This window comes from Oryctolagus cuniculus, chromosome 9 (genome assembly GCF_051225735.1).
Source record: "Oryctolagus cuniculus isolate XC-2025 breed Fujian yellow rabbit chromosome 9, ASM5122573v1, whole genome shotgun sequence".
Classification (NCBI taxonomy): Eukaryota; Metazoa; Chordata; class Mammalia; order Lagomorpha; family Leporidae; genus Oryctolagus; species Oryctolagus cuniculus.
In genome coordinates this window covers 110,613,045-110,755,842 of record NC_142875.1, presented here as the reverse complement: position 1 = coordinate 110,755,842, position 142,798 = coordinate 110,613,045, and the positions used below count along the sequence as shown (strand labels likewise).

The 142,798-nt window shown below is 46.1% G+C and overlaps 3 protein-coding genes, 1 long non-coding RNA gene and 2 other non-coding genes across 11 annotated transcripts; 2 read left to right on the top strand and 4 right to left on the bottom strand.

Annotated features, from left to right (window-relative positions):
* Window positions 1-32,453: 32,453 nt before the first annotated feature.
* On the bottom strand, window positions 32,454-47,854 carry DDX47 (DEAD-box helicase 47). The gene is made up of 12 exons (XM_002712659.6): window positions 47,745-47,854; window positions 47,038-47,131; window positions 40,413-40,601; window positions 40,090-40,161; window positions 39,771-39,889; window positions 38,234-38,305; window positions 37,989-38,105; window positions 37,299-37,445; window positions 36,345-36,482; window positions 35,328-35,398; window positions 34,655-34,784; window positions 32,454-32,992 (listed from the first exon to the last, which is right to left on the bottom strand). Exons 1-12 carry the CDS (start codon window positions 47,829-47,831, stop codon window positions 32,861-32,863), a joined length of 1,368 nt encoding a protein of 455 aa, XP_002712705.1. The 5' UTR covers window positions 47,832-47,854; the 3' UTR covers window positions 32,454-32,860.
* Window positions 47,855-52,883: 5,029 nt separating this feature from the next.
* Window positions 52,884-70,448, top strand: LOC149124727 (uncharacterized). Its single transcript, XR_016213502.1, has 2 exons — window positions 52,884-53,137; window positions 65,608-70,448. It is a non-coding gene; the product is annotated as an uncharacterized LOC149124727 (long non-coding RNA).
* APOLD1 (apolipoprotein L domain containing 1) lies at window positions 67,536-72,947 on the bottom strand. Of its 3 annotated transcripts, none has more exons than XM_070049401.2 (2): window positions 72,694-72,947; window positions 67,536-71,683 (listed from the first exon to the last, which is right to left on the bottom strand). In XM_070049401.2, the coding sequence occupies exon 2, from the start codon at window positions 71,503-71,505 to the stop codon at window positions 70,765-70,767; it is 741 nt and encodes a 246-aa protein (XP_069905502.2). In that variant the 5' UTR covers window positions 71,506-71,683; window positions 72,694-72,947; the 3' UTR covers window positions 67,536-70,764. The 3 variants fall into 3 exon arrangements, with proteins under 3 accessions (XP_069905502.2, XP_002712707.3, XP_089160743.1); XM_002712661.6 differs by having other exon boundaries at window positions 72,450-72,725; XM_089304617.1 differs by lacking the exon at window positions 72,694-72,947 and adding an exon at window positions 72,330-72,353.
* Window positions 72,948-76,866: 3,919 nt separating this feature from the next.
* Window positions 76,867-134,094, bottom strand: LOC100354429 (uncharacterized). 4 transcript variants are annotated; one of them, XR_016213500.1, is made up of 5 exons: window positions 133,072-134,094; window positions 120,233-128,865; window positions 118,637-118,775; window positions 94,779-94,900; window positions 76,867-92,732 (listed from the first exon to the last, which is right to left on the bottom strand). It is a non-coding gene; the product is annotated as an uncharacterized LOC100354429 (transcript). The 4 variants fall into 4 exon arrangements; XR_016213498.1 differs by lacking the exon at window positions 120,233-128,865 and having other exon boundaries at window positions 81,123-92,732; XR_016213501.1 differs by lacking the exons at window positions 76,867-92,732; window positions 94,779-94,900; window positions 120,233-128,865 and adding an exon at window positions 111,038-115,492.
* Window positions 126,612-126,713, top strand: LOC127492203 (U6 spliceosomal RNA). The gene has a single exon (XR_007921363.2). It is a non-coding gene; the product is annotated as a U6 spliceosomal RNA (small nuclear RNA).
* A 2,619-nt stretch (window positions 134,095-136,713) lies between the features above and the next one.
* CDKN1B (cyclin dependent kinase inhibitor 1B) lies at window positions 136,714-141,806 on the bottom strand. The gene is made up of 3 exons (XM_002712662.6): window positions 140,840-141,806; window positions 140,154-140,283; window positions 136,714-138,064 (listed from the first exon to the last, which is right to left on the bottom strand). The coding sequence occupies exons 1-2, from the start codon at window positions 141,312-141,314 to the stop codon at window positions 140,162-140,164; spliced, it is 597 nt and encodes a 198-aa protein (XP_002712708.1). The 5' UTR covers window positions 141,315-141,806; the 3' UTR covers window positions 136,714-138,064; window positions 140,154-140,161.
* Between the last annotated feature and the right edge of the window lie 992 nt (window positions 141,807-142,798).

Below are 142,798 nucleotides of genomic sequence, written 5' to 3'. Positions count from 1 at the left end.
CGGTTGTTAAGCCACCAAGTCTGCGATATTTTGCTATTGCAGCCCCAGCTAACTAAGACACCAGGAGTCACAGACCACACACACACACACACACACACACACATGTACACACACAAACTGGGATGCAAAGACAGTTGAGAATTCCTCTGCATCACTGCCAGAAAGGTGTGAGCATTTTCCTTGGGAAAACATCCTGAGCTGTCATCATTTGTCGGAGGGATCCATAGGGGGAAGGCGGGTTACAGCACCACCGACCTGTCTGCCCTCACATTTGCACTTGCCCATGCAGTTCAGGTCTTCCTTCAGGGGAACACCCAGCTCTTAGAGTCCCTGAGCCACTACCAGGGACATAAAGGGTGCAGAGAGACATTCCACAAAAGGACTGACAAGGGCCCAGGCAGCCCCAGGAAACAAGTATTTCCCCACTTTAGCATTTTGCTTAAAGCTTCCTGCAAAAATTATTCTACATCTATAGATGGAGGATTTTTTTTTTCTCTCTTTCTCACTAAAATACATCATGGAATACTGATCAGAAGGAACATCTATTCACATATCTATTGATTTACTTATTTGACAGGCAGAAAAAGAGAGAACCTCTTTCTGTTGATTCATTCCTCAAATGCCTGCAATGGCCAGGACTGGGCCAGGCTAAAAGCTAGAAGCTAGTCAATCCAGGTTTTTCCCATGTGGGTGGCAGGAACCCAGCTGTCTTGGGCCCTGACCCACTGCCTTCCAGAGTCTGGATTGGGAAGGTGGAGTCAGGAACCAGAGTCAGGAACTGATCCCAGGCACCCTGAAATGGGACATGGGTGTCTTAACTGGAAGGGCCAAATGCTCACCTCTGAAATAGTTTCTTTCTAACTGGCTTAATTTCTTTTTCATGATAATGACATGTGACATCTGAAATCCTGAGTTTTTACAGTTTTACACTTACGCTTGTTTTGCCTCATTGTTTATCTGCAGGAACTCTTCAAAGTCGATGTTATCTTCAATTTTACAGCTGAAGAAGCTGAGGGTTTAAGAGCAGCACCACCAGCCCAGCCCCTAACCCCGAGACAAGAGATGTTCCGCTGCATCCCTCTGCCCCAGGGGCTCTTAGAGCCCAGTATGGGCCTGACCTTGGGGGCTGTGCCCCCTGGCAGCTTTCCCCCAGAGAACTCTGCCCGGGCCTCCCTGCAGGCCACACCCAGCTGAGCTCACTGCAGCTGGTGTTGCCCCACGGCCGTCCTGAGCTAAACAGTCTGCTTTTTAGACTGTTGGGTTTGGCAAGGGCTAACCCTCCTCCCTTAACATCCCTTCCCCAAGTGAAAATAGCTGCCCGACTGACTTCCTGGAGGCCAAGCTGGCTTCTCTGGGCAAAAGTCTCCATTCAGCTTGTTTTCTACAATCCATGTTCAGTGCCATGATGGTATCTGTACACATTTGAAGATGCAGAACAAAACTGTCAAAGGGTATGCCGTATTGGGTATCAGTCAGAGTGCCGGCTCACTTGTGATCTTAAGAGCTTCTAGTACGGCCAGCGCTTCGGCTCAACAGGCTAATCCTCCACCTAGTGGCACCAGCACACCGGGTTCTAGTCCTGGTCGGTTGGGGCGCCAGATTCTGTCCCGGTTGCCCCTCTTCCAGGCCAGCTCTCTACTGTGGCCAGGGAGTGCAGTGGAGGATGGCCCAAGTGCCTGGGCCCTGCACCCCATGGGAGACCAGGATAAGTACCTGGCTCCTGCCTTCGGATCAGCGCGGTGGGCTGGCCGCAGCGGCCATTGGAGGGTGAACCAATGGCAAAAGGAAGACCTTTCTCTCTGTCTCTCTCTCTCTCACGCTGTCCACTCTGCCTGTAAAAAAAAAAAAAAAAAAAAAAAAAGCTTCTAGTAGACCAGCTCACTCTAGGCCAGAGTAGGCTGGAAGGAGAAGCGGTCAGTCCTGGGCTTCCGGCCCCTTCTCCCTGCTCCCACCCCTCCAATCCCCAGCCTTCCCCATCCCTCTGTCCTCTGAACACCTTCCCAACCCCAACCTGCTCCTCTTTTTTCTTTTCACCCTAACAACATCTGAAGAACACCTTCTTTATCTCAGTTACCTGCTTTGGACTCATTATCTGAACCAACTGTCCCCTGGCGGGAAGGGGCTGACAGGCATACTCACAGTAAGGCTTATAGGACAGACAGGTTTTAATGGACCAACTCCCCAGGGTGTGTTAGCAGAACCAAAAGGCCAATGCTGTGGTAAATATAAAAACACTCACAAACCAGGGAAGGAAGAAAATTTAGTTTAGCTTAGTTTTGGTCAACAGGAAGAGCTTGAATTGTGTTATCAGACATTCACTTTGTTAAACTCTTGAGACCAAGGAATCTCTGCAAAAGGACCAGGTCGTGACACAAACTCCCATAGCAAAGCTAGGTAACATTTGGAAATCTGGCCCCTGGACACAGAGCTAAAAGTCTTTATAACAAAAAGGAGGGAAGAAAAGTGTAATTTTTTTACACTGCACCTAAGGGGATGGGGTGGCATGAAGCAGGGACAGTTCTGGGAAAGGAGGACCGTCCAGAGCGGGAGGCACCTGGTTGGGGTCGTAAGCAGGATGTGCTGGAAGTGGGGGTGTCAGTTGCCTCAGATCTCTGAGTCAAGGTTTTAACACAGGTTCAGGGATGTAGAATCGCTGCCCTTTGATTTGATGGGCCCCTGTTAACTGATTAACTTTCCTCCTCTCTCTTCCCCTCTGACCCCTGGTTCTTGTAATTAAATTTAAGACGTGGTGGAATTTTTCTCTTATCAACCTGTTCCACTTTTACAAGACTATCTCTGTTTGGCAAGCATCATTACTCAGCGCAGTTTGGAGCAGCGACTGATACTCAGCACTTAGCATGAGCAGGGCACTGTGCTAAGCTGGCAACTCAGGGTCTCTAGAGAGGAGGCTCCCGAACTCCCGAGACCATGGAAAGCTTCTACCTCTTGACAGTTTTCAGGGGAGAAGTTTCACATCTTCTTGAGATTTTCAAGGGGTTCACAACTGCTTCTCAGGTTTAAGTTGTAAGATTAGCCCGCGGATGTTAAAATACTTGGAAACAGAACAAATGGAACTAATTTGTAGTCACAAAAAGAAATGAAGTTCCTTTTCTGTTGCCATCTGCAGGTGACAGTGAAGGGGAGGGCCCTCTGCCCACCTCGGCTTTCGCCTGTGGGCTGCTCTGGTGGCCCGTGGGAGTCATTGTGTAAGCTACTCCAGGGCATTTAGCTAAGCAGGAAATCCTAGGATGGGACCAATGCTTGTTTAGTCTTGTCCCTTTGGTGTTCACTCACTGTTTCTTCATGGCTGGATTTGCTTGGAGTGAGGAGAGCCAACAAGATAGAACAGTTTTAAGCGGATATGCACATACACACACATACATAGATAGCATAAGTAGACATACATTACACACATGTAATTTAAGGCAGTAGTAATTGGGCTTAATCAGATGCTCACTCATGAACCCAAGCAACATTGCTTGGCCTATCAGGAACCACACTCTGGAGAAAAGGATGTAAATTAAGTTTTCCCTGTCCTTAAGGCCTTCGCAGTCTAACAGGAGACACACATGTATAAGGACATGATTACAGTACAGTGACATGTGCAAAGCTGCAAATAACCTGGGAATTCAAAAGAAAGGGCAATTTCTCCTGGAAGGATAGAGAAGTAGGAAAGCTTTTCACAGTAGAAATTGCCTGTGAGAATGAATCTTTAACCGGGTGGTTAAGATGCTCATTGGGACACCCAGGTCTCATATCCAGAGTGACTGGGTTCCATGCCTGGCTCCAGCCCCTGACTCCAGCTTCCTGCTAATGCAGATCCTGGGAAGCAGCAGGGGGTGGCTCAAGTACTTGGGTCCCTACCATTCATGTGGGAGACCTGGATGGGACAGGGAGCTGTGGTGGACAATGTGCAGGGCACTGCCCCTTCTCCAGTGAGCAACACAATTTGCAATGGCAAACACCCTGGTGGGAAGGGATGGGGGTCACTTGAAGAGCAGGAGATGGCTGAGCACAGAGGTTGGATAAGGAAAGTTTGTTCCCTCTCACCCCTAGCTCAGTGGAAGGCAGCCTTTGACATGAGCTCCAGCGGGAAGGCCCATCCAACCTCCCTATCTCTTACCAGAAGCCTGTTGTCTGTCTTAGGGTTCAAAACCATTCTTGTTTTAAAATGTGAATGCTATAGAAGGTATTCAGCCTGGCAGAAAGACCCTTATTTGGGACATCTGCATCCTATACTGGAGTGCCTGGGTTTGAGTCCTGACTCTGCTAGTGACTCCAGCTTCCCACTAATATGAATGAACCCTGGGAGACGGACTGGCAGAGCACCCGACAGTGCCTGATATTATTACTCTTTGACTTTCACATCCCAATCTCAGACTTTCAAAAAGCCAGTGATGGAAGCTGCCATTCACAGCACCCTGAGATGAAGGCTATGCACACATTTTCTCATGCATTCCTCAGAACCACTGGATGGAGTGGACATTACTTGTATCTCCACTGTACAGGAAAGACCTAGAGGCTGACCAAGGTTGAATCACTGGCCAAGGTCACAGACCTGGCCAGAGAGAGAGAGACAGACAGAGAGAGACAGAGAGAGAGAGCCAGAAGACAGGCACTGGCCCTGCTGGGCTAAGGAGACTCCACAGAGGAGCTATCTGCTCAGGAGACACCCATTCCTAGTGTGGGGCTTCCAAAGGGAGCAAGGAAGAAAGACTGTTCCTCTCACCTGGTGCCTGATGGTGTCACTTGGAGGTGAGAGGAGACTCCCATGAGATCCTGCTCTGAAAGGGGGAGGCAGTCTAGTCTCTCCAGAGAGGCAGTGCTGCTGCCCTGGAAGAAGTTCTTCATTCACTTGACATTTAGTTACTGTCACTCATCCATCACCAACTGTGCCTCAGTTTCTGTGCTAGGCCATGATTAAAATAAACATAAAACATAGAAAAGATAACAGAGGGGTGGGCATGTGGCACAACTACCAGGACTCCACTTGGGACTCTCCCTATCCACATCAGAGAACCTGGTTCAAGTCCTAGCTCCTTCACCTCTGACCTGGCTTCCTTCTAATGCACACCTTGGAAGACAGCAGGTGACGGCTCAAGTACTTTGGCCCCTGCCACCCACATGGGAGACTCAGATTGATTCCAGGCTCCTGGCTCTGGGGTGGCCCAACCCTAGCTGTTACTAGCATTTGGGAAGTGAACCAACAGATGGGGAATCAATCTCCATCTTTCATATAAAATAAGAAAAAGAAACCTAATAGTCTAATTTGTAAAGGAGCCAGGTAGGGAAACATGTAACACACTATAGAAAGTACTAAAAGCAAGAAGCAGTTTAACTATGTTAGGGTGAGACAGGCTGGGTTTTCCTTCTGTGTTTGGCACCTAATTGTGGTGGATTCATTCAAATGGCAAACTTCAGTTTCTTCATCTCTAAAATGGGAATAATAGGACCTACCCCAGGGTTTGTTGATGTCTTGCGGATGTTTGTGAAATGTTTAACCCCAGGACAGTCGCTGGCTCACTCCTGAATGAATACCAAGCTTTACAGTCCTGGCAGATGGCTTCACCCTTCCTCCTCCTCTGCCCAAGCTATAAAGTGGCAAAGTCTTCCATTTCTGGATCTGCCAACCGGCAGGGGTTGCCTGAGAGGTATCATGGGGATACAGAAGGAATGGAAAACCGTCAGGGGGCTTTAGCAAAGCTGTGAGGTGTTGAGGGCAGTACCACATTAGACAACACGACACCATGTGGGAGTGGGCACTGAGGTATGTGGCAACCGCTCTTCCTCTGCGTCTCTTCAAAGGCCACAGAAGATGAGTGATGGGTGGGTGCCCCACAAGGCCCAGAATGGTGAGGGAAGTCTTCCCACAGAGCTGGAACCTGAGCTGAGCTTTGAAGAACATATAAAACTCTAACCATTAAATCCCCCTAGGGAAGCAGGAACAAGCCGGGATGCCTGCGGACAAGCAAAGAGATCCCAGGAGACTTTCCGTGTCGCCTCAAGTAGTGGACGAGAACACCACAGCCTCATTCTTCTTTTTCTTTTTTTTTTTTTTTAATGCTTTTAATTCATCCTATTTGAGAAGCAGACAGAGACAGAGAGCCCCTATCCACTGGTTCACTCCCCAAATGCCTCCCAGCAGCTGAGGCTGGGCCAGGCCAAAGCCAGGAACCAGGAACTCAATCCAGGTCTCTCCCACATGGATGACAGGGACCCAACTACTTGAGTTATCATCTACCTTCCAGGGTGCACATTAGCAGGGAACTGTTATCCAGGGTAAAGCCAGAACTCAAACACAGGTACTCCCTATGGGATGCAGGCATCCCACGTAGTGAATTAGCTGCTAAGCCAAATGCCAACCCTACCTCTATGCTCATTCTTTGTCCAAGATGCTGGCAGACACCCTGGCCATTTCATCTTTCCTCAGAAGCCCACTCCCCCATAGGGTTCCTCTCCACTCATCTCTACACAGCAACCTGAATCCAGGCCTGGACCTTCTAGGAAGGTGAACCCCGTGACCAACCTGTGTTAGTCCACAGAGAATGTTTGAGGGAAACAGTGTGAAAGACCAACATCACTGCAATGAAGCAGCCAATCACCTCTTACCAGTGTTTATAACCCAATTAAGTCAGAAAAGGCAAATAAACACTCCCAGTCAAGCCACAGGAGAACAAATGAAGAAGTTATGAGAAGATGGGTTGGGACCCCATAAATATAAACCAATGGTGGGGGGATAACCCTCCCCTCCAAAAAGGATGACTCTGCCCATTTCCCTTGGAGAAGGGATTCTCAGGACACATGAGTTATTATTATTAGCAACTGCAGGCCCAAGCAATGGAAATGAAAACCAGACCTCCCAGAAAAATCACCTCTCCCCAGGCACTTGTAGCCACTTCTCTATCAAATCACACATATGAAACTCATGCCTAAATCAACAAGTATAAAAGGTTAATTTCCTGGCAGGAAATTCCTGTGTACCTAGTCAGCAGCTCCAGTGCCTGCTCTGTCACTAACTAGCACTGTGACCTTTACCAAGTACACCTCTCTCCATCACATACATACCCTTGGGCCAGGCCACCATGTCCCTTGCTGACCATGATAGTTGCTAACTGACCTCTCTGTCTCAGGTTTCACCTCCCTCATGCATCCCATCTGCAGAGACCATTAGTATAGCGGGCTTTCCAAAACCTCAAATCTGGAAAACTCCCCCCTGCTTAACCTGTCTTCATTTACTCTAGGATACAATTCAAACACCTATGTGTGACTTACAACATCGTTCATGACCTGGCTCCTGTGGACCATTCCAGACTCATATCTCACCATTCCCCAACTGGAATTCTATGTTCCAGCCATATTTACATTCCCACGGTTCCCTCTACAGTGTTGATAATCGCAACAATGGCCACTTACTGAGTGTTTTCTATGCATTAGGTATTGTGCTAAACAACTCTTCATGAATCAAGGAAGTTAATCTTTACAACTCTGCTCAGTAATGACAACCACCACTTACTGAGTGTTTTCTATGCGTTAGGTATCGTGCTAAAGAACTCTACATGGATCAAGGAAGTTAATCTTTACAACTCTACTCAGTAATGACTATGGATTATTTCCATTTCACAGATGAGGAAACTGAGACACCAAAAGGTTAAATCAGTGTCCAAAGTCTCCCGAACCCGACCCCTGCAAGTAAGTGGTAGAACTTGAAGAGTCCATGCTTGTCATCCCTCCCCTCTTCCCTCTGAGTTTTCATACAAGTCTTCTGCCTGGAAAACTCTTCCCTCCCTCCTCTTTTCTCTTCCCCACATATATTTGCTTGGCTAACTCCTAATCATTGTCTTGGAATCCTCATGTATATATCCTCTCCTCTAAGAGGCTCTCCCTTCGCAGACTACCGACTCCCCTCTGGAGCATGTAATCTCCAAAGATGGTCCCCATTGCATGAAGCCTGCTGATATTCAGGCCCTTATGTAATGACCTCACATACTGAAAATCAGTTGACCTGTGACTCACAATGGAATATGGTAGACATAATACTGAGTAACTTCTAGGGTTCGGTCATAAAATGTCTCCACCCAAGTCTCCTGGAACAGTGACTCTGAGGAAAACTGACAGTATTTTTATAGCAAGTATCTCATGCTGTGAGAAAACTGTGCTGGCTACATGGAAACATTCTATGGAGTTGGAAAGATGCCTGACCAGTCCTCAGCTGTAATAGGCCATGCACTAGACATATGATTAAGAAGCCATCTTGGAAGCACATCCAGCTCATTTGAACCTTCAGCAATCAAAGGAGGCAACCCAAGAAAGAACCACAATGACGACTAAGCCCAGTCAACACACAGGACTATGAGATTTAATTACAAATTGTTCCTATAAGGCACTAATCTTTAGGGTGGCTTCATCATGCAGTAATAGATAACCACGACAACTGGGGACTCACTGGTGAACAGTAGATGTGTCTACCCTCAAGTAGCCTTGGTCTAGAGAAGAGAAGGTCAAGTATAACACTGAGGAATTAGTTTGGGTGGTGGGGGAAGGATGAAGAAATAACAGTCTGGTCCTTAGCACAAGTGAACTGTAAATCAACAAAAGAAAGCAGTTTGGTGTGGTTGATAAAAGCATGAGTTTTGGGGGTGGGTATCTGGCACAGCAATTAAGATGCCACTTGGGGCTGGCACCGCAGCTCAATAGGCTAATCCTCCACCTGCGGTGCCGGCACACCAGGTTCTAGTCCCGGTCAGGGCGCCAGATTCTGTCCCGGTTGCCCCTCTTGCAGGCCAGCCCTCTGCTATGGCCTGGGAGTACAGTTGAGGATGGCCCAAGTGCTTGGGCCCTGCACCCACATGGGAGACCAGGAGAAGCACCTGGCTCCTGGCTTCGGATCAGTGCAATGCACCGGCCGCAGCGCGCTGGCCACGGCAGCCATTGGAGGGTGAACCAACTGCAAAAGGAAGACCTTTCTCTCTGTCTCTCTCTCTCACTGTCCACTCTGCCTGTCAAAAAATAAAATAAAATAAAATAAAATAAAATAAAATAAAATAAAAGATGCCACTTGGAAAACCATGTCGCATATCAGAGTTCCTGGTTTTGAGTCCTAGCTCCACTTCCAGTTCTAGTTTCCTGTTTATATACACCCTGTGGAGACAGCAGGTGAAGGTCCAAGTACTTGGGTCCCTGTCACTCAGATGGAGACCCATAATAAGTTCTGGGCACCCGGTTTCCATCTGGCCAAGCCTGGCTGTTGCAGCCATTTGGGGCGTGAACAAGCATATGGATGATCAATTGATCTATCTATCTATCTACCTCTGTCTCTAGAATTTTTTTGTGTCTCTCTGCTTTTCAATTAAAAACTTTTTTAAAAAATTTTAGAGCATGAACTTTTGAGTTATATGGAGTTGTATTTGACACCTGATCCTCAATTTGTTTGTCAAGTGACTAAAGAAAATTTTCTCAATCTCTCTTCATAATCTATAAAATGGAGACAATAATGCTTACTTTAAAAGACAGCTGTAAGGATTAAATTACATACTGATTCGTAATATTTATCATAGAGCCTACTATGTGGTGATACATATCAAATGTGACTAAATACACTCACAACTAATTATAAAATATACTCATAACTAATTATAGAAAAGGTATCTATATCAACAACAATAATAACCTGGGCTTTTCAAAGCTCACACCAAAATTAACACTGGAAAACGTGATTATCTCAATGTTACAAATTTTACTACTAAATCATTACTTGCACTCCATTTACTTTAAAGTGTATATCTCTGGAAAGAACCCAGAGGGAGACTGTCTCTCACACTTTGACTACTAAACAGGGGACTGACCAGGTTTCCTTCCTTCTTTGAGAGCATCCTTATACCCTGTGCCAATAATAGCACCTTATATATGGTAGCTGATTAATGAGTTTGAGATAGATAAATGAATGAGTGAATAGAAAACTCACAATGACTGAGCACACACAATGTCTCACAGTTAAGTTGAGCATTTTATCTATAGTATCTCATTTACTTCTCATAATCAGCAAGCAAGCTGATTAAAACTATCCTCCCATGTGCTACACCTTACGTTACCTGTCACACAAACACAGAGATGATCTTTCTTAGGATTAGCATGCCTTAACTTACCAGTCACAGAGAAGACTCTCACTGCCATAAAAATTTGTCTTTCAACGGCCACATGAGTATGTGCATAATCTTTGAGAGTTCAGATAAGCTGCAGAGGAAAGACAGCTGAGACAACTGCAGCATCTGGGGCAGGGTGAGGGCCACTCAGGCAGATCCCAAGACCATTAATGAACACTTGCACTTCATGGATTTCAATCAGGGAAATTCGAACAGACGTCAAAAGACTTGTTCAAAGACCCTGTCTTGTAAGAAAAGAAGTCCCTGCATTTTTGCTTCTTGTCAAAGAGTAACTACAACTGCATTAGTCCAGGTAAAATCAAAAAGCAGTATTCTAGGCGGTGGATGTCTGGTACAAAATCTTATGAAGCTCTGATAGGAACAAAACAATAAAATGTTAAAAATAACTCTAAAAGCTAAGGGAGAATAATCAAGGAGAGGTAAACTTGGAGGGAGGCCCCCTCTCTGAGCCTGGTGTCAGCTCTCACTGGAGACGTGGCTGCAGCATACTGGATGGCAGAGAAGCGGGCTGCCCAGGCCAGGCACAGTCCACAATCTCTGGGCAACCAAGAAACAGTCCTCCAAGGTGTAGATGACCAGGGTGTAGTTCAGGCAGGTGTGCAGAAGGAATTTAGGGCACCACTATGGATGCATGGCTTAGAGCTTCCCGCATATCTATAAGGAAAACCATAGGAAGTTGGTCACTGGGAATGAGGGGGTTGGGTCATTAAAAGACTGACTATCTGGTGTACACGCTGCGGTCATACTACCATTAGATGTCCTCATAGGCCTGTACTCCTGACCACTCATGAAGAAAGAGCAAGAAAAACCAAAAAACACCTGGGCTTTTCATTACTTTAACTAAAATAGGTGAAGGACCTTCCTGAAAAGGAAAAGGCTTATTTGGGCACCTTACAGTTTGGAGGTTCACAGTTTAGGACTAGGCAGCCCCATTAGTCTGGTGTCTAGTGGAGGTTGGCCGTGGCAGAGCAGGTATGGAAGAACCATCAGATGGTGAGCCAGGAAGCCGAGAAAAAATCTAGGCTGAGCGCAGCTGAAATAATAACCGACTCTTTCATGAGAACCACTTTCTGAGGGGAAGGCCCCCGTGACCTAAAGGCCTCCTACCAGACCCACCTCCAGACACCGTAATTAGACCAAGTCTCCACGCTTAACCTGTCAACCTTTCACATTAACTTCAGAGTTTAAACATCTGCATGAGTTTGGAAGCCAAGTTCTGTTCAGTGCACAACACATGGGAATCAGGAAGCAATGCCTGAAACATTCCTCCTTTGCCCACTAGAGCCATCATTTAACACCACGGTCACCAAAGTCAGTGCTTTATCATGCAGCAAGTATGAAAGGGTGAATTTGGAGCGGATGGGTCACAAATTGATAATTAGCACAGCTATATGAAAGAAAAATAAATTAAGAATTTCCTATATAGACACAAGAACAAGCATGTACTCTTTTCCCTGCTACTCTAAAAAGCAAAATGAAAATTATTCTCTTTATCAGAGTTCTGACTCTCACCATGGTATAAAGAAGTGGGCATGGGTTTAGCTGCCCAAATCTGCCCTGGCAACAACATTGAAGTCTAAAGACAGTTCCCAAATGTCCTAGTTTTCCTTGGTGATTTCATGTGATTTTGTCGTCACTTATGCTACCTATGTGCTTTAACAAATGAGAGAAAAATCTCAACCTACTTCTCCCTGAGTAATTATTAGTTAATTTTTAAAACAATATTTATTAATTTTGGTCTACATGAAAGGCTAAGTAAGAGAAAGAGAGAGATCTTCCATCCATTGGTATACTCCCCACATGCCCACAACTGCCAGTGCTGTGCCAGGCTGAAACCAGGTGCTCAGACTTCCACCTGGGCTTCCCATGTGGGTGGCAGGGGCCCAAGTACTTGATGCATCATCTGCTGCCTCCCAGGATGGATTAGCAGGAAGCTGGATGGGAAGCAGAGGAGCCAGGACTCAAACGGGTACTCCAACACAGGATGCCAGCATCCCAAGTAGGCTTAACCTACTGTACCACCATGCCTGCCCCTTATTTAATCACACTGTGTGAATATCTGTATGCAGTGATGCAGCTCACAATGGCTGTAGACTCAAGGGTATCTGCTACTTAAGTTATTTAAGCAATTTAAGCTATTTAAGCAAACTTAAGTTTCAGCTTGCTCTATTCCACAGAACCTTGGTGAAATGAGTTTGAGTCTCCTTGTTTGTATCCTAACTGGCTTTTCATAACAAGATCTGGGGATGGTTTTGCCTTCAGGGAATGTGGATTAACTTCCTGGATTAGCTTGCCTTATCAAATTACTGAAATCAGGATGACTTAAAATAACAGAGATTTCTTCTCTCCAAATCTGGAGGTTAGAAGCCAGAAATCAAGGAGTCGGCAGGTCTCTGCTCTCTGAAGGCTCTGGGGAGCATCTCCCCAGCTTCTTCCTAGTTCCAGGTCTTCACCACAAGTCTCGCAGGTGGTCAGCTTGTAGGTGCACTACACTAGTCTCTACCTCCATCATCGCCTGGCTTTCTCCTTGTGTGTCTTAATCTATGGCCAAATTTCTCTCTTAAGAGGATACCAGTCAGGGGCCAGTGTTGTGGCATAGTGAATAAAGCCACATTCTTCAATGCTGGTATCCCACATGGGCACCAGTTTGAGTCCTAGTTTCTGGCCCAGCTCTGGCAGTTAAGGCAATGTGGGAAGTAAATCGGCAAATGGAAGACCTCTCTCTCTGTATGTGTGTGTATGTGTCTCTCCTTCTCTCTGTCTCTAATTCTGCCTCTCAAATAAATAAGTATATCTTAAAAAAAAAAAAAAAAAAAGAACAATCTGGTGTCCTGTTGTGGGTAGAATGATTGCACCTCTCCAAAAGTGTTCTCATCTCAATTCTCCAGTGCATTTGAGTGGGACTTTATTTAGGAATTCATTAGCCCTTCCATGTCTGAAGGTGGGTTCCAGGACTCCCTATGGATACAAAACCTGAGGATGTTCAAGCCCTTATACAAAATGATGTAGTATTTGCATAGTACTTGCACAAATCCTCTTGTGTACTTCACTAGACTATGTGTGTTACCTAACTGTAAATGCAGTGTAAATTTAGTTGCTGTGCTGGATTGCTTAGGGAATAATGATAAGAAAACAAGTGTGCACATGTTTAGTACAGATGGAATTTTTTTTCCAGTATTTCCGTCCCCCAGTGGGTTAAATCCACAAATGTAGACTTCGCAGATAAAGGCTGTCAGTCCTTGCAAATGTAATCAAGGTGTGATTAAGTCATCCTGGATTAGGTGGGCCTTTGCTCAATATTGGTGTTCTCTATTTTTTTTTAAAGATTTTTATTTTATTTATTTGAAAGGCAGAGTTACAGAGAGAAGAGAGGGAGAAATAAGCAGAGATCTATCCATGAGGCTAAAGCTAGGAGCTTAGAACTTCATCCTGGTTTCCCATGTGGGTGCAGAAACCCTGGTTTCCCAAGTGTTTCCCATGTTGGGCCATATTCCATTGCTTTCCCAGGCACATTAGCAGGGAGCTGGATCAAAAGTAGAGCAACTGGGACTTGGAACTTGTACCAGCACCCATAGAGGGTGCTGGTGCCATAGGCAGAGATTTAACTTACTACGCCACAATGCCAGCCCCCAGATTCTTCTTCCATTTCCTCTAAGCATGAATAAGCCACATGTAACACTCACCACCCAGCTAAGGATCCACTGAGCAATGGGAAAACTGCAGCACTAGAACACTGTAGAGGCTGAACCAGCTTCCACACCTTGGTTGAGGAGTCATCTATGCTTCTCAGAAATGGTAAGAGGAATCCTGGTCTGCCGGCGCCACGGCTCACTAGGCTAATCCTCCGCCTTGCGGTGCCAGCACACCGGGTTCTAGTCCCGGTCAGGGCACTGGATTCTGTCCCGGTTGCCCCTCTTCCAGGCCAGCTCTCTGCTGTGGTCTGGGAGTGCAGTGGAGGATGGCCCAAGTGCTTGGGCCCTGCACCCCATGGGAGACCAGGATAAGTACCTGGCTCCTGCCTTCAGATCAGCGCAGTGCACCGGTCGCAGCGCGCCGGCCGCAGCGGCCGTTGGAGGGTGAACCAACGTCTAAGGAAGACCTTTCTCTCTGTCTCTCTCTCTCTCACTGTCCACTCTGCCTGTCAAAAAAATAAAAAATAAAAAATAAATTAAAAAAAAAAGAAATGTACCTAACAAAAAAGAAGTGGTAAGAGGAGAGGTATAATTTAGGGAGGAGTTTTCTGTATTTGGAGACACTCTTGGAATGAGGGTAATTCCAAAAGTGTAAGGTAAGTGAACCAGTCCAGCAGGCACAGGTAATACTTCTGTGGGTCTGGGAACTGCCATGCTGGGGTTTTGTTTGCTTGTTCTCAGCTCATTTCTACAGAAAGATCACTTATGCTTTGCCTTATTTGTCTCCCTCCCTTAAGTGCTTCTTCTCACCTCCCCAACCTTTCCTAATTTTCGGCCTCTCCATGTCCTAAACCCCCTGTGGGGTCTTTTTCACTAATTCTCCAATTCATTCCACAAATATCCACTGAGTGTCTATTTGGTGGTTGGCACTTTGCTTGGTGCTCAAATACAGTGATATATAAAAACAGATTCTCAGTCTTCATAGGGCTTATAATCTAGAGAGAAAGTGATAGCAAACAAATACCTAGATGGATACAATACTGTGACAAGTGTGAGAGTAGGGAGAGTGTGTGTGATAGGAGTACCTCTGATAGGAGGATTGGACCTAGGCAGGGAACTCAGGCAAGGTTTTGCTGAGGGGTATGCTTGAGCAGGGGTCTGAGGGATAGGTAGAGGTGGTCTGGGAGAAGGGTGCAGAATTGCAGAAGAAGTAAGCAAAGTATGATGTGCAAAACCTTGCGGCAGTCAGAGGTCAGGCCAGTGAGGGAGAGAAGGCAGGTGAGACAGGAGCTGCAGAGGTCAGTGGTACCACGCAGAGCCTTGTGGGCCATGCTAAGCTCTCTCTTTATTCAAGGGGAAGACACAAACGAGTACATGGTGAATTGGTTGGTGGTTTGTCTTTGAGGGGAGATAACATGACAAGTTTTGTTTTACCTGGTGGGGAGCTCTGAATAAAAATCAGAATTTGTGGCCAACCTCTCCTTAGGCTGATGTGAACTGCCTCCCCTTAGCTTATTTGCTCTTATGGTCTGTGTCCCTTTTTTCACAATTTACCAGCTGTGTGACCTTGAGAAAGCTACTGGTCTGGGCTTTAACTTTTGCTTGTGGAAAGGAAAATGCTTATCATAGCTACTTAGAGAATTTCTGTGCCAATTAAATTAAATAAATCACACACACACAAAAAAAAACCAGCACTCTGAAAGCATTTGACACACAGCACAGGCTCAGAAATACTGTATTAGCTGTTATTATTTTATAATTACATCTTAACCATTATTTTCTCTCTTGATTCAGTCTTTAATTACTTATGCCAAATAATCAGCACTCCATTTCAATTTTCTTGAATTATCCCTTAATTGTGTACTTAATTGGAGCTCTCCTATTAGGAGAGCTTCTTAAAGGCAAACTCTATGAGATCGCTCATTGTTTAACATATTTGTTACCTGATTGGCTTGTTCTGTATGCACATACATGTATTTTGCAGCAGCATCAGAAGCTGAGAGAATGATGTGAGCACGTGAAAAGAGGTCAGAGAAGGGATGTAAGTTTGGATCATGAACATTGGACCTCCGGGTTGAGTACTCCAAAGAGAAGCAGCACATGTGCACTTAGACACTTCTCAGAATGCGGAACAGAACTCATCACTGCCGCCATGGTCGTCATCACCACCACCACCATTTACTGAGTGTCTGTTCGCACAAGAGTTACACTTTCAGTCCTCACAGTAACACTGGGCAAAGTGGTATAATTATGAGGATACTTCAAAAGGTTCATGAGAAATGGAATTAAAAGACTGGTTTAGGGGTGGGCATTTGGCAGCGTGGGCAAGACCCTGCTTTAGACACCCACATCCCACTTCAGAGTGCCTAGGTTCACATCTCAGCTCCACTTTTGCTTGCAACTTCCTGCTAACATGAACCCTGGGAGGCAGCAGGTGGTGGCTGATGCAGTTGGATCTTTGCCACTTTCACGGGAAACCTGGACTGAATTTCTGGCTCCCAGCTTCCACCTGGCCCAGCCCCAGCCATTGCAGGCATTTGGGGAGTGAACCAGCAGATGGGAACTCTGTCTCTCTGCCTTTCAAATACATGAAAATAAATAAATAAAATTTTAAAAATGAGTTCATTTGGGAGTTAAATTTTTGAAACCCAGGCATGTGAAGGATCTCCAAAAAGTTTAGGAAAATGCATATTATGAAAAAACTAAGGATTTATAAACTTATCTTTTAATTCCATTTCCTTGAAATTTCTTGAGTAGCCTCCTATTACCCACAATGTGAGGTCAGAAGAGGAACAGCAGTACATAGAGCTGCCGGCCCCTTGGGCCCCCATGTAGCTTCCTGTCACTGAAGCCATTGAGAGTACCTTGGATTCCGCCATCACCCTTGGGTTTGAGTGGTATATCCTTGGCCTCGTTCCTGTTCTTTCAAGGTGCCCTCTATATTAGGCCTGTGCCCCAGGAAGCACTGCCTGCCCACATTACACTGTGTTCCACTCCACCTAGCAGAGGTTTAAAGTCAAATCACCTGAATTGTCCATCTGCTGTCTCCTAATTTGAAAAACAGGAAGTGTGAAAGGGGCCCTCATCAGCAATCTACACCTGCCTGGCACAGAGCAGCACACATAACCATCTCTATCAACCCCCTCACAGCTGTGGGGATGAGGCCAGCAGGGTTCTGTGCCAGGCATCTGGGCTTCCCAGACCTGGGCATTCCCAAAGCTTCCCCTGTCACTAGTGACTGCATTTCACGCTGGGCTTTGTACAATAGTTGTGGCGTTTGGGCATCTGATAGACGTTGAGTTAGAAAGACTTATCATAGCATCGCTGCATATATATTGCTTCTCCCTTCTCCCTTGGAGGATCTAGTCTCATTTTATGGCTTGTCCTACAGGTCTTAGTATTTTTCAAAATCAAAGGATGAAAAGGACACAGAGTCAAGCCTCCCCAGATTAATTTGACAGAGAACTGGAGGAGAAGATAAAAGAGTATTGTTAACATTGACTTAAGTTAAGTCTCCCAAAGGGAGGCGAGAGAGTCATGTGCCATTTAACCTGGTGGCAAATCCCAGGCTCCCCTTCAATACCAACCAAACCTGTCTCAGATTTACAAGGTGTGGTGAAAAGGGATGTCCTGTACCAGAAGACCTGAGTTGAAAATATCATACAAGAAAAGGCAAAACAATTAGGACAGAAAGCTGACGAAATGTTCTGATGGCAGGGTTCTAAAACTGGGTTATGGTGATAGTTGCACAAATGTGTTAAAAGTCATTGAACTGAACAATTACAATGGATGGATTTTATGCTACATAAGTAATATTTCAGCAAACTGTTCATTTATATATATATACAGATATAGAATGAAAGAAGAAACAAAAGCATCTCAACTCCAAAACAATTCCCAGATCAAAAAGGGTGAAGCGGAGATAGGATGGATGGCAGGACAAGGAAGGAGGTGTCTGCAACAGGGCCAAGGTCACCTCGGATCCTAAATCTGCTAATCAACAAACGTGTATATGTCCCAAACCATTAGGAAATGGGCCATATCACTACATAATAAGGCATCTGTGAGACAATGGTGTCTATCATTTTTCATCCCTCTTCCATATAGCTAGCAATTATCATTGCATCAGTTACGTTATAGTCATTTGTATGTGTATCTTTCACTCCCACTAGGCTGTAATCCCCTTATGGGTAGACACTGTTATTATCGACTTGTTTATATACCCCCACAGTCCCCACCTCAGGGTCAAGTTAGGAAATCCACTCAATAATTTCTTTATACACTTTATTTATATTTTTTAGAGTTATTTTGGGGATGGTAGGTAGGTAAATGTATTTGCATTGTTCAAAACTCAAAAGTTCATTAAAGGTATAGATGGTGAGTGATTTTCATCTCTTAGTTCCCTCAAACACCATTTTTCCATCCCTGGAGGTTATTGATGTCGGCTGCTATCAATTTCTTGTGTAGTCTTTGGGAGTTATTTCATGAATATTAAAATAAGCATATATGAAGTAAGCAATGCTACATGGCATACTAGGATTAATCCTAATGGTCTCTGAGGAGAAAATGGTTAATCACTTCTAATTACAGCCTCCTTGCCAAAAGAGGTCTCTTGGGAGACTCAAGACTTTTGAAGCAGATAGAATTATGGCTTTGCAGTTAAGGGTGATAATCTTACTAGAAATATGGATCTGGGTGACTTCCCTTACATCTTGATGTCATAGCTAGGGGACAGGTAGCAAGAGCAAGGCTACACCTGTCTTGCAACCAATCCTAACTAAATTTAGCAGCTGGCAGCCAACAGATTTTGATAACCTCAATGGTTAGCACAGCTCCTGACACACAGTAGGCATTCTGAATGAGTTAATTAATTATTTTGTGAATAATTGGCCTCAATACAGCTCAACTGAAATTCATCTAATGATATGATTATTGACTTTGATCTCTAATATTATAAAAATCATATACATATACAATGGTACTTTGAAAAGTTTGTGGAAAAATTAAATTTATTTTGGTGCAAAAAATTTTGAAATCTGTGAACATGAAAGATATTTCCATGTACTCACACAGTTCATGGAGAATGCATATTATGAAAAAAAACTATGCATGGATTTCAGAAATTTCTGCACCAGGACCAAGTATTTGGCCTAACAGTTAAGATGCCCATATCCCATATAGGACTACCTGAGTTCAGTTCTTAGTTCCTGTAACTATTAGCCACGTCTTCTGATCAGCATGAGCAGACTGCTCCAGGTTCCTAATACTTCTACACAGTACCAAGTACTTGGCCTTGAAGATGGCCTATGTGGTCTCATTTTGGGTAAACAGAAGATTTCTATTAGGCTCTAGAAATAGAGAAAACAGTTGACCTACCTCCAGTGAACTTAAGGGTCTGGAGAATAATCCCTGGTTTGAATCCCCTCCATCTGTGGAGGCCCCACTCATTTCCAATAACCTGTAATTTTAAAAATAGAAGACTGCATTGGCATTTCATTTGCAAATTAATTTCAGAATGAAACATAAATAATGCTTTCAAAGAACTGCTTTCAGAACAGTTCACTAGGGCTGTAGTCCCAAACTTTCTTGATAGTACACCTCTACTCAATGTAATACTTTTTAAATTTCTATGAAGGGAACAAATTTCATATATAGTTTTAAGAACATAAGGATACTTCCCATCTAACCTCCTTCCTTCCTTAATTAGCACCCTCCCTCCTCCTTCCTTTCTTATTTTTCCTTTAATTCTTGCAATGACATACTTTTAATTTATAATCGCAAGTGTAATCCTCCACTAAATCAAGGCTTCAACAAGTGGAAAAACCACTTCAACACAATATTTTCAACATGCCTTCATATTTGTACATAATTGGCGTCTGCAGGTTCAGCATCCATGAACACAACCAACCAAAGAAGGAAAATATTTGGGGAAAAACACTGCATCTGTACTGAATACATATAGACTTTTTTTATTATTTCCTAAACAATACAGTATGACAACCATTTAGACAGCATTTACATTGTATTAGGTATAAGTAACCTAGAGATGATTTAAAGTATCTGAGATGGGGCAGGTATTCAGCCAGCAGCTAATACTTCTGTGCACCACACCAGAGCACCTGAGTTCATTACCCACCTTCAGCTCCTAACTCCAGCTTCCTGCTAATGAAGACTCTGGAAGGTAGTGATGATGGCTGAAGAAGTTGGGTTGCTGCCACCCATGTGAAAGAGCTGGATTGAGTTCCCAGCTGCCGGCTTTGACCTCAGGCCAGCCCCAGCCACTGCAGCACTGGGGAGAGTGAACCAGTGGATGGGAGTGCTCCCCTTCTCTCTCCTGGCCTCCTAAATAAACAAAAATTTAGCCCCCCAAACTGGATTTCCACGTCCAGAAATATGAAGCAAGACCCCTACCTTACACCTTACACAAAAATCCATTCAAAATGGATTAAAGACCTAAATCTACGACCCAATACCATCAAATTACTAGAGAGCACTGGGGAAACCCTGCAAGACATCAGCCTAAGCATAGAGTTCCTGGAAAAAACCCCAGAGGCACAGACAATAAAAACCAAGATTATCAAGTGGGATTACATCAAATTGAGAAGCTTCTGTACAGCAAAACAAACAGGAAAGTAAAGAGGCAACCAACAGAAGCAGGGACATTATTTGCAAACCATGCAACTGATAAAGGATTAATAACCAGAATATATAAGGCAATCAAAAAACTCAAAAATAGCAAACAACCCAGTCAAGAAGTGGGCAAAGGACTTAAATAGACATTTCTCAAAAAGGAAATCCAAATGGCCTACAGGCACATGAAAAAAATGCTCAGGATCAGTAGCTATCAGGGAGATACAAATCACAACCACGATAGGGTTTCACCTCCCCCCAGTTAGAATGGCTCTCATACAGAAATCAACAAACAACAAATGCTGGCGAGATGTGGGGAAAAGGTACCCTAATCCACTGTTGGTGGGAATGCAAACTGGTAAAGTCACTATGGAGGACAGTTTGGAGATACCTCAGAAATCTGAATATGGCCCTACCACAGGACCCAACCATCCCACTCCTCGGAATTTACACAAAGGAAATGAAATCAGCAAATAAAAGAGCTGTGTGCACCTCCATGTTTATTGCAACTCAATTCACAATAGCCAAGACATGGAATCAACCTAAATGCCCATCAGTGGAAGACTGGATAAAGAAACTATGGGAGGCCAGCGCCGCGGCTCACTAGGCTAATCCTCCGCCTTGCGGCACCGGCACACCAAGTTCTAGTACCGGTTGGGGCGCTGGATTCTGTCCCAGTTGCCCCTCTTCCAGGCCAGCTCTCTGCTGTGGCCAGGGAGTGCAGTGGAGGATGGCCCAAGTCCTTGGGCCCTGCACCCCATGGGAGACCAGGATAAGTACCTGGCTCCTGCCATCGGATCAGCGCGGTGCGCTGGCTGCAGTGCGCCGGCCGCAGCGGCCATTGGAGGGTGAACCAACGGCAAAGGAAGACCTTTCTCTCTGTCTCTCTCTCTCATTGTCCACTCTGCCTGTCAAAAAAAAAAAAAAAAAGAAAGAAAGAAAGAAAGAAAGAAAGAAAGAAAGAAAGAAAGAAAGAAAGAAAAAGAAAGAAAGAAAAAGAAACTATGGGATATGTACTCTATGGAATACTACACAGCAGTTAAAAAAAATACGAAATCCGGTCACTTACAGCTAAATGGATGAATCTGGAAAATATCATACTTAGTGAAATAAGCCAAAGGAAAAAATATCATATGTTCTCCCTGATCTGTGACAATTAACAGAGCACCTAAAAGGAAACCTGTAGAAGTGAAACTGACACTATGAGAAGCAAATATTTGAACAGCCTTTGTCTTGACTGTTGAGGAACAGTTTATTTTGCATTTTTTAATTCTTTTTTCCTCTCTACTTAATACCAGTGGTTGAACTCCTTACTTAACATAAAATTAATCATAGATGTATTAAGGCAATAGAAAATAGATCCCAGTTAAAAATAAGAGTGGGAATGAGAGAGGGAGGAGCTGTACAGATCAGCACACATTCCCACAGACTTACTCCTAAGGGTGAAGCTAAAAACTTTCGATGGGATTCCAAATTCCATTTAGCTGGGTGGCACTAATCCCATCTTATGTGATAAAGTGATCGTATTAAGTATGGAATTGATCATATAGATAGGACCATAAGTCAAAGGGATCACATAAATAAGACCAAGTGCCTATAGAAACACTATATCCCTAAAAGCTGTACATATGAAAATTTGTATTCATTAACTAAAAACCTTCAAAAAATTTAAAAAGAGACATATAAAAATTCCTCTTTTCAAATATACCCAGAAAAAAAAAAGCTAGCCTCTGTAGATTTTGATGTCTGTAGAGGTCCTGAAAGCACTTTCCCACAGATCTAGAGGGGTAATATATATGCATTATAAATTGTTGCTACAGCAGTACTTTGTGTACTTAGTGAAACATAAAAACACAGAGATGAATGTTAAAAACTGAAAGTTCTAGGGCCTTCCCTACACACCCCAGCAGATTGTCATACAACCTCTTGTCCCTGGATGCCTGTGCCCCACTTGGAAACGGCTCCTCTGTGTCACAGGGCGGAAGACGAGCCCTGGCCACAAGCCACTGGCCGGTGAGTAACTCAGGGAACTTGCAGAGCGTTGGGACCAGGCAGGAAATGACTACCCCGCAGCTGGGCACCATAATCTCCGAAGTTGACGTCCAGGCTGTAAATCTCACCGGAGCACCGCTCCCCTTTCCTCTCTCCCTGACCCCGCCCAGCTGGGCAGCTCTGCTTCTATTCCCACACAACCCTCTTGGCCAGGACCTTGTCTTTGTGTAGTCTTCTGTCTCCCTCAGGGCTGCCCTTGGTGATCTAGGCATTAACTTGAGTATCCCAAGACAAAGTCATGGAAGGGCTAAGGTAAGAAGTGTCTTACGTACATTCCTCCTGTGGTAACTTCTAGAACTTGGTTAGGGGCAACACCAGCATGTGTTAGGAAAATTAGGCTAACCTGAGTGAGCTACAGCATATTTTTGTCCTTAATAAGTCTCCCACCTCTCTTCTCAAAAATAGATTTCAGTCTCAAGATGCTAGCGCTGGGGGGCCGGTGTTGTGGAACAACGGTTCAACAACTACCTGCAACACTGGCATCCTGTATGCGCACCGGTTTGAGTCCCAGCTGCTCTGCTTCTGATCTAACTCCCTGATCCAGCTACTGGGCCTGGGAGACCAGTGGAATGGGCCCAAATGCTTGGACTCCTGCCACCCTCGTGGGAGACCAGGATGGAACTCCTGGCTCCAGGCTTCAGCCTGACCCCAACCTGGCTGTTGCAGACATCTGGGAAATGAATGAGAGGATGGAAGGCATCTCTCTCTCTCTTTCTCTGTTATTCTGCCTTCCAAAAAAAAGTAGTCCTGAAGATCAGGCATTTTTCCCCAAAAAATATGAATTATGAACTAAACCCCACTACAGGAGCTGGCACCGTGGCTCACTTGGTTAACCCTCCCCCTGTGAGGTCGGCATCCCATATAGGTGCCAGGTTCTAGTCCCAGCTGCTCCTCTTCCAGTCCAGCTCTCTGCTATGGCCTGGGAGGGCAGTGGAGAATGGCTCAAGTGCTTGGGCCCTGCACCCACGTTGGGGACCAGGAAGAAGCACCTGGCTCCTGGCTTCGGATCGGCATAGCACTGGCTGTAGTGGCCATTTGGGGAGTGAACCAGTGGAAGGAAGACCTCTCTCTCTCTCTCTCTCACTGATATTAACTCTACCTGTCAAAAAACAAAACAAAACAAAAAACCACTACAACATTTTTTAATAAGAAGAATCTGCTTTAGTGTCTCTTTTTTTTTTTTCCCCTCAGGTTTTTCATTTGTTCTACTTGAGACACAGATAGACATTTCCTATCCACTGATTCACTCTCCAAATGCCCAGGTCTAAGACATGGTGGCAGGGACCCACGTACTTGAGCCATCATCGATTGAGCATGGACAGGAAGCTGGAGTTAGACACTTGAGCCAGAGCCCTGGCATCCATGCCAACGTGTGACACAGGTGTCTTAACTACTCTCCTAAATTCCCACCCCTAGTATGAGCCTGTGGGTACATTATAACACTTATAGAAATTTATACACATATGAATGTTTCCTTTAAGTTTCCAAAGAAGAAATAAACAGATTTTGGCTGATCAAAAGATTCTCTCAATCCAAAAATTCTGACTTCGTGTGAGGCAGTGGCCAAATGTCAACTTTATTTATTTCTACAGACTTGGTGCCAACACAAAACCATGAAGGGGAGGAAATTTGCTCCACTTCCTTCTTGACCCCAGTCCCTCGAAATCCACCACAACCAAATAGAAACAGAGCCACATTTTTACTTCATTTTGTCAACATAAGCTCACCCTACAACTCCACCTTGGGTGAATTTAGAAGTCATGGAAGACACCAAATAACGAATGACTAGGTTGTGGTTTTTAAATACCACAAACAAGTTTTCTGTTGCCTCCAGTCCATGTGCGAGGCAGCAAAAGCCAATGCTGTGTACACAGCAGGCTCACCCCAGCCTTCTTGCAAAGACTCACTCTTTAAAAACAAATAAGCAGTCACTACAATGCACAAAAAGTACACCAAATAAGAAACCAGGGACAGTCCCCACTCTCCTGACCCATCAGGAAACACAACAGGCTATTGGTTTGAGGTTGGCACTGCACTGAATAGCCTGGGTTAGAGAGTGCTAAAGACATGGAGTACTAAGCATGAGTCAGCAATGGACTCTTGTCCCTACAGGAATGCTCAGCCAGCCCCCAAGTCAGTGAGCCCAGTATTTCCAACCACCAGGCCTGATTACTACTACTACTCCTTTGGACACAGAAGGACGATTATCCATCAGTTTGACCTGAAGGACATGTCTTTAGAACAAAAGGAATGAGTAAGTGGCTCATCAGCTACCCAGCACCAAGCTTATCTGATGAAGGGGTGAGGGCTTTGGAACAAGCCTAAGGGACTAATGACTCCGGGCAATTTACATTCATAAATACAAATCCTTAGCATGGTAGGCATGGGGAATACCAATATTCCTAAGTCACAGGCTGGGGTAGGGGACAGAGGGCAAATGACCAAACATTCCAGGAGGGAAGGACAGGCTTTGGAAAAGAACATAGCTGCTCGTCACCTGGGGAGCCAAGAACACTGGCTGGGACACGGAAGTGGACAAAACAGTGCCATGCAGCTTTTTCTTCTTACCGGGTCTGGACTTCGGTTTACTTTGTTCACCCAGTTGCCATCTTCTGAGTCAACTCACTTATCCTTCTTGAAGGCAGGCACTCTTCAAACACCTGTAGGTGCTTCTCATAGCCACCTGCCCATGAGCCCTTGGTCACCTTGGGCCACACACCAAAGAGCCCCACACCCTGCCTCTGTGCCCCAGTCACGCTCACTACTCATCCTGCTGCCCAGAATGAACTCTTTTCCATTTGGGGGTGATTGTTTTTTCCTCCTGCCATCTACTGGTGAAAGTGAAAATGTCAGATTCTATTACCTGGCTGCTGGCAATTTGAAAATAGGTTGGCATCTGAAAGCTCAAGTGTACTTATTTATTAAAAAGAACATTTTCTTTTCCAAAGGGAAAAAAAAAAAAAACAATAAATGATGGTTCAGCCATTTACTCAATAAGCACTGACTGAATGAATAATATAACATGGAATTACACATAAACACACACTAACAGCACATTTAGTGTAAAGAACAGGGACTTGGAATCAGCTTTGGCTTCAAACTCTTACTTAGCCCCTTACCGGTTCTTCGACCTAAGCTGGCTACTTAACCACTGTTCACTTGCACTAACGGTAAGAAGGATTATAGTGGCTGACATTTACAGATCATCATGATGAGCCATAGTATGACAGCACTGCAAAAAGTTCATGGAAAATGGAACGCAAAGACGGGTTTACTTTGAATCAAAATACATGTTGAAATCCATGCATAGTTTTTATATAATACACATTTTCCATGAACTTTCTGAAGACCCCTTCTATGTTTGTTTAAACCTCACAAGCCAAGGAGGCAGGTACTATGATGATGATGATGATGGTAAGCAGATTGAAACAAAAACAGGTTAGGTAATGTGTCCAAGGCCTCATTGCCATAAGGGGCCATCAGGCAGTCTGACTTTGTGGCTCATAATGGAAATGACCATATCCGCCTTTCAGGACTAATGCCTGTGGCGCTACCGACATTTATTGAGTTACTGAACACACTTTGTGTGTCAGACCCTGTAGATGTCAGTGACATCACTGAATCAGCCATGGTCCGCAGTGTAAGCACAGTCAGGAGCAAGGCCAAGGCTGACTTTTACATTTGTCTTTGTAGAGCCCAGCACTGTGGCCAGGACATTACAGACGCAGGAAGGCAGAGAGAGGGAGAACAGGATTTCTAAAACTAGGTTCCAGACTCTGTGAGGCAGAGAGGAGGGATGGTCATATTTCCATACTAGCAAATGGGAAAGGTTCACAGAGGTCAGGTAACTCGAATAAGGTCACACAGCAAGGGCAAACGGGTCCTGTGACACTTCCCACACTCGACTGTACTCCTCCTGCTCCTTCCAGCCCCTTGAGGACATGGACAGGTTATTAAAGAGTGACAGTTAACAGGGGACATCCTTCCTGTTTGGAAGGTTATCTGCTAATCAAATGAGCAGACAGAAGTGTGCAGGACATCAACCACCACCTGCCCCCACCTGAGCCCATTTGCTTCCTGACTCCTTCCTCCTTGGCACACATCAGCTCTCTATGCTAGTTGCCACTTTTCAGTGCTGTTCCAGACTTCAAGTTTCGGCAGTTATTTTTAGCTACTGTTTTAGTGCATACCTGGCACAGGTGAGGCATGAAAAGGAATGTAGGTGTGGGTCACTCTTAAATCTCTAGGGCCCTGCTCGGGATCTCTTGTCATTCCAGCTAAAGAGAAGTGACTCACACCTTGATTTATTATCTGCCCTGAGGCCAGATTTCACCTTAAGCATTAAGCAGAGTAGAACTTCTGGTATTCTCATTTTAGTTTCAAGGACCAACTTTCTTGATGGTGTTGTTATCTGCTTTCAGTAACGGGGGACCTCTCATTTACTGTAACCCACACCATAACCTGCAGTTCTCTCTGATCCTATCTCCCAGGGTCTCAGGGACCTGTCTGTGGATATCCCTGTAGGTGGGGCTTCAAATGGAAAGCAGTCTCTGGATTAGGTCTGTGAATACCTGTGCAGCTGGGATCCTACCTGGAAAGCACTGTGGCTGTAAACTTGCTGTCTTTCAAGAGCCAGTCATGTCCCAGGGTATTCATCTACTTTTGTGAGACTGAGAATCTTCTTGGTTGAGTCTACACTGCTTTAAGCTACAACTACAATCCACTAAAGGGTGCTTTAAGCCAATTTCACCTGATTGAAAGCCCATGACTGGGATCCTCAGATGCCCTCCTAAGAAAGGGGTTTTCCTCATTCTCATTTTCAACTCTGTACAGAGGAAGTAAAACCAGTAGTATCATGAAGCCAATTCTGTATACAATTCTGTATACATCTGGATACAATGAATACTTTATAAATTGGTTTTATGATTCAGGTGAGGAATGAGGGAGAAATTTACTCTGGGCTGGCCTAACATGACTATGGCCTTTACTAAGTCATAAAAGTTAGGTGTGTTTGTTCACAATTTGGGTGGAGGGAGGTTGTTCAGGAGCCCACAGAGTAACACCAAGGAAGCAGGAGAAAGGTCAGAGGGCTCCTTCCCTGCTTCTACATCTAGAGTCTGGTATTTTGACTGCAAAGGAAGTTTACACTTCATTTAAGAGAATGTCATTTTAAACTCTATACTTCTACCTAGGCCACTTCTGAAGACCTATCTGCTGTCTTCTCCTCCTTCTTTGCAACCAATTCTACCCATCATTTCTATTCCACAGTGTGATCCTAGACCCCAAAGAATGCAGCAGGATCTACAGACACTTTGAAGTACACTGATAGTGTCCCCCCAAATTCATGTCTACCCAGGACTCTGGGTGACCTTATTTGGAAATGCTTTTGTGGAGGTAATTAAATATGCAATCATACTGGATTAGGCTACACCCTCAATCCCATGACAAGGAGGCTTATGAGGAAGCCACGTGAAGACACGAAGGCACACAGGACAGCAGGCCACGTGAAGGTGGAGCACAGGAACACCAATGATCGCCAGTAACCATCAGAGGCTAGGAAGGATTCTTATCCAGGCGTCAGAAGGTGCATGACTCTGCCACACCTGGATTTTGGATTTCTAGAATCTAGAACGCTGAGAAGATGAGTCTTTGTTGTTTCACGCCATTTGCTTGGTAGTATTTTCACTCAGCGGCCCTCAGAAATTAATCACACCTCATATGGGTTTCAGTAGAAGATCCGACAAGTCGGCCACAGCAAACAAGAGTGCACAGGGCATGCTCTGAGCAACAGGCAAACCCACGGGTCTGTTGCCCTTTACTCACGGATCACAGGCATTTAATTCTGTGCAAGAGCATCTTTGCTTTCTATATGGGACTTGGGCTCTGGCCCTCTTACTATGCCTGATGCCATGTCATCCACATTCTCCCCGTGTCCCACCTTCCCATCCCAGCAGTGTCCCTATACACAGAGGCAAGGGTGATGCTGTGGAGTGGTGGCTTTTAACCTTCTAGCCTGCCTGGAAATATGCACATACCTCAGGAGGCCACAGACAGGGTAAGAGAACACTGCCACGTGGAAAGTTCAGACTCTTTCAGGAGAATTCCAATCTGTTCCCTTCCCCCACTGGTACCCCAATTCAATTTCAACTTGCTTCAGTCCTCCCTGAGTTGAAACAGCACTCACCCACTGGCTCAGAGGCAGGAGTTCTTACCCAAAGCCTCCCCCCCACCCACCCAGGAAAAATCTCTATCAGGAAAATATGTTAATAGAGAATTAGCCCCAAATGGTAGTCCCAGCGCATAACAACTAGTCACAGGTGTGGCTCCACCCAACTATTTGCCCCTCCTTTTCTTTTATCCATTTCCCCCTTTCCTTTCACTTTCTGTATTTTGGCTCCTCTAATCTATCCTTCATTCAAATACACCATAATGAACAGTACTGACACAGCAAAATAAGCCATGTGCTAGATCTCAATTCATTACAAATACCTTCAGCAGAGACTCCCTTTAACTGTGGTTGAAAATACCCTACCCCTACATTTAAAAAGATCTTCCTGGAGTGGATGTTTGGTGCAGCAGTTAAGACATTGCTTGGAAATCCTGCTCCATGTTGGAGTTAGTTTGAGTTTCAGCTCCTTCTTCCAATTCCAGCTTCCTGCTAACATATACCCTGGGAGGCAGCAGGTGATGGCTCAAGTATTTGGGTTCCTGACATCTACCTGGAAGACATGGATTGAATTCTCAGCTCTCAGCTTTGACCTCAGTCTAGGCCCAGCTGTTGAGGTTTTTGGGGGAGTAAAATGAAAGAGAAAAGATCTCTTTCTGTGTCTCTGTTTTATTCCACTGCCTTTCAAATAAATAAAAATAAAATAAAAAATTTTAAAGACCTTCTTAAAGATTTTCCTGGAGCAAGCATTTGGCCTAGCAGCTAAGACACTAGTTAACACATCTGCAACATGTATCAGAGTACTTGGCTTCAATTCCCAATTCTGGCTCCTACCTTCAGCTTCCCGCTATCAGCTTCCCGCTAATGCAGACCCTGGGAGACAGCGGTGATGACTAAGTAACTGGGTCCCTGCCACCCATGTGGGAGACATGGATTGTGTTCCCGGCTCCAGGCTTTGGTCCAACCCAGTCCTGGTTATTGTGAGCATCTGGGGAAAGAAAACAGCAGATGGCAGTTCTCTCTGCCTCTCAAGTGAAAAACTGGATTTAGGGTGGGGTGTGGGAGAGGCAGCATCATGGCAGGACACCCACATCCCATATTGTAGTCCATGGGATCCAGTCCTGCCTCTCATTCTAATCCGGTACCTGGGAGGTAACAGATGATGACCCAAGTACTCAGGTTCCTGTCATCTACATGGGAGACCCAGATGGGACTTCCTGGTTCCAACCTGGCCAAGTCTCAGCTGTTGTGGGCATTTGAGGAATGAACCAGCAGATGGCAGATCTGTCTCTTCCTCCCTGTCATTCTAAATTAACTAATACAGGCCAGCGCCGCAGCTCACTAGGCTAATCCTCTGCCTGCGGTGCCAGTACCCCGGGTTCTGGTCCCGGTTGGGGTACTGGTTCTGTCCCGGTTGCTCCTCTTCCAGTCCAGCTCTCTGCTGTGGCCCGGGAAGGCAGCGGAGGATGGCCCAAGTGCTTGGGCCCTGCACCCGCATGGGAGACCAGGAGGAAGCACCTGGCTCCTGGCTTCGGATCAGCACAGAGCGCCGGCCATAGCAGCCATTTGGGGGGTGAACCAACAGAAGGAAGACCTTTCTGTCTCTCTCACTAACTCTGCCTATCAATAAATAATTAATTAACTAATGTAAATCGATAAATATCTTCCTGCAATGAAGAGTCTACCTCTGAACTACTACAGAGAATTTTACACCTTGTATCTCACTTCTCACCAGATACCTAAGCAATACAATCTTTGAAACTGTGCTTTTCAGGGCTGGTACTGCGCGATAGCAGGAAAGGCCACTGCCTGCAGTGCCGGCATCCCATATGGGCACCAATTCATGTCCCAACTGATCCACTTCCGATCCAGCTCCTTGCTGATGTGCCTGGGAACATGGCCCAAGTGCCTCAGCCCCTGCACCACGTGGGAAACCTGAAGAAGCTCCTGGCTCATAGCTTCAGTTTGGCCCAGCTCTGGCCGTTGAGGCCATTTGGGGAGTGAACCAGCGGATGGAAGTTCTCACTCTCTCTCTGTGATTTTGCCTTTTGAATAAATAAACCTTTAAAAAAAAGAAAAGAAAAACTCCACTTTCCACACCAAGGCACAGAGTTACTATTCTGCCAAACTTCATTCCCAGAATTAATCCAGTACAGTGACTATCTGGAATCTCTTTACCTTGGTTCTGTCTCTGTGGATACACCCTAATAATAAAACTGTTGTCAATAACAAAATGAGGTATTTTCTACATGTGAAGCCCAGGACAAAAGACTGCTCATGACTGGGAAGCTCAAAGTTATTTCTGGTTTCCAGCAATCCTCCCCTCCCTCCCCTGGTCCCTACAGGGCCAATAGCTTCTTCCTCCCTCCTGAATTCCATCACCCAATAGATGGGGGCCAAAGAAAGAAGATAACTGGCCAGTGGGCACCAATGACAAGTGAATGAAATGGGTCTTAGAATGACCCTACCTTGGCCGGTGCCACAGCTCACTAGGCTAATCCTCCGCCTTGCGGCACCAGCACACCGGGTTCTAGTCCCGGTCGGGGCACTGGATTCTGTTCTGCTTGCCCCTCTTCCAGGCCAGCTCTCTGCTGTGGCCAGGGAGTGCAGTGGAGGATGGCCCAAGTACTTGGGCCCTGAATCCCACGGGAGACCAGGAGAAGCACCTGGCTTCTGCCATTGGATCAGCACAGTGCGCCAGCCGCAGTGCGCCGGCCGCGGCGGCCATTGGAGGGTGAACCAATGGCAAATGAAGACCTTTCTCTCTGTCTCTCTCTCTCACTGTCCACTCTGCCTGTCAAAAAAAAAAAAAAAAAAAAGAATGACCCTACCTTCCTGATGACTTCTGATTTTAACCCTCATCACCTAGGGAAGAAGGTCTACATAGGAACCCAGTCTTTCCAAGCACCTGCTTCACCCAAGGAACAGGGAACCAGGGAAGTGAATCTGTTTAAGGATCTCAAGACACTTACAGTGGGGCAGGCATTTGGTGCTGTAGTTAAGATGCCCCTTGGGATGCCCACATCCTGTATCAGAGTGCCTGGGTTTAAGTCCCACCTCTGCTCTCAATTCCAGCTTTCTGCACAATCTGGGAGATAGCAGATGGTAGCTTATGTAGTTGGATCTCTGCCTTCAACATAGGAGAACTCAATCAAGTTCCAGCTCCTGGCTTTGGTCTGGTCCAGGCTCCGCTGCCATGGGTATTCAGGGAATGAACCAGCAGACAGGAGATCTCATCTCTCTACCTTTCCAATAAATAAATAACATTTTTTGAAAAAGACCCTTACAGGACCAGTGCTGTGGCACAACAGGTTAAAGCCCCATCCTGCAGCACCAACATCTCATACAGGTGCTGGTTCAAATCCCAGCTGCTCCACTTTCCATCCAGCTCCCTGCTAATGTGCCTGGGAAAGCAGCAGAGGACTGCCCAAGTGCTTGGGTTCCTGGCTTCAGATCGGCTCAGCTCTGGCCGTTGCAGCCACTTAGGGAATGAACCAGCAGATGGATAACCTCTCTCTCTCTCTGTAACACTTTCAAATAAATAAATCTAAAAAAGAAAAGACAAGACCTTGGCACTCTTACTGATTGTTCTCCAACCCCCCAAAAAAACACAACCTCCTTTTAAGCAGGATTTCCCTCCCAAAACTATCATCTTGTTGCTTTGATGAGCATTTAAAAGTCATAAATAATGTTTAAAGAACCACCAATGAATTTGACATGTATCCGCCACTGTCAAGTTCTCACCTGTCAAGAAAATAAGTTACTTAAATCTGTAAAGCTCTTTAACTCCAAGGTTTTCAAGGAGTTCGAGTCTTTAAGAACAATACTTAAATTTATTGTCTCACATAAGGTCTAATGATGGAAGCTAAGAGCTTAGGTCTCATTTACAAATATAGAAACTTCTTTCCTTTACACCTTGCAGTCCTGGCCGGGCAGCTGAGAAAGGCAAAGGGTCACTGGGAAGTGGTTGGGGCACATCCTCCTCAGGGAGGAGCAGGGAAGCCAAGCTGAAGATCAGCGACAGTCTTGACACCAGCAGGCCCACATTACTGTGCAGTAATGAACTCCAACACAGAGGGCAGTGAGCACTGAATGAGCTGAGCAGATTCTGGACATAATCGTGAAGACTTCAGTCTGAGGAACTCTGCTGGGAGGTTTCATTCGCCCCTGCGATCCCCTTTCACAGATGGGCAGTGGAACGCCAGTCTTTGCAGAACTGACTAACGGCCTTTCCGTTTCTTCATTTTTCCTCCGGCCACCTTATTCCTGACACCCATGGCACCCTCTGTGTCATCATTATCCCCAACATCCTCTCGCGCACGCTTCTTCTTTTCTCCGTGCTCCCTTAACTCCTGTAAGAAACCAGAAAGGAGGGGACTGAATTTGAGTGACTGTCACTGAGGCTAACACAGGAGCAAACACAAGTAAGCCCTGATACCTGCCATTAGCAGAAGACTATGACCCCACTCCAGACACATAAAACTGCTCACCTTACAAGAGATCACAGCATGAAAATTAAATTCATAAGGTACTATCATCACATGGCAAATTTGGAAAGATATAAGAGAATGGTCATACCCAGAACTGACCAAGGAGTTAGGAAATTCACATACACTATCATTGATGATATAATCTGCTGGCCGGCGCCGCGGCTCACTAGGCTAATCCTCCACCTTGTGGCGCCGGCACACCGGGTTCTAGTCCTGGTCGGGGCGCCAGATTCTGTCCAGGTTGCCCCTCTTGCAGGCCAGCTCTCTGCTGTGGCCAGGGAGTGCAGTGGAGGATGGCCCAAGTGCTTGGGCCCTGCACCCCATGGGAGACCAGGAGAAGCACCTGGCTCCTGGCTTCGGATCAGCGCGATGCGCCGGCCACGGCGGCCGTTGGAGAGTGAACCAACGGCAAAAGGAAGACCTTTCTCTCTCTCTGTCTCTCTCTCTCACTGTCCACTCTGCCTGTCAAAAATAAAAAAAATTTTTAAAAAAACCATAATAATAATCTGCTATTGTATTTCTGGGGAAGGAGGCAATGTGACATTTTAACTGTGTATATTCCTCAGCTCAACACTCCCAGGAATTTATTCTAAGGAAATAAGCTAAGTATGTGAAGTTATACATACTAGAATGTTCAACACAGTGCTAAATAGCAAAAAAATTACAAAAAAGCATAAACATTTATCAATGAAATCATGTTACATATCCATGAGGGAATTCTTTAAAAAATGATCACATAGATCTATATTGAAACAAAAAATGTTCATCATTTATAATCAGGTAAAGTCTAATTATGGCTAAAGAAAGAAAAACAGCCAAATATCATTAATGGTTCTCCACGGGGACTGGTTTACCCCTTCACATACTACTTTAATACTTTCTATATTTTCTGAATTTTTCCCCAATGCACATTGCTTACCAAAGTTAACACTTTTAAAAACACCAAACAAAAACTTCCACGTGGGCAGAAAAATAAAAACAAGGCTCAGAAAGCAACCCATGAGCGAAGTTCCTCCAACTCTCAGAGGAGACCTCAGGAAGCGGCAGCACTCCCCAGGGTGTGCCTCTAGAACCTTCTCATCCCCACCTCTACCGCTGCCACCACTATCAGTAGCTCTGTAGGTTCTATTAGCTTATCTGGTGATCATAAAAACCTTTAGAGATTCAGGTAATTAAGTCCAACTTATAGGACAGGAATGGACTGTGGGAGATTAGGCAAAATGTCCAAGTTCACGGTTCACAGCTGGGTCTTCTGAGTGGAGTTTTTGGGGTCATGTGATCCATACCCAGCAGCTGAGAATGTAGTCACTCTAATTAGCTCAAGTCCAAGCTTTGATTCAGGCACTCAGTTGGATGACTTAAGGCAAATTACCTATCATTTATGTGCTTTAATTTGCTCATCTTAAATCTGTAATAAAATATACCGAGCTTCAGTTTCTTACGAGGATTCACATAACCACATGTCTGACACTTGGTTAATATCATCTACATGAAAGCTGGTGAAAAAGAAAGTGGGGTGCATACCATGCGGGCAAATCTTTGGGCTTCAGCCACTCGTTCTGTCAGCATCATAACCTCATCATCCTGCGTTGGAAAGACAGGCAGTTTCTTCCCAATTAAGTGTTCTATGCGCTGGAAGAGTTCCACGTCATACCTGAGGAAGGAAAACGGGTATGGCTTTGGCTGTCCGACAATGCAAATGTGTGTCCATTCCCCAACCCCAGGGTTCTCATGCGCTAGGGTGCAGTGTGAGCCCCTGTTTGAGGAATCGGGGGCATACTCCTCCTCTGAATGCTGGCTAAGGGCAGTCTTTGTGCACCATCCATATGAAAATCACCCGCCGCATTCTCTACACACAGAAGAGCCGTGGATACCTAAACATTTGCTCCTTTTTTAAAAAAAGATCATAAATAGTTATTTTAATCCTTTCAGCATGAGGAGAAGGTCACTGCTGACTTTAGCAGCTGAAAGAAACAAGGACCACTGTGCTTCTAATGTGTCAAATACCATACTACATCTTTTACATACATCCTCTCCAGTTCTCACCAAAACCCTGGTAGGTGTTATTATTTCCATTTTTTCAAACAGGAAAACCAAGACGCAGGAGTGTAGGTGATCAGAAAAGCACAGGACAGAACCTGCCTATCACTCTGGCTTCAAAGTCCTGCTCTACGTTGCTCTGCCAATTTTTACTTACTGAGTGACAAAGGTAATAGCCTTTCCAGAGCGCCCAGCTCTAGCTGTTCGGCCTACTCGATGGATATAATCCTAAAACAAAAAGAGTTTATGAATTCAAGCTATAAAAACTGTAAGTGAAAAAACGACAGACGCAAAGTCTTACTGCAAACCTTTGAAAGAAAAGAGATTCATGTTGAAACATGGAGAAAATGGCCAGGACTGTCTCTTGAGACTAATCCATTTCATCTTTTTTATTCTTCTCGAAGTATAAAATTGTTCCAAAGGTTTCTTTCCTTTCTTTTATAGAAAGACAAATCTACAAAGCATTATCTAAACAGTTATAGGTAACATGGTATAAAGAAAAACCCTGGACCTAGAGGTTTTACCAACTGCCAGCTACACAATTATGTGCAAACCACATAACCTCTCTCAGCCTTGGTTTCCAGCTATAAAACAGTGACAGAAATACATACCCAAACTTACAGCGCTATTTGCGAAAATCACGTGACACAGCACTGTGCCTAGTCAAAATACAAAGCCAAGTGACACCCTTGTTCTCAACCAGGGGCAATTCTGTCATCCCTAGTGGACATCTGGTAACACCTAGAAACATTTCTGGTGTCTCAACCAGAAGGGTTGCATGCATGCAGTGAGGAGAGGCCACAAATTCTGCTAGCATTCCACAATGCAAAGAACAACACCCACAACAAAAAATTCACTGGCCTAAGAGGTTACTGGTGTCAAGGCTGAGAAACCCTGAGATACACCAAGAAGCACGAAGGAAAGGAGCCTGCCATGGGTCAGCACCTGCTGCTTCTGCCACTTCTGACTACGAGATCCAAAATTTGCCCTGGCAACCTACACTCACATTCATTAACGTTCTACACATGACAGAATGAAGAAATCAAAAGGTTTCTTGGTTCTGATACTTGACTAACTAAGCACAAAAAAAGTTTTATGTTGTAACTAAGGAAAGACAGAAAACATACCATTGCACACTCTAGGACTAGAAAGTCAAGTCAGAAATAAGACTCACCTTGGAATGAGTAGGAATGTCGAAGTTGACAACGACATCTACATGAGGTATGTCCAAACCTCGGCTTGCAACATCAGTTGCTAGAAGAATAGAACGAGCCTTTGCCTTAAATTTATTAAGGGATCCCAGGCGCTTGCTCTGAGATAATGAAAGAGAAATGAGAATTTTAATCTTGGAAAATTAAAGAGTCTTAGGATATAAGACATACAACCTAGACACACTGAACATAATAACCAAGGTTAAAAATTTTTATGTTTGTTTCCTCCTAAGTAGAGAATGGGGTTTCACAGGTCAAAATGGAAATACTGCACATTATGCCTAGCAGTACAAACTCTCATGTCCCATATTGAAAAATGCTCATGTCCCGGATGGGAGTACCTGGCTCAATACTAGCTCCTGATTCTAGCTTCCTGCCATGGCAAACTGTGGGGAGCAGGCAAGGGCTCAAGTAACTAGGTCCCAGCCGCCCAAGTGAGAGAACTGGATTTAGTTCCTAGCCCCTGACTCTGGCCCCTGGGGCTGTTGTGGGTATCTGAAGAGTGAACCAGCAGATGGGAGCTCTGTTTGTCTCCATCTCTCTCTGTCTCTCTGCCTCACGAATAAATGCTTTTAAAAATTAAAGACTTAGGCTAGGAAATAGCCTAAGGGACTGTGTAACATGATAGATAATTAGGAAACAACTTATTAAAATCTTCAGAGACCAGAGATCTCAACTACTATGAGGGCTACTCAGCAGTTTGCAAGCCAGACAACTCTGTGATGATCTAAGCTGGGCCTCTTGCTATCCTGAAAGGAGAAAGTAGGCATGCAGAGTGATACTGTGAAGACCATAAAGTCAGAATAAGCACAGGAACAGGCATCAATGTCATGTGCTCCTATAGTGCAAAACTGCTGTTACAAGGTTTACCTCACTTAGACTCCAGTTCATGGCTAAAGATGCCTAAGAACCCTTACCTGACTCATCTGTCCATGGAGGGGGATGGCAGTGAATCCGAGATTTCGGAGTAGCAAAGCTGTTCTCTGAGTGTTGTTACAGGTACTGCAGAATATCATAAAGGAGTTTCCAGCCAATTCATTTAGAATATAAACCAGGTAGGTGTCCTAAGTCACAAACAAACCCAAAAAAATACATGTAATCAAATCTTAAGAAAGGGTAGGAGACCTGGCATATACACTTAGATCAAGCCTACAGATGCTTCTCAATCTTCCAGACCACCAGCTGCCAGCTTTTCCTGTCTTCACTGGCACCGCCACCCCATGAACTAGGCATCAACAATCTAGGCTGAAGCCACACATAAGATATGCCCTCAGCAACCAACAACAGTCCTATGTCACACCACAAACCAGGCTCCCCTTCCTACAAAAAAAGTCAAATAAGCAGACAAGGGGAAAACTACCACGAGCATGGGGTAAAGAAGGAATTCTATCACTACATCATGACTTCATGACAGTGGGTTAACATGCTGTAAATTCCGGGCAAGTCTGACTTATCAGTGATGATGTAAGCACAACATGCACTCCGGGGCAGACAGAGCAGACGCCCATCTGAACCACAGCTCTCAGCTAATCAAATGTTGACACATTTTCAGATGCTTTGGTGAGAAGGAGAGGGAGAGGCAGGAATGATCAAAGTAAACACTTCACCTTGAATTTAGAGGGAATGAAAATATAATACTGTTGCAATTTCTCAACCGTTTGGTATTTAGAAGAAACAGCACATTTCACAGGATTCTTCAAAGCTGCTCGCTGAAGTTTTTGCACCTGAAGAAAGAAAACACTAATTCCTATATGCTCTATTCTTATTTTTACTTATTTTCACTATTTTTTATTATTGTTTTCAATATATCAATTCTTATAAAGAAGAAAACAAAAGCTCCAGAGAAGTTCACCTTCTTGGTCATGGTAGCAGAGAAGAGGAAAGTTTTCCGATCTCGGGGAATCACTTTGAGGATCTTGTCAACCTAAGGTACAAAGGAAAACACAAAAACATAACACTGACAGTGGACTCCTGCGAATCCTCTGGCTAGGAGAGGGGGCAGAGAACAACATGAAACACATCACCGTGGGCTCTGCAGACTCAAACATTCGATTTAATCCAACAAAAATTTACTGAATTCTTACTATTTGGTACTCTACCAGATGCCATAAAAAAATGCCATTCAAAGAATAGAGCAGTTTAAGTTAGTAGATTAGAGCTAATCTAAGAGAAAGGTTATCAATGAGTATTTTTTTTAAAGATTTGTTTATTTATTTGAAAGACAGTTACAGAGAGATCAGAGGCAGAGAGAGAGAGAGAGGGAAGGAGGGAGGGAGGGAGAGAGGGAGGGAGGGAGTGAGGGAGGGAAAGAGCAGTTTTCCATCTGCTGGTTCACTCCCCAGATGGCTGAAATGATCGGAGCTGGGACGATCTGAAGACAGGACCTAGGAGCTTCTTCTGGGTCTCCCACATGGGTGCAGGGGCCCAAGGACTCGGGCCTTCTTCCACTGCTTTCCCAGGAAGTGGAGCAGCCAGGATTCAAACCGGTGCCCATATGGGATGCTGGCACTGCAGGTGGTGACCTTACCTGCTATGCCACAGCGCCAGCCCCCATCATGATGAGTGGGTCATCAAAGAAAATAAAAACATTTCAAGGTGTATAAAAAGGTATAAATTAAAATGAAGTGGGACAGAAAATCTGATTCTGACATTCCTTATCTCTGAAGTCCGAGGACATTCCACAGCACGGGTGGGGAAGTTTCTGTCTGCCAAGGGCCATTTGGATATTTATAACATCATTCTTGGGCTGTACAAAATTATCAACTTAAAAAATACTATGCTATAGATTTACTGAATTTTGAGTCCTGCCTATAGTTGCCTTGGCAGGGCCAGACCAAAGGATTCTGTGAGCCAAGGGCTGAATGTTCTCCACCCCTGCAGAGAATGCTGAGACACTGACAACAGAAGACCATCAAGAATGAAAATGGGCAGCTGGGATGTTAAAATTAACTGAAACTAGGACCAGCACTGTGGCATAGTGGGTAAAGCTGCCACCTCCAATGCCGACATCCCATATGGGAGCCAGTTCGAGTCCTGGTTCCTCAACTTCTGATCCAGCTCCCTGCTGATGGCCTGGGAAAAGGAACAGAAGATGGCCCAAGTGTTTGGGCACCTGCCACCCACATGGGAGATCCAGAGGAAGCTCCTGTCTCCAGCCTGGCCCAGCTGTGGCTGTTGTAACCATCTGGGGAGTAAACCCATAGATGAAAGGTCTCTCTTTCTCTGTCTCTCTCTCTGTAACTCTTTCAAATAAATCTTTAAAAAAAAAAAAACCTAGAAATTAACTGAGACTGACGCAGTACTCACATAACACAGGTATACAATAAAACAAGTCTGAAACAGGGAATTTGAGAGATGCCTTAAAAGGAAGAAAGAAATTGAAAACTCACCTCCGTCTCAAAATCCATATTCAATATTCTGTCTGCTTCATCCATGACCAAGTATTTGAGAGCTCTTAAGTTGAAACCTTTTGTATTTTCCAAGTGGTCAATCAATCTGCCAGGGGTTGCTACCAAGAAAGGTTGAAGAGAAAGGCCAATGTCCCAGCAAGGACAAAAATAAGATAATCTCTTCCTCCCACCACCAAAAACAATTAAGAAATCAACCAACGTTACCAAAATTTGTTTCTCAAAGTTTTCCTAGCCAACACTGGTAGATCTGTCTCTAATTCAAGATGGCCAGTGTCTTGTACCCAAGTCAGCTACTCACCTATTACTATATGTGGCTTCTTTGCCAGGGCCAGAGATTGGGACATTGAATCAATTCCCCCTACAATCACAGCTACAGAAATAAAAAAGAGAACACAGAAAAGAGATCCTTCATTGTTTCCATAGTCCACTGAACATCTTTTAAATCCAATGTTGGATTTCTACTTAAATTTGTTTTCCCCTTAAAATTCATACTTTTCCCAAAGCCAAGACATTAGTTCCTGGGTCAATAACTTCTGTTAACAAACTTCCTTCTAGTCTCCTTGCACACCCATTCTCCACTCACAATGACACACTAGGCTCCCTTTCCCCTTGGACACTAACCACAGTGCACTCCAATAGAGGACCCCAAGGCTTCAAACTGCTCTGAGATCTGAAAGGCCAGCTCTCGGGTTGGGGTGAGAACCAGGGCAAACAATCGCTGCGGCGTCTCCAGCAGGGCATTCAGGATGGGCAAAGCAAAGGCCCCTGTCTTTCCAGAGCCAGTTTCTGCCAATCCAATGATATCACGACCTGCAAGAGAAAGAAAACACCTAACATCAAAGAAATGCTCTCTGCATTCTTTGCATTTTCTGCAATGGCCCAGTGCCAGGTACGAAGTAGACACTGGATGTTTGATAAAGAGGAGAAAAGAAAGCTAAGTAACAGAGAAAACAAGGCCTCTGTTCTAGAAAAGCCCCAAACCCACTGGTGAGACAAATACCCAAATGTGTTAGAACATGGCCAGGGCTTCGACAGAGGCACCTACAAAACCCAGTGCAGGCCAGCACAGCAGCTCACTAGGCTAATCCTCCACCCGTGGCACCAGCACTCTGGGTTCTAGTCCTGGCTGGGGCGCCGGATTCTGTCCCAGTTGCTCCTCTTCCAGTCCAGCTCTCTGCTGTGGCCCGGGAAAGCAGTGGAGGATGGCCCAAGTGCCTGGGCCCTGCACCCACATGGGAGACCAGGAGGAAGTACCTGGCTCCTGGCTTCGGATCAGCGCAGCATGCAGGGCATGGTGGCCATTTGTGGGGTGAACCAACAGAAAAAGGAAGACCTTTCTCTCTGCCTCTCTCTCTCTCTCACGGTCTAACTCTGCCTGTCAAAAAAAAAAAAAAAAAAAACAGTGCAAACACAAAGGAAGGAGTAACTTACTGCGCCCAGAAGGTCAGGGAAGGCTAACAGGTGATGAGTGAGCTAAACCAGAAGCCAAGAAAGGAAGGGAGGATATTCCTGTATGAGGAAAGAGGAAGGGCTTTATAGAAAAGAGCACGCATAGAAGAGTGAGAAGAGGAATTGCAGCAGAGCACAGAAGTGTTAAGGGATGAAAGGAAGAATGAACCACAAAGGAAACTCAGAAGCAAGCTAAGGAATTTTGATAAGCAGGGAATTTCAGGACTGTGGCTTTTTTTAGGAAGATACATTGCTGGCTTGATGGCATAAGGAGAGGTCAGAGAGCTAAACTCCTTAAGAACAGGTCACCATGGTTCAGTGTCTCTACTCAAGCAATACTTGGGAAATTAGCTGCAAAGCCAAGACCACAATCTCCACGCTGGCTGCAGCCCACAGGCAGCTGTGCACTAAACCCTGCCCAACGGGATTGCCCCCCACTGTGGAGTGACGCCCCCCACCTCTGCTCAGGTGCTGCTCATGCTGTCCAGTGACCATGCAGCTGCTGAGAAGGCAGTTCTCCACAAGATAATCCGACAACAAAGCCCTTCGCTCTGAGGCAACCTGAACAGGACTTCTGTCCTCACAGTCTACAAGGATTTAGGAGCAGGCCTTTGGTACGCAGTTAAGACACTCCATCCCATATCTGAATTCTTGGGTTCAACTTCCAGCTCTGCTTCCAATTCCAGCTTCCTGCTAACATGCACCCCTGGGAGGCCACAGGCAATGGCTCAAGTACTTGTATTCCTGCCATTCGAGTGGACAACCTGGACTGAATTCCTGACCCCTAGCTTCAGCCTGGCCAGCCCTGGCTGTTAAGCATTTGGGGAGAGAACAAAAGGATGGGACCTTGTCTCGCCCCCTCTCTCTTTCCCTCTGTCTAAGGATGAAAACAAAGGTAAATTCCTTTTACTCTTTAAAATTAAATGATTTTTTAAAAACTTTCTTTTCAAAAATAAACAAATAAAAGGACATAAACAACAAGACTAAGGAAAACAAGAACTTAAGGAAGATACCACACTTAATTCAGGGAGATGAGATGGGAGCCTGACCTAAGGCAAGTCAGTGAAGATAGGAACAAGTGACAACTCAAAAGAAACTAGAGGTAATATAGGTGATATGCACACAATTTCTTTAGTATGGGAAACAGAAATCCTAAGATAGATGCTAGAGACCAGTACTGTGGCACAACAGGTTAGCCCACCTCCTGCAATGCCGGCATCCCATATGAGCACTGGTTCCAGTCCCCGTTGCTCCACTTTTGATCTAGCTCCCTGCTAATGTGCATGGGAAAGCAGCAGCAGATGGTCCCTGACACCTAAGGGGGAGACTTGGATGGAGTTTCAGGCTCCTGGCTTCAGCCTGGTCCAGCCCCAGCTGCTGCAGCAATTTAGAGAATAAACCAACAAATGGAAGATCTTTCCCTCCCTCTCTCTGTTACTCTGTCTTTCAGATAAATAAAAACAAATCTTTAAAAAAAAAAAAAATTCAAGGGGCCTGTACTGTGGTACAGCAGGTTAAAGCCCCAGCCCACAGCGCTGGCATCTCATATGGGTGCCAGTTCAAGTCCCGGCTGTTCCACTTCTGATCCAGCTCCCTGTTAATGCACCTGGAAAGGCAGCAGAGGATGGTCCAAGTCCTTGGGACCCTGAACTCCCATGGGTGACCCGGAAGAATCTCCTGGCTCCTGGCCTTGGATCAGCCCAGCTCCGGCCATTATAGCCATTTGGGGAGTGCAGCAGGTTGAAGCCGCTACCTCCGACACCAGCATCCCATATTGGAGCACTGGTCCAAGTCCCAGCTGCTCTGCTCTCAATCCAGTGCCCTGTTAATGTGTCTGGGGAAGAAGCAGAAGATGGCCCACGTATTTGGACCCCTGCATCCACATAGGAGACCTGGATGGAATTCCAGGCTCTTGGCTTTGGCCTGGCCCAGCCCCGGTTGTTGCAGTTATTTGAGGAAGTGAATCAGCGGATAGAAGAGCTCTCTCACTCTGCCTCTCCCTTTTTCAAATAAACAAATTTTAAAATAATAATAATAAATCAACTCCCAAAGGTGCTCCAGTGCCTTAGAACTACAAAGGCAAATTTCCAAGTCCCTTACAATCTGGCTCAATCACCTTACTAAACCTTTACCATTCTGTGTTAAGTAACTGCAAATCTCCATACCTGCCCATTCTTTCCAGCTTCCTTGGCTTTTTTTCATGCTGTTCCATAGGCCTAAGAAGTCCTCCTGGGGCTGGTGCTGTGGCATAGCAGGCATCCCACATAGGCGCCAGTTAACTCCCGGCTGCTCCAATTCCGATCCAGCTCCCTGCTAATGTGCCTGGGAAAGCAGCCCAGTGCTAGAGCCTCTGCCACCCACATGGGAAAACCAGAAGCAGCTCCTGGCTCCTGGCTTTGGCCCAGCCCTGGCCACTGTGGCCATTTGGCAAGTGAACCAGTGGATGGAAGATTTTTCTGTCTCTGTCTCTCTCTCTCTAACTCTGCCTTTCAAATAAAAATAAACCTTAAAAAAAATTTTTTTTAAGAAAGAAAGTCCTGGGGCCGGTGCTGTTGAAGTGCTGGCATCCCATATGTCAAGTCCCGGCTGCTCCACTTCCGATCCAGCTCTCTGCTATGGCCTGGGAAAGCAGTAGAAGATGGCCCAAGTGCTTGGGCCCCTGCACCCCTGTGGGAGACCCAGAGGAAGCTCCTGGGTCCTGGCTTCGGATCAGTGCAGCTCCAGCCATTGAGGTCAACTGGGGAGTGAACCAGCAGATGGAAGACCTCTCTCTCTCTCTCTCTCTCTCTGCCTCTCCTCTCTCTGTGTAACTCTGACTTTCAAATAAATAAATAAATCTTAAAAAAAAAAAAAAGAGAGAGAGGCAGAAAGACGGAGAGAGAGAAAGATAGAACTTTTTTTTTTAAAGATTTATTTATGTATTTATTGGAAAGGCAGAGTTACACAGAGGCAGAAGCAGAGAGAGAGAGACAGAGAGACAAAGACAGGTCTTCCATCTGCTGGTTCACTCCCCAGAAGGCCACAAATGCTGGAGCTGCGCCGATCCAAAGCCAGGAGCCAGGGGCTTCTTCTGGGTCTCCCATGCATGTGCAGAGGCCCAAGGACTTGCACCATCTTCCACTGCTTCCCCAGGCCATAGCAGACAACTGGATCAGAAGTGGAGCAGCCAGGACTTGAACCAGCATCCATATGGGATGCCAGCACTGCAGGCAGTGGCTTTACCCACAACGCCATGGCACCAGCCCCAAGAGAGAACTTTCTTCTGCTGGTTCACTCCTCAAATGGCATAATGGCCAGAGCTGAGCTGGTCCAAAGCCAAGAGCCAGGAGGTTCTTCTGGGTCTCCCACGTGGGTGAAGGGGCCCAAGAACTTGGATCATCCTCAGCCACTTTCCCAGGCACATTAGCAGGGAGCTGGATCATAAGTGGAGCAGCCAGGACTCCAACCAGCACCACAGGTGGTGGCTTTACCAGCTACACCACAGCACTAGTCCCAAAATCCTTCTAAGTCTTCAAAGTTAGCTCAAATGTCTTCCCAACTCCCTAGCCAAATAAATCAAATGAAATAAATCTTCTCAAATCTACTCCAATTAGAATGGACAACTCTCTGTGTGTACCTGGAATATAATTTCTTATGTCCCTGTTCACCCTGTCACAAATTTATAATTACATTATCAGACTGTAGTCTTGCAGAGGACAGACTCTTACCACCTAGCACCTCAATACATCAAATACTTAGTAACTACTTATGGAAGGAGCAGATGGAATTAGAGTAAGCCTGATCCATTCTCCATATGACAGCTCTTCACATCATTAAAACTAGTCATTATCATCTATCTCTTCTCCAGGCCAAATGCATTCAGCTTATCTATTTTGTGACTATCCTTTTCTTATTTTTCATTTTATTTGAAAAGTAGAGAGAGGAAGAGAGGGAGAGAGAGAGAGGGAGAGAGGGAGGGAGGGAGGGAGGGAGGGAGAGGAGGGGAGAGGAAGAGATAGAGAGAGAGATCATCCATCTGCTAGTTCACATTCCAAATGTCTGCCCCAGCCAAAAGCTAGGAACTTAATCCGGGTCTTCCAAGCAGGTGACAAGGACTTAAGTACTTGAACCATCACTTGCTGCCTCCCAGGATGGACATTAGTAGGAAGCTGGAATAGGGAACAGATTAGCAAGAAGCCTGATTGGAACCCAAGAACTCTAATAAGGGATGGGAGCATCCCAAGAAGCCATTTAACTGCTATACCAAAAGCCCATCCCTATTTGTGAGTAATCTTGACACTATATCATAGGCATTGTCCCTCAGCTGGTCCCAGGAAACTGTGGTCTCCAAATCTAAGAAATATGGTACTCTAGGTATGTTCTAACAGACACAAAGCACTACTGTCTCTCTACACTCTAGAAGCTGTTCATCTTAGACATATGTGAGAGGAATTTGGGGTGAGGAGGGTCTTGAGCTCTATGAAATTATGCATAAAATTTTATGTGTAGATATTTTTGGGAAGAGGGGACTCCAGAAACATAATACTCTTCTTATAGCAATGTAGCTAAGATTACATTCACTTCTCTGGGGTTTATTTTTTAAATATTTATTTATTTATTCGAAGGGCAGAGCTACAAGGAGGCAGAGGCAGAGAGAGAGAGAGAGAGAGGTCTTCCATCTGCTGGTTCACTACCCAAATGGCCACAACAGCCAGAGCTGGGCCAGGCCAAAGCCAGGAGCCAGGAGCTTCTTCCAGGTCTCCCACGTGAGTGCAGGGGCCCAAGCACTTGGGCCATCTTCTACTGCTTTCCCAGGCCATAGCAGAGAGCTGGATGGGAAGTGGAGCAACCAGGACTTGAATCGGCGCCCAGATGAGATGCCAGCACTGCAGGCAGCCACTTTACCAATTACGCCCCTCTCTGGGATCTTCATGCACTCCAGTTGGCGAACGCCTTTGGGTCTCTTACAGCCCACCCTAATCCTGTAAAGTTAGTACTTTAAGTATCAAGAGCAGAGATTTACTTCTATTCTTATTAAAGTGCAGCTCGTTAGTTTCCGCCCGGTAGCTATCAACCAGCAGTTTAACCATTCTTCTGCAGAGCTCATAAAGAAGCCTCACAGCAATGGCCCTCCACTCCTCTGGACACAAATACATGCCTGAGGTGATCCTACACCTATGTGCGCACCCACTGACGCCTAATTCCCAGCAAGGTTCTCACTAATACACTTTTACCCAATGCTTCCTTACAGGCCCTACCTGCGTTGGAGAACAAATCTCTTCAGCCACTAAGACAAAGTAAGCTCAGTAAACCAAGAAATCATTGACTTTTTCAAAAGCCAGTAAATCCACACATGTTATCTTTGGAGATCCTATCTTTATTTCACTTTATGCATGTAAGTAATTGCTGTCAAAAGTGGTTTTTAATTGAGTTTAACTTCACGTTAAATATGTGCCAGGCCAGGCCGTCGCCATGGCTCACTTGGTTAATCCTCCACCTGCGGTGCCAGCATCCCATATGGGTGCGGGATTCTAGTCCCGGTTGCTCCTCTTCCAGTCCAGCTCTCTGCTGTGGCCCGGGAAGGCAGTGGAGGATGGCCCTGCACCCGCATGGGAGACCAGGAAGAAGCACCCGGCTCCTGGCTTCAGATCGGAGCAGCACCGGCCTTGGCGGCCATTTGGGGGGTGAACCAACGGAAGGAAGACCTTTCTCTCTGTCTCTCTCTCTGTCTATAACTCTACCTGTTAAATAAATAAAAAAAAATCTATATATATATGATACATACATATATATATATGTGTGTGCCAGGCCAACATACCTTGTAAGGCCAAAGGAATAGCTTCAATCTGGATCTTGGTGGGCTTTGTCCATCCCAACTGGTCGCAGGCTTCACACAACACATCTGTCACACCCTTAGAATTCAGAAAAACACACCTTAGCCACCTACACAGGTCATGTCCTGGCACTTAACAGACCCTGTCAGAGGCATCCTGCTGGTGACATGTACAGCCTTTATGACAGATTTAAAAGATATTTATTGTGCACCTCAGAACTCGCTCTTTAACAATGAGACTTGTTTTTCTTATCTAATTACCAAGGCTCTGCGAGGTTAGTGCTTAACTATTAGACCCAATTTACAGATGTGCAAAACGAGGCGGAGAGCTGCAACAAACTTGTCTCTAGCAAGTGACTGGGTAAGAATTTAAGTCTGATTGGTTTACCTGACTCCAAAGTTCCCACCATAGAAACACCGGCTAAAGTACAATCTCCCGGACAGGTAACAAACATGGCCATAATGAGGAGGAGAAAGAAGCAAATTGGGCCCCTGAGGGTCCGACAGCTGTCCCACCACCCACTCAGGCCAGGGGAGCACGTCCGAGACACGAGCTTCCGAAATTCTGGGCAAAACCGGAGGCAGGCCCCGAGATGTTTCTGTACGATACTGGCCGGGATCTACGGCAACCGAGCCCTGCCTGAGCAGGAGCATTAGAAGACGCCGGCACCCCCCCACCCCCAAACTCTCACCAGATCTTTAAACGTTTTAGTTTCCTCCTCCTCCACTGCAGCCTCGGAAACTTCGGACGGAGAATCGTGCTCCACGGACGCCGCCATCTTGTTCGCCGGTTCCCGGAAGTAGGTCGGCAACGCGCGGGAAGCTGGGAAATGTAGTTTTAGCTCTGCCCAGAGGGCGTGTCCTGAGCGCCCCCTGCGGGCTGCCCGGGGTTTGCAGCTGCCAGACAGGAAAAGTGGTAAGTTAGGGATGGGTATAAACTTGCGACCCAGTGGAATTGAACAGAGTGCAGGAAGAGACTGGTGACCAGAGTCCCCAGCTTCCCATTAGATCTCCTTTTAATTATATTAATTTGTTTGCTGGAAAGGCAAAGAGAGAGAGATCTTCCATTCACTGGTTGGTTGACTCCGGAGGCTTCCCTACCTGTCTTGCCTGTTACCCACTTTTCTAACCATAGCATTTGGAACAGACTGGCAGCACAGCACTATTTCTTGGTTATTTCATTCATTTATCCAGGAATGTTCGTTGAGAGGCTGACATATTCTAGGACTGTGCTAGCTGCCTGGTGAATGGGACCATGTCCCCTGCACTGATGAAGAGCAGACAGTAAGCAGTCACAGATCATTACAAATCATGAAAAGTGCTACAATGTAACAACCTAAAATGACAGAGTAACCTGGGGAGGGTGAGTTGTGGGGATAATTCTGTGGTTAGGAAGTCCTCTCTGAGGCAGTAGCATTTGAGCTGAGATCTTACTAATGGACAAGAGAAAGCCCTTTAAGAATCCATTAAAAAATATTCCAGACTGCAAAGAACTGCAAGTGCAAAGGCCCTGAGGCCAGTTAGACTGCTCTAGAAAGAAATCTAGGGCAAACTGAGTACATTGCATGCCTTTGTGCCAGCAAATGCCCTCCTGTATCCTATCATGCAGGTTCTGGAAGTTCATTGCAACAATATTCCTGGAGGTAGGCAGGTGGGGGCAGTCTGATGTCCACCTGGGAAAGTGGATGGTTGGACTGTGTATGTAGTGTGTACAAACATACCACTGGCAGTGTGGTCTAAACCTCAGATTCCTAGTGGTAAGAAAGGCATAGCAGGTAAAGTCACTGCCTATGATGCCAGCATCCCATAGGAGCACTGGTTCATGTCTGGCTGCACCACTTTCAACCCAGCTTCTTACTAGTGGCCTGGAAAAAGCAGCAGAAGTTGGCCCAAGTGTTTGGGCCCAATAAACCCACCTGGAAGACACAGATGAAGCTCTTGGCTTTGGTTTCTGGCTTCAGCCTGGGCCAGCCCTGGCCATTGCAACCATCTAGGGAACCAGTGGATGGATTCTCTCTCTCTCTCTCTCTCTTTCTCTTTCTCTTTCTTTCTCTCTCTTTCTTTAATTTTGACTTTCAAAATAAATAAATAAATAAATCTTAAAAGAAAGGTGTCAAATTTATCATGTATATTCAAAATACATGTGCACAAGATATTGCATTCTGGTAGAAGACATACAAACATGGCCACCCTCTCATTTTTCTTAGAACTCGGATTTAGGCCCCGGAGATCATCTCTAAGTGGATAAAACACCTTGAGATAAGAAGAAATTGACTCACCCCAAAGACAGTCTCCCTCTGCCTCCCCCCACCCAGCTCTGGCTCACCCTCTTCTGTTTCTGTGTCCCATAGACCTGCTGGGGAACCTGTACTCTTTGTTTGACAAATAAGGAACTCAAGTCTCAGCGGTCCCAGGTCACACAGCAAGGTCACAAGAGACAAGACTAGAACCCAAGCCCCTGGAAGTGCGGAGGAACCCCTCTGTGGACGGGAACGTGGTCTTACGTAAGCAACAGCAGCCTTCTCCTGCTTTGTCAGAGTTTGCTTCCCTTGGAGTTACTCTCCGGTTTCATTTGGGAGAATGGAAGGGGAGCTGAGGAGGGGTCAGAGAGAGTGAGTGGTAGGACTAGCAGGGGGCAGGAGGGCTGAGATTAGAGACTTGAAAGGGGTGCCCAGATGTGAAGGATCATGAGGGCCATCAGCTTGTACATGAAATAACATCCCACATCACCCAAGCTTTGCCCAAACGCGTTACGCAAAGAACGAAGGATTGCTTGTAGGATTCCTGGAGGCCAGCTGCTGCTTTAAATGGAAACTGACTTAAACCAGCCCACTGCTATTGCATCAGCAAATCCTCTCTGGACAGAAGTCTTTTCTGTTTGTTCTTGGATAATTCAGACTTGGGCTATTTTTAAAACTTCCTCTGGTGCCAGTGTCCCCAAGGCACTGAGGGCCGCGGAGAGGGTGTGGCTGTCATGGTGGCAGCACCAGCCTCGTTCCGTTGCTTGGTCCAGAGCCTGCTGATGAGGCCTGGGCCCTCCTTCACCCAGCACCCAGCCCCGAGACAGGACCCAGGTCAGCCCCACCGAGAGAGTGCAGCGGGCTCCTAAGAAGACAACCTGCGTCACTCGAGGACATTATGGGCTTTGGTCTCTTCCTACCAGGCTTGGAGTGCTTGGATATTTATATTGTGGTCTTGGAAGTCGCAGAGGTCCATGCTAGCAATGGAGCCAGGTCACGTCCTGTGCTTTCAGAACAATGAGGAAGGGTAGGGAGGAAATCTAAATAAACACTCCAGACGATCAAGGGGGAAGCAAGCCTGAAACAATATACAGGCTCCAGCAGGACAGCTCCCAGTCGCTGACCCCAGCTCACTGAGCAAGCCTGCCACGGGCCCTGGGCACTTTTGCTTGTGGGAAGCCCTTCCTTCCCAAAATAAAATTTACAAGTGCATTTGCACAAAGATAAACGTGCTGATAAGTTGTATTAAAATATTTCCTTTGACTTAAAAGTTCACATTGTTCTTGTGATTTTAGAAGGAATTGAAACCTAGAAGTACAGTGGGCGGGGCCAGCGTTGTGGTACAGTGGGCTAAACTGCCATCTGCGCCACTGCTGCCAGTCCCAGCTGCTCTGCTTCTAATCCAGCCCTAGGTTAATGCATCTAGGAAGTAGCAGCAGATCACCCAAGTGCTTGGGCCACTGCTACCCATGTGGGAGACCCAGACAGAGTTCCAGGCTCCTGTCTTCAGCCTCATCTACCCTAGGCCATTTGTGGCCATTTGGGGAGTGAAACAGAAGATAGGAGATCCCTGTCTTACTCTTTCTCTCTGCCACTCTGCACTTCAAATAAATAAACCTTTAAATAAATAAACAAGGGGCTGGAGTTGTGGTGTAGCAGGTAAAGCCACTGCCTGTGAAGTTGGTATGGCATATGCATACCGGTTCAAGTCTCTGCTGCTCCACTTTCCATCCAGCTCCCTGCTGATGCACCTGGGAAAGCAGTGGAAGATGGCCCAAATCCCTGGGCCCCTGCACCCATATGGGAGGCCCAGAAGAAGCTCCTGGTTCCTGGGTTCAGATTGGTGTAGTCTGGCCATTGTGACCAACTGGGGAGTGAAGAATGAACCAACAGATAAAAGACTTCTCTCTCTCTCTGCCTCTCCTTCTCTCTCTGTGTAACTCTGACTTTCAAATAAATAAAATTTTAAAAAAGAAAGTTTATGAAAAATGAGTATTTTGAAAAAAACTATCCATGGATTTCAAAATTATTTTCACCAATATATACTTATTTTTTCATTCCATTTTCCTTCAGGCTTTAGAAGTGCCCTCGTATGCAGGCTCCTAGACCACAAATGAAATCAGCTGGCATCTGAGACACACGAGCTCTGTGGAGGACTCAGAGAAGAATCAGTGCTGAGCATCTGCACAAAATCCTCCCAGAATTGTGTCCACATGGTCTATTTTTTTAAAAGTTTTTTTCATTCATTTGAAAGAATTACAGGGCAGGGGGAGGGGGGGAGTCTTCCATCTGCTGGTTCACTCCCCAAATGGCTGCAGTGGCCGGTGATGTGCTAATCAGAAGCCAGGAGCTTCTTCCAGGTCTCCCATGTGGGTGCAGGGGCCCAAGGACTTAGGCTATCTTCCACTGCTGGATTGGAAGTGGAGCAGCTGGAACTCCAACCAGTACCTATATGGGATGCCAGCACTGCAGGCCAGGGCATTAACCTGCTGCGCCACACACCGGCCCCAGCATGGTCTATTTTGGAGAAAGCTCACTTATTAGAAAGTGTTCTTTACACATCAAGAAGGAACCAATGCAAATGTAATCAGAGAATGATCTTTAAACTTCTGAGTTGTCACCATTATGAATATGGATGTTCAAATGAAGAAGACGCCCATGACATGATAACGAAGGTGAAGGGAGAACAGGCTAAAGTACAAATGCTTAGTTATCTAACTGAGTTCTATTCAGAAGATATTATGTGATGGTTTCTTCTCATTTTTTGTTGTTTGCCTTTCATTTGAAAATTTTTTTAAAAAGTACAAAAAGCCTATTTGTTTAAATCTTTATTCACGCGAAAGTTAGAGAGACAAACAGAAAGAAAGAGATCTCCCATCCACTGGTTCACTCCCCAAATGCCCACAATTGCCAGAGTAGGCCAGCCAGATCCAGGAGCCCTAAACCCAATCCAGGTCTCCCACATAGACAGCAGGGAGCCAAGTAGTTGAGCTGTCGCCTGCTGCCCCCCTCCCCACTACCCAGGGTATGCATTAGTTGGAAGATGGAATCAGAAGCAGAGTCATGTCTCCAATCCATAAACTCTGAAATGGGATGTTGGTGTTCCAAGCAATGTCTTTTTTTTTTTTTTTTTTTTTTTTTTTTTGACAGGCAGAGTAGACAGAGAGAGACAGAGAGAAAGGTCTTCCTTTTGCTGTTGGTTCACCCTCCAATGGCCGCTGTGGCCGGCGCACCGCGCTGATCCGAAGCCAGGAGCCAGGTGCTTCTCCTGGTCTCCCGTGGGGTGCAGGGCCCAAGCACTTGGGCCATCCCCCACTGCACTCCTGGGCCACAGTAGAGAGCTGGCCTGAAAGAGGGGCAACCGGGACAGAATCCGGTGCCCCGACCAGGACTAGAACCCGGTGTGCCGGCGCCACAAGGCAGAGGATTAGCCTAGTCGGCCGCGGCGCCGGCCTCCAAGCAATGTCTTAACCCCTGTGCCATGCCCACTCCAGGAAACATGTATTTATTTCTTTGTTTATTTAACAAATATTCACAAGCCCTATGCCGGGCCCTATGCCAGGCATTAGCAATCCAGCAGCAGGCGTGAGACCCATGTTTCAGTGGGGGAGAGAGCCTTCTAAAAAATAATAAGAAAGAAAGAAGTCCTCATAGTCAAATGGGGCAGACAGATGTGCGCGAGTAACAACAAGTGAGAAGAATGCTACGGAGCAGAAAAGCGGGCACTGAAGCCGTATGTAATGGCCTGACTGAAGCTTTCTCTGTGATTCGTGGACATTTTCCCTCTCTCTTCCAAACTGAGACCTGAGAGTGGAGCAGCACTTGTGATGAGGCCAGCAGTGCAGGTAGGCAATGGGCTATCTAGGACCCTAAAGACCAGGTTAAGGATCTGGGAGCCAGGGACTTTATTCTGAGGGCAATGGGAAACAAAGATGCATTTGAAATGATGACTCAGCTGCACTGGAGGAGGGGCCTGGGCATGGGATCTGGATGCAGGAAGATTACTTAGGAGCTGTCCCAGCAAAAGATGATGGTGTTTGGGACTAGAATATGGGCAGTAGGACTGGAGAGAAGTGGACAGGTAAGGGTGTGTAATGGTTGACTTAATCCTCATGATAGACAACATGGAAGATGAAGGTCAGGGATTCTTAGGTTTGTGGCTGGAGTAGAAAGGTGACATAGCTAGGCAAGTTGGAGGAGGGGCACGTGTGTTGTGGGTAAGGGCAGCAAGGCCATATTCAGGAGACAATGGCCATACATGGACCAGGACTTGAACTTGGGCCATCTGGCTCCAAAGCCCATGCTCTTACCACCACTCTACGCTATCCCTGGCATAGTGACATTCCCACTGTTATCCTTAGTGTGGTGAAGGAAAATGGAAATATCAGTAATATGCCCTTGAACTTTTTAATTTAGCCCAAGCCAATTTATCTTGTCTTCTGCATGGTCCACGTCCTCCTAAGGGTATTTATTCTGTGGATTATTTGAGTTAGTAAAGGTTAAAACTTCAGGGGCCACTGTTTGGGCTAGCAGTTAAGTTGTCAGCATCCCTTATCAGAGCACCAACTTCTTGCTAATGCAGACTCTGGAAGGCAGCAGTGATGCCTCAAGTGAGTGGGCTTCTGTCAACCATGTGGGAGACCTGGATTGAGTTCTCAGCTCTGCCCACTGCTGCTGCCAGCATTTGGGGAGTGAATCAGCAAATGGGAGTGCTCTGTGTGTGTATGTGTGCGTGTGTGTGTTCCTCTTTTTCTCAAACAAATAAAGGATCTTTTTAAAATAATTTTTTAACTTTAGCATTTAGATTTCTCCCCAGCACTTCGTCTCGCCCCACCTTTGCTTGAGCCACACCAGCAAGTCAGAATCTGAGTTCTCTACTTCTCCCTCTCCCTCACCATCACCATGGATCAAAATGAACGTGGTATGGTCTTCGCTCTCACTTGACTGTTAGCACGATAGGTGCAGGGACTACACCTATGCAGTATTGCAATCCCAAGGGCCCAGCACAGAAGAGGCATTCAGTAAATACTTGTCCAATGAATGAATCAAACAGGTTTGCAGATTATTCTCCTGTGAGTGTGTTTTGTATGAATCAATCCCAGGGCCTATTTATTGACTAATTACATGGTTTACAGGGAGTTTCTGAACCTGACCAGAAGATGGAGAAATCAATCTGGAACAGTGGTAATTTAGCAAAGCTGGGGCCATTTCCGTGGTAGGGGGTGTGGCTGGGGTGGCAGTGAGCCAGTAAAGCTAACTTCTCTACCATGCCTGTTCTTTGGTCCTTGGAAGCCCTTGGTCCCCCTCCCCCCCACCCCGCCATGGATCTTTAGGATATGAGATTGTTGTACTGGTATCCCCCTTCCAAAATCTGGCCTCTGAGGGCCAGCAATGTGACACAGTGGGTTAAGAAGTCACTTGTGGGGCCGGCGCCACGGCTCACTAGGCTAATCCTCCGCCTTGCAGCGCCGGCACATTGCGTTCTAGTCCCGGTCGGGGCGCCGGATTCTGTCCCAGTTGCCCCTCTTCCAGGCCAGCTCTCTGCTGTGGCCAGGGAGTGCAGTGGAGGATGGCCCAGGTGCTTGGGCCCTGCACCCCATGGGAGACCAGGAGAAGCACCTGGCTCCTGCCATCAGATCAGCACGGTGCGCCGGCCGTAGGGCGCCGGCCGCTGCAGCCATTGGAAGGTGAACCAACGGCAAAGGAAGACCTTTCTCTCTGTCTCTCTCTCTCACTGTCCACTCTGCCTGTCAAAAAAAAAAAAAAAAAAGTCACTTGTGACACTGGCATCCAATATGAGTGCTGGTTTGTGTCCCAGCTGCTCCACTTCTGATCCACATCCCTGCTAATGCACCTAGAAAAGCAACAGAGGATGGTCCAGGTGCTTGGGCTCCTGCTACCCACATAGAGACCCAGATGGAGTTCTTGGCTTCTGACTTCAGTCTGGCCCAGCCCTGGCCATTGCAACCATTTTGGGAGTGAATCAGTGGATAAAAGCCCATCTCTCCCTCCCTGCCTCTTTCTCTCTCTGCCTTTTAAATAAACAAATAAATCCTTTTAAAAAATCTGGCAGGTCCTAGATTGTGATGTGGTGTGCCTGCAACACCAGCTTCCCATATGAGCACTGGTTCAAGTCCTGGCTGTTCCACTTCCAATCCACCTCCCTGCTAACGCATCATGGAAAGCAGAAGAAAATGGCCAAGTGCTTGGGCCCCTGACTCCCATGTGGAAACCCAGATGAAGTTCCAGACTCCTGGCTTTGGCCTGGTCCAGCCTGGTCATCTGTAGCCATTTGAGAAATGAATGAGCAGATGGAAAAATTCTCTCTCCTCGCCTCCCTCTCTCCCTCTCTCTTACTCTGCCTTTCAAATACATAAATCTTTAAAAAAAATCTGGCATGTCAGCTGAGAATTACAGTCAAGTACAAATGATGTACTAAGATGTAAATAAAATACCTAAGGGATTGGTTTAGCCTATGTCAATAATTAGCAGGAAATTCAAATGTTATGTTATAATCCTTACATAGAAAGCCACAAGAGATAGATTTCAAGGTCACTTCATACTACAATCTGTAATAAAGGAAATATTTTGATTCACTTCCTGGTTTCCTGGTTGTTTCTTTTTTTTTTTTTTTTTTTTTTTTTTTTTTTTTTTTTACAGGCAGAGTGAATAGTGAGAGAGAGAGACAGAGAGAAAGATCTTCCTTTGCCGTTGGTTCACCCTCCAATGGCCACCACAGCTGGCGCGCTGCAGCCAGTGCACTACGCCAATCCGAAGCCAGGAGCCAGGTGCTTCTCCTGGTCTCCCATGGGGTGCAGGGTCCAAGCACTTGGGCCATCCTCCACTGCACTCCCTGGCCACAGCAGAGAGCTGGACTGGGGGCAACTGGGACAGAATCCGGCGCCCTGACCAGGACTAGAACCCAATGTGCCGGCGCCGCAAGGCGGAGGATTAGCCTAGTGAGCTGCGGCGCCTGCCTCCTGGTTGTTTCTTCTTTCTTTCTTTTTCTTTCTTTCTTTCTTTCTTTCTTTCTTTCTTTCTTTCTTTTTAAGATTTATTTATTCGAAAGTGAGGGTTACACAGAGAGAGAAGAAGAGGCAGATGCAGAGAGAGAGAGAGAGAGCGAGCGAGCGAGCTTCCATCCATGGTTCACACCCCAAATGACGGCAATGGCTGGAGCTGTGCCGATCTGAAGCCAGGAGCCAGGAGCTTCCTCCAGGTCTCCCACGCGGGTGCAGAGACCCAAGGACTTGGGCCATCTTCTACTGCTTTCCCAGGCCATAGCAGAGAGCTGGATTGGAAGTGGAGCAGCCAGGACTTGAACCGGTGCCCATGTGGGATGCTGGCACTGCAGGCAGTCGCTTTACCTACTATACTACAGCACCAGCCCCTCTTATTCCTTTCATACAAGTGGTTTTTTTTTTAAATGCCAAATATTTTAAAATAAATTACTAGAAATGAAGATGTTTATAAAATCCCTTGACGACCCAGATACCCTTTTCACAATGATACAACAGTTGTAATACACACAAGCTTTAATTAACTTTAAAGTTGGAGCTTGGGGGGACAGGCACTTAGCCTGCATATAGAGTCCCAGCTCTGGCACCTGACTTTACCCTCCTATCAGTGCAGCCCCTGGCGGTAGTGTGCTGGCTCAAGTTACTGGATTCCTAGCACTTACACAGGAGACGTGGATTGAGTTCCCTGCTGCTGGCTTTAACCTGGCTCAGTCCTGGCCACTGTGGGCATTTGGAGAGTGAACCAATAGAGGGGAGTTTTTTTCTCTCTCTTTCTCTGTCTCTCTCCTCTGTGTGTGTGCATGTCTGTCTGCCTTTTGAATAATAATAAAAAAAAAAAAACAGGAGCATGTGAATTTCAGTATAATGAGTTTAAATGAAAAAATGTTTGAAGCAAATAAAGAAAATAAAACATTAACTCCACTCCTTGCTGTACTGAACATTTCTCACTCTTGGTGAGGGCCCAACATCTTTTTTAGAACTGTTTTCCACTGTTCGGCAAATCTCTTCAAATATAAGTTCATCTCCTCAAAGTGGAAACCAGAGACTCACTCTCCCACCCTTCTTTGAATGTAGGTCACAGACACATGACCTGGTCTCTACCAAGACATACCCACTCCAGAGCCTAATTCAGAAGAAAGCAAATTAAGGGCCTGGACACTGGCATGGGTTGGTAATGTAGGCAGTGTTGGTAAAGGTTCTGGTGCCCAGAGGATGTGCAGGATGTGCAGTGTGGGGTATCCCAGCTTAGCAACGGCAGCAGTCGGGTTTCTGGAGTGGTCATCTCACACAGGTTGGGTGTCCTTCCTGGCTGCGTCACCCCCAAGCCTGGCTCTTCCCTTCTTGGAGATTCTATGAGCCTTCTAATAGGCTTCAATTATGTCCTTTTCTACTCAACGAGCTAGAAGAGGATCAGGTGTTTGCTTCTAAGAACATTAACAGAGCTGCTTTCCCAATTATCTGTTATTAAAACCCAACTTCCCTTCTGTAAGTGGTCCTTCATGCTGCCTGGTGAATCTGTCCATTTCCTGTCTGTTCTCTCTCCCATGCTGGTAAGCAACCCTTCTCAATGGTCCAGTACACACTCTCCTATCGTCACTTTCAGCTTCCTGTTTCAATGAAAAATCAAAATAATTTCCCTAAGTTCCTACACCAACCTTCTCGCTTACATACCTACCTATTGTTCATTTTTTCTTTATTCATTTGAGAGGGAGCCCACCATATCTACTGGTTCACCCCTCAAATGCCTGCAACAACCACTTCTGGGCCAGGTCATAGCCAGGAGCCCAGAACTCCATGCATATCCCCCACCTGGATAGCAAGGATTCAACTGCTTGAGACTTCACCACTGTTTTCCAGGATGTGCATTAGCAGGCAGTCACAATCTTTAGTGGAGCAGGACTGCAACCCAGGTATTATATTATGGGATGCAGGTGTCCCAAGTGCTGTGCCAAACACCTGCCCCTACCTCTTGTTGTCGAAGGTGTACTGTCAATGCTGCCATCCAAGCAAGGTCAGGCCCTCCACTTAGGCACCTGGGCTCAGTCTCACCCCCTCTTCCTTTCTCAAGGACCCTCCTGTACAGTCTCCATTTCCTTTCCTGCACTGTCAGTTTTCCCCTCTGCTACCTCATTCCTGCAGCATATATGCTGTTATTTCTTCCCATCTTGAATAGCATTTCCCTTAATTCCACACCCTCTAGAGCTACTGCTCGTTTCTCTGTTCCTCTTGGCAGAAAAACCCTTTGAAAGAGTCATCTAAATGTGCTGCCTCCCATCCCTGACTCTTAAACCCACTTCCACAAGGCTTTTGTGCTGCACTTTATTTCTGCTAACACTTTTCTCTTCAAGGTAATGAGGAGTCCATGTGGCTCATCCCACGTCGATTCACATCCTTCATCCCATTTGACCTTGTAGTAGCATTTGACCACCTCTTCTTCACTTCACTTCCATCTGCCACAGACTCCTGGTTTTCGTCCTGCCTTGATGGCCACTTTCTGTCAGTCTTCATGGCCAGTTCTTCCTCCTCCCCACTCAGGGCTGAGTCTTTGAACAATTTGTATTCATCCCTTAGTGATCAGAACCAGGCTCATGAATCTAAATACCATCTATTTGCTAGTAATCCTCAAATGTATAGCCCTTTTTTCTGTTTTTAAGATTTGTTTATTTGTTTGAGCTATAGGGAGAGAAAGAGAGAGATCGATCGATCAATCTTCCATCAGCTGGTCTCCTCCCCAAATGGCTGCAGCGGCCAGGGATGGGTCATGATGAAGCCAGGAGCCTTGCCACGTGGGTGGCAGGGGCCCAAGCACCTGGGCAGTCCTCCACTGCCTTCCCAGGTGCATCAGTGGGGAACTGGGTTGGAAGTGGAGCAGCCGGAATTTGAACTGTTGTCCATGTAGGATGCTGGTGTCATAAGTGGTGGCTTAACTCACACCACAACACCAGCCCCGCAGATAGCCCTTCACAGATCTAGGATTCCTTCTTTGAATTCCACACTCACACATACTCAGCTGCCTCCTTGTCTCGTCCTTGGATGCTATCAGGCATGTCAATTCTGAGACTGAATTCCCGATTCCACTCTTCCCCAACTTAGTTCTCCCCGAGTCCTCCTATGCAGGATCATCCAAGACAAAATCCCTCTGTTTCTCTTGCCTCCCACATCCAATCTTCCAACAAATCCTGTTAGCCCACTTTGGCAGTCTGTCTGGAAATCTACCACCAACATGTCTCACCTGGATTGTTAATTCAACTCCTAATTAGCTTTCTTGTCTCTATTCTTACCCCTCAACAGGGAATTCTCAACATAGCAGCAAAGAGATTCCTTTTATAACATGAGTCTAGGTGTGGGCATTTGGCCTGGCTTGGGCCACTGCGTCCGATATCGAGGTGCCTGCGTTCAAGTCCTAGCTCCAATCTTGATTCCAGCTTCCTGTTTATGCAGACCCTGGGAGGCAGCAGTGATGGCTCAAGTACCTGGATTCCTGCCACCCACATGAGAGACCTGGATTGAGTTCCTGGCTCTGGGCTTCTAATGTTGGAGGAGAATGAACCAGAGGAAAGAAGCTGGTTCTCTCTGTCTCTCTCTGTCTCATAAATAAAATAAAAAAAAAAAAAAGAAAGGAAGTCTAATCACATCATTCCTCTGCTCAAAATCTTCTAGAGACTTCCCATCTCATCTGGAGTCAAAGTCAGAATCCTTACAACAGTCTAGAGAGCCCTGCACAGCTTGGCCCCAGCACCTCACCTGCTCCCTCTCACCCACTCCGCTCAGGCACACTGAGCTCCCCACCGTTCCATGCCTCTGCCTCAGACTTTGCACATTCTGTTCCCTCTATGTGGAGCACTCTTTCCTCATGGACCGTCATAGCTCTCTCCCACACCAACCTCAGTCCTCTTCACTCAAATGTCACATTTATGTTGTGCAAACCTGCTAAGTTTGCCGTGATTTTCTACAGAAGCAATGGGAATCAAATCTGCACCCTCTCCCTAACTAGACATTTACTGCTTTGTTTACGTCTTCCTTCTCTGCCGATCCTAGAATGAAAACTCCATGATAGCACAGATATTTGGCTGTTTTGTTCATTACTATATGCTCTGTGCCAGAAAAATGCCTGGCATGGAGTAAATCTTTTGTTGGATGAAAAGCATCTGTGCATTTGTGGCTGTGTAGTGTGCATGGGGAAGGGATGAAGAAGAGGAGAGATGAAGGAGAAGAGATGATGTAGAAAGATCAAATGCTGTGTGTAAAAGAAGTAGGACCTCCATTGAGCTTCTGAGGTCAGATTATTACACGAGGCCAAGATTACCCATCCTGGGGCTGGGGCTGTTGCACAGTGGATTAGGCTGCCACCTGCAACAACAGCACCCTTGATGTCACAGCCATTAGAGGAGTGAACCAGCAGATGGAAGACCTCTATCTCTCCATCTTTCTGTTACTCTGCCTTTCAAATAAATAAGTGAATCTTTTTTTTTTTTTTGACAGGCAGAGTGGACAGTAAGAGAGAGAAACAGAGAGAAAGGTCTTCCTTTTCCTTTGGTTCACCCCCTAAAATCGCTGCTACGGCCGGTGTGCTGTGCCGATCCGAAGCCAGGAGCCAGGTGCTTCTGGTCTCCCATGCGGGTGCAGGGCCCAAGGACTTGGGCCATCCTCCACTGCCTTCCCGGGCCACAGCAGAGAGCTGGACTGGAAGAGGGGCAACCGGGACAGAATCCGGCGCCCCGACCGGGACTAGAACCTGGGGTGCTGGCGCCGCAGGTGGAGGATTAGCCTAGTGAGCTGCGGCGCCAGCCCATGAATCTTTTTTTAAAAAATTAGTTATCTTGGGGAAAGAGAGAAGTTCAACAGCTTTCTATACACAAGGCAGGAGTGTGGGGAATAGATCTTGAATGTGAGTCGCCAAAGGAAAAATCTGTCTCAATATCTCTTACACACCAAAGGAAATAGTGTCCTACGGTCCTCTTCTGAAAGACAAATGTGGATTACCAACCTGACGAGGAAGCTGGAGAGGTGGAAAGTGGTGCCCGTAGAACTCTGAAGTCTCCTCTTTAGATAACATTCCTCATAAGGAAGCCCACTCTTGGGGCCAGCGCTGTGGCATAGTGAACAAAGCCGCTGCCTGCAGTGCTAGCATCCCATAAGGGTGCCAGTTTGAGTCCCAGCTGCTCCACTTCCAATCCAGCTCTCTGCTATGGCCTGGAAAAGCAGTGGAAGATGGCCCAAGTCCTTGTGCCCCAGCACCCATGTGGGAGACCCAGAGGAGGCTCCTGGCTCCTGGCTTCGGATCAGCACTGCTCCAGCTTTTGCAGCCAGTTGGGGAGTCAACCAGAAGATGGAAGACCTTTCTCTCTGCTTCTCTCTGTCTCTCCTTCTCTCTCTGTGTTACTCTGACTTTCAAATAAACAAACAAATAAGTCTTTAAAAAAAAAAAAAAAAAGAAGCCCACTCTGGGCAGAGGACAGGAAGTTCATTCTCAGCACCGTAACTTTATGATTAAGCTACAAAACTGGATAGCTTTAGCAAGGGATTAGTGCTGGCCTAGGCCTGGGCTTGGGTTCTTATGCCAGCTCTATGTGTTCAAGAGCCCATGGGGATGAGACATCAGGTTCAACATGTAATTACCTTCCTCTGCTTTTGTCTTGCATCACTGAAGTTCTGCAGTTTGCTTTGCTGGTGCATGAAGGTCTGACTCTTTTCTCCAGCTCAATCAAAACCCCTAGGCTGGGGTGGATGTTTAGCCTTGCAATTTTTTTTTTTTTTTTTTGACAGGCAGAGTGGACAGTGAGAGAGAGAGAGAGACAGAGAGAAAGGTCTTCCTTTGCCGTTGGTTCACCCTCCAATGGCCGCCGCGGCCAGCGCACTGCGGCCGGCACACCGCGCTGATCCGATGGCAGGAGCCAGGAGCCAGGTGCTTTTCCTGGTCTCCCATGGGGTGCAGGGCCCAAGCACCTGGGCCATCCTCCACTGCACTCCCTGGCCACAGCAGAGGGCTGGCCTGGAAGAGGGGCAACCGGGACAGAATCCGGCGCCCCGACCAGGACTAGAACCCGGTGTGCCGGCGCCGCTAGGCGGAGGATTAGCCTAGTGAGCCGCGGCGCCGGCCAGCCTTGCAATTAAGATGCCAGTTAGCACACTTGAGCCCCACATCGGAGTGCCTGTGTTCGATGCCTGGCTCCAGCTCCAATTCCAGCATTCTGCTGATTCAGACCCAAGAAATAGTGGTGATGGCTCAAGTAGTTGAATTCCTGCCACCTATAAAACAAGGCCAGTTTTTAAAATTTTATTTATTTGAGAGACAGAGACACGGAAGCAGAGACACCGAGAGAGCTCCCATCCGCTGCTTCCCAAATGCCCAGGACTGGTCAGAATCAAAGCTAGGAACCGGGAAGTTAAGCCATTTATCCCACAGGGTGGCAGGAACCAATCACTGCCTCCTAGAATCTGCATTAGCAGGAAGTTGGAGTCGGGAGGTAGAGCTGGGTATTGAACCAAGGTACTTCCATACGGCACGTGGATGTCCCAATAGGCACCTTTACTATTCCAGACACCTGCCCAGGCCAGAATGACAGGGGAGAAAAAGGATAGGTTTAGCTATCCATGTGCGAGGCAGCAATGCCAGCGTTTCCATGAGGACTGTGGGTGAGTAGATCAGTGTGTGTAGGACTAAGACTGTGGGCTACTTTGTTTATTCAACAACAAGTGCTTGTGGAACATCTCCTGAGGCAAGAGCTAGAGAAATGCTGTGGGGAAGTGTTATGACATCTGTGACGGGCTTCTGCCCTTTAGGGCCTTGCAGTAGGCACAAATGCCCTTCATAAAAGGTACCAAGTGATAAGCCCATGTTGCAAAACACACAAACACGTTGTCCTTAGACGTTCAGAGGAGAGCAACACACCTAGTAGGAGACACACACCTGGGACTCTTTTATACATTATCCCTGAAACCGCCTTCGCTCAATGATTTCATTTGTTTTCATCTCACCTAATACCCACCAAACTCAAATCGGCCCAGGAAAATCCTTTATAATTGGTGCCATCCATACCAACAGCCAATCTGGTACAAGGGCATCATGGGAAGAGGACTTGCTCAGGAAGGGCTGGACAACGCAGGAGAGGGGGAATCGAAGCTTAGGTCTGTGTGAGGCTTAGGGAACATGGACATAGAGAAGAAAGACAAGCTAGCCAGGAAGCTAAACAATCAGCAACACAAGAAAGAAAGGCTGGTGTCACGGACCTCGAGAGGAGTGTTTTAATTGAGTAGTTAGCAATGTCAGAGGCTACAGGGAAGTTATAGAGAACGAAAGGTAAACAGCTAGCACTGTTTGACATGCAAAACCTCAGAGGAGAATGTCAAAAACAGAACACCCTCAGTAAAAGCTCTAGTATTTTGAATAGTTTTATGGCAGCCAAATATCTTATTCCTAACCAATTGACTCACCCACAAGCCTACAGCAGTTTTAATCCCTAACTAGTAAACTAAAACTGAGTACACACCCTTAAACCAGAAGAAAATTGATAATCAGAGTCAGAGGTAGTTTCAACAGAATGACCCCATGAAATGTCAGAGGTAGTTTCAACAGAATGACCCCATGAAATGTCATTTTCAAGGTTTTTAAAATAAGCTCGGGAAAGGCCTGTTGAACCAGTAATTCCTTTACTCATGTCTGCATTGCTTCTGTCGGTACCTTTAGTTCCAGCAGGTTAGTAATTAGCAAAAAGTTCTTATTAATCATGTTCTTCCATTCCAACTGGGCTTTTTTTTTTTTCTGGTGTATTTATTTACTTATTGGAAAGGCAGAGCAACACACAAAGAGAGGGAGAGACAGAGACACAGAGAGAGAGATCTTCCATTCACTGGTTCACTCCCCAAATGCTGGCAACTGCCAGGGTTGGGCCAGGCTGAAGTCAGGAGTTTGGAGTTCCTTCTGGGTCTCCTATAAGGGTGGCAGAACCCAAGTACTTCAGTCATCATCTACTCCCTGCCCAAGCACATTAACAGGAAGCTGCATCAGAAGCAGAGCAGCCAGAAGTCAAACTCCCACTTATATGGGCATCCCAAGAGGGGGCATCCACAATACCTGCCCCATCCCGGGTTGTTTTTTTTTTTTGTTTGTTTTTGTTTTTCACAAGAATCTTGCCATATTTGGGAGATCTGCAGCAGCATCACAAAATATCTGTCTGTACATAAGCTTTCTTTTTTATAAAGATTTATTTATAAGGGAAAGTTACAGAGAGGGAGAGAGAGAGAGAGAGAGAGAGAGAGAGAGAGGTGTCTCCATTTGCTGGTTCACTCCCCAAATGGCCACAACTGCCCGAGCTGGGCCGACTGAAGCCAGGAGCCAGGATCTTCTTTCTGGTCTCCCATGGGAGTGCAGGGGCCCAAGGACTTGGGCTATCTTCTACAGCTTTCCCAGGCCATAGCAGAGAGCTGGATTGGAAGAGGAGCAGCTGGAACTTGAACCGGTGCCTATATGGGATACTGGCACTGCAGGCCACAGCTTTACCCACTACACCACTGTGCTGGCCCCTGTATATAAGTTTTTATGATCAAAGCTAAAGTTCAATAAGTTTCAAGGCCCACCCACATCATTTATTGCAAATACTAGCCATGTGCAAACTACATTTTCATGACATATTAATTAACCTGCCAGCATAAGCTTACCCTGTTTAAACAATTAGGTTGTTAATGCCATGAGATCTAGAAATTTGTCTTGCTCACAAATTATAGCACATGGTATAAATGTTTTCAAGATGAACAGATGGATCTGTCAGCTTTTGGTTATTAATATAATCCCCATCTGAGCTACTACTTCATATCAGGCATATACCTGCTATCAGAATAGCTAAGAGCATTGCTCTGGAGGGAGATTTCCAGAACTCAAATTCTTAGGCTGTGTGACCCCTCAAGTTCCCTACTTTATCCAGTAATGAGAGATTATTATAGTGTCCATCTCACAAGATTTTTGTAAGGTAAATGAGATAGTACAGGTCAAATCGTACATAGAACTGGATCTAGTGAGTCCTCAATAAGTACTTGCTACTCTTATCATGAAATGCCCTACACGGATTTTCTCTCTTATGGAAATGTCATTTTATTTAAGCACTGAGAAAAGTACTGTCCTTAAATGACATTTCGAAATTGCACCTTCAATAATAAGGTAAGAGCAGAAACAAATGTTTCCATGACAACCAGGCAGCCTAGAAAAAGAAGTTTTTAGCTTTAATGATAGATTTTAGACATCATTCCCTTCCCAACGCAATCTACAAAAACAAAAAACCAAAAACTTCTTCCCATTACAGCTGTTGTGGTAAACTGGGTAACCACAGTCACACACAGTAACAAGCCAGGATCCAGCTGCTCCTGTGTGTGAGGCCTTGACTGAGACTGAGGCAAATGGAAGACCCTCCAGTACTGCTACCCCTACTGTCCACTGGGATTCAACATCATTTTCTGCAAATATAGCCTCATATAGTCCATCTGCATGTGCACAGGTAAGACGCATTGCAGGACCTTCTCTTACCAGGCCAGGCAGGTGCAGAGGGGCATTCCTGGCCCCTCCAGGGGTCACACTTCATCAGCACAACACCCCATCTCCTAAGGACTCTCTGGTTGCTAAGATATTGTGTCCACACCTTAGGACTCACTCTTCGTTCTGTTCCCGACCACAGCAGAGTTGACTTTCCCCCTTACGAGTGTGCCAGGAGCAAATAGTAACATTCCAGGCTCCTGTCCACTCAACATTTAGGGATTTAGTACAATTAGCTACCAGGATACTCGTGACCACAGGAATACTGAATGCTTCAGCCAAGGTAAGATCCCAGCTGTGGCTGCTTGGCCAACAGTCAGGATCTTGCTAACAAAGCCTTTCTGGGGGGGTTGTGCAGTCATCAACTGTGTGACATGCAGCCCAGGAATGTGTTGAAGGTGCAGACTCATAGGCTGGCATTGGAAGGTGAGGTCTCGCCCTAGTAGTCATTCCAGCAGACCACAGCAATCACAAGCAGTTTTCTGTTTGGATTGCTGGGTTCACATCCCACAGTCACCCTCTGTTTCTTCATTACTAACAGAATCCATGGTGTATGGGCTCAGCACTAAAAATACCACTTTTCCCAGCCTTCCTTATAAGGTTAAGATCAAGGGATTTCCCTTCCCGCTACAGATGCTGCTCCCTTCCTCACCCTATCTGCCTCTCTCTAGTACCTGGGTTTGATGAACATTAATTGTGTTGACTTTGGGTTTCCTTTCCTTGTACATCACATCTCTCTTTCTCTTCTTTCAGTAAATACTTTTGACTTGGACATTGTCTGTATTAGAAATGGCAGGTGGAGTGGGATTTTAGCCTAGTAGGTAAGATGCCAGTTGGGTTGGAATGCCAGGTGCATTCAATATCAGAATTTCTAGGTTCAATTCACAGCTTCAACTCCTGATTCCAGTTTCCTGCTGATGCAACTCTGGGAAGCTGCAGTGAGTTCCTGCCATCTACTTGAGTTCTTGGTTCCAAGCTTTGGCCTGGTCCAACCTGGCCATCGCAGGCATTTTGGCGCGCTCTCTCTCTCTCTCTCTCTCTCTCTCCCTATTTCTCTGCCAAAGAATGGAAGGAAGGAAGAGAGGAAGGAAAGAAGAACAGGTGTCTGAGAACAAGTGCATAAAAACAGATCAGAGGGGCTAGAAGAACAGGTGTCTGAGAACAAGTGCATAAAAACAGATCAGAGGGGCTAGAGTGGTGGTGTAGCAGGTTAAGGCCCCGCCTGCATCCCATATGGGCACCTATTTGTGTCCTGGCTGCTCTACTTCCTATCTAGCTTCCTGTTAATGGCCTGGGAGAGCAGTGGAGGGTGATCCAGGTCCTTGGGCCCCTGCACCCTTATGGGAGACCCAGAAGAAGATCCTGGCTCCTGGCTCCAGCTTGGTCCAGCCCTGGACATTGCAGCCATTTGGGGAGTGAACCAGCAGATGGAAGATCTCTCTCTGTATCTCTTCTCTCTCTCTCTCTGTAACTCTGATTTTCAAATAAATAAGAATAAAAAATAAAATTAATAAATAAAAAATAAAATTAAAAATCTTAAAAAAAAAAACAGATCAGAATGTTTACTGTGGACTATCTTTTTAATGGAGCAGTCTGTAGTTCTAGAGAATCTTTGAAATGCAAAACCAAATGAATCTCCTTTACTGTGAAACAAAACCATTCAAATGATTACCAACCCAAGAAAACAGAGAAACACTTAAATAGTTAATAAAAACACATTTGTATTGTGAAGCCCTGACATTTTTATGAAGTACACTTATAATCTAAATACTTCTCTCCCTTCTTCCCTTGACAACATACCATTTCAATCTGTTTACTCATAGAATGAAGACATTAAGGAAAAGGTTTACTGACATTCCCATAAAAGAAATAAGTAAGAATTTGTCTCCATGACCAACACAACTGAACTTGACCAAATCCTGGCAGAGGCTCCAATTTTCATAAGAGAAACACAAGGAAGGGTGTGTCTTTTTATTACCAAATTCTTGTTAACACAGCTAAGTGGTTAATTACTCAAATGCATTTATTGAGTTCTCCTTATGGGCAAAGTGTTGTTCTCAAGTAGACAATCTTCTGTAGAAATAAAGTGGGCTACTGTAATTATACATTTCAAAAAATTATAAATTATAACATCAGGAGTTCAGGACTTCAGTATACTCAAATACCCTAATGACAGGAAAAGCTCCCCCCTGCTCCTGTTTCTGGAAGTGGCCAGTTTATTTATAGGGAACAGATCAGGTATCAGAAAAATATAATCCAAATTTAACCATTCATAAAAGATGGAGTTAGGGAATGATTGTACCTTTATGATATAATACAAACAACAACACAGTATATTCTGAGTCTAAAATGCTAACATCTATGCAAGCCAATCAAGAAAATGACACAGCTCAATACAAACCAATATCAACTTCAAAATAAACCAACTTACAGACTAATTACAGTTTATGGGAAAAATAAAAATATAAAACACCAATCCTTCCCCCTGGTGCTGAAATGATAGCTCCTTAGACACATGGTCTCAGTGCGAGGCAATGGGGTCGGCTGGGTAAATGCATGGCACACAGTAATCAAACAACACAACCAAGTTGACTGTGTGTGGTCCAATGACTTTTCAACATATTTTTCAACATTGCAGTTGTAGGAATGGAAATCGAAGAACTAAATATCTTCTTACACATAGCTGACAAGTTTCTTACTGCCCCAAAGTGAAAGCATGGCACATCCCCACCTCAACACAAGCTATTTTGTCCATCATAAGTAAGATGTGATTTCATAGGACATCAGGTTCCCAAGGTCTAAATGCTTCTTTCATATGTTCTCATTTTTTTTCCCTGAACTAAATAGGCTCCCTTTCCAGGTCAAGCGCTATCTTCTGGCAAAGTACCTTCAGGATAAACACGTGTTATCATGTATCTATACCACACTTCCAGACTCCAATGACAAACTTAACACTCAACTCCTGCTCTTTCTTTTCACAATTCCCTGTGATTTGCTTTAAACCATCATTTAAAACTAGAAAGAAAAAAAAAAAAAACCACAATTCCCTCTGAAGAAGAGACTTCTTCAAAGAGCACAATGCTGTTTCCAGCTCTTGCCCTGCCCTCCAAAGTCAAACTCAACCTCATGGAAGTGACATTCTCTTGGAAAGAGTAGTCTCCCTTTCAGAACTTGCTAATACTTTTCTAAATGTAGTGATTAAATAAAATTAAAAGCAAATAATAATTAAATAACAAACTTAAAATAAATTTAAAAAAATATGTGGTCTGGTGACTTTCAGAGAAAGTAATAGCGATAGGTCAGTTTCCAACAAATTCACATTCCTTTCTGTACCAGTTTCCACAATGAGTGGGCAACACTGCCCCCTAAAGGATTTCTGGTGTACATGTCCCTCAGCTCCTAAAACCGTCCCAGATGCACTACCTAGTGCCACCACACATTCTTTTGTTTCTGGGACGCAGTCTGCTCTGGACCACCTGCTAAAGACCTGAAGACATGGTGTTTCCAGAAAGGCCATGAGACCTCCGGAAGAGGATCAGAAATCAGCGTTTGTTACAGTGGTTTCAAAACCTTAGCCTGCAGAATCGCCCGGAGGGCTTCTATTACCTCAGGTTGCTGGGCCCCATATCCAGAGATTCTAATTTGTCTATCAGGGTTGAGTCCAGGAATTTGCCTTTCTAACGAGATGTCAGGCGATGCTCATTTGCCAGTCCAAGGACTGGTGAGCCAGGCACTGAACTCAATCCTCACAACTGGCTGAGAGGTTGTATGCACTGTTTTACAGGACAGGAAGCCAGTCTGGGTGAGATCAGGTGGCCCAGGCCATGCCATTGTTCACAAAGCCTGTAATAAACCCACAGCGTCTGACTCACAGCCCACCACTCTCTTCCCTGAACTCCATGGCAGGGACTGAAGGGGTCAGTCACCTCCCCGCTTTCTGGCCTCAGCTTCTTCATACAACAGGCAGGACTTCATGACTGCTCAGCTGGCCTCCCCTCTCGAAGCATCTGCAGGTCTGGCTTGAAGCCAACCAGGAAAAGTCAGCTCCATTCCCAGGCTACTGGAGGGAGGAGCGGGGCAAGCCAGTTCCAGGTCCCTCTCTGGGTCCTGAATCTTCCTATGAAGCTTAATGAGGCGCAGGTTTGCTCTGGGTTCTGAAATTCCTTGTTACCACAAACTCTGGAAGAGCGGCTTAAAAACAGGTGTCTCCTCTTAGGGGCACTTTGAGGACATCAAAGCCTAGTGGAATTTGGAGGGGACGGGGGGGGGGGGTATCCTCTCCAGTCTCAGCTCAAACCACCAGAGCAGGGGCAGGCATATGGTGCAGGGGCCTCATCCCATGTCAGAGTGCCTGGATTCCAGGCCCAGCTCTGCTTCCAATGCCGCATCCTGCCGATGCACACCCTAGGAGGCAGCAGGTGATGTTCTAAGAACTTGAGCCCCTGCCACCAATGTGGGAAATCCAGATTGATTTCTGGGCTACTTGCTTCTGTCTGACCTAGCCCTGGCTGTAGCAGGCATCTGGAGAGTGAACCGGTAGACAGAAGATCGCTATCTGTCTCTCTGCCTTTCAAATAAATAAAAAATAAAGAAATAAAAATTTAAAAATAAAAGCCACCATGGTAGTGAGCCCTTGCCTCCTCCGTCCCACCCCAAATGACTTTGAAACAGGAGTGTCTCCCACTGTGGAAGACAGAAAAGGGGAAAAGGTTTCAGTTCACATTGTCCCTCAGGAACACGCAAAAGTCCGCAGCCCCCAAACCCAGACAGGAAGTCACACGTGAGGGTAAAGGGCCTTGGAGACCCTCCCGCTTGGCACAGTTTTCCTCAGTCTTTGCACTCAGCTCAGGGTTTTCCTGCGGGAGTTACAGATTTGGAGCATCCCATGGGGATGGCGTCTGGCCTCGGTCATGGGCGGGAAAGGATGTTCTCAGAAAAACAGCCCCGCGGGCGGGTCAGCTGAGATCTTGAGGTCGTGGCCGAGGCTGGACTTGGTGCAGAGCCGGACCCGGGCCTCCAGCTGCTCGCTGAGTTCGTCCAGGGCCCCCGTGCAGGACTCCAGGCTCTCGGCCAGTTTCTGAATCTTGGCCTTCAGCACGGCCTGGCTCACCCTGGTGGCCCCCTCTGCCCGCCTGGGGACGAGGAAGCCGCGTGAGCCGAAGAAGACGATGAAGTAGACGGAGTTGTACAGGGCCATGGAGGCGTTCCTGCCGCTCTGCAGCAGCTGGCGGTCCCCGCGCCCGTGGCAGCGGCAGAAGAACTCGAGGCAGCTCAGGAGCTCCCGCATCTGGTCCTGGCACGTGGCCGCGATCTCCTGCACCTTCCGTAGCTCCCGGGAGTTGCAGAAGATCAGGGAGAGGTCGGACGTGATGGTGACGGCCCCTCCGGCCGTGGCTACCCCCAACCCCACGGCGGACGCCAGCAGCGAGGCCCCTAGCGTGACCGGGCTGAGGGAGAGCCCCACGACGGCGGCCACAGCGCCCGCCGCGCTCAGCGAGCTGCCCGCCAGGTTGGCCGCCAGGGAGCGCCGGCGGAGGCGCTTGAGGCGCCGCGCCACCTCGCGCAGGCGCAGTAGCTCGCCGTGCAGCCGGCCGCGCCGGTCCAGCAGCAGCCCCTGGAAGCGCCGCAGCGCGTCGGCGTCCCGCCGCTCCCAGGCCGCCGGGCCTTGCATGGCTTGCGCGGACTCGGAGGCGCGGTCAGCCAGGGGCCTCGCCGCCGTCCTCAAGCTGGGGGTCGTCGAAGTTCCGCGGAGCCGCTACTGCCACCTTGCGGGAAGCGGGTCAAGTCCGCGGGAGCCGGCGCTGGGATCTGAGCGGGAATCACGGGTCCTCTGTTCCTCAGGTCCGCATCTGCGAATAGGAATAATGCTCTTTGAGCGTCTTCCCCGGGGAACCCTGGTGATGGACTGCGTCCACTATCTGTTAAGCAAGAGCTGGGCTTGGCGTGATGGGAGAGGGCATTAGATGGCTACGCCAATCCTGAAGCCGTAGCTCTGTTTGAAAGAGCCTCACAAGTGGTGGATTGCACGGCTTGCGAAGCTCTTTCGTTATAGTTTTGGGCAAGGGAGATTTGGAACACAATTTCTCTCTCTCTTCCTCCCTCCCCCCTCCTCCCTGTTCCACCTCTCCCCCTTTCTCTGTCATAGGTGAAAAAAGTCATATTGTCCATAAGAAGCCAAGCCTGGTGCTCACATGAAGCAATTCTTGGCTAAATATTCATCCAGCCTAAGGTGTGGTTGGGGTCACTGATTCCAGCTGGGGCACATCTGGTCTTCAGATAGCTCAATATTTGGCAAAAGTTTAATTAAAACTATTAAATTAATACCATTGTGGCTCTCTTTGTTTTGAAAGTGGCTGACAGCAAAATTAAGTGGCCAACATGTGTTTGCTCTACCAGTCACTGAGAGCCGCCTGGTACCTTGATGGATTGAAACCAATGGGAGGAAATGGAGAAAATGGTATGTCCTAGGGTAAAAAGCCCATCTTTTCTGCTCGCCAGGGGTTCTTGCCTTGGTATCCACTGTCCTCCTCTTTCTTAGGAATTTCTAGTGGCAGATAAGTCATAGACATAGAGCATTTCAAAACCATGAGATATCAGGGCAGAATTCATTCTCACCTGGGTGATGAGGAAGTTGAAACAGAGACACACTCTAGAGACAGCTGACTCTTCACAGAGCCTAGAAGCCAGGTCTCCTGACACACAGCTGCTGATCTCACGTGCCCATTTCCATATTCCAACCCACCAGAGATAAGTTTCCAGGGAAAAATCATCCCCGATACCTAATGGACCTGAATACAACCCAGCATCACAAGGCCTATGGCTACTTTTCAGACGGTCTCCCCCTGGGCTCCCCACTTACCATCCACTTCGGGCTGCCTCTGGGAAGGAGAAGTTCCAGGCTGTTTCTGGATGGGTGAGCTTTATAGTTCCCGAGAACCAATAGCAGCCCTGGGAAAGCCTTGTCTCATCCTGAGAATTCACTGTTTCCTGTGCTGGCCCCTGCTGCCTTCATCCAGAAGGAAGTGACACAGTGGAAAATGACCTGCTAGCACAGCACATCCCGCAGTTAGGAAGTGGACATTGTGTGTTCGCTTTCCCCCACACGCAGGAAGAGAACCACAGGCTCTTCCCCGACTTGAAACACGTGTTGTCATTCTCCCAGGGGGGATACCCTGCCTTTCCTCTCCTGAGAATAGCTAATGACGCCATCTGGGAGGCCTTCGAACACACCCCAGGCTGACCGATTATAGTGTTTCTTGGAAGGTCACCGTTACAAAACCGTTTTGAAAAAGCAAAGGGTGGGGGTGTCCAGCCCTCTTCTAGCTGATGTAGCCACTCAGACTCCACGCCTGTGTTTGAAAAAGCATTGCAAGTCTGTGAGTGGTGGAAACACACGCGGCCCCATGCAGCTTTAAGAATGCAAGGCCGCGCCCCACGGGATGTGCTGCGTGCTGGGCTGGGCGTCTCCATCTGTGGAGAAGAGATTGGAGGTCTCAGGGCACACGGCAGGCCGAGTGGGTCGGAAACGCCAGCAGGGTCAGGCTGCACCAGGAGCTAATTATACACTTTAAACGGCAGCAGGGACATTGCGTCCCTGGTTTTCATCTGATGCAGCGGTTGTAGCCAGTGTGATAGTGTGATAAATGGGTTCCATCTACAGATTAGTGAAGCACGGGCTGAAGGACAAGTATCTGCATAAATCAGGACTTGCCTCAGCCCCCAATATGTGGAAGAAAGTTGTCAGTGGGGCGTTCTCAGGAGTTGGAGTCCAGCTTGGGAACTCAGTCCTGCCACAGGGCCCCAGATACGTCACCCTTCTAACATTCTCACCTTCAGATAAGGAAGACCAAATTGGTATATAACTTAAATGGTATTCTCTGGTTCATTTGGAAATCTTGTTTTTATTTATTTATTTATTTATTTAAACTGAAAGTATTTTCCTTTTTTTTTAAGATTTATCTATTTTACTTGGAAGTCAGAGTAACACAGAGAGAGGAAAGGCAGAGAGAGAGAGAAGTCTTCCATCCACTGGTTTACTCCCCAACTGGCTGCAATAGCTGGAGCTGCGCTGATCCAAAGCCAGGATCCAGGAGCCTCCTCTGGGTCTCCCACACAGGTGCAGGGGCCCAAGGGCTTGGGCCATCCTCCATCACTTTCCCAGGCCACAGCAGAGAGCTGGATTGGAAGTGGAGCAGCTGGGACCCAAACTGGCACCCATATGAGATGCTGGCACTGCAGGTGGCAGCTTCACCCGCTGCACTACAGCGCTGGCCCCTATTTATTTTTTATTTATTTGATAGGCAGAGAGACAGAGACAGACAGACAGCAATCTCCCATCTACTGGTTTCCTCTCTAAATATCCACAGCAGGAAAGGCTGGTTCAGACTGAAACCAGGAGCCAGGAATTCAATCTAGATCTCCCAAGTGGGTGTCAGGGACCCAAGTATGTGAGCCGTTACCACTACCCCCAAGGGTGCACATTAACACAAAAGCTGGAATTGGAAGTGGAGCCTGGACTTGAACGCAGACACTGATATGTGATACGGGCATTTTCACTGCTACTCCAGACACCCACCCCTATTTGGAAAGCCTTAGCAGCCATTTGATTCTAGAGCATGATTAAATCCCCATTTCATAGAAATACTTTGTATTTAGCAACAAAACCATAGACCTTTTGAACATGATGGCTCTGAATTCGATTCATCTTCAAATACTCTGTTTACAGCTCCTTGAAAGGGAAATATCACTTCAATCAAGATGCCTCTGGTATGTACCTACACTTTTGCAGTAAGATGTGGAAGAATATTTTCCTCTGCCCCCGCAAACCTGAGAGATGTGCCAGAAGCAATGGCACGGTGGGGGTGGGGAGGCAGGGTGGATAAGGAGGGAGCAAACCCTCTTTTTTTTTTTTTCTTAAAGATTTATTTATTTGAAAGGCAGAGTTAGAGACAGGAGAGAGAGAGGGATGTGCCATCTGCTGGTTCACTCCCCGACATGACCCCAATAGCCAGGGCTGGGCCAGGCCAGAACCCAGGAAGCAGGAACTCCATCTGGGTCTCCCACATGGATGGCAGTGGCCCAAGTACTTGGACCATGTTCTGCTGCTTTCCCGGGTGCATTAGCAGGGAGCTGGTTTGCAAGTGGAGCAGCCAGGACTCAAACTGGCATCCAAATGGGGTGCCAGCCACAATGCCAGCCCCTCCCTCCCTTTTTTGAAAGAGCCCTGACTCTATAGTTCTGTTCTGCTCCCCAGATTCCCTGGACATTGTCTTTATTTTGTGGCTGAGGAATTTTCCTGGGATCTTCTTTAGAGCGTCAGGAATGACAGGACACAAGGAAGATGGAGAAATTGAAGGTGTAGGAGAGTAGACCACAGTGTACTGCGATCAGCCCCTATCCTGCACTGTTTCTCACTTCGCTCAGCACCAGTTTTTCCCATATTTCCTTTATCATGGAAGAAGGGAGAAACCCAGTCATCTGACAGTTTGGGATAGTTGCAGTTTTTCTGGCTGCAGAAGCTTGACCTTGACATTATTTACAAGAACTGAGACCAGAGCATTGTTGACTCGACACTTGTCTACTTTCATACAGCAAAGCATGGTAAGAAATTTGAGAAACAATTGAAGGTATTTTGATCATAAATTCTATGTGAGAATTGTTTCCCCTCCAAAAATTTGTGGACTGGGGGCAGGCATTTGGCCTGGCAGCTAAGTGGCAGGTTAGGGCACCCGCTTCTCACATCAGAGTGCCTGGGTTCCTTTTTTTTTTTTTTTTTACAGGCAGAGTGGACAGTGAAAGAGAGAGACAGAGAGAACGGTCTTCCTTTACCGTTGGTTCACCCTCCAATGGCTGCTGTGGCCAGCGCACCGCGCTTATCCGAAGCCAGGAGCCAGGTGCTTCTGGTCTCCCATGCGGGTGCAGGGCCCAAGCACTTGGGCCATCCTCCACTGCACTCCCGGGCCACAGCAGAGAGCTGGCCTGGAAGAGGGGCAACTGGGACAGAATCCGGCACCCCGACCGGGACTAGAACCCGGTGTGCTGGCGTCACAGGCAGAGGATTAGCCTATTGAGCCATGGCGCTGGCCCAGAGTGCCTGGGTTCTATACCCAGTTCCAGTTCTTGATTCACCGTGCCTGCTAAGGTGCACCCTGGGAGTCCATGGTGGTGCATCAAGTAGTTGAGTTCCTGACACCCATGTGAAAGACCTGGGTTGAGTTCCTGGCTTCATGCTTCAGCTCCCACCCCAACCATTGTGGACATTTGGAGAGTGAAGCAGCAGAAAAGAGATTCTCTCTCTCTTTTCCCCTCCCCCTCTCTTTCTCTCTCCCCCTCTCCCTCCTCCTCCTCCTCCCTCTCTCTTCTTTCCCTTGTAACACATCACTCCAGGGTGACCTCACTGCAGAGAGTGGTTGACCCTCATTATAGCCAGCTTGATTCCAAGACCTAGAGCCGTAAGGGCATTCAGTGCAGGAAGCAAGAGGTCAAGAGCTTTGTAAGCATGGGAATCTCCCCAGCCCTGCAGAGTCTAATTCCGGACGTCTGGAGCAGGGCCTGGGAAAATGCAGGTGAGTCTGACTTGCAGCTGCTGTTGGGAACCTCTGTTTTAGAAACTTCTGATACTCTGACCACTTGTACATGGCAGCAGAAACCATAAGGTTGGTGGACAGTAGTTTGCCAGGTGTTTATCCTGTATAATTATTAATAGCCTGTTAGTATTAGGCACCTATTTAAAACTATCGCTTTTTTAAAAAAGTTAATTTGAAAAGAAAACATGGCGGGGGGCAGACAAAGTACTTTCATTTACTAGTTCACTCCTCAGATGCCTGAAACAGCTATGACTGGGCAAGGCCAAAACCAGGAGTTGGGAACTCAACCCAGATCTCCCATGCAGGTGGCAGGAACCCAAATACTTGAGTTATCTCCTGCTGCCTCCCAGGGTATACATTAACAGGAAGCTGGAATCAGGAGCAAGGTTGGGCCTTGAACCCAGGCACTCCAGTATGGGATGTGGGTGGGTGTCTTAAACAGCATCTTTTTTTTTTTTTTTGAAGATTTATTTTATTTATTTGAAAGACAGAGTTACAGAGAAAGGTAGAAACAGAGAGAGAGTTCTTCCATCCGCTGGTTTATTCCCCAGATGGCCGCAACAGCCAGAGCTGTGCCAATCCGAAGCCAGGAGCTTCCCCCGGGTCTCCCACGCAGGTGCAGGGGTCCAAGGACTTGGGCCATCTTCTACTGCTTTCCCAGGCCATAGCAAAGAGCTGGATCAGAAGAGGAGCAGCCAGGACTAGAACTGGCGCCCATATGGGATGCCGGCGCTTCAGGCCAGGGCTTTAACCTGCTGCACCACAGCGCCAGCCCCCTAAACAGCATCTTAATCAATGCATCAAATACGTGCCCCAAAACTATTGCATTTTAAAGAGACTGATAATTATTCTCAGAATCCCCCTGATGCCCAGGCCACCTCCAGGCTGTTGGTGAATTTAAAAAATGAAGAAATTCTAAAACAGAATATAAAATTATGTTTAATTTATAATGTAACCACAGGATTTAATGATATTAATTCATAGTGCACTGCAGTAGTGAGATAGCACAAGTTTCAAATTATACAACAATCACTTTTCCCTTTTACTCCTCATGCATGTATCTCAGTGACTGTTTACAGAACCTCTTTTGGAGACATCAAAAGTATGAAATTGAAACAATCTGTGAATGTGAAGTTTAGGCCACAGGTCTTCCAGACTTCTCCTTGTAATCTGTTCTAATATGGATATTCACTCACATGAAGAAAAGTGAATTACACAACAGATACTCACTTGAGGATTTTTGGCCGTGATTTTTGTGAATTTCATGAGAATGTAAGCACTCTAGGTATAAACTCTCAAAGTTGCTTGCTGAATTTAACTCATGAAAAGTATTCAGTTCACTAGGAGAAATGTCATTGTTTTAATAGCAGTTTTACGAGAATTTAACATTAAGTAATCTCTTGGAATATACAACCTAGTAGATAACTTAGAGTACTTTTTCTGCCGATGATTTTGAGGATATCTAGCTCGCATGGGATCTCATTAATATTGTCAAACATTCTTGGAAGCCAGGAAAAAAACAACACAGTGAACACTGAAATCTGGTCATTTTTATTTCTCCAAATTGGCCTCCGATCTTTGTTAATGTACACAAACATTCTTCAACACGAGTGTTTAAACACGAGTCTGAGTTCGTTTTTCCACCTAACGTTCCTGCAGTTACACACTTCTCTATGTTGACATAGTCCTCACCTCTGTCATTTTTAATAGTTATGTAATAATCCTGTTGTTTGCTTAGTCATTTCCCTGTTAGACACTTGGATTGCTTCCAATTTTTTCCACTGTTACCGTTAGCATTTCTAGGACATCTGTGTACACTCTCTCCCTTAGGAGTATTTCTTTGGGGAATATTCATAATGAGAAGAAATCAAATGAAGGGGAATGAACATCTTTCTAGAAGGACCAATTCATAATGCCATCAATTTTGTAAGAATAGCACCAGAAGGCCTTGAGACAACTCAGTTTTGTTTTAAGATTTATTGTGTTTATTAGAAAGGCAGACTGACAGGGCGATTAAGATCTTTCATCCACCAGTTCATTCCCCAGATGGCCACATTAGCCAGGGGTGGGCCAGGCCAAAGTCAGGAACCTGGAACTCCATCCAGGTCTCCCACATGGGTGGCAGGGGCCCAGGGACTTGGACCATCTCCTGCTGCTTTCCCAGGTGCATTAGCAGAGAGCTGGATTGCACGTGGAGCAGCTAAGACTGGAACTGGTTCTCCCATATGGAATGCTGGCATCACAAGTGGCGGCTTAACCCACTGCACCACAATGCCAGCTCCAGAATTTTCTTAAATTAATGCTTAGTTTGGCTTATTTCAGCTCCACAAATGTGCATTGATTCCCTATCATGTGCCAGAAAATCAGGCTAGTTTGAGGCTAAAAAGTTGAACAAGATACAGTGTCTATTCCAAGAGATGGCTGAGCATTGGAAGAGAAAGATACAGAACCAAACATTTCCATTTAGTGTGGGAAATGTAAGAAGTATGTGTCGGGAACAAGTAAGCACAGAGAAAGTGCCTGCCTGGGAAGTACTAGGGAAGATTTTCTGGAAGCACTGGTATTTAGCTGACCCTTGAGATTTGAACAGAATGGACGAAGATTTGGAGAGAAAGGAGGTGCAGGATGAGAGAACATAATAGACAAAGGCACAGAGGATTGTTCAGGATGTTTCAGGAAGTTTGGCATTGCTAAGAATAGAGTGGGAAGCTGGGAATGCCCAGAGATGAGGTTGAAGGGTTATAGAGTAACCAAGCCACAGTGGCTCTCAAACACCATGTTAGGGGAAAACTGTATTAGCCTCCTTTTCATCAATGTTATGAAATACCAGATGCGGGCTAAGTTTATAAAGTAAAGTTAGGACAGCTCTGTGGCGCAGGTGATAAAGCCGCCACTTAAAGCACAGGCATCCCACATGAGTGTCTTTTTGAGCCCTGGCTGCTCCATTTTTGATCTTGCTCCTTTCTAATGTGCCTGGGAAAGCAGCAGAGAATGGACCAAGTGCTTGAGGCCTTGTACCATGTGGGAGACCAAGAGGAAGCTCCTGGCTCCTGGCTTTGGTTTAGCCCAACCTTAGCTGTTGTGGCCATCTGGGGAATGAACCAGCAGATGGAAGACCTCTCTCTCTCTCTCTTTCTCTCTCTCTCTGTAACTCTGCCTTTCAAATAAATAAAATAAATATTTAAAAAAATAAAAGGAAAAAGGTTTGTGTAGCTCACAGTTCTGGACATTCAAAGGTAAAACCAGGCAGCCCTGTCGGTTGGCCCTCTGACCAGGGCCTGATGGCAGATGGTGTCACAATGGTGGAAACGTGTGGGAGGAAGAGATCACATCTTTAAAAAAATATTTATTTGTTTATTTGAAAGGCAGAGTTACAAAGAGTATAGGAGAGAAAGAGAGAGACTTCCATCCACTGGTTCATTCACCAGATGGCTGCAATGGCCAGGGCTGGACTGGGCCAAAGCCAGGAGCTCCAGGTCTCTCATATGGGTTCAGGGCCTAAGTACTTGGGCCATCCTCCACTGCTTTTCCAGGTGCATTAGCAAGGAACTAGAACAGAAGTGGAGCAGCTGGGACATGAACTGGTGCTCATATGGGATGCCAGTGTTGCAGACAATGGATTAACAAGCTATGCCACAATGCGAGCCCCCAAGATTACATCTGAAAAAGGAAGCCAAAGCATCATTCAGGGGTTTAGTTTGCTATTTTAATAATTCACTCTTGGCAACAGTTCAGGGATCCACACAAGGGCTACTTTAATCCCTTCCAAGGACACAACTCCAACTGATCCAAGGACCTCCCACTAGGCCCCACTTAAAGGTTTATTGCCCGGCTGGTGCTGTAGCAGGAAAAGATACCACCCGCAGTGCTGGCATCCCATATGGGCACCGGTTTGAGTCCTGGCTGTTTCATTTCTGATCCAGCTCTCTGCTATGACCTGAGAAAGCAGTAGAAAATGGCCCTGCACCCACGTGGGAGACCTGGAAGAAACTCCTGGCTTCAGATTGGCCCAGCCTGGGCTGTTGCAGTCATGTGGGGAGTGAACCAGTGGTTGGAAGACTTTCTCTCTCTCTCTCTGCCCTGCCTCTCTCTAACTCTGACTTTCAAATAAGTAAATAGATCCTTTTTTTTTTTTTTTTTTTTTTTTTGACAGGCAGAGTGGATAGTGAGAGAGAGACAGAGAGAAAGGTCTTCCTTTTTGCCGTTGGTTCACCCTCCAATGGCCACCGCGGCCGGCGCGCTGCGGCTGGCGCACCGCGCTGATCCGATGGCAGGAGCCAGGTGCTTCTCCTGGTCTCCTGTGGGGTGCAGGGCCCAAGTACTTGGGCCATCCTCCACTGCACTCCCTGGCCACAGCAGAGAGCTGGCCTGGAAGAGGGGCAACCGGGACAGAATCCGGTGCCCCGACTGGGACTAGAACCCGGTGTGCCGGCACCGCTAGGCAGAGGATTAGCCTATTGAGCCGCGGTGCCGACCAGTAAATAGATCTTAAAAAAATTTTTTTCATTGTCTCCCACATCACCTCAATCTTAAAACACATGATCTTTCAATGGGACAAATCACATCCATACCATAGCAGGGGAAACACTAAAGATTTTTCAGCTGTAGCCTTGCGGGGTTGGTATCATTGACAGTTGTGGGAAGAGTGGTTTTTAGAGCCACTAAAGCCAGGGGATAAATTAGAAGGTTACTGAGTTGTTGAGAGAGAGTATCAGGGGTGTGACTAGTGTTGGTAGGATGGAATGGAACAGATAAAGTACAAAATACGGTGGAGACAAAGTTGGCTAATGATACTCAGAGCTTCTACTCAGGTCAGTTAAGTCCATCAAGCCACAACATCAAAGGAATAGAAGGTAAACCCCTGCCATGAGGGGAGGCAAGAGAAAAAAATGGAAGCCATCAGACCACCTCCAGGTGCTTTGCTTGTAGAGAAGCTAATCCAAGGTGAAACAACCACCAAGTGTCTCATAGTCCCTCTTCCTTCTCAGTATTTCTTTGGAAGTGCAGTCTTCATGTGGTCATAAGAAGACTCTCTCTGTGGCTGACTGTTGCTATGAGTCTGAGGAAACATGATTGATGGTGGGAAAGGGGCTCTGGAGAACCAAGAAACTGGAATGACAATAGCTGTTTTGTGGTTAGCAAAGACTTTAGGTGCCATTGACCAACCACTACTCCTTCTTGTCTTTGCATTTACCTAGAAATCAAAGTTGGGGCTGGCCTGGTGGCACAGCCAGTTAAGCCACCACCTGCAATGCCAGCATTCCATGTCAGAACACTAGTTCAAATCTTGGCTGCTCTGCTTTTGATTCGCTCACTGCTAATGTGCTTGAGAAACAATGGAAGATGGCCCAAGTACTATGATACCTGCCACCCATGTGGGAGACTTGGATGAAATTTGAAGCTTCTGGCTTCAGCCTGGTCCAGACCCAGCTGTTGAAGCCATTTGGGGAATGAATGGAAGATCTCTTTCTTTGACTTTCCCTTTATTTCCCTATCACTCCGACTTTCAAACAAATAAAATAACTCTCTAAGGAACAAAAAAGAAATCAGAGTTCTGGTGGGACAGGAAGTATGGAGCAGCAGGTTAAGCCACTGCTTGGGACATTTGCATGTCATAGTGCCTGGGTCAAGTCCTGGATACTCCACTTATAATCCAGCTTCCTGCTAATGCATCGCCTGGGAAATAGCAGATGATGGTTCAGGTACTTGAGCTCTGTCACCCTTGAGGGAGACATAGATGGAGTCCCTGGCTCCTGGCTTCAGATTGGCCCAGCCCTGTATTTTACAGGCATTTGGGGAATAAACCACAAATGGAAGACCCACCCCTCTCTAACTATTCCTACCCATCCAACCCATCATTTTTTCCAGCAGGAGAAAATAAACATTTTAAAGAAATCAAAGTTGTGGGGTAGGTGTTTGGTGTGGTGATTAAAGTACTGCTTGGGATGCCTACATCCTATATCCAAATATGTGGGTTGGAGTCCCAGCTCTGCTCCCTATTTCAGCTTCCTGCTAATGTGTCTCCTGGGAAGCAGCAAATGATGGCTCAAGTACTTGTGTCCCTGCCGCCCATGTTTGGAGACCTAGACTAACTTCCCAGCTTCTGGCTTTGAACTGGTCCAGCCCCAGCTGTTGCATTTGAGGAGTTTACCTGCAGATTGCCTTCCAAATACATTTTTAAATCTTTTTTTAAAAAATCCAAGTTCTAGTAGTTGATCACTGGGTTTTCCGAGCTTAGGTCAAGTGCCTGTTCACTGGCTGCACTGTATAGGGAAATGAAACAAGCAGAAATGGGTAACGGGACTTCACCCTTCCAGCAGTATTACCTGTAATCACAGAGAAGAATTCTCAGGCCAGGAAATCACAGTGAAAGTGGTATAATATGGGAAGGGAAACTGATGCTTAGAAAAAGCTAAAAAGAAAATAATCACAATAAACATTTTAACCTAACTGACCCAAGTGGAGTTTATTTTAGTGCAAGGTGAATGTAAATTCTTCTCCTGTTATAATGTTGATCACTTTTTGTTTAAAAAAATGCTTTTCTATAAATGTGTTATTGCTTGTCTCATATTAATTTACTGCCATTGTTTACATATACTTCTTTAAAAAAAAAGAGGTATTTATTTATTTGAAAGACAGAGTTACAGAGAGAGATATAGGCAGAGAGAGAGAGAGAGGTCTTCCAACTGCTGGTTCACTCCCCAAATGGCTGCAATGGCCTGAGCTGGGCCAATCCAAAGCGAGGAGTCAGGAGCTTCTTCTGAGTCTCGCATGTGAGGGCAGGGGCCCAAGCACTTGGGCCATTCTCCACTGCTTTCCCAGACATATTAGCAGGGGGCTGGATTGGAAGTGGAGCAGCCGGGACTCGAACCAAAGCTCATATAGGATGCCAGCGCTGTAGGCCAAGGCTTTGACCCACTGCCTCACAGCACCGGCCCCCATTATATACATATACTTCTATAAAATCTGTTGTATTTCATTGATTAACTTACCTGCCTTTAATTCAATAAAATATAATTTTGAAAAGTGCTGCTTTATAGCAGCATTTTTCCTTTTCTGTTTAAGTTTCATTTTTTATTCATTTATTTGAGAGTCAGAACAAGACAGAGAATGAGCTTTCATCTGCTGGCTCACTCCCCAAATGCCCACGACAGCCAAAGCTGTGCCAAGCTGAAACCAGGAGCCTGTAACTCAAACCAGGTCTCCCATATGGGTGGCATGGACTCAAGTACTTGAGTCATGACCACTGCTTCCCAAAGTCTACATTAGCAAGAAGCTGGAGTCTGGAACTGCATGTGAGATTCAAACTCAGGAACCCAGATGGGGGATATGAGCATCTTAACCCCTGAACCAAACACCAACTCCCAGGGGTTTTATTTGTAAAGAAGGACTCCACCATCCTTGCCTATTGCTTTCAAAATAGATGTGTTTCGTGCTCACTTCGGCAGCACATATGCAAAATGAATGTGTTTGGTAATCTTACTTGATTATTCGTTTGGATAAATCTAACACTGGGAGTTCCTCAATTGCCCCAGGTTTCCTAATGGGATCAACTGAAGGCAATTTAAGTTGGTCCACTTCCTTCTCCACAGGTGTACACACCTGCACAGAACACCTGGGAACCTGTGGGTTAAACACACTCTATATCATTAATATAGAAGTGTTTGCCCCACAGTCCCTATTAGTCATATCTAATTTACCACAAGTCTTTTCCTCTGATGCCAGGAAAACTGCAGCTGAGTCCACACTCCTCCTGAAGCTATAAAGACTCTCTTATCTCCCAGGCCACTAGGAGACAATCGCTTTTGTCTCTCCCTTTCTTGGGCTTAGTCATTATCTTCCACTGCAGTCCTTGCAACCTGGATTGTAACACCTGCTTTTTTTTTTTTTTTTTTTTTTTTTTTTTTTTGTATCTACAGAGGCATAATAAATCTTAAACTGTCCTTCAACGTTAAGACTCCTTGGAATAGTTTAGTTTTTACCATGTTTCTTAGAGGCAAGAGAATGTTGGATATTGGTTTTCTTTTTTAACTCTTCTTAAAGCCTATTTTTGATAGAAGACTTACGTCAGTTCACACTAAACAACAGAAGGAAGCAAAGTGTGTATTTCCTAGAACCCTGAAAGTTGATCATTTTTGTTCTAATTATTTTTAAAATATAGTGAGTTTTCAATTTTAGTTGCTTTTGAATTCAATGAGAAAATTATGTAATTCATCTTTCTACAATCTTTTTTGTTTCCATTAATTTTTAGAGCAGTGTTTGGCTCATGGAGGGTCACAGCAAAATTGAGTGGGGGAACAGAGATATCCCATACTACCCCTGCCTCCAGGCATGCATAACCTCCCCTGGTATCATCATCCTCATAGAGTGGTACATGTGTTACATGTAATGAACCTACCTTGACCCCAAGCCCACAGTTTGTATTAGGGTTCCCTCTTGGTGGTGGACATTCTGTGGATTTGCTCTTCACTATAATATCGTAAAGAGCAGTTTCACCACCCTAAAAAATAAAACCCTTTGTCTTCCACCTGTTCATCACTCACTCCCCCCGAGCCCCTGTCAACCACTGATCTTTTTACTGTCTCCATCACTTCTTCCTTTTCAGAATGTCATATAGTTGGGAACATATATACCCTTTTTCAGATTGGCTTTTTTCACTTAGTAATATGCATTTAAGTTTTCCCCATGTCTTTATATGGTATGTTAACTCACTTCTTTTTAGCACTGGATAGTAGTCCATTACCTGGATGTATCATTACATACCCATTTACCCACTGAGAGAGACATCTGGGTTGCTTCCAAGTTTTGGTAATTACAAATATAAATGATATAAATATCTTCATGCACAGTTTTGTGTGAATATAAGCTCTTAACTCCTTTTGGTCAATACCAAGGAGTATGACTGTTGGATCTTATGGTGAAAGTATGTTCAGTTTTGCAGCAAAGTACCAAACCGTCTTCTAATGTAGCTGTGCCATTTTGCATTCCCACCAGCCAGGGATGAGAATTTCTGTTACTCTATATCCTCACCACCAACATCCTATATTGTCAGTGTTCTAGATTTTGGCCATACTGACAGATGTGCAGTGGTATCTCACTGCCATCTCATTTTGTATTTCCCTGATGGGACGTATGATTTGGACATCTTTTCATATATTTCTTTTCCTTCTATGTATCTTCTTTGGTGAGATATTTGTTAAGGTCTTTGGCAGTTTTTAAGTCAACTTTTTTGTTTACTTATTGTTGGATTTTAAGGGTTCTTTGTATATTTTGGGTAATAGTTCTTTATCATATATATCTTTTGCAAATATTTCCTCCCAGAGGCCAGTGTCATGGCACAGTAGGTTAAGCCACCACTTGCTATGCCAGCATCCCATATAGGAGTGCTGGTTTAAACATCGGCTACTCCACTTCCAACCCAGCTCCCTTCTAATGCACCTGGGAAGTTTCACATTTTAAATTTGTGCCTGTGACCCACTTTGAGATAAGGTTTGTGAAGAGTGTAAGGCCTGCTTCTAGATTCTTTGTGTGTGTGTGTATGTGTGAATGTGGATAACCAGTTTCCATGAACATTTGTTAAAAAACTGTCTTTGCTTCCTTGCATTGTTTGCTCATTGGTCAAAGATCAATTGACTCTATTTATGTGGGATTTTTGGGGGGCTTTTTATTTTGCTCCATTGTTCTGTTATTTGACCATTGCCACACTGTCTTGTAGCTGTACAGTTAAAGTCATGTAATGTCAGTTGTTTGGATTTATTCTTCTCTTTCAATAATGTGTTGTCTATTCTGGGACTGTCTCAGACTTTTTTTATTTGATTTATTTGAGAAGCAGAGAGAGAGAGAGAGAGAGAGAGAGAGAGAGAGAAAGAGAATGCTCCCTCTGCTGGCTCATTCCCCAAATGCCTGCAATGGCTGGGGCTGAGCTGGGGCTGAAGCCAAGAGCCAGAAACACAATCTAGGACTCTCAGGTGGTTGGCAAGCCATCATCCCTATTTCTCAGAGTCTGTGTTGGCAGGAAGCTAGAGTTAGGAGCCAGAGCTTGAAACTGAACCCAGGCCCTCCAGTGTGACATGTGGGCATCTTAACCACTAGGCTAAACACTGATTCTTTTGTAAAAACTTTGGAGTTGGTTTGCCAGTATACACAAGATAACTTTCTGGGATATTGATTAGGATTGCATTGTTAAGGTACATTTTATGGCTCAGGAATTCAATCAAGGTCACCCATGTGGGTGACAAGGACCCAAGTACTTGAGCCATCAGCTTCTGCCTCCGAATGTCTGCATTAGTAGGAAGCTGGAATTCGAATTCAGAGCCAAGGCTCAAATCCAGACACTCCGATGTGGCATGTGGGCATCTTAACTGCTAGGTCAAATATCCACCCAGATGGTGTTATTAAATCAACCATGTCCTTACCCATATTCTGCCTGCTGAATATATCCATTTCTGATCGAAGGGCGTTAAATTCTCCAGTTTTAACTGTGGATTGGTTTATTTCCTCATTCTGTTCTGTCATCCTTGGGCTCACATACTCTGACACTGTTTGAAAGTACATATGTTAGACAAAGGATTGTTGTGTTTTCTTGAAGAATTGACCCCTTTATCATTATGTCATGCCCCTGTTTATTCTCAATACCTTTCCTTGCTCTGAAGTCTGTCCTGCTTGAAATTGGTACAGCAACTCTGACTTTCTTCTGACTCGTTGTTAGGAAGCTATGTCTTTCTCCATACATTTACTCTTTTTTTTTTTTTTTAAAGATGTATTTATTTGAAAGTCAGAGTTACACAGAGAGAGAAGGAGAGACAGAGAGAGAGAGAGGTCTTCCATCTGCTGGTTCACTCCCCGATTGGCCGCAACTGCTGGAGCTATGCCAATCTGAAGCCAGGAGCCAGGAGTTTCTTCCAGTCTCCCACACAGGTGCAGGGGCCCAAAGACTTGGGCCATCTTCTACTGCTTTCCCAGGCCATAGCAGAGAGCTGGATTGGAAGTGGAGCAGCGGGTCTTGAACCAGCGCCCATATGGAATGCCGGCACTGCAGGTGGCGGCTTTACCTGCTACGCCACAGTGCTGGCCCCCATGCATTTACTCTTAATGTATATGTGCCTTTATGTTCAAAGTGGGTTTTTTGTAGACACACATATGTACTTGGTTCTTGTTTTTTGATTTACTCGATCAATTTTTTAAACCGATATATTTCGACCACTGACATTTAAACTGTTTATTGATACAGTTGGATTTGTATCTGTCATATTTCCTACTGTTTCCTATTTGCTGTCCTTATTCTTTATTCCTATTTTTATGTTTCAGGTTTTGGGTTTTTTGGTTTTTTTCCCTTTTTATTTTAATTGATCACTTTTTGTGATTGTTTTCTCTCCTTTCTTAGTATATCATATATATCATATATATATTTTTATATTTTTTACCTTTTTTGTGGTTGCCCTAGATTACAATACATACTTACAACTAGTCCAAATCCATTTTCAAATAACAGCATACCACCTCTCAGGTAGTGTGGGTACCTTATAATAAAAACTCATCCTGGCCGGCGCCGCGGCTCACTAGGTTAATCCTCCGCCTTGCGGCGCCGGCACACCGGGTTCTAGTCCCGGTCGGGGCGCCGGATTCTGTCCCGGTTGCCCCTCTTCCAGGCCAGCTCTCTGCTGTGGCCAGGGAGTGCAGTGGAGGATGGCCCAAGTGCTTGGGCCCTGCACCCCATGGGAGACCAGGAGAAGTACCTGGCTCCTGCCATCGGATCAGCGCGGTGCGCCGGCCGCGGTGCGCCGGCCACGGCGGCCATTGGAGGGTGAACCAACGGCAAAGGAAGACCTTTCTCTCTGTCTCTCTCTCTCACTGTCCACTCTGCCTGTCAAAAAACAAACAAACAAAAAAAAAAACACAAACAAAAAAAAACAACTCATCCTAATTTCTCCCTCTCCTTGTTTTTTTTTTTTTTTTTTTTTTTTTTTTTTTGTTGCTGTCATTCATTTCACTTACACATAAACATACATAACCTTAGGTATTCCTACATTAGCAAAGATATTGTTCCTATTGTGTTTAACAAACTGCTAGCCGTTAGATCAATTATGAATAAGAAAAAGAAAAGGTTTTATTGTATCTTCACTTCTTCAAGGTTCTTCTTTCCTTAATTTAGATCTGAGTTTCTGACTATATGATTTTCCTTTTTTCTAAATAAGGTTTTTTTTTTAACATTTCTTGGGAGATAAGTCTACCAGCAATAAATTCCCTCCATTTTTGTTTATTTGAGGAAGTCTCTATTTCTCTTTCACTTTTAAATGTTAATTTCATGGGAACAGAATTCTAGGTTGGTGGGTCTTTTGTCTCAACACATTAAAATTTCCCTGGACTCTATTCTTGTGTGCATGATCTCTGGGGTGTTTGATGTAATTCTAATCTTTGCTTTTCTATAAGTCAAGTGTTTTTGTCTCTGAGTTCTATCAGAATTTTTTCCTTCATCTTTAATTTTCTGTAGTTTGAATACACTATGCTTACCTGTAGGGGGGCTTGTTTATTTGTTTCTGACATTTATCTTTATTAGTGTTATCTGAGTTCCCTCTCTGTGATTTGGTGTTTGACATTCGTTTGGGGACATTCTCAGTAATTGCTTCAAATATTTGTTGTTTCTTATTCTAGTATATTCATCTCAAAATATTATACTTTTTATAGTTTTCTACAATTCTTTATATTCTTTTTCCTAAGATTTATTCATTTATTTGAAAGGCAGGGTGACTGAGCTGGAGGTGGGGAGTGGTAGGAGGCGGGGGAGAGAGAGAGAGCATCCATCTGCTGGTTCAGGTTCACTCCCTTAATGGCTGTAACAGCTGGGACTGGGCCAGGCAGAAGACAGCAGTCAGGACCTCCCTCCAGGTCTCCCACATGGGTGGCAGGAACTCAAGTATTCCAGCCATCACCTGCCACTTCTCAAGCACGTTAGCCACAAACTGGATTAGAAATAGAGTATACCTTTCTCTCTGTCTCTCTCTCTCACTGTCCACTCTGCCTGTCAAAACAACAACAACAACAAGAAATAGAGTACAAGGACTCAAACTGGCGCTCCAGGATGAGATATGGGCACCCCAAGCAGCAGTCCAACCTGCTCCGCCACAGCACTGGCCCCAGTTCTTGATATTCTGGTGTGGATCTTCTCTTCAGTCTTTTTTTCTCTCTCCTTTTTGGATTTGGAGGTGCCTGCTGAGATACCCCCAAGTTCAGAGTCTTCCCTCAGCCATGTCCAAACTTCATTTCTGTTGTAATATTTTTGGTCTCTAACATTTCTTTTGTTTCTTAGAATTTTCTTCTCTCTGATTATATTACCCATCAGTTCTCCTATGCTGTCTACTTTATCCTTTGGATCTCTTAGTATATTAATCATGATTGTTTTAAATTCCCAATCTGATAGATAATTCCAATATCCCTGCCAGACCTGAGTCTAGTTCTGATGCTTGCATGGTCTCTTCAAACTGTTCTCTGCCCTTTGTAAAATGCCTTTTAATTTTTTCTGGAGAGCCAGTCATGGTGTGCTGGCCAAAAGGAATTGTAGCAACCAGGGCTTTAGTGATGCAGAACTAAGATTTATGGGGGAGAAGATACATGCTATATTGCCATGGTTAGGTCTCAGTCTTTTGGTAAGCCTCTGGCTCTGGACTGTGAACTTCACAAATGCTTTCCAGATCCCTCCTCCCTTAGCTGGGACAGAATAGTTAAGAGTAGGCCGGCTTTGGTCTTTCCCCTCCCTCAGGTCAGTTGCACTGTTATACAACTTCAGCAGGGGAAGCTCTGCCTAAATCATTTGTCCTCAGGGCAGACTTTATTAATAAGAATAGAATGCTCTGGCCTATTCCAAGATGGTTTCTATTTCCTCTCCCTGCTGGAAGCATGAGAGGATTTTCTTCCACTATTCACTTTGAGAACCTGGTAGAGTTCCTAAAGGTAAAAACCAGCAAAAAGATGGGAACCTCCCAATGACTCTTGAGTCCATGGAGTTTTTAGCCTGCAGACTGGTCCACACCAAGCTTCCAAAAATTCATGTTACAGTTCAGGTTTTGCTACCCCATCACTGTAAGTTGTGATTTTCTGCATTCAAAAGTTTCTACAAGTCTGGAGATAGTGGTTTTCTCTGTTACTTCATCTCTGTTATGGTTCTAATCAGAGTGGATTTTTCAGTTTGTTCAGCTTTTCATAAGATAGAATGGAGTGTGACTTCTAACCTCCTTATGATAAGAAAAGAAACTAAAGTGCCTAATCCACTTTTTTTTTTCTGAAAGTTTTAGCACTTTAAAAATTATTTCTGAGACAAGCATTTGGCCTTGTAGTCAAGACACCCAATCTCATATCAGAGTACCCAGGAACAATTTTCAGCTCCAGCTCCCTCCAGTGCTCAAATTGTTGGGTCCCTGCCACCTATGTGGAGAGCTGAATTGAGTTCCTGGCACCCAGCAGCAGCCTGCTCCAGTCCTGACTGTTGCAGTCATTTGGGAGTGAACCAGATGCAAGCTCTGCCTGTCTCTTCATCTCTCTGTCCTTTGAATACATTTTTAACAATAAAAAAGCTATTTTTGCCTATATTTAGCACTGGTTTGTGTCCAGTCTGTTCCACTTCCAATCCAGCTCCCTGCTAATGCACACAGGAGAGCAGTGGAAGATGGCCCAAGTGCTTGGGCCCCTGGACCCATGTAGGAGACCTGGATGAAGCTCCTGGCTCCTGGCTTCAGATTGGCCCAGCTCCGGCTGTTGTGGCCATTTAGGGATCAAAGCAGTGGGTGGGATCTCTCTCTCTCTCTCTCTCTCTCTCTCTCTCTCTCTTTCTCTCTCTCTCTCTCTCCCTCTGTAACTCTGCCTTTCAAATAAATAAATCAATCCACTGGTCCACTCCCCAAATGGCTGCAACAACCCGCCTATCCGAAGCCAGGAACCAGGAACTTCTTACATGTCTCCCATATGGGTGCAGGGGCCCAAGAACTTGGGCCATCCTCTGCTGCCTTCCCAGGCCATTAGCAAAGTGCTGGATTGGAAGTGGAGCTTCCTACTGGTGCCCATATTGGATACCGGTGCCACAGGCAGAGGCTTAACCACAGCACTGGTCCTATAAATAAATAAATCTTTGTTAAAAAAGAATTAATATCAATTTTGGAATGTTTATACCTTATTCTTAAGTGTATTAACCGTGTAATAAACATTTAGGTGTTTCTGTTATGGTTGCCTTCACCTTAAGTGTAACAGTGCTTTCTTTTCTTTGAAAATATAGGTTACATTTATTCTAATCAGAAAATAAAGCATGCTTCTTATGAAAAATGTATGCAGTATAAAAATGATGAATGGAAGTTTTCTCTTGCCATCAGTTCTCACCCTCTAGGAGTAATCCTGAACTTGATAGTTTGCTAATGTTCCTACATAATGTTTTTGGTTACACAAACAAGTATATTTCAAATGTGTGGTTGAGATTTTCTTTTACAAAAATAACATTATATAATGCTATGCAACTTTTTTTTAAAGACTTATTTATTTATTTGAAAGCAGAGTTAGAGAGAGAGAGAGAGAGAGAGAGAGAGATCTTCCATTTGTGTTGACTCACTCCCCAAATGGCCTGTCTTCAGCCCTGTCTTTTGCAGTAGCTATAACTTTCTCTGGCTGTGGTTCCAGATGTCACTGGGTCCTGTTGTACCACATATTCTCCTCCCATCTTAGGCCCTCCCTCGGATATAGCTTTCCACTGTCACCGGTCTTGAGCTATTTCATCTTCCTTTGTTTGCTTAGTCCCACTGAAGTTAACCCTTCCTTAAAAATATTTTTTGAACCAATGGAAATGAATTCTCTTTTTACAGACATTTTTCCAAGGTGGTACTGTCACTCATTATAATGACAGGCCATGATTTGTTTGTCCCTTTATTGATTGGCATTTATCATATTTTCACCTGAATAATTACAAATACTACAAACATCCTTGTGTGGATGGGGTGAGGTGTTGTTTGTGTGTGCACACTTTTGCAAGTATCTCTGTAGGAGAGATTTCTAAAATTGGGATTTCCTGAACAAAATACACATATATTTAATTTTTTATTTATTTTTTTAAAGATTTATTTATTTATTTGAAAGTCAGAGTTACACAGAGAGAGAAGGAGAGACAGAGAGAAAGAGTGTGTTTCATCTGCTGGTTCACTCCCCAATTGGCTGCAATGGCCGGAGATGTGCTGATCTGAAGCCAGGAGCCAGGAGCTTCTTCTGGGTCTCCCACGTGGGTACAGGGGCCCAAGGACGTGGGCCATCTTCTACTGCTTTCCCAGGCCATAGCAGAGAGCTAAGAAGTGAAGTAGCCAGAACTCGAACCGGCGCCCATATGGGATGCCAGTGGTGCTGGCAGTGGCTTTACCTGCTATCCCATTGCACCGGCCCTGACACATATATTTTAAATTTGGTAACTATTTTATTTCCCTACTGAGTGTAGATCCACAATATCTTCTCCCTAGAATATATTTACAACTAATGAACAACAAACAAGCTATAACTGTGATGGATGAAAAAATAAGACTCTGGTCAAATATGCATGTTTAGGCCATTAATCCGAAAGAAATTATGGATATTTTTAAACTTACAAATAAAGTAAGTCTTTATAAAAGAGTTTTTGAATCCTACAGTTATTCAGACAATGTAATCCTTCAATCAGCTTTATTTCAAGGAGACAGAACAATTTCCGACTGTTTGAACTAATCTGACCAGAAAGTTTCAGTGGCCCCTAAGTGTATTAAATTAAGCACATGATGAAAAATAAAAGTCAAAGAACATTCTGATGGGAAGTTTTAGTTTTATTCACATAACACACAACCTCTATTCAGGACCCAGATAGCAAGATGTTTGCTATTACATTCCACGTTTAAGTTTACAAGTTTTAATATTTCAAATAAATTGTTCCCAAAGAAATAGAGCAGAGATGTTCCTTGGGCATTATATGTAAGAATAAGCTTAAAATTATCTAAGTTTCCAACAGTAGGGAAGTAGATGGACTTGGGTACATCATACTGCAGAATACTGTACTGATTATTAGTGCGCCTGAACTCCTGCGCTTGGGGTTCTTTTACCCTTTCTGTATCTTCACATGTGAATGATCTGATTGTACCCTTTGCCCATTTTTCTACTGGGTTGTCTTTGCTTCTTATTCACTTATTGACTATGGGGCTGGCTTTGTGGTGTTGGGAGTTAATCTGCCTTTTAAAACACTGTCATCACATATCCCATTGCTAGAATCCTGGCTCCTCCACTTTTTTTTTTTTTTTTTAAGATTTATTTATTTATTTGAAAGTCAGAATTACAGAGAGAAAGGGAGAGATAGATAGAGAGAGATTTTCCATCTCCTGGTTCACTCCCCAAATGGCTACAACAGTCAGCTGTGAGCCAGGCCCAAGCCAGGAGCCAGGAACTCCACCCTGGTCTACCCCATTGGTGTCAGGGACCCGAGTAACTGGGCAATATTTTGCTGCCTTCCTGGTGCATTAGCAGGAAGCTGGATTGGAGATGGAGTAGTCAGGACTTGAACCAACACTCTGATATGGGACACTGTCATCACAAGCAGGGCTTAACCCATAGTGCCCCAGTGCCAACTCTATAATGCGATTTTTTTTTTAAGCCAAGAGAGTAGTTACTTAGGGAAAGGAAGAGGGTAGAGGTGAGATGGGTCACACTAAGGTGACTGATAGGGCGCTCTCTTTTGGCTTGGGTGGTAGTTAAAAATATTTTTCTCTTTCTAGTAATTTGCTTCATACAGTTTCCTGAATCTGTTTTCTTTTTCTTTAAAAAGTTACATAGAGGGGGGCAGCTGTTTGGCTCAACAGTTAAAATGTTGCTTAAGACACCCTTATCCTATATCAGGGTGCCTGGGTTTGAGTCCTGGCACCACTTCTGATTCCAGCCTACCGTGACGGCTCAAGGAGTTGGGCTCTTGCCATTTGTGTGGGAGACTTGGATTGAGTTCCTGGCTCCCAGGTTCAGCCACAGCCTTTGTAGGCATTTGTGGAGTAAACCAGTGGTTAGGAGTTCAGTTTCTCTCTCTCTCTTTCTCTCAAATAAAAAATGTTAAAGCAGTTGTAGAAAGGATAAATACGGATAAATACTGCATGAAATTACTAATATGAGACCCCTGGATGTGAAAATTCATAGAGAAGGAAAGAAGACTAGGGGCAGCAGGAATAGTTAGTGTTTAATGGGCACAGAGCTTCTGTTTGGGATGATGGAAAACTTCTGGAAATGGAAGTGGTGATGGTTCCACAATGTGAAAGTGCTTAATGCCACCAAACTGTACACTTAAAAATGGTTAAAGTGGGGGCACACATTGGGCATAGTGGTTACATACCCTCAATCCACATTGGAGTGCATGGTTTCAAGTCGCAGCTCTGCTTCTGCTTCTGGCTTCCTGCTGATGCACACTCTGGGAGGCAGCAGGTGATGGGTCAAGTACTTGGGTCCCTGCCACACCTGTGGGAGTCATGGATTGAGTTCTGAGCTCCAGCCTTAGCCACTGTAGGCATTTGGGGGAAAAAACAGTAGATGGTTTTCTCTCTCGAGATCTCTCTCTCTCTCTCTCTCTCTCTCTCTCTCATCTCCCTGTGTCTTTCATATGAATAAAAATAATTAAAGATAGAATTGTAAATATTATGTTGTATATATTTTACTACAATAAAAATAAATCCCCATACATTGCAGAGGCAGAGGAGCTCACTACACAGCTTTGCAAAGTAACTGAAGGAAAATGTGAAATTCCTGAAAAGATTAGCCATATTAAAAGAGATTAAGATGGCCTAGAATTATCGCTAAAAGGTGCCAGCCTTCATCAAGAGACATGGGGAGCAGCAAGGCTGGAGGTTCCTGAGGACAAGCCACAGAATACAGGCCCCATCCTGTATCATGCAGTGAAGCAGATGTTATGGAAAAAGAACTCAAAAAGAGAAATTAGGAAATCTGAGTGCTGGCATGACCATAAGGATAAAAACACAACAAGACAAATCAAAATCCATGCAATCTGGTTTTTCCCCCCTTGCACTCCTTCTTCAAAGGGCCACAGCCCATTTTCACTCCTCTCCATCAAGAGTCTCTCTTTTTTTTCCTGGGCTTCTCTCCATGCCTTGTACTAGGGTTGGAGAGAGACAGAACCAGTAGGATAGAGAGAAGGAGGAGAAGATTTGTTTTAGGAATTGGCTCATATGATTGTATGGACTGATATATTTGAAATTTTTAGAGCAGGCCCTCAGGCTGAAAATCCAGGGAAGAATAGAGGTGGCAGTTTTTTATTTGTTTCTTTGGCAAAACAATTTTTTTTCATTATTTTAAAGAGAGACAGAGACAGAGAGACATCATCCATCTACTGCTTCACTCCCCAGATGCCCACAATGACTGGGGCTGGGGCAGGCTTAGGCCAGGAGCTGGAAAGTCCATCCAGGTGTCCCATGTGAATGGCAGGAACACAATTACTTGAGCCATCACCTGCTGCCTTCCAGGGTGCACATTAGCAAGAAGCTGGAAATAGGAGTAGAATTGAAACTCAAACCCATGCACTCTGATATGGGATGCAGGCATCCCAAACCCTGTCTCAACCACTGTGACAAACTCCCACTAGTGAGTCCAAAGTCTACAGGCTGGAAATCCAAGTAGGAGGACACACTGAGTCCTGAGGCAGAATTTCTTCTATTTCAGAAACCCTATCTTTGCTCTTAAGTTCTTCAACTGATTGAATGAAGCCCACCTCCATTATGGAGGATAATTTGGTTTATTGAAAGTTTACTGATTAAAATGCAAATCACTGACTGCCTGGTTCAAGTTCTGGCCGCTCCACTTCCAATTCAGCTTTATGCTAATACAGCCTGCTAGGCAGCAGGTATAACTGGGTTTCTGCCACCACGTGGGAGACACAGATGGAGTACTGGGCTTCTGACTTCAGCCTGACCCAGCCCTGGCTGTTGTAAGCATTTGGGAGTAGACCAGAGATGGAAGATCTGAGTGTGTGTGTGTGTGTGTGTGTGTGCATTTGTGTATCATTCTGCCTTTTGAATAGATGAAAATAAATACACTGTTTTTAAAAGTAAAAGACACCTAAATAATACGTTTACAGCAGTATCTGGACTGAGTTTGACCAAACAACTGGGCACCTTGGCCCTGCTAAGTTGATACACACAATCAACCATCACAAACCTCACTGCCAGTCCATGGCTCTTTGCTGCCAATGGATCGAGGCAAAACTTCTTCCTCCTGCTTCCCCAGAAAGCATGAATGGACCAACCCTGCTGCCTTCCCACCCAACGACTTTTCAGCAGCAATGAGAAATACCTGTCTACCAAAGTGTTTCCCTTTTTTTCTTCACCAGCACTATATCCTGCAGTGGCTTCTTTGCAGGGTTGGGTCAGCTTTCAATCAAATCTGCATCTGAACCAGAAACTTTTTTTGTTACTTTCCCAAATGAAGCTTGAATTATTGTTCACTTTCAGTTTAGGAAATGGCTGTTACTTATTATATTTTTACTCAAATGGAAAATTTGTAGTACGATTATTATAGATGAACTGTAAATTTTTAATTTTTGTTAATTTATTTGATTGAGAGACAGAAGCACAAAACTCCCATCTGTTGGTTCACTCTCCAAATGCCTGAAACAGCTCAAGCTGGGGGCCTGGAACTCACCAAGGTCTCCCACATGGGTGCGTGGAGTCTGACTACTTGAGCCATCACCAGCTCCACACAGGGTCTGCATTAGCAAGACACTGGAGTCCGGAGCAGAACTGCGTGTGTGGCACCGCAGTACTCCCGGCATCCTCGTTGGTGTCTTAACCACTAGGCTAAACATGTGTCCCCTTTTGCCATTTTAAACCTTGTACAAGCAGACTGGGCATTTGGCACAAGCAATTAAGATGTCACTTGGGACGCCTACATTCCTTGTCAGAGTGCCAGGGTTCAGGTACTATTTCCATCCCCAATTCCTGCAAGTGCATACCCTGAGAGGTAGCAGGTGATGGCTGAAGTACTCAGGTACCTGCCACCCACATGGGAAACCTATACTGAGTTCCTGGCTCTGGCTGGCCTGCCCCAACTACAGCAGGCATTTGGAGAGTGATCCAGAGGGTGGGCGCCCTCTCTCTTTTGTGTCTATTTCTGTGTGTATGTGCGTCTGCCTTTAAAATAAATGAATTTTTAAAAACTAGGTATTAAAACATTCTTTAAAAAATAATAAATTATATAAAGTGATTCCTACCGGATGTATTTTTGGCCATTTTTTTCCATTCCACACTGTATTTATGAAAATAAGCCCTATTCTAGATGTGCAGCTCAAGTTGCTAATCGTCCAATCATATGCTCTTTCATGTAGCCTTTTTTCAATGAATAGAATTCAGTCTGGGGCCTGTGTTGTAGTATAGCAGGTTAGGCATTCGCCTACAGTGCCGGCATCCCATTTGGGCACCGGTTCGAGTCCTGGCTGCTCCACTTTTGATCCAGCTCCTTACTAATGCGCTGGGAAGGCAGCAGAGGATGGCCCAAGTACGTGGGACCCTGAACCCATGTGGGAGACCCATAAGAAGCTCCTGGCTCCTGGCTTCTGCTTCACCCAGCCCCAGCTGTTGTGGCCATTTGAGGAGTTAACCAGCAGATGGAAGTTGCCTCTCTCTTTCTTTATAACTCTACCTTTCAAATAAATAAAACAATTTTTTTTTTTTTGACAGGCAGAGTGGACAGTGAGAGAGAGAGACAGAGAGAAAGGTCTTCCTTTGCCGTTGGTTCACCCTCCAATGGCCGCTGTGGCCGGCGCGCTGCGGCAGCGCACCACACTGATCCGATGGCAGGAGCCAGGTGCTTATCCTGGTCTCCCCTGGGGTGCAGGGCCCAAGCACCTGGGCCATCCTCCACTGCACTCCCTGGCCACAGCAGAGAGCTGGCCTGGAAGAGGGGCAACCGGGACAGAATCCGGCGCCCTGACCGGGACTAGAACCCGGTGTGCCGGCGCCGCAAGGCGGAGGATTAGCCTAGTGAGCCAAGGCGCCGGCCTAAAACAAATCTTAAAAAAAAAAAAAAAAAAAAAAAAAAAAGAGAGAGAAAGAAAGAAAGAAAAATTCAATTTAGCATCCCAGTTTCTATTTCTAATATACATTTTGAATTTTTCCACTTTGTACATGTACATTTTTTTTTTTTTTGACAGGCAGAGTTAGACAGTGAGAGAGAGACTGAGACAGAGAAAAAGGTCTTCCTTTCCATTGGTTCATTCTCTAAATGGCTGCTACGGCCGGCACGCTGCACCCGATCCAAAGCCAGGAACCAGGTGCTTCCTCCTGGTCTCCCATGCGAGTGCAGGGCCCAAGCACTTGGGCCATCCTCCACTGCACTCCCGGGCCACAGCAGAGAGCTGGCCTGGAAGAGGAGCAACCGGGACAGAATCCGGCGCCCCAACTGGGACTAGAACCCCAGGGTGCCAGCACCGCAGGCAGAGGATTAGCCAAGTGAGCCGTGGCGCCAGCCCACTTTGTACAATGTTGCTCTGAACATTCTTCTCCAGGTCTTGTTGCCTCTCTTTGTTGAGTTTCTCTAGAGTCAATGACTGAGTGGAATTCTAGGTCTCGGGGCTTAGGCATCCATAACTCTTCTGCAGTTGACCAAATCATTCTCCAAAGCAGATAAACCGGTTTACCTTCCTCTAAGTGGTGTAGAATAGGTGCTTTGCCCCTACACCCCACGTTGATTGGTGTCATCACAACTTTATTTTTGCCAAACAGATGGCTGAAAAATTGAATAGGGACCAGGATTGTGACACAACAGGTTAAACCACCATTTGTGTTGCTGGCATCCTATACAGGAGCACCAGGATTCAAGTCCTAGGTGTTCCACTTCTGATCCAGCTTCCTGCTCATGCACTTGGGAAAGCAGCAGAAGATGGCTCAATTACTTGGGTCCCTGCCAACCATATGGCAGCTCCACATGGAGTTCCCAGCTTCTAGTTTTGGCCTGACCCAGTCCTGGACATTTTGGCCTTTTGAGGAGTGAACCAGAGGATGGAAGATCTTTCTCTCTCTCTGTCTCTCTGCTTTCAAATAAATAAAATAAATCTTGGGGGGAAAATTGAACTATATTTTTTATTTGCATTTTTATTATTACTAACAAGGTTGATCATCTTATTGTCATTTGGTTTTCCTTTTCCATGAATTTCTTGTTTATATTTTGTCTTATCTAGTATGTTTTTTTCATTTGCAGGAGTTCTTAATGTAATCTGAAGGTTAATCCTTTGGGTAAAATAAGGGGTCTTCAAAAAGTTTGTGAGAGGCATAAGCATTTCGCCTAGCAATTAAAATGTGAGCGTCTCACATCAGTACCTGAGTTCAATGCCTGGCTCCAACTCCTGACTCCAGCTTCCTGCTAATGTACACCCTGGGAGGCAGCAGGTAGTGGCTCAAGTACTAGTGTCTCTGCCATCTACATGGGGGTCCTGGTTTCACCCTGGCCTACCCCTGGCTATTGTAGGCATTTGGGAAGTGAATGAGCAGATGGAAGTATCTCTCTCTCGCTCTGCCTTTATTTGAAATAAAGTTAAAATTAACAACAACAACAAAGTCACTGTTTCCCAAAACTACAAAGCTATCATGGCATTGATTTTTTTCTTTTTTTAGAAAATATTCTTTTAGGGGGTGCTGCTGACCCCTACACCATTCAGAGAAAGGTAAACTGGTTATAGACACACACACACACACACACACACACACACAGAGGGAGAGGGAGAGAGGGAGAGAAAAAGAGAGAGAGAATCTTCTATTGGCTTCAATGGCTGGAGCTGAGTCAATCCGAAGCCAGGAGCCAGGAGCTTCTTCTGGGTCTCCATGTGGGTACAGGGGGCTAAACACTTGGGCTATCCTTTGCCGCTTTCCCAGACCATCAGCAGGGAGTTCAATAGGAAGTGGAATAGCCAGGACTCAAACTGACAACCATATGGGATGCCAGTGCCACAGGCAGAGACTTAACCTACTATACCACAGAGTCCCAATATGAGTGCCAGTTCAAGTTCTGGCTGTTCCACTTCTAATCCAGCTCCTTGCTAATGCTCCTGGGAAAGCAGCAGAAGATGGTGCAAATATTTGGGTCCCTTCCACCCACCTGGGAGACCCAGATGGAGTTCCAGGCTTCAGCCTGGTCCAGCCCTGGCTGTTGTGGCCATTTGGGGAATAGAACAGCAGATGAAAGATATTCTCTCTCTGTCTCTCTCTCTGCTCCCCACTCTCTGTTGCTCTGCCTTTCAAATAAACATATAAGTTTTTTTTTTTTTTTTTTTGACAGGCAGAGTGGACAGTGAGAGAGAGACAGAGAGAAAGGTCTTCCTTTGCCGTTGGTTCACCCTCCAATGGCTGCCGCGGCCGGCGCGCTGTGGCTGGTGCACCGCGCTGATCCAAAGGCAGGAGCCAGGTGCTTATCCTGGTCTCCCATGGGGTGCAGGGTCCAAGCACTTGGGCCATCCTCCACTGCACTCCCTGGCCACAGCAGAGAGCTGGCCTGAAAAAAGGGCAACCGGGACAGAATCCGGTGCCCTGACCGGGACTAGAACCCGGTGTGCCGCAAGGCGGAGGATTAGCCTATTGAGCCACGGCACCAGCTACATATAAGTCTTAAAGAAAAGAGAGAGAGATCTTTTGGCAACTGCAGCTTAACCTGTATCTCATTGGAAGAGGGCAATTCCTTTAGAGCCTCAAATTGGTCAGGTTTGGGTTGCATCTTTTCTTCCAAAAGATTTTGTGGATTCAGTAAAACATGTACAATGATAATAGCACCGACTCTAAACCCACCGTATTCAGAAAACAAGCCAATTCCTAGCAACTCTCAGGCTAACGTGCATATCCAGAATCAATACTTGGGATTGCCCAAGACCCTTGCAGAGATTACCTGCTCACCAAGATGCCAGCTGATCGATGCCAAGTATTCAGAACCTGGGGCCTGCAAATTTAAACCCCATTAGTGGAGGTGGGCATTTGGCCTAGTGGTTAAAACGCTTGTATCCCACATTGGAATACCTGGGTTTGATACCTGCCTCCAATACCCAGGTCTGGCTCCAGACTTTAGGTTTCTACAAATGCACACCCTGGGAGGCAGCAGTAATGGCTCAAGTAGTTGGGTCCCTGCCACCCAAATGAGAGACTCAGATTGAGTTCCTGGGTCTCAGCCTCTGCTCAGCCTGGCTGCAGCCATTGCAAGCATTTGGGGAGTGAACCAGCGGACAGGAGCGCTGTCTCCCCTAACCTTTCCACCTTCTCATTAAGTAAGTAAGTAAATAAATAAATAAACCAAGTCAGTGGCAGTCTCCTAGCAAGGTGTTGACATCAGTATTGCAGCACCTGGCACTTAACATACCTAAGAAGCTGCGCCTCTCACTGCCATCCTCTCTCTCTGACACACAGCATTTGGAAGAATGCTGCCTCTCACAAAGCTGAGACACAGACAGCGGCCCCACCGTCAATCGTCACAATTTCTTTGGGGAGCTGCTCTTTCCCACCCAGCTGTAAGTCTCCATGTCCCTTTGAACTCCAGGCGCCCGCACGACGGTGCTTGCCATGAAGATGAGCTCCGTGGAGCAGCAGCCCCAGTGCAAACCAGTGAATTCTTCTGTCCCTGTGCCACAGCGGCTTTTTTCCCATTGCCTCTTTCTGTGGGAGTCCTCAGACCTAAAAACCCTATCACCTGGGGAGGGTTTCTTCATCGCATCGGAGCACCCAGCTTGCAGCTACCTTGAGAACAAGCAGAGGGAGTGACTCTTGAGCCACCTGGGTTCAGACTTAGGCCATTCCCCCTGCCCTCTTTTGCCCTTGAGCGTGGTTCAAAACAACATCAAACAGGAATTAAAATTAGGACTGTTTGTTTACATTACCCACCTAGCCCTAACACATTGCAAACTAATCTCTCACTAAAGCTCTCTGGTCCGTAGAGAACCCAGCTGTTGCAGTTTTCAAAACAAAAAATATTTTTCCTCTCCCTTCAATATCGATAAGGGCAGTATATGAAAAGACTGTTTTTCTCCCCTTATAATTGAATGCTCGTCTCAGCTGTGCCTGCTCATTAAGCCCTCCTCAGCCCGCTGGCCCCCGCTGAGGCCCTCTCCCAGTCCTTGTGCCCCTGCCAAGGCCCTCTTCCAGCCCCTGCGTGGCTTCTCCAACACAAGCACAGCTGTTCAGAGCCAACCGCACCACTCTAAAACCCTACCTGGCTCCCTGTAAACCTAGGCGAGCCGCCAAGGTCAGGACTGTCCCGAGCACCCGCTAAAGAACAAGGCCCCAAGGCCAGTCCCTCATCATGCAGAAGCCTCCACCGCTCCACGTGGATTCCCTCGCCTCTCCCTAACCGGGCTCCCTCTTTCTTTCATTGCAATTTTCTGGCCAGTGCACCCGATATTACAACGCGACAGGAGTACCCAATAAATAACACTCCTCCTTCTTTTCAGAGTTCAAAACAAACGAAGAAGTAAGATAAAGAAATGAAAGGGGAAGGCCACATGACTGTTTTATTCCCGAGAGAGTTGCAGAAGCAGTGGAAGATGAAAGTTATAAGAGCTGCCTGACACCCTGCCGGAGCACAGGATGCAGCAGTTCTAGGGGAACAGGGTCAGCCTGGCCCCAGTACAGACTTCGCCCTGGCAGGACTCCCAAAAGGAAAGCGGACAGGCATGAGAGCTCAGCGTGCCCACTTTATTTTCCCCAGATTTGCCAATTAAATCACCAGTGCAGAAGCAGAGTTAGGAAAAAGGTAGAGAAAGGCCAGTAGTTAAACAAACACAACTCCCCTCATCTACAAGGACAGTTTTTGTTTTAATTTTTTTTTCCGAGTTAAAGATATGTTTGTGTTACTTGGGTGATTCAATACCTTGATTGTTTTTTTTTTTTAAGCCAAGATGGTAAAAAGCTGCTTGCTGGTGCCATGGTTATAATCTGCGGTGCCGTGGTTATAATCTAGCAGTCTAAAGATAAGCTTATCTTAACATTAGAGAATGTTTTCCCAGGTTCTCAATTTTTCCTGTCTTTATGAAGACACTCAAGTTCATATATTTATTAACCAGGCAGATGATGCACCATTTCAAGCAGGACGTAGGTAAAACTTCCCTCCACTGTCCCTTTCCTTCTTTGCTTTGGCCACTGCCAGCTTTCAGACTTAGATGAAACAGTCACATGGCAAGGTGCACAGGGAGTATCCTGGGTGAGCACTGAGTGCCAGGCAGTACCTCCTGGGAGCCCAGGGGCTTTTGTTCCACGGACGGTGCACCTTGGCCCAGGCAAATGGAGACAAGTAACAGGTGGCAGATGGCAGATCAATGCCACCCCTGTCTCAGGCTACGCTGGGGTGCAGTTTCTTCTTGGAACCATTCTGGAGGATTCCTGACTCACTAGCCAGTGTGCCTGCTGAGACTTGCTGTGGCAAAGTCTTGCTTCCCCTGTTCTCCACCCCTGCCACCTGCAGTCTTAGTGGCTATTTTGGCTCAACCTGCCCTTGCCTCAAGGCCAACTTCAGCAGTTAATGCACTCCCACCTCCCACAAATCCAGTACTTACTGAATGTTTCTTAGGGAGGCACAGAGAACGTGACTTTACAGCACAACACATATAGGAAACTTCCTTTAAAATATGATTCGAGTTTCTCTTTCTTTAAAAGTCGTCAGCTCACCCATTGTGGCTTCCTCCTCTCTATTCCTTTCTTCTGCCTGTTCTCTTCAATCTTCTTATAAAATTGTCTTCCAAGTTTCTTCCTTGTTTTGGTCTCCTCTTAGCATTTTAATTCTCTTCCTTGCAAATTATCCTGCTTAACTCAACAAAGACCCTCTGTGTACTGCATACCCAAAGAATTCACTCTTCCTTGGAGACAAGAAGGGAGGTTTTGGCAATACATCATTTTAATATCTTTTCCCTCTGTCACACGGGCATAAAACACAACTGCAAGCAGGCAAGTGGAAGGGAGAAAAAGTTCTGACAGCGTAAATCGAGGGTGGGGTCTGCGTAGGCACATGTTTGCCGTAATATTTGGTGGAGTGAAAGATGAGTAACAGGGGCAGACTTGACATAAAACTGGGTTCAAAATGAGACCCAGTCACCTGTGCAAGAGGAGATCAGGCACTGCAAAAATAATTTCAGTCATACCAGGCACTGGCAGCAGGAGTACAGTTTAATAGGCAATAAACCTAGTGATAAAGCAGAACATGCCATAAATGTAGAGACAGGGTCACAACTGATCCCAGTGGCAATGAGACTGTCCACTTACTATTATCATAATGAAATTACCAGAGTCAGGCTACTTAAGAAGAAAGAGACATTTATTTAGCTCACAGTTTTGGAGGCTGAAAGTCCAAACAGCATAATGTAGGCTCTGGGGACGGCCTCTGGCAGAGGGCACGAGCGTGTGTAGCAGGAAGAAATCACATCTCAAATGATAACTCACAGAGTAGATGGAGCCAAGCACAGGCTTTTTATTGTTATTTATTTATTACTTGAGAGACAGAGAGGGAGAGAGCTCCCATCCACTGGTGCACTCTCCAAATGCACAAAATGACCAGGACTCGGCTGGGCAGAAGAAAAGAGCTGGCCACTCAATCAAGTTCTCCCACGTGGGTAGCAGAAACCCAACTACTTGAACCATCACCAGTGCCTCCTAGGACCTGCATTACCTGGAGTCAGGAGCAGAGGCACTCCAATAGGAGACATGGGCATCTTAACCAGTGTCTCGACGGCTAGACCAAATGTCCAGCTCTGGGCTCAAGCTTTTTTAAGGTCGCTCCCAAAAGAGCCATCTCAAACCCTCCTGAGAACAGTGCCCCCAGCAGGTCCTAAGCCCTCTTACTAGGTCCCCTGTTCTTAAAGGTCCTGCCACTCTGATATCACCACTGAGCCTCCAAGAGATGGACCCAGGAGGAGCAAACCACATCCAAACCAAGGCAGAGACTGCTTGTGAAAGTGGACAATAGATCGCCTGCCTAGAGTTGAGAGCTCAGGAAGCCAAGTAAGTGGTTCCTTATTCTTCATATTCTCCCCTCACACTTAAGAAAAATACGTTCTCCCTATGGATCAGTTTCCTATTGGTGCTGCCACAAATTACACCAGCTGAGCGGCTTGACGCACAACACAAATGTACTGTCTTGTAGTACTGTGGGCTAGAAGTCCAACTGGGTTCTGACTGAGCTAAAATCAAGGTGTCCTTCCCAAAGGCTCTGGGGAAGAACCTTTCCCTTGACTTTTCCAGCTTCTAGAGGCTACGACCTTCTTAGCTCCTGGTCCCTTTCTCCATCTCCAAAACCAGCAACAGCAGGTTGAATCCTCACATCACATGATACCCCTCTGACCTCTCTTCTGCCTTCCTCTTCCACATTTCAAGACCTTGTGATTCAACCGAGTCCACCCAGATAAGCCAAGCTACCCTCCCTATCAGGAGGCCAGCAAATCAGCAAACTTAATTCTATCTGCCACTGTAATTCCCCCTTGCCATCTAACATAACCAATTCAGGGGCTCTGAGGATTAGGAGGTGCACCTCTTTGGAAGGGGGCCTTCTTAGAACTGCCTCTCACATGGTGAGAAAAAACAAAGGTGGGTGCAGGGGAGGGGAGGGAGTGGCCATTCTTCCCTAGTGGCTCCTTGCCCAGGGCTGGAAAGGTTCTCAGCTTTTGCTTTCACAGATTCCACTGGGCCCACCTGGATAACTCAAGTTACCCTCCCTATCTCAAGGTTCTTCAAATTCATCATGTCAAAAAGACCCTTTTGCCATCTAAGGGAACACTGGCAAGTTCTGGAGAGGAGTGTGTGGACGTATTTGGGGGCTATTATTCTGCCTGCCACATTGTATATGCACTGGAATTTTCTGGCCTCTAGACTTGTCATTGACTGTAAAATTTCTAACTGGTGCTCTGCCAAAGCGCTTGCAGAGAATTCAGCTGTTGGATATGATTATTTCCATTTATATTGCAGAAGTCAAGATATCTCACTATTAGCTCCACAGACAGGAAAAATGTATGCATCTTTCCTCTTCTCTTAACTTGGAAATGAAGCAGGAATATGGCCCTGCTCCTGCTTGGAAGACAGAAGAGTTCAGTGTTAGCCCAGCTGGATCCCCAGCACTGCCTTTGTCATCAACACTTCTGCTCACCCCAGACCCCTGACAACTGTTCGTGTTGTTTCCATTCCTTTGCTTTTTTGCCCTTTTAAGAATTCCATGTAGGGGGGAGGGGGTCAGTGCTGTGGTGCAGCAAGCTAAGCTATTGCCTACAATGCTGGCAGTCTGTATCAGAGCACTGGTTTGAGTCCCAACTGCTCGGATTCCAATCCAGCTGCCTGCTAACATGCCTGGGAAAGCAGTGGAGGATGGCTCAAGTTGGGTCCCTGCTACCCACATGGGAGACCCAGATGGAGTTCCAGGCTCCTGGCTACAGCCTGGCTAGCCTCAGCAGTTGCAGCCCTTTGGGAGTGAACCACCAGCTGGAAGATTCAATCTCTCTCTCTCTCTTAAATAAATAAATCTTAAAAGAAAAGAAAAAAGCAAAGAATGCCATGTAAATAGAATCATACGGTATCCCCTCTTTTTCTCTGGTTTGTTCTCACCTAGAAAACACATGTGAAATCACCCATGTTATTGTATCTATCAACAGTTCTTCCTGGGGTAGGAATTTGGCACAACGGTTAAGACACCACTTGGGATCCCATGTCAAGGTCCCTGAGTTCAAGTTGCAGCTCTGCTCCCAACTCCAGCTTCCTGCTAATGCAGCAGGTGATGGCTCAGGTGCTTGGGTCCCGATCACCAATGCGGGAGGCTCAGATTGAGTTCTCAGCTCCCAGCTTTGGTTTAGCCCAATCCTAACTGTTGCAGGCTTTTAGGAAGTGAATTAGTGTATAGAAGATCTCTCTCTTTATCTCTTAATGTCCTCCCCAATCCCTTTTTCTCTCTCTGCCTTTCAAATGGGTGAAAATTAACACATTAGAAAAATTTTAAAGAACAATGGCTCCATTATTTTTTAATTTTTATTTATTTTTTAAAATATTTTATTTATTTATTTATTTGAGAGGTAGAGTCACAGACAGTGAGAGGGAGAGACACAGAGAGGTCTTCCATCCACTGGATCACTCCCCAAATGGCCGCAACAGCCAGAGCAAGTCAATCCGAAGCCAGGAGTCAGGAGCTTCTTCTGGGTCTCCCACGTGGGTACAGCGGCCCAAGGACTTGAGCCATCTTCTACTGCTTTCCCAAGCCACAGCAGAGAGATGGAGTGGAAGAGGAGCAGCCGAGACTCAAATCAGTGCCCATATGGGATGCCTGCATTGCTGCACCACAATGCCAGTCCTCAACCACTTTTAATTGGACTGTTTTTTTATTGTTATTTTGAAAGATCTTATATATTTGTCAGGTGGATGATTTGCAAATATTTTCTCCCAGTCTGCAATTTGTCTTTTCATTTTCTTAATCATGTCTTGCACAAAATGTTTTTAATTTGATGAATTCCAATTTATGAATTCTTACTTTTATGGATAATGCTTTTGGTGTTGTATATACAAAATCTGTCCGTCATTTAAGGTCAAAGGACTTTCTCCTATGTTTTCTTCCAGAATTTTTCTAGTTTTGCATTTTACACTTAAGTCTATGACCCACTTTGAGATGATTTTTGCAAAATGTTCAAAGTAACAGATGAGGTTCTTTCTTTTCTTTTTCATTTTCTGGCACATGGCTGTCATCTGTATCAACATCATTTATTGAAAAGCCTTTCCTCCGGGGCCGGCGCTTTGGCTCACTTGGTAAATCCTCTGCCTGCGGCACCGGGCACCGGCATCCCATATGGGCGCCGGGTTCTAGTCCCAGTTGCCCCTCTTCCAGTCCACCTCTCTGCTGTGGCCCGGGAAGGCAGTGGAGGATGGCCCAAGTGCTTGGGCCCTGCACCCGCATGGGAGACCAGGAGAAGCACCTGGCTCCTGGCTTCGGATCAGCGTAGCTCTAGCTGTAAGCAGCCATTTGGGGGTGAACCAACAGAAGGAAGACCTTTCTCTCTGTCTCTCTCTCTCACTGTCTGTAATTCTGTCAAATAAACAAATAAAAATCTAAAAAAAAAAGAAAGAAAAAGAAACTTTGGGAGTAATGTAGTAGTGATTGCCCACCAAAGTCTGCTCTCCCTTTAAAAAAAAAAAAAAAAAGCCTTTCCTCCATCCATTGGATTCTATTTCTTTTTTTTTTTTTAAGATTTATTTATTTATTTGAAAGGCAGAGTTACACAGAGAGAGAAGGAGAGGCAGAGAGAGAGAGAGAGAGAGAGAGGTAGGTCTTCCATCTGCTGGCTCACTCCCCAATTGGCTGCAACAGTTGGAGTTGCGCCGATCCGAAGCCAGGAGCTTCCTTTGGGTCTCCCACATGGGTGCAGGAGCCCAAGGACTTGGGCCATCTTCTACTGCCTTCCCAGGCCATAGCAGAGAGCTGGATAGGAAGTGGAGCAGCTGGGACTCAAACCGGCGCCATATGGGATGCCGGTACTGCAGGCGACAGCTTTACCTGCTACACCACAGCATTGGCCCCAAATCCAACTATTTGAGCCATCACTGCTGTTTTCCAGGGGTCTGCTCTAGCAGGAAGCTGGAGTCAGGAGCCACAGCCAAGAACGAACCCAGGCATTCCAACTGTGGGATGTGGGTGTCTTAACTGGTAGGCCAAATGCCCACTCCTGATAATTCTGCTCTTTAACCCAAAAACCTCCATCACTCAGGATGTGCCATCTTGAGCAAGTTATACAACTGCTCTTAACATCGGTATCCTCAGCTGTACAAAGAGGACAGCGGTGATACTCTCTGGAAGATTCACTGTGGGACTGCTGAGACAAGGCGCGCCAGGCATTGACATGAGCACTGCTCACTGGGTTTGTCCGGAGCTCCTCTTTCTTCCGGGTCGGCATCTCCTTCATTTGGGAGCAGTGTGTCTTAATCACTTGAAGTGCGTGGCTGCATTACAATTGTCAGTCATACCACCGTGTCCCACCTGGGACCCCAGGGAAAGGACAAGAGCAAACGCGGGCCAAGCACAGCCAGGCAGAGGCCTCTCACCGGGAGCTGGGGAAGCTTGGAGGACTGGTCCTCAGCGTTGCTCGTCCCTCTGTTCCCTTCCCTCTCCTCTGTGTACCTTTCCAGGAAGGAGTAAGCGCATTTCCTTAGCTTCAGCCTGAGGACTGGCCTTGGGATTTGCTTTGGAACAGAAGTGACAGAGGAACAGCTCTGTCTAGGACTTAAAAACCCATAGGATTGTTCTCGTCCCTGCTTCAAGGGAAGAAGAAGGGAAAATTTCCGCTTGAGTGAAGATTGAGCATTGATTAGACATCAACTCGACAATTTTAATTTCTGAATAGACGATGACATAGAGTTTTTATTATAAAAGAATGGGCCAGTAAGGTAAAGAAGAAAAGCCCAAGATTGAGATTCAACACAAAACAAGCAAGCAGACCCCTCCCACTAGACAGACTTTAAGGAGGTAATGTGGGATCATGCAGAATTGCATTTTTATTAGACTCTTAGTATCATGTTTATTCCAAAGCGCACGGTAAAACTGTTTTATTTGGTGCAGTGGTTAAGATGCCGTTTGCAATGCAGCATCAAAGTGCATATCACAGTGCCTGGGTTCCAGTCCTGGCTTTGCTTCTGCTTCCAGCTTCTGGCTATGCACACCCTGGGAAGTAGCAGGTAAAGCTCCTGGCTTCAGCCTGACCCAGCCAAGGCTGCTGTGAACATCTGGGAACTGAACCAGGAGAAGGAAGACCTGTGTCTGCCTGGCTTGCTTGCTTGCTCATGCTCTCTCTCTCTGCATTTCAAATAAATAGGTTTTTTTTAATTATTTGATCTTTAGAGACTCCTCAGGCTCTTCTTTCCACTTGGCCTTTTCCCATCTTAGACCCCTTTGATTTCTGGCACTGCTCTTGGGTGCATCCTTTCAACCCCAGAGTCAGATGCTCCAGGGGCTGCTTTGATATATGGAGAGAATTTAAGGAGTCAGCAGGAAACCATTTGAAGAACAGGAGAAAAGAGACAGAAGAAAACCATGTAGGCCTGACCCTAGTCTAGGCAACATGAGTTGGTGTGACTCTTGAAAGCCAGCATTGTCTACCAAGACCGGAAATTCGTATCGTACAGAGTGCTTTTGCCTGGCGTGTACTCTCTGCCCATCACCCAGTTGATGGCAGTAGGTAATCAGTGGAGGAGTCAGCATTTCAGAGTTTCACTCATGTCTGTCTCCAGGTGGAGACGTGACTCAAAAGAGCTCTGCTGATAAGCAGAGGACAAACAATTTGGGTCTAGGAAAAGCAGATAAGTCTCATAGCCATAGAGAAACCTCAGGAGCACACCCAAACCCTTGCAGGAGCAACACCAGACCACAGCATCACAGTTCCCGGGGAATGGTAACAACACATCATCTTCCATGTTTCCCAAACAATTCCTCCATGCCCCATGCCTAGGTACTCTGTTCAGCCATATGAATGGCCTTCTTCCACTTTTTGTTTGGTTTTGTCCTAGTACAGTCCTGTCTTTCTTAGTCCTTTGGGGGCTGCTATCACAAAATAGCACAGACTGATTAGCTTATAAACAACAGATATTTTCTTTCTCATAGTTCTGGAGGCCAGGAAGTCCAAGTTCAACACCTGTGGCAGATTCAGAATCTGCTGACGGCCTACTTTGTGGTTCATAGGTGTCACCTTCTAGCTGTGTCCTTGCATAGTGGAAGGGGCTGCAGGTGCACCTTGGGTGTCTTTTGTAAGGGCACAAATTCCAGCCAGGTGGGCTCTACCTTCATGACCTAATCACCCCAAAGGCCACACCTCTTACTCCCATCACATTCGTGATGAGGCTTCAACCTATGAATTTTGTTGGGACACAAGTTTTCAGGCCAGAGCACCTTCAATATTTAAAAATCTCATCTCAGCAAAGTTTCTCCAGAGTTTCCTCTCACAAGAGGTTGTTCAAACCTATTTCACTGTACTGTGATTTCACACAAATACCTCTGAGTTCATAGAGGGCTTGAGATCAGGATAATGTTTTATACACCTAATGCCTTATACAGTAGGTACTTAATATTTGCTGAAAGGAAGAAGGGAAGGAAAGAAGAAAACTGTTTGATATGGAAATCCTTTCAAGATATTTATTCACCTGAATTTTGTGGAAATGTTTATCCTCAAAATTATGTTAGGTAACACACCAAATATGAGAGTCATAGTTTATATGGCTATTTTGCATATCTTAATGACCCGGCCAGATGACTACGGAATAAACTACACAGAGCACTGATGTAGTTACATCAGACTAACATGACTTGATTCTCATCTGATTAATTGAGGTATGTTTACACTTAGGAAGGAAGGACTGGTCTAGGAAGAAAACACACCTGTTATCCAAGACATGGGCCATGTTATGTTACATCAGATTATTAAGTAGTGTTACAACATGCCCTTGGCTTTGGATTGTTCTGGATGTTCCCAAAGCAAAGAACAATATGTAGTCAATGTTCACTTCACTCAGGACAGAACAACCAAGGAAAACAAATGCAATACTCTAGCTACTAAAAACTGACCAGAAGAACATATTTTTATGAAGAAATGATGCAGATTGAGAGACAGCAAGGAGTAATGGGAGTGGCTATTTTGAAAAGTCACCATGTGTGCCCGTAAACCAGCTTCCTCCAGTTAGGCATATTATTAGTTTGCACTCCTGTGAATAATATTTCCATTACCATTTTCACATAGCATGATAATAAAGTTGAAACGCACTTCCCCTTCAGTTGGTCATGACAACAACATTGTAAGTCAATCATTAGTTTTGTTTACAACCTTAAAGAGGTTAGGCACCAAAATAATGACCCAGGCCCAACTGCTGGAGATGTCTCCCGAGGCAGACTGCCTTAGATTTCAGCAACTCAGATCCACCTTCCATGTACCTCTCCCCTCTGCCACCCCAGCCCTGGGCCCTAAGTAACAGGCTCAAAAGACCCAGGTCTTAATTGTTCTGTGCGGGATTATCTCCAAAACACTACTGAAAAAAACAGGTAAATGAGAAAGCTGCCCTAGGAGTTCTTTAACAGCACAAAAGAAATGATCTTGTCAACAACATCCCTCACTAACTAAACGAATTGGCCAACAACACTTGACTCATGTTTTGACACCTACCCTAAAAGTAAGGCAAGTCCCCTCAAAGGCTAATGAGTGAGAAACCAGTGCACCCAAGCTTAGCAAATACAAAGCTTTTGATGGGAGCCTTCTCACCTACTTTGGAAGTAGGTGGTGTTTGAGGACACCTGAATCTATATGGAGATAAAAAGCAAACTGAGATTCAGAGGCAAATGCATAAGCAAACTTCCTAGGGCCCTCTGTGCTTCTCTCATTGTAAAAATGGGTGAAAATGGTCTGCATCCTTTGAAGAAAGGTTTCTCAACTCAAAATACCTTACGGTGGTTGTAGTTTTCACTAAAAAGTGGTCAGCAAACACCGTGAAGTGGCACCTGGTATGTCTCTTCTTACCAAACCAGCTCATAAAGTGGTAACTGTTCTGTCCTTTTTGTTTCAGGAGACACTGAGGAGCAGAGAAGTAAAGAGATGTGTCTAGAGTCATTCTGAATACAGCTGGAGCCCTATTCTGTTGTGGTTTTTAAGTTCTGCTTTTTTATTTTCATTTGAAAGGCGGAGAGAAACACAAAGACAGAGAGATTTTCTTCCATCTGCTGATCATTTTCCAAATGCCCACAACAGCCAGAGCTGGGCCAGGTCCAAGCCAGGAGTGCAGAACTCCATACAAGATTCCCATACATGTGGCAGGGACCCAGCTCTGCAACCATCAAACAGCCACCTCCCAGTGCGTGCATTACTAGGAAGCTGGAATCAGGAACAGAGCTGGGATTCAAAGCCAGGGACTCCAATATAGGATGTGAGTGTTCCAAGAGGTGTCTTAACTGCTATGCCAAACACTCACCCTGTTTGGTTTTTAATGAAACAATTATTAAAGATATTGGAGTATCATTTTTCAACAAATGGCTAGTCATTGATGGCCAGAAATATGTAATCCCCATAAGGTCTTCCAGTCTGGCAGAGAGTGAAAGGGAATAAGGCAGGATTGAGTGTCACACTGAAGCCATGGACCTTGTTATTGAGATTATTTATAAGAATAATAGGACAACCTCAAAACGCAGGCTGAGAGTCAGCAAAGCCTGAATTTGAGCCCTTGCTCAGTTGCCTGCTGTGACCTTGAATAACAATCCAAGCTCAGTTTCCTGGTTGATAAAGCTACTTCTCGGAATTTTCGTCAGGATTAAAAGAATAATGTAGATAAGCGGTTTTGCGCACACCAATGCTCCATAGATGTTGACTATGTTATTATTTATTTAACTGGAGAGAGAAAGAAAGAGAGAGAACATCTGCTTATCCAACTGCATTCTTTGGTTTGGTTTTTGTGCAGACTGTAGCAAAGCACAACCCAGGAACTTCAGGGAGACAGAATTTAAAAACGAATTGTTATCATTTTTGATATTTCTTCTCATTTGAAACAGGAGATAATCCATATGCCACTGTGAAAACTGAGCTGTAGCAAAAATACAGAAGTTTGCAACAAGTAATCCAGGTAACAGCCTAATGTAAGTCATTTGCCTTCTGGTGTAAATTTTCCAAGTTGGGGGTGGGGGGTGGGTCAGGACAAATGAGATGTAATTGTGAACAAGAATTTTTCAAGTAATACTGGGTACATCTGCAATTCTTTGTGCAAAGGGGGAAGGGCTGAAGGCCACTGCCTCAAGAGACCTTGAATTGGTAGCTAGGACAAGGTTTCTAGTAACCTGTCCAAGCCAGGCTTGCAAAGAACTTTAGAACTGCCAGCCCACGTTTAAGGAAACAAAGCGAATGGGATAGTAAGTCTGCAGGCTAGTTCAGAGGAGAGCTCTCCTGGAAGCTAAGGTTTCCCCTTAGGACAACATAGAACAGGAAGGTAGAATTCCAAAACAGAGGCAGATGGTTCCTCGTGGCTGCAGCAAGGTAGATATCCATAGACCATGGGATCTGAGAAGTACACTCATGAAGAAACAGTGAGAGTTAAAGCACTCAAGTTTGTAACATCCAAGCATAACTACATCATCATATTTTTATAACCTACATAAATAATAATTAAATTTCTTCTCATCTAAAAGGTATGGCATTACCTGCCCAGCTGCAAAATGAAAAGTTCACTATGCAAGCCAGTCACTCCTGAATGTGATTACATGAACCTTAGAGTAATTTAATAACTTAGATTTTTTTTCCTCCTTTAGAAACTTTCATTGTTGGAAATTATCTTTCCTTGGCAAGTTACTCCAAGGTATATTTTTAATGTTATTTACAGTTGCTATCCAGTAAAGGATACATTTCAAATGTATCTTGATTAGACAATCACAGGTAACAAAAGTTCCTTTCCTTGGAAATGCCCGCAGGAGCTCAGAAAATAGAATGGCTTCACTTTACTGTAACACTGATCCACCTTTCCTGTTCCAGCTTTCCCCTGCTTTTTAAGGCACAAAGAGCGCCCATCATCTCAATCTCCTTAGCTTTCAGGCCAGTTGACAATAGTAGAATGCAAATTACTCAATAACTACAAATTTAAAGAACCGCTGCACAATGGAGTTTAGCCGAGGTGTCCTGGGAAAAAAAACAAAATCAGTGACCCTGTGCAAGATGTGTCATCTCCTCATTCAGTCTTCCCTCACTCTCTGTCCCCACCTGCCAAGCCAACACTATCTCTTAGAACCCCTTCCCAACAGCCCCCTCCCGGAATCTGTCCTTGCAGAGCCACCAATTGTACAGAATCAGCCCCTCGCTCAAAAATCCTCAAGGACTTCAGTATCAGTTAAGATTTGCATTTGGCAGCTAGAAACAGAGCCCAGAAATAATAGTGGCTCCAACAAGATAAACGTTTATTTTTCTTTTCTGTAAAGGAATTCGGGAGATAAGCGGTACAGAGCTGGCATCGCCTATAGTTGCTGTATCTTTCTGCTGCACAATGCACCTTCTATCCTCAGCAACAAAGAATGCATCTCAAGTTACATCCATCTTATCCACCTTGTAGGCAGCTGGAAGGGGACAGACAGGCAGGTGTCAAACTTCTTTTCAAATGCCTTGGGGCCTAACACAGCCCAATCTACTTCATAAGAGCTCCTTCAATCATTTCAGGTACAAGATGAATTAATTCTGTAGCAGTACCCAAATAAGACAATTTCTCACTCGCAAAACTTCGGTTAATGTCAGCATCTTAGAAGCTACAGCATATCATGTGAAACTGTTAACACTCTGCTCTAAAACGTCTACACAACTGACTTGCCACAGTGCCTGAAATTCCCAGAGTGAGAGAGATGTGTTCTGTAAGAGTAAAAGGCAGGGGCCGGCGCTGTGGTATAGCCGGTAAAAGCCACAGCCTGCAGTGCCAGCATCCCATCTGGGTGCAGGTTCAAGTTCCAGCTGTTCCACTTCTGATCCAGCTCTCCTTGCACCCATGTGGGAAACCTGGAAGATGCTCCTGGCTCCTGGCTTGGGATCGGCACAGCTCTGGCCATTGCGGTCATCTGGGGAGTGAACAGCAGATGGAAAACCTTTCTCTCTCTCTACTCTCTCTTTCTCTCACTACCTCTGCCTCTCTGTAACTCTGCCTTTAAAATAAATAAATCTTAAAAAAAAAAAAAAATAGAGTAAAGGCTGCTGGACTGATACTGTGGTGTAGCGGGTTAGGCTGCCATCTGCAGCACCAGTATCCCATATGGGAGCAGGTTCAATTCCCTGCTGCTCCACTTCCAACCCAGCTCCCTGCTAATGTTCCTGGGAAAACAGCGGAGTTTGGCCCAAGTGCTTGGGCCCTGCACCCATGTGGAAATCTCCTGGCTCCTGGCTTTAGTCTGCCCCAGCTCCGGCCATTGCAGCTATCTGGGGAGTGAACCAGTGGATGGAGTATCTCTTTTTGTCTCTCCCTCTCTCTGTAACTCTTCTTTTCACATAAAACAAATATTTTTTTTTTATTTTTTTTTATTTTTGACAGGCAGAGTGGACAGTGAGAGAGAGAGACAGAGAGAAAGGTCTTCCTTTGCCGTTGGTTCACCCTCCAATGGCCGCCGCTGCAGCCGGCGCACCGCGCTGATCCGATGGCAGGAGCCAGGATCCAGGTGCTTTTCCTGGTCTCCCATGGGGTGCAGGGCCCAAGCACCTGGGCCATCCTCCACTGCACTCCCTGGCCATAGCAGAGAGCTGGCCTGGAAGAGGGGCAACCGGGACAGAATCCGGCGCCCCGACCGGGACTAGAACCCGGTGTGCCGGCGCCGCAAGGTGGAGGATTAGCCTATTGAGCCACGGCGCCGGCTCCACATAAAACAAATATTTTAAAAATACAAAATAAAAGAGTAAAAGGCTGTATCTCCAGGAAAAGGCACTGTATTTTGCTGTGGAAGAGAGAAGAGTTACAATAAGTACAAGGGTCCTTCTGAAAGATTCTCAAAGATGGAATTAAAAGATGAGTTCTAGAGGTTGGTGCAGTGGCTCAGCGGGTTAAAGCCCTGGCCTGAAGCGCCGGCATCCCATATGGGCGCCAGTTCTAGTCCTGGCTGCTCCTCTTCCGATCCAGCTCTCTACTGTAGCCTGGGATAGCAGTAGAAGATGGCTCAAGTCCTTGGGCACCTGTACCCACGTGGGAGACCAGGAAGAAGCTCCTGGCTCCTGGCTTCGGATCGGCACAGCTCTGGCCATTGCGGCCATCCAGGGAGTGAACCAGTGGATGGAAGACCTCTCTCTCTGTCTCTACCTCTCTTTGTAACTCTTTCAAATAAATACAATAAATCTTAAAAAAAAAAAAGAGTTCTATTGTGGTGTGAAAAAAAGGTTGAAATTCATTCATAGTTTTTTCATAAAATGCATTTTCTGTCAACTTTTAGAAGACACCACATAGGTATGGGTTCCAAAGTTTTTGCATCAAAATAAATTTGTCCTTTTAAAAATTGTTTTATTAATTTAAAACATAGAGAGATCTTCTATCTACTGGTTGACATCTCAAATGCCCCCAAGAGCCAGGGCTAGGAACACTGAAGCCAGGAGCCAAGAACTCCATCCAGGTCTCCCACACAGATGTGGAGGGGACTCAGCTACTTGAGCCACTCCTGCTGCCTTCCAGGTTGCGAATTAGCAGGAAGCTGGAATCAGAAACGAAGCCAGAATTTGAACCAAGGGACTCCAATGGTGATGCAGGCTTCCCCAGCAGCATGTTAACCCCTGCACCAACCTTTTAGTTCCATTTTCCACAAACTTGTTTACATATCCTCATATAAGGCAACTTTTGACATACACACAAAAAATAGTTAATACTATCGAGTAACACAGAAATACCAAGATTAATAACCACTTCAGAGAAAGATAAAGGGTTTATAGACAGTTTTTGGAAGATTTTTGAGTCTAGCCCTTTGTTAATACCCTAAGAAGGCCCAAACAGAAAAAGGAAGTTTAGCAAGATAGGAAAAGCTACCCATGGCTGGTTGAAATAGCAGCACAGATAGGCCTGGCTGTGGAGGGATGGAGGCCTTGGACATGAACATGACTGACATACAGCAAGAGGAGCAGAAAGTACAAGTGAAAGAAATCCCTCTCCTACACAGCGCAGTCCAAGAACAGTGACAGTGTGAGGCCCATATGGGCGCCAGTACAAGTCTTGGCTCCTCCACTTCCAATCCAGCTCCCTACTAATGCGCCTGGAAAAGCAGCAGAAGAGGGTTCAAGTGCTGGGCCCCTATACCTATGTAGGAGACCACCCAGATGGAGTTCTAGATTCCTGGCTTCCGTCTGGCCCATCCCCAGTCATTGCACCCATTGGGGAGTGAAACAGTGGATGGAAGATCTCTCTCCACCCCCCCTCCCCTCCCTCTGCCTTCCTCCCTCCCTCTCTATAACTCTGCCTTTCAAATATATAAATAAATCTGAAAAAAAAAAAAAAAAAGATGTGGGAGTTCTGGCTTCCTGTCCTTTCTCAGTCACTCCCTAGGCCGGTGACCTTGGACAACTGTCAGCCTCTGGGCCCAGTTTTCTCAAAACAGAGGTTCGGACATTAACAGCACCAAGACAGTCACTACTTGATACAAACAGCTGGTGCTTTGGATCCAACATGGGAAGACAGAAAATGAGTACCACAAATAAAATAAATCTAAAAAAAAAAAAAAAAAAAAAAAAAGGCCGGCGCTGTGGCTCACCTGGTTAATCCTCCACCTGCGGTGCTGGCATCCCATATGGGTGCTGGGTTCTAGTCCAGGTTGCTCCTCTTCCAGTCCAGCTCTCTGCTGTGGCCCGGGAGGGCAGTGGAGGATGGCCCAGGTGCTTGGGCGCCTGTACCTGTGTGGGAGACCAGGAAGAAGCACCTGACTCCTGGCTTCAGATCGACGTAGCTCCAGCCGTAGCGGCCATTTGGGGGGTGAACCAACGAAAAGAAGATCTTTCTCTCTGTCTCTCTCACTAACTCTGTCAAAAAAAAGAGTGCCACTGTGGGGCAGGGGAGAAGACCAAATAGTCTACAATAAAAATATAATTATAAAATCGCACACATGCACACACACAGCTGTTACCTTAGGCAAGCCTTGTTCTAAGTTTTTCACGAATACTAATTCCCCGCCCCCCAGGGAAAGGTGTTTTTTAAGATTGTGAAGAAAGGAGAAACAAGGGGGTAGAATGAAGGTGTGTAGGGTGCCTGGTCCAGGGCTGGCACATGCAGGCACGTAGTAGGCACTCATTATCACTGCTGTTGTGGCAAAGGAATGGTCTCCAGGACACAGAGTGCTTTCCCTTCCTAAATCAGGGCTTCCTTCTCCCTCTCCGCTATTGTGCACCCACGTTCCCACGGCTGAACAAACCCATCCGCGGCATCCCTAGAGACCAGAGCTCTTCTCAGGTGATCGCAGCCACCCCGGGCCCCAGCCTGGATGTGCCGCTGAGGGTGTGCCACAGATAAGCCCTTAGGTCCCCCTTCTCACTTTCTCTCAGCGGCACTCTCTTTGGAGTGAAGAGTGGTTTTATTTTGCTTTGCTGGAGGGGGGATGGAGGAGAGGTGAACGGCAGGAAAGGGAAAAGGAAAGAAAGAAGATAAGATAGATGGGGGAGTTATTTCAGGTCTGGGTTTTGAGATTTAGAGCTATTACTTTCAAGAAATATGAAGGCCTAACACTTTTCCCAAGGATTCAAACAGGCAGTGGGTATTTGGCATAGCAGGCACTTCTTGGGAGCACAAAGCAGGGTGCCTGGGTGTGAGTCCCAACTCTGCAGCCCATGTGGAAGACCTAGACTTCTGGCTTTGATCTGACCCTGCCCCAAGATACCTCTCTTACCTCTCTCTGTCTCTCAAGATACCTTTCTTACCTCTGTCTCTCTTGCTGTCCCGCTCTCTCTCACTTTCACTCTCACTCTCTGTCCCTCCCTAACTCTGCCTTTCAAATAAATCTTTAAAGAAAAAAAAAAAAAAAAAACAAAGATTGAACAGCAACTACTGTGCGTGGGCTGGGAATTATAGGTCTCTTAGATTAGCTCCAAAGAAGCCTGAATTAATAGCTAAAGACATAAACAATTGCTAAGAACTATAAAAGCTTGAGAGGCAGTTCACGCACCGGGTCCAGCATCTAGTCCCGCCGCCAGCCAACTCTAGGTCATTATACCAAGCCAGCCAGCAGAGGTCTCTCTTTTACTAATCTTCAATCTTCAAAACACCAACGAACACCCCTCCTGATTATTTGCTCCCATTATCCCTCTTTTGAAGTCTCCTTGCAAAGCCAAATAAATAACGAAACATTTGGCCACAGTACCTGAGAACACTTAAACCGGTTACTCGGGGAAAATGAAAGGAAACAGCACAGCGCTATGTCAAGGCTGTGATTCAGGATCCGCCTCTGAGTTTCCCTCTGCTTAGATCTTCACAGCGATTTCACAGACTCTCAAACGGCACAAGCCACCGACCCATCGTGACCATGAAAAGGAAGCTCCAGCTAAAACCAGTAGCTGGGTGGAGGAGGGGTGGTGGCGTCCACTGCTTCAGACCTGGGATTCGGCAGACTGACAGCAGGCATCGCTCTTGTTCGCACGTCCTCCTTCAAAGACACGACACAGAAGCGACTGTCTGACCTAGTGGCTACCCCGCCAGTCAGGATACCCACGTCCCAAATTAGAGAATGCCTGGGTGCAGACCCTGGGAAGAAGCAACAATGGTTCAAGTAACTGGGTTTCTGCCACCCGCGTGAGAGACCTGGATTAGGTTCCTGGCTCCTAACGCTGGTCCAAGAATTTGGGGAGTGAATCAGCAGGTCAGAGTTTTCTGTCTCTCCTCTCTCACCTCCCCTCTCCCCATCCCTCAGCTTTAAATAAATATTTAAAAAAAAAAAAAACTTGAATTGTACCACTTGGGGTCAACATCTGTCCTCATGGTTCAAGCACTTCACATTCCATCCTCCTCACCTAATGCAGAGAGTAAGTTTCTTTAAAATTTGTATTGTATGCGTTTCACAGTGTCATAGCAACATAATGTACGTCAAAGTGGAAGACATTTTCATGCAAAACTTCTGAAATCCATGCATAGCTTTTCCAGAATGTGCATGTTCCACACACTTTCTGAAGACCCCTCTTTACATGAATTTTAAGAGGTTTTTTGTGCTCAAATAAGTTATCGTTTAATTCTGTTTTCCACAAACTATTTTTTTTTTTTTTTGACAGGCAGAGTGGACAGTGAGAGAGAGAGAGACAGAGAGAAAGGTCTTCCTTTTGCCGTTGGTTCACCCTCCAATGGCCGCCACGGCTGGCGCGCTGCGGCCGGCGCACCGCGCTGATCCAAAGGCAGGAGCCAGGTGCCCCTCCTGGTCTCCCATGCGGCTGCAGGGCCCAAGCACTTGGGCCATCCTCCACTGCACTCCCTGGCCACAGCAGAGAGCTGGCCTGGAAGAGGGGCAACCGGGACAGAATCCGGCGCCCTGACCAGGACTAGAACCCGGTGTGCCAGCGCCACAAGGCGGAAGATTAGCCTAGTGAGCCACAGCGCCAGCCCACAAACTATTTTAAAGTTTACTTCTTTTTTATTTGTTTGAAAAGCAGCGAGGGATGGGGGAGAGAGGAGGAGAGAATCTTCCATCTGCTGGCTCACTCCACAAATGCCCACAACTGCTGGGGCTGGGCCGGGCCAAAGCCAAGAGCCAGGACCTCCACCCAGGTATCTCAAGTGGGTGGCAGGAACCTACATCACTTGAGCCACCGCTGCTGCACATTAGCAGCTGGCTCAGAAACGGAGACGGAACACCACCCCAGGCCCTCCCATGTGCAATGTGGGTGTCCGAAGTGGCAGCTTAACTGACTGCCACACGACACCTGTCACTTCCACAAACTTTATGAAGTGCCCTGTATAAAAATGAAAGCCTGAACTTTCCTTCCCACAGCCTATTGAAATGATCCTTCCACAAGAATGAGGCTTTTAACTAGAATTAGTTAAAGTGAAGAAGGAACCGAATTTAATTGGTGGTGATCAAGTTATTCTCTTAAATGATCCAATGGCTTCCCATTGCTCTTAGAGTAAAGCCCAGAATTCCTTACTGTGGCTTATAAAGTCCATCACCCCAACCACAGCACACATTCCTTCTGCTGCTGTTGGTTCACTGTATTCCAGGAACAAACACTTTTTTTTTCTTTTCATTTTGAAATCAGAGAAACAGATTTTCCATCTGCTGATTCACTGTCCACAACAGCCAAGACTGGACCAGGCCAGGCCCAGGAGCCAGGAACGCAATCCAGGTCTCCTGTGTGAGTGGAAGAAACTCAACTCCTTGAGCCATCACCTGCTGTTTCCCAGGCGCACACTAGCAGGAAGCTGGACTCAGAAGGGGAGCCATGACAGGAACCCAGGCACTGCAATAAGGGCTGCAGTCGTCCCAAGCAGTGCCTTGCCCACTGTGCTAATTGCCCATCCACCCAACACCCCCAAGCACTTTCTTTCAAATTCTTCCCTGGCTTGCTACCTTGGACCAGCTCTGCCCAGAACACTCTCCTTCCCCTTTCCAGCTACTTAACTTCTGCTCAGCCTCCAGTCCCCAGCTTGAAGTGCGTTTGCTTGGGAGAGATTTCTTCACCCTCACCCCCAGGTTAGACTTCCTGTTTCCCCCTCTCCCGGCATCCTGCAAGCAGCTACCGGAACACGAAGGAAGGCATCACTGCCGGGCTGATGGATTCTTACAGGCCCTTTGCTTTTTGGTGAGCAAAAGCTGACCTGGGGACAGAGCTTGGGTTTCAGGCCCTGCTCACTCCCCAGCTGTGCAACTCTGTGTGGGGCTCAAGGTGCCAGAGCCTGAAGCCAAGCTCTGAGGTCCTTTCACAGCACCTGTCCTTCAGCACTGTTGTCTGAATTCCAACAGCTCTGCCTCCTCCAACAGACTGTGGCTCCACCATTTGTCCTGTTGAGGACAACAGCCTGGCCCTTAGGGCTCCCTGAGTGTGCGTGCAAACAACGAAGCAGTGTTTGGCACCACTAAGCAAACATTCAGTTACACAGTCACATGCTGTTTTCTAGTAAGATAATAAACGTTCTCGGTTCATCCGACACGACCGTAGTAGTATCGTCTTCCTCTGACTTCAGTGAGTATGTGGTTTGTGGCCAAAAATTAGGAATCTAGTCCCTTGGAAAATCACTCGATCCTCAGGGGTGGAATGCACAATCTTGATGAGGTAGCAGGAATCGCCGTGTCGGAAGCCATAAGAAACCTGTACCTCATCCTGTGGAACCTCCTCCACTCCACAGGAAATTAAGAATAGGAATTTTCTTATTTGTAAATGGAAAGACCGGATGAAGTGGTACCCTACACCCAATAGCCTGAGCTTCTAAGATTTGTTTCAAGTTCCCCCTTGAAACTAACTTGAAATTGAAAATGACCACCCCAGCCTTGTGTCCCAAGTAACCAAGTTAGGGCAGGGAGTTGGCTTGCTGAATTCCCACACTGCTTCCCTGCATGTGCCAAGGACAAAGAGGAGAGAATGTGAGTTTTGGGTAGTTACCAGTGAAAGACGGGAAAGCTTCGATTTTCCATGGTTGGTTAAGATATCCCTGGGTTAAGTCGGGTGATACTTATACCTCACTTATGTGTCCTGGATGCCTAACTATATACATAAGCACACACACACACACACTCCTCATAACTCATCTGTGGATTTAATGGTTCTAAAAATGGCCTTGCACCATGCTGAGAAGAGACGTCTTAGACGTTGGGACTGGCACTGTGGCATAGCAGGTAAAGCTGCCACCTGCAGTGTCGGCATCCCATGTGGGTGCTGGTTCAAGTCTGGCTCAGATCCAGCTCTCTGTTATGGTCTGGGAAAGCAATGGAAGATGGCCCAAGTGCTTGGGCCCTGCACCTGAGTAGGAGACCCAGAAGAAGCTCCTGGCTTCGGATTGGCCCAGCTCCAGCTGTTGCAGCCATTTGAGAAGTGAACCAGCAAATGGAAGACCTCTCTTCTCTCTCTCTCTCTCTCTCTCTCTCTCTCTCTCTCTCTCTCTCTGCCTCTCTGTAACTCTGCCTTTCAAATAAGTAAATCTTAAAAAAAAAAAAAAAAAAAAACACGTTAAAGGTGAAGAGAAAATTCTGGCTCTGATTACAGATTTGTTAAAATCCACAGCAGGAGTAGGCATTTGGCCTAGCGATTAAGACAGCAATTAGGACGCCTGCACCCTACATCAGAGGGCCTGGGTTCAACTCCCGGCTCCACTCCTGATTCCAGCTTCCTGCAGACTCTGAGGCAGCAGGAGATGGTTTAAGGAGTTTATCCCCACCACCTGTGTGAGAGGCCCGGATGGAGTTCCCAGCTCCTGGCTTCAGGCTGGCCTAGTGCTGGCCGTTACAGGCATTTCGGGAGGGAACCAGGAGGTGGGAGCTCTGTCTGTCTCCCCTTCTGTCTCTCTTTCTCTCTGCCTCTGGAGTAAATCTTTTAAAAATCAATTGTAAAAAATGCAATCAATACATAAATGTTTGAGAGAAAGTGTCTTTGCAATCAGAAATAGGAAACTTTAACATGAAAGATAACCTTCCAGGAAAATATTATGTGTATGGGCATATTTTTATTTTTCACAAAAAATATTTTTTATTTTAGGCTTATTTTATTATATGTTTTTATATTATTTTTATATTTCATTTTTCACAAAAATGCTTTCACACCATAAATATTGTCTGTGTTTGCTTTTCACCTTAAAATCTTACAGTTAATTTTTCCTATTAATTAATTTTTCCTATTAATGCTTAGGGTGTTTTAATGGCTGCAATCTGTGTAGTTCCTGAATATTATAAAGAGTTCAATAAAATTATTCATTCTAGAATCCTCTGTCTGAGGGGCTTTTATTTGGTTGTTTGCTTCCTTTAAAAGCTAATGTGTAACGTTATAATGATTATTCTGATAACAAAGCTTTGGTCATGAATCTGATTATTTCCCAAAAGTAAATTTGTAGACAGGAATTGTGCAATCATAGACTACACATTTTAAACCCCAGTATATAAAATACAAAATGCTTGTGTGTGTGTGCAGGTGTGTGTGCAGGTGTTGGAGGAATTTAACATTTTTTCCAAATATTTAACCATACTCTAACACCATTCATTGCATAGTATAGTCTCTACTGATTAGACTTTTCACACTTACCATGTAAGGTAATAATTACATTAAAAGGCAATAGAGGAATGGCTGGTGCAGTGTTTAAAATGCCACTTGAGACACCTGTAACCCATATGGCAGTGCCTGCGTTTGTGCCCTGGCTCCCCTTCCAATCCAGCTTCCTGCTAATGCACACCCTGGGAGGTGGCAGGTGATAAGTTCAGGTAGAGGAATCCCCACCACCTATGTAGGAGACCTGGATAGAGTTCCTAGCTCTGAGCTTTGGCCTGGCCTAGCCCTGGCTGACGTGGGGCATTTGGGGAGTGAATCATTGGATGCATGATCTCATTTTTTCCCCGCTCCTTTCAAGTAAATAGAAATACATAAATAAAAATTAAGAAAAAGAAATAATAATGGTTATCCATGTGTTTTGTGATGCTCACTGTACTTCCATTTAACTAAACTTACAGCTTCTCTATATAGTTTATATCCCAATAGTCTCAAACTACAATTGAGCATATTTTGTATTTTAAGGGCCTTTATTATTTTTCATTTTCTGAAGACCGTGTTCATAGCCTTTGCTTATTTTTTCTGTTGACTTGCTAGCTTTTTAAACTGATTTGTGTAAGCTCTTTCTTTATTAGGAAAATTAAGCATTTGATGGATGGGATGCAAACGCCTTTCTCAGTTTGCCACTGTCTCTGTAAGCAGGTCTGTCACAAATACATCTATACCAGGTCTTTTCAGAAATCATCAAAAACAGCCCTTAACTCAACAAATGCCTTATTTTTAATTTTTTTAAAATTGTGATGAAATATATATAACATTAAATTTATGATTTTAACTGTGGGGTTTTTGCAGTGTATTAATTCTGTTTATGAAACGTCATTTTAAAACATTGATTTTCTTAAGGATAATAGCAGTGGTAATTAAAAATGATGAAACAGGTGGGTATTTGGCCCAGCAGTTGGGACACTGGTGTCCCCCATCAGCTGGCCTGGGTTCCAGTTCCATTCCTGGACAGTAGCGGTAGCTCAAGTGATTGGGTTCCTATCACCCACATGAGGGACCTGGATTCAGTTTGGAGTTCCCAGTTCCCCACAGTTGGGGTCATTGCAGGCATTTAGGGAGTGAATGAGCAGAGGGAATTTCTCTTTCTCTGCATCTCTAAAATAAATAAATTTATGGAATTAAAAAAAAAAAAAAACAAGATTTCATGTGAATGTCATTTGAAAGTCTTATTTTAAAAAATATATATATATATATACATTTGGAGAAAAACTGCATCTGCACTGAACATACACAGACTTTTTTTCTTGTCATTATTTCCTAAACAGTACAGTGTAACAACTACTTACAAAGCCTTTACTTTGTATGAGGCACTATCCAGAGATGCTTTCAAGTATACAGGAGGATGCCTGTAGATTATACCCAAATACCATGACAATTTATAGAAGGCACTTGAGCACCCGAGGGTTCTGTCATCTGAGGGGCCCTGAACTCAATCCCCCGCAGACACCAAGGCACAACTGTGTGGGTTGTGGTCACTGTGAAAGGCCAATTAAGACCCGGATGCAGTGCTGACTTTACCAGCATGACACTGAAATCAGAAGGATACAGAGATCAGCAAGGCCTCTGTGCAAGGGTGACATGCAAATTCCTGAAGCACTCCATATTTTCACTTCTAATACAGTTCTTGATAAAATGCTATAATGCAATGTTACTTTTGTTCATAGCTGCTAATTTTTCTGCCAAAAGCATTCTAGCTTTTACCATATTTTAAAAGCTTTTTAAAAATCTGTTTAGCAAAGTTTTTTATCAGGTAATTTTAGTCAGTTTCTTGCTTTGTTCTACCTAATGGTCTGTTTAACTAGATGCACCAAGATAGAGCTATTAAAATTAAACCTAAAGTTAAGTTATAGACTTAAAAGCATTATTGTGTTAAGCATTAAACTTGGAAATTAAGATGTACAGAACAGGTTTTTCTTTAAAAAGCTTACAGCATGATTTTCCTGCTAAATGTTAAGTTAAATTTACTTGTACTTAGAACTCTTTATAATGTTAAAATTACAAAAAAAGAGAATTGGATGTTTCCATTAATTGCATTGTTTATTTATTTATTTATAAACATATAATGGTTATTATTTATTGTATACCAGATGACATGCTAAGCACTGCACATGCATTAATAACTCTACAAGAGCTATAAACATGCTTATTCCACTTTTTAAAATTTTAATTAATTTATTTTTATTTGGAAAGTGGGGAGACAGAAACATATCTCCTCCATTGGTTCACTCCCCAAACGCCTGCAGTAGCCAAGGCTGGGGCAGGACAAAGCCAGGAGCTCTGAACCCAAACAGGAAAATTACGCATTTATCATATGGTTTGCAAACATTTTTCCTAGTTTGCCATTGTCTTTGCACATGGGTGTGCAAGTTATTCATTTATTGCCACAATAAATTTATACTAGGTCCTTTCAGAAATCATTAGAAATGATACTAACAAATGCTTTACTTAAAAAAAAAAAAACTTTCTTTTATTGTGGTAAAATATGGTAGGTGGTAGGGACCCAACTACTTGAGCCATCACCTGCTGCCTCCCAGGGTCTGCATTAGCAGAAAGCTGGAATCAGGAGTAGAGCCGGGACTGGAACCAGGGTCTCCCATATAGAATGCAGGAATCTCAACTGATATCTCCACTGCTAGGCCAAATGCTTGCCCAAGTTCCTCTTTTTTATAAACAAAGAAGTAAACACTTCAAATAAAAGGTGAAATAGTGTGCAAAAGGCAGTAGTTAAATAACTGGAACACAAACTTGAGCAATCTGATTCCAGAGCCTGAAGTTAATCACTAAGCCAGGGGCAGGTGTTGTGTTGCAGCTGGTTAAGCCGCCACTGGCAACACCAGTATCCCATGTGAGCAGCATTGGAGTCCCAGCTGCTCCACTTCTGATCCAGCACCCTGCTGAGGCACCTGGGAAAGCAACAGGTGATGGGCTGAGCTCCTGTCACCATGTGGGACACCCAGATGGAGTTCCAGGCTCAGCCCTGAGTGTTGTGGCCACTTGGGGAATGAACCAGCAGAAGGAAGATGTCCCTCTCCCTCTCCCTCTCCCTCTCTTTTTTTCCTTGTAATTCTGCCTTTCAAATAAAGAGTAAATCTTTTTAAAAAAGAAAAAAAAAAAAACACTATGCCACGGTCTGACACAAGATGAGACCCAGGGCACCAAGTGAGGTTCTTTTAGATAGAACTTGGACAAACTGTAAACACTGTCAATCACTGTGTATTTATTTAGTTTTAAATTGTGGTTAAAAGGGCCAGCACTGTGGCATAGTGGGTAAAGCCACTGCCTGCAGTGCCAGCTCGAGTTCCAGCTGCTAAACTTCTGATCCAGCTCTCTGCTGTGGCCTGGGAAGGCAGTAGAAGATGGCTCAAATGCTTGGGCCCCTGCACCCATGTGGGAGACCCGGAAGAAGCTCCTGGCTTCGGATCGGCCTAGCTCTAGCCATTGCAGCTATTTGGGGAATGAACCAACAGATGGAAGATCTCTCTTGTCTCTGCCTCTGCCTTTCAAATAAATAATTCTTTTTTAAAAATTGTGGCTACAGACACAAAAATTTACCTTTTAAATATTTATTTATTTGAAACACATTTATAGGGAGAAAGGGGGGGAGAGAGAGAGAATCTTCCATCTATTGTTCATTCCCCAGATGACTGCAACAGCCGAGGCTGGGCCAGATAGAAGCCAGGAGCCAGGAGCTCCATCCAGGTGCAGGGGCACAAGCACTTGAGCGATCTTCTGCTGCTTTCCCAGGAGCATTAGCAGGGAGCTGGATGAGAAGTAGAGAAGCCAGGACTTGAACCAGCGCCCAGGTGGGATGTTAGCATCCCAGGCGACGGCTTAACATGCTATGCCACAATGTCTGCAAAATTTACCATTCTGAGCATGTTTAAATGCCCAGCTCGATGGCACGAAGAGCTTTCACACTACCGTGCAGCTATTGCCACCGTGTCATTTTCTTTTGACTTTGCTTATAGCAGGTTTGGCCATGCAGAACACTTTCAACTCATCACATTTATCAACATACTACATCTTATGAAATGAGTATTTTGTATTATACCTAGAAAGACCTTCCGCACTCTGAGATTTTGTTTTTCAAATCTTCTGATGTTTCTCTGGTGTCTACAGTTTCATTTTTATCTACTTCACTGTCTTTAAGTCTTTAGGAATGTACTCTGGTGTAGTATGCAAGATAAAGCAGCCGCTTTATTATTGTTTTTAATTCCAACAGGAATTATATCTTAAAATTCTTTATAAGTTTATTTGAAAGGCAAAGAGGGAGGGAAATGGGGTGGGGAGAGAAATGTTCCCATATACTTGTTCACTCCGCAAATGTCCACAATAGTGAAAAACCAGTCCAAGTTGCCCACCTGCTGCCTTCCAGGATCTACTTCTGCAGGAAGCTGAAATTGGGAAGGGAGCCAGGACACATACCCAGGTACTCCAATATGAACACCGGCATCTTAACCCAGGGCCTACCTGCCCCGGGAATTATGGTTAGAACAAGACAAATTTATTTTAAGTATATATGGGTGGAAAAAGCAAAGCAGAAAAAGCCAAGGAAAATTCTGAAAAGAAAAGCAAAGGGACCCCCTGGGGTATGGAAGACTAGTCCTACCAACAATTACAACAAACCCTGAATGCACAGTGTTTAAAATAATAGGGTCCTGAGTGCAAGCTTGGTAGAACATCAAAACGAAATGGGATGACCAGACCCCACTTTGGGGCAGGCCAACTGGCCAAGCAGTTATGACGTGCACATCCGACACCAGCATGCCTAGGTTCAATGACTGGCTCCAGCTTCTGACTCTAGCTCCCTGATAATGCACACCCCGGGAGGCGGCAGTAATGGCTCAAGTAACAGGGTCCCCGCCACTCACGTGGGAAACCCTGATATAGTTCTGGACTCCTGGCTTTAGCCTGAACCAGCCCCAGCTATTGTGCCCATTTGGGGTGCGAACCAGAGGATGGGAAGACCTGTGTCTTTCCTATCCCTGTCACTCTGCCTTTCAAATAAATAAGTTAAAAAAAAAAGAAACTGAAAAGAAAAAAAAAAACAAAGTTCATGGAAAACAAAATTAAAAGATAAGTTTATTTTGAAGCAAAATAATTTAAATCCATGTATATGAGAGACCTTCAAAAAGTTCATGGGAAACGCATAGTATGAAAAGGTTTTTCAAATTAAAAAAAAAAAATCTTGCTCCACAGCAGGCTTTTCATTTCATTCTGCCCATATTTTTTGAAATGCCCACATATGGTAATACAGCCTATTCTTCTGAGGCCACACACCTGCGTAGCATGTTCCTGTGTTGAATGCTGTGGGAGACTGTGACACACAATGGTGTTTGTGTCTCTAAACATAGAAAACGTACAGGAAAAATATGGCATAAAAGATGACAAATGCTGCACCTGGAGGGACACTTCCCATGAATGGAGCTTGCGGGACTGGAAGCTGCTCTGGGTGAGAGGTGGGGAAACAGGGAGGCCCAGCACACTCCTGTTATAAACACTGTGCACTCAGGCTAAGCTAAATTCATCTAAAAATACATTTTTTCTTTCTTCAACTTTAACCTAAATTTACCAATTGCTTCTTTACCTTTTTGGTCTTTTTAAACATTCTGACTCTTTTGTAATAACTCTTAGCTTAAAACACAAACCTAGTAGCTTTACAAAAATTCTCTATATATCAAGTTTTTTTATTTTTAATTTTCTTTTACTTTTTTTTTTTTTTTTTTGGTCAAACACTGAGAGAAAAACACACAACAGCCTAGACCTACACAGGGTCAGGATCATCGTCTTCCATCTTCACAGCTTGTCCTGCTTGGCGGTCTTTGGGGCTACAATGAGCAGGGAGCTGTCCTCTCCGATGAGAACAATGCCTTCATCCACAGTGTGTGCTGAAGGAGCTGCCTGAGGCTAACCTATGTGTGTGTGTATATATATATATACACATGGAGTAAACTCTAATTATGTGTGTGTGTGTGTGTGTGTATGGGGTGGGTGCTTGGCCTGGAGGCTGTCTACATCTCCCATCAGAATGCCTAGGACAGACACCCAGCTCCTGACTCCTGCTTTCTGCTAATGCTGATCCTGGGCTCAAATGATGGGATTCCTGTCATTAACAGAGGAGACCTGGACTAAGTTCCAGTTCCTAGCTTTGGCCTCCTCTTGCACATTTGAAGAGTAAACAACAGATGAGAGTTCTTTCTTGTGTGACTCCACCTCTCAAACAAATTTTAAAAAATTTAAATAATATGACAAATATAAGCTAGTAACTAGTCACTTATTATCAAGTATTATGTACTGGACCAACTTGCATGTGCTGTACATCTGGCAGTGCTGTAGATCTGTTTTTAACAGTCTCACCACAAACACGTGGGTAAAGCCCTGAGCCACACTATAACAACAGAAATTTTTCAGTTCCATTAAAATCTATGGAACCACTGTCCTATATGTGGTATCACTGACAATGTCGACCAAAATGTCACTGTGTGGTACTTGGCTGTATCTACACCACATTCCCATGATTTGGGCTCAGATCCAACATGATGTGTTCAAGATTAGACGCTGGCAGAACTGTATTTAACGATTCCTGAGGCTGAGTTTGGGCAGTGAGATGACAGCTGGAAGTTACCCTCTATGGGTCACCATGTTTCAGGAAGAGGCCTCAAGTCACCACAGGTGCTGGCTGACAACAGCAGTTTCCAACAGAGACAACTTGAGCCACATCTGAAAGTTAAACTGTCTAGTAACTATACTAAGAACAGTAAAAAGGAACAAATAAAATTCATTTTAATAACATTTTATTTAACCCAATGTATCAAAAACATGTTAACATGTAATAAATATAAAAATCGCTACCGAGCTATTTAACATTCTTAATTCATGCTATTCTGGAAAACCTGGTGTGCCTGTCACAAACAGCACAGCTCAGTGTGGACCTGCCACACTCAGGTGCCCGGTTACCACACTTGGCCACTGGCTATGGACAGCATAACTCTGAAGGATGTTAAAAACCAAGGAAAATGGTTTGCCTTAGCAGAAATTCAGAACTTCCAAGGTCGGAAAGACAGCATCTCAATGATCTAGAACAGACTTTGAAAGTCATCAGTCCAAACACTCATTTGATACTGGAATCTTTTTTTTGCAGTGTTGCTATGGAGGGGCCAGCAGACCTGTGCTTGACTCACACTTGGAAGGTTGGTGGGCAGCTCACCGCTTCCTGAGGCCAGCCAGTGCTTAACTCCAAACAGTCCTCTTCCTAGGGAGGCACACGTGTTTCCTTAGTGTCCACCCCCGTTAGGTGGGTCCACGGAGGTCCAGAGGGGACTACCGGAGCCTAATGACGTGGTGCTGGAGAGAATAAATGAGCACGGGCTTGCTACAGATCCGGGCGGGCTGGTTTATGATAGCTGGTGGTGCTTAGCTGGCTTGGATAATTAAGAGTCCGGTTAGGCTAGGACGGATTGCAGGAGTTCAGTGGAAAACGCCGCGTCTGGGTTAGGAACTGTTGAAGGCTAGGACTGGATACCTAGTTAGAACCCTTGGCAACACTGCAGGCAGAGATGTGTACACAAGTCATTCTGGACACAGAATGACTTGGCGAGTAATTCGAATTCTTAACTTTAAAAGCGTTCATTGGAAACCAGAACTGGGTGATGTCACATCTATTACAACTAACCTTATCCCAAATCTCAGTGAACTTTCTCGAACCCAGAAAGCCAACGCACGTCAAAACTCATTCCCCATCTCGATTTTGTTTGCCTCATTCCAAAACACTCCGGAAATCAAACAGAACGAAAAACGGGGGTTTCTTTCATTCAGGAAAAAAAAAAAATAATAATGACACCGACTGCGTGAATGACGACGTTCTGAGGGGCGCTGCAAAGCACACACTTTTGCTCATTTCCGTTTCTTCGGTTCTGGGTGTTCGCCCTCGAGCCCCCCTCCACCCTCCCGCCCTCGCCGCCTCTACCTGTCCAAGGCTGGGGACGGTGTACCTCTGGCCGGCAGCCGGTGGAAGGGCGCGCCCTGGACGTTCGCGCCCGCCGAGGCTACACCTCGCAGCTCGCGACGCTCCCCGGCCGCCGAGTCCCCGCGCACAGCGCTCGGGGGGCGACCCGGGGAACAGAAGCCCCCGCACGGCCCTGCCTGCCGCCGGCGCACGGGGCCGGGCCCACACAGCCCACCTCGGGTCGCCGAAGGAAGTCCCAAATCACATAAGCTGGGAAACTGTAGTTTTCAGAAGAAAACAAGCTCTCAAAAAAAAAAAAAAAAAAATTCAAACTGCACGCGCCGGCCAATGGAGAAGCAGCGGGAGAGGGGCGGGGGCGGCGCGGCGGCCGGGGTGGGCGGGGCGCGGCGGGCGCGGGGCTGGTACCGCGCGGGATTCTTAGGACGCGGCGGGCGCACGGTTTGGGGCTTTTTTTTTTTTTTTTTAATTCCACCCCCCCACCCCTGCAAAAACAGCTCCAGCGCGAGACTCCGCCTGCAGCTGCAGCCTCCACTCGGATCCACCTTAAATCTTCAGTGGACTCGGCGCCGGGGTCAGTGGGCGCAGCCAATGCCAATCAAGTTTACAACCACCAGCACGGGGTGGGGGGAGTGCGGGGGGGGGGGAAGAGAGGGAAAAAATAATCTTCAAGTTCTCTGCGGCACACACGCACACGCACACGCACACGCACGGGGAGGGAGGGAGAGAAGGGAGGCGGGCAGGCGCTCCCGGGAGGGGCGACGTTTGCAAAGCGCTGGTGCGCGGCTGGGCGGCTGCGGCCCGGGCGCCCCGGGCACTGCGCGCTGGAGACGGCGGCCCGGCCCCGGCCCGAGCGCCATGATGGTGGCCGCGCTGTGCAGCCCGGCCCGGGGCGGGGGCGGCGCCACGGTGATGCAATCCCCGGCCTCGCGCGGCGCTCCCCGCCGTTCCCCCGCGTCCCTTGTGCGGCGCGTCGAGGTTTCGCGCCCAAAGCCCTGGCTGCTTTCTCGATCTCCCCACCACCACCCCTTACCTCGTCCCTGCCCCTCCGTGGGGGCCCCCACGCGGGAGAGGCCGGGCACGCGCGCAGTGGCCGCCCGGGAACAGGAGTTGACGGGCAAAGCAGGCACTTTCGGTTCGACCGCGGCCCGACCCCGCCCTAGCCAGCCCCTGCGCGCGCGAGGTCCCGGAGGTGCCCCCCGAGGTTTCCCAGCGCGTTCGTGGGCGCCTTCCCCGCGCATTCGCTTGCCGGATTTTTTTTTGGGGGGGGGGCCTTTCAGCCTGGAGGAAGGAGGTGCCCATAGGGTGTGGCTCAGGTGAAAGAGATGACAATTAAAAAAAAAAGCAAGCAAAGTATACTTTGGAAAAACAGATCGGAGACTGTAGACGAGCTTAGAAAACACCTCCTAAATCCAAAGCGCTTAGAAGGGCAAGTGTGCAACCCCAACAAGCACGGCGATGAAATGGCGAGGGCGGTGGGCGCTCCCAGGCCTGAAGGGCTGCCTGCCCCGCTGCCCCTCGTTCGCCTAGGAAGCCCCCAGGCCTCCGATCTCGCCCCCAAGCCTACACTTGTCCAGTTCCTCCCGCCCAAGTGCCCGATGCCAGGCAGCTGGGGATACGGCCAGGGAGCTTCGCGAGGCGGGGCGCCGGCCGAGGCGACCCCCGTAGCCGGCGCGGCGCTCGACGCGTCCTGCGCGCGGCTGCGGCCCTCCCCGGCCGCCGGCGAGCCGCGAAGGCTTTCGAAAAGCGCGGGGCTGCGGATCATTGGAGCCCGGGGCAGGGGTGGGCGCGGGAACGGGCTGCTGCCCCGGAGGGTCCGCGCGCTCAGACCCGGTCTACCCGGCGCCCCAGTGCTCCCCCGCTGCTCTGTGCCCCAGCAAAGAGTGCGGGGACCGGAGTGAGGGTGTCCGCGTCTCTCTTATCACGGAGGAAAGTTGCGGAGAAACTACCCAGCCCGGCTGCGCAGGCGGAGACGCGGCCGCCCTCCGCGGCCTGCGGACGCCCGGGGCGCGGGAACTGCGCGCGGGCTGCCGGGGGCGGAGGACGAGCGAGACTCGATGGCCTTTTCGTTCCGCGGCCAGCCAGACCCCCCGCAACTGCCGCGGCGGGCGAGCGCGGGGTTGCGGGCGATCTGGGGAGACGGCGGCGGCGCACAGGGCCGGAGCAGTGGGGCAGGGGGTGGCCGGCGGCCGCGGCCCCTTCGAGGGACCGTCCCCACGGGCTCCGCGGTCCGGTGCGGGGGAGAGGCCGGGGCGAGCAGCGGGGTCGCCTGGCAGGCTGGACACAGACGTGCAGGGGCGAGGACCGGTGACTTGGAGCTACCAGCATCCACTTCGCCCTGGCGCAGCGCTGCTGAAACGGCGTGGCGACGACCTCTTTAAGAAAGGAAAACGGGTTACAGGCGGCAATTCGGAGGATGTTTTTCCCCGTTAGACACTTTCTTGAAGTGCCTTCTTTTTTTTTTTTTTTTTTTTAATTCAGAAGAACTTCTATTTCATCAGTTCCTGACCCTCCACTCCTTCCTCCCCATTTGAATTGTTTTTCTTGTTCTCACAAGTCTCTTCCTGAAAAACACAGTGAATGCGAGTTTTAAACAAAATCGCAGAAAACACCTTTAGTCTTTGGTTATAATAATAGCTACTTAAAAGACGTGGCCTTGCCACCCAAAGACCCATTTTTTCCCTTCCACGCAGAGGGAGAGTTTCAATCCTGCTTTAAAAAAAAAAAAAAAAAAAAAGGTCAGGTCAAGAAATGCTGAAATCATCTTGTTTACAGTCTTTTTTAGGGGTGCCATGACCGTAAATGCAAGTGTTCTGAGTGAAACAATGTAACCCCAAGCCAGATTTCAACGATTTACCCATTTGGAGATCCCTAGAAAAATAATTTACTTTTACACCTTAACCACATTTTTTAGGAAAGTATAGAATTACAGGAATCATTTTAGTAAATCTGACTTTAATATGCCATGTCTTAATTTTTTGTCCTTAAATAAAAATATGTATCTCTGCTGGGTGACTATGGGGACCCCAAACCCCCCGATTTGGCATTTAGATCAGCCAGTTTGGGGATGTGTAATTTACAGTCAGTGTACTTAGGAATTTGTGCTTGTCCACCAGTTAGTATGAAGAATCCCTCCTAAATTAGTGTGTAGGATGCACACCAATTTCTCAAGGACTCACTGACATATTTGAATATTTTGGAAAAGGTTTGTAGGTTAGATGATCTGACCAACTGCTTCAGTTCCTCCCAACACTTCACTTGGGTAAACAGCAGAACTCAGGAGTCACCATGTTACTTTCATTTTCAATCCTGCAAATGTGTGATCAGTCCACACTTATGTAAGATTTTTGGTTCAGATACATCCATATCCCAGAAGATGTATTTTAACTAATTTTAGCTACTTTGACAGTATTATTTCTTTGAAAACAGGGCTTTTCTCCTTTCCCGTTCTAAAGCTTGGTGACTCCACACAAGACTGCATGGAACATACTAAGTACATTCGTAGCCACATGAAACATCCTTCAGTTGTGGGCCTGAGTTACCCAGCTATTTGCCACCTCACATTCTGTTTGTGTCAATACAACTGGAATGCCAGGTCAGACAAGCTCCAGCTTCATAAACCACACTACAGGTCGACTCGGTGAATAGCTATGGAAGTTTTCTTTATTGATTGCATGATGTGTAACAATAACTGGAATCTTTTTCACACATTACAAAAAATTATACTTGGCTCAGTATGCAATTTTTTAAGCACAGCCATATTATTTAACAGAAGAAGGGAAAAAACCTAGTCTACCCAATACAGCATTTACAAATGCACAAAACATGCCACTTTGGCTTGTATATTGTCTAGATTAAAAAAAAATCTCTTTTTAACATAAATAAGTTAGTATAATTTTTTCAGTGTCTTTACAGAGTTATGTACACAGGTACACTTCAAATGGTTTTGTTTCATACACATACACAGGCAATGAAAAAATACTGTTTAAAGATGTAGTATCCATTTCACTTACTCCCCAAGTGTGCTTTTTTCCGTACATGGGCCTTCCTTTAGAAACACCATGTTTCTTTTGGGCGAATTAAGAAATAGGAGGAGAAGCTTTAAATTAAAAATTATTTCATTATTTTTCGGTGTGAAGTTATAGATCTTTAAAAATATCCAGGGATCTAAAGTTATTTTGACTGTGTCTACACAGCCCAAAGTGAAACGAAAATTTAAGAAATTTTCTCAGCCAGTGTGACAAATATAGATGGGTCAATTTTGGGCATTAAGAATCCCCCCATCTACACCAGGTTTTTTGTTTAGAATTTCCTCAAGTTATTACCAAACTGTTGAATAATTAACTGGTAAATTCCAACTTTAAAGGAGACTTGGGGGAAGCACTGGGATATTTTGTTGCTTTAAAAAAAAAAAAAAAACACGCCATTTGCTGCTACTTAACAAAATCATCAGAGGTCCCAAATAAGAGGAAGCGTCATGTAAAAATAAATAGCAACTATTTGTACCCAGTGTTCAAATTTTGATGATTCTAAAAATGAAGTATCACTTTTCACTGAAAGGGACATTACATCTTTAAAGAAAACAATTCAACCCTTTCCACCAAATTGCTTCTCTTCTTGCAAGTCAAATATTTTTCTCCTTGCTATAAATTGAAGCAAGCTCTTCATACCCACCCATGCCAATTCTGCAACCCCACCCAACCCTCCCCTTCCCCAATGTTTATGTGCTACATAAAAGGTAAAAACTATATACACAGGTAGTACAATGAAGCAAATAAGGAAAACCTAATTGCACAATGCTACATCCAATGCTTTTAGAGGCAGATCATTTAAGAGTGCCTAAAATTTTAGTGTTATTGTGTTGTTGCTTTTCAGTGCTTATACAGGATGTCCATTCCATGGAGTCAGCGATATGTATTTAAATTTTTCATGGATAGCTTCCTTGCTTCATCAAGCTGTGGTGTATCTGATAAACAAGGAAACATATTCGTTACGTCTGCAAAAGAAAGAAAATAGAAGAATTAGAGGAAAGCACTAGGGCGACGATACCAACCAGGATACAGGGATTCTTTTATCACTCTCTTGGTGTGATGCAGGCAAAGTATGCACTGAAAACCTGGTGAGTACAGTCAGCTCCACAGTTCCCTGCTCTGGATTTTTCCTGTGTTGTATCCTTTTGTCTAGAGCAGCAGTTCTTAACAGAGGGCTACCTTGCCCCACACCCGCCCACCCGAGGGACATTTGGCAATGTCTGGAGACATTTTCAGTTGTCGCCACTGGGGGAGGGGGAATGCTACTGGCATCTGGTGGGCAGAGGCCAGGGATGCTGCCAGGCATTCTACAACGCCCAGGACAGCCTCCCTCAACAAAGCAGTACTCAGCCCAAAATGTCCACAGTGCCGAGGCTGAGAAACCCTGCAGGATCTGGGTCAACGATGGGGAGAAAGAAAAGAAATAGGAGAATTAAGAGACAGTAACACTGCAGAGTAGCAAAGTTTCCTACATTTGAAAAACAAGTGGAAATAACAGCTCTCCAAAGGAAAATCCTATTAACATCATTCTCCCAAAATATTCTCATTTCTTATTCCTACATGGAATATACACATGAAGGCTAATGTCTTTGCACAAGCCCTTACTACTACTTCTAGCATTCTTTAAGATGGAAGTATTATTAACAAACGCCTCTGTGTGGTAGAACTGGGGTCAAATCAAAAGCCTGTAATTCTGAGGCTCATTTGACGGGCGAGGCCACAAGTCACAAAGCAGCAAGAGCCCCAGGTGTTACTTTTGCTTCAGGAAAATATGTAACCCAATTTTCCCACCTCACACAGAGGTATACTGAAGAGGTTCCACTGTGTTGTTCTGGGTAAGTTCTGAGAATTTTTCAGATATATGTCAAGAAGTCATATATTTACAACATATGACTTAAACACACAACAAATTTGAATCTCGCCCGAATCCCTATGGTTTTCAATTTCCTTTAAAATTTTTACAAATGAAGATTTAAAAATACAACATCAACATTAAGATCTCTATAGGCTACACTATCAGGGTACTGGGTCGGGGAGGGGGGTGGAGGAGACAGAGACAAGAGAGATCACACTCCTTGTGTATAGGAAGCCACCAAACTATTAATATAAGTAGTTTGATCAGGAGGGACAGCCAATCCAGGTAAAGTTAGAAGCTGAATTAGTCAAATGAGCCATCCACCGTGATCAGATTTTAGTATATGGAAAACACTTCATTTTTCCTGTACTGGTAAACCTACCCTCACCAGTCCTGACATCTCCCCTACAAATATCCAAATCATGCTGGTAACAGTGTGATTAGCATACGCGCTGACGTGTTCCTGGACTGCTTACTGTGCCACAGTGAACTTAACTTCTGCTTTGCAGCTTCTGTGTTATCAGAAATTCCGTAGGAATCTGAGTATATTCGAGCTTTCCACTTTTGGCTTTTTTTTTTTTTTTTTTAATACACAGGTTCCTTTTCTCTGACCAAAACATATTCAATAAAAAGGGAAAATGACAGTTTACAAAAATAATAAAGATAAAAGAACACAATCTCTCACCTCCCTGGTCACATTTCTAACCCCTCACATAAACCAACTCTTCTCTCCACGTTTAAATTTTGACTGCGTGTTGGCCAATTTTCCATGTATGGCTCAAAACCTGTTACTGTCTCCACTTGAATAGGCTAGGAAGTGAGCTCTGGAACAGGGGGACTGAGGGGGCACCCCAGTTCTTGCTCAGATGGAAGGAGGAATCTATTGTTCCCAACCCGTGTGGGTGTGACTCACGGAAAATGACAAGTACTTGCTCTAGGCGGTTAGTGTTTCAAGGGAAAATCATCCCCAGAGAGAGAAACCTTGAAGGATTACAGTATCCCAACGGCTGGTGACTTCCAGCCAGCCCCATGGCTACTTTTTTGCCTTTTCAAAATATAAACAAAACCAAACCCTGCAAGCACCCAGCAGCTGGCTATGGGTATTAGGGGGAGGGGGGACCGGTCCTGCAGCCCAGCTAGGGTGTCAGAGCTGGGCTTGTTTTTCTGGGGCGCGGGGTGTCCGTTTTTGATGAACCCACCGAGTTGTTTACGTCTGACGTCTTCGGAGGCCCGGCTTCTTGGGCGTCTGCTCCACAGAGCCGGCGTTCGGGGAACCGTCGGAACCGTTTTCTTCTGTTCTGTTGGCTCTTTTGTTTTGAGGGGAAGAATCTAAAGGCAAGAGGAGATTATTTAAAGGACACACACACACACACAATCTTCAGTAAAAGAAACAATGGCCGGCACAAGTTGGCCCAGTGGCCAGGGGGATGAAAACCCACCGCCTCCACGCACGGTCCTGGACGGGGCGGCCCCCAGGAAGGTGGTCTGCACCACACAGAAATGGGGCCCCCGCACCTTCCTCTACCCTGACCCGGTGTGTGTGTGTGGGGGGGGGTGTTGGAGGCCGCTGATCAACATCCCGACCTTGTCACCTACCCAGGGGTAGGAAGGAAAGGCGCTGTTTTCAACCTGGGCAAAACGATCAGATCCTACAATCTCCCGGCTTCTGCCTTTATAAACAGACCAGCAGCCTCCCGGGTAACATTCAAAAACCCGAGATCAATAAAAAAGTTCGTTCCCTCCACCCCCCACCCGCGCCCCGAGCTCTCCCATCAGAATAGGCTGGAGTTAAAGAGCCGCAAGCAGGCAGAGCGGGAGCGCGCACCGACGGACCGACGGACTGACGGAGGACAGAGGCGCCTTTCGGCTCCGGGAGGGTCTTTACCGTCTGTGGCAGGTCGCTTCCTCATCCCCGCGCACTGCTCGGCCAAGGCCGTGGGGCCGTCGGACTGCTCAGTCTTTGGGTCCCCCAGGTGCGTGTCCTCGGAGCTGGCCTGGGACGCGGCCACCGGCGCCGCGGGGCGGACCCCGCCGGTGTCCTGGCTTTCCTGCGCCGGCACCTTGCAGGCGCCCTTGGGCGGCCGCGGGGGTCTGTAATAGAACTCGGGCAAGCTGCCCTTATCCACCTCCTGCCATTCGTACTTGCCCTCCAGGGGCTTGTGATTCTGGAAGTCGAAATTCCACTTGCGCTGGCTCGCCTCCTCCATGTCTCTGCAGTGCTTCTCCAGGTCCCGGGTCAGCTCTTCGTGATTCACCGGGCCGAAGAGGTTTCTGCAGGCGGAGGGCTTGGGGTGCTCCGCCTGCCTGGCGTCCGTGCGCTCCAGGCTTGGGCTCCCGTTGGACACGCGCACGTTGGACATCTCGCCCCGTACCGGGTCTGGACCCCGCCGCCTCTTCTCTGGCGCGCGCTCTCCGCAAAACAAAACCGAACGCAGCCCAACGCTCCGACGCTGCGGAGCCCCGCGAATGCGCTCAGAGCCCGGGGAGATGGACCCAGACCAGTCGCCGCCCGCGCTCCTGGGGGCGCGCAGGGTGCGGGAGCCGAGCGGGGACGCCCCGGCCGCGCAGCCCAGGCCGCCGCCGCCGCTGCCGATCAGGAGTGCGGGCGCGCAGGAGGGCGGGGAGGGGAGGGGAGGAGCGGGGAGGGGTGACCCGGCCGGTCCGAGTCCAGGCCGGAGCGAGTCCGCGGGTCTCCGCAAGCAGCCGCTCTCCAAACCTTGCGCCGACGGAGCCGCGCCGCGGGGAGAGAGAGTGGAGAGAAGGGAGGGGGCGTAAAACACCCCGAAAAGACGAGCCCCCTTTTTTTAGTGGCCCAATATGGCGGTGGAAGGGAGGCTGACGAAGAAGAAGATGATTGACACGGCGAGTCTATTTAAACAGAGGAGGAGATCCATTGGTCGCGGCGCCGGGAGCCGCCCCGCCGAGGCTGGCGAGCGCGGCCTTAAGGTGGCCCCGGCGCGGGGGCCGGCGCCCGCCCGCGTCCCCGAGCGCCGCCTGCAGACGGGGGCTGCGCGGCTGCCAGCAAACCTGCTGCGCCGGCCGCGGAGAAATTAAAAAGGCGACGGGCCCCGAAGAGCCAAACGGCCGGCCGCGGCGCTAGGGAGGGGCCTGGGCGGCGGGCCGGGCGGGGCCGCCAGGGTCTAGGACGCGCAGCCGCCCCCAAGCGCCGACCTCCCGGCTCCTCGCCAGGGCAACCACGGGCCCGGAGCCCAGGGGCCCCGAGGGTCGCCCCCGCGCCTCGTTCTGAGGCCCGCCGCCCAGCTGGTTCTGCTGGCGCCCGCCAAGCCGGGGGTGGGGGTGGGGGTAAGAGCCCTGCCCTTCCCTTCCCCATCCCCCACCCCCCACCTCACCCCAGCCCAGCTCGGCTCTCCCCCGCAGCTCCCACTTCGCGGGCAGGCCCCCTGCCCGGGTGCCTTCGCTGGGGCTGTAGAGGGTGAGACCAGTGGTGAGCTCACCCCTCACCACTAAGTCCCAGAGCAGGCAGGGAAGGGGCTCGGGGAAGCGAGCCAGGGCAGACGACTTTCTCTAAAGTAGCCGGAAGTGGACGCAGCGTTTAGAACGCGCTTGGAACCCAAGTTCTCCCTCAATAGAAAGGAGAAAGGACCTCGGGATGGACAACCCCCGTCTGGCCTCGCCAGCCCCTACGTGCACTTTGTTGCTGTCCCTAAACCCGGCTTTTAAAAACCGAGGTTGCAGCCCCCAAGTGCAGGGAGGGACGGGTGTGGAGAACTGTTCCTATTTCTTCCACCTGGGCCCAGCCCCTTGCTTCTCCCGCGGGATTCGCTGCAGCACCCGACTCGGAGCTGTATTTGGATGAAGGCTGAACTCTCTGAACGACGTTCAG

Excerpts from the sequence above, each read along its gene's own strand:
- DDX47 (XM_002712659.6), bottom strand. The coding sequence starts at position 47,831 with ATGGCGGCGTCCGTGGAGCACGATTCTCCGTCCGAAGTTTCCGAGGCT. Across the intron at positions 40,602-47,037 it reads TATTCCTTTGGCCTTACAAG|GTCGTGATATCATTGGATTG; the intron begins GTATGTTGGCCT and ends TTTCTCTTGCAG. Across the intron at positions 35,399-36,344 it reads ACATTCCTACTCATTCCAAG|GATTATATCCATCGAGTAGG; the intron begins GTGAGTCTTATT and ends TTTTTGTTTTAG.
- APOLD1 (XM_070049401.2), bottom strand. The coding sequence starts at position 71,505 with ATGCAAGGCCCGGCGGCCTGGGAGCGGCGGGACGCCGACGCGCTGCGG.
- CDKN1B (XM_002712662.6), bottom strand. The coding sequence starts at position 141,314 with ATGTCCAACGTGCGCGTGTCCAACGGGAGCCCAAGCCTGGAGCGCACG. Across the intron at positions 140,284-140,839 it reads GAAGCGACCTGCCACAGACG|ATTCTTCCCCTCAAAACAAA; the intron begins GTAAAGACCCTC and ends TCTTGCCTTTAG.